Source organism: Sitophilus oryzae, unplaced genomic scaffold (genome assembly GCF_002938485.1).
Source record: "Sitophilus oryzae breed Bouriz unplaced genomic scaffold, Soryzae_2.0 scaffold_154_pilon_pilon, whole genome shotgun sequence".
Classification (NCBI taxonomy): Eukaryota; Metazoa; Arthropoda; class Insecta; order Coleoptera; family Curculionidae; genus Sitophilus; species Sitophilus oryzae.
Genome location: NW_022146225.1, coordinates 855,193 through 999,371, shown reverse-complemented (window position 1 = coordinate 999,371; position 144,179 = coordinate 855,193). Strand labels below are relative to the sequence as shown.

Here is a 144,179-nt window from a genome sequence, read left to right as displayed (position 1 = left end):
TACTTGGCCCTATTTTGTTTCTGGTGTTTATCAACGACATTGCAAATCTAGACATTAGCGGTAAAATTTGCCTCTTTGCGGACGATACTAGTTTCACTTGGAGCGGCCCAGATGTTACGGCACTACATGATACTATATCCAGTGACTCTTGGTGCGATTCTAATCTCCTATGCCTCAACCTATCAAAAACTAAAGTTTTGTCATATAAAAGTACTATACAACCTTTTGTACTTAATAACACCACTATTGACGTCGTGGACTCTGTGAAATGCTTAGGACTTGCAGACAACTCGTTAAAATGGGACTTCCACATCGAAGCTCTATCAAAGAATCACCTCACTTTCACATCGAAGCTCTATCAAAAAATTACCTAACCTCAACCTCTAGAATAGCCTATTATGCCCTTTTTGAGGCACATCTTCGTTATGCCCTTCCATTCTGGGTACTTGCTGCGCAACAAAATTTGATCGTATTTTCAGACTTCAAAAGAGAGCAGTTCGATATTTATTGGGACTGAACAATAGAATTCACTGCCAGAATTTCTTTAAAAATTTCAAAATACTGACTCTTCCTTCTTTATTCATTTTTGAATCCGTTTGCTTAATCCGCAAGCACATATCTGTTATTCCCGAAAGGCCATATCATAACTATCCACTTAGGAATGCGGAGCACGATATTTATCTGCCAACCCCGAGCTCAGAGCTAGTTAAAGGCTCAATACTGTACAATGCCAAAAAAATGTACAATCATCTGCCTTTCAATATCTAGTCGCTTTCATTCTTTCCCGCATTTCGCAAAGCTCTGAAATTATACTTACTGGAGAGAGCCCTATATGCGGTAAACGACTTTTTTGTTGATATGTTTTAATCTTGAACAATTTTGAATTTTAAAATTTTGATCATCTCACACACTGGTGAAATATCTAGTAGTTAATAATTTATAATAACACAGATATTCTTAAATGATTATAACCATTTACAATTCTCCAATTATTGTAAAATTTTTATTGATACTTTTTTTGTGTTCTGCAATATCCATGTACGTTTTATTTGTAATTTTAATGAGGTATTTTTTTTTGAATTGTATGATGTTTGGTTAGATCTTTTATTATTTGTATATTTTTTTGTGCATTTGTTTGCTTTTTAAATGCTGTTGTCGATGAATCTATTTCGGCATTTTGTACAATAAAGCGTTATTTATTATTTATTTCATCTTCTGGTGATTTAATGACAGGTTTATCACCAGTACAAAGGGGCTGTAGATTTTTTTGTTTAGAATGTGATGTTGAAAAAATTAGTTATCGTTTTAGGGGTTACTGTTCTATAACTTTAACAAAAAAAAACGCTGCGCTACAAACGATCAGCGCTCAGCGACGCAGAGATAAACTAAATCTCGAACAGCTTTGTTTCTTCTTTAGATGCGACTACTCTATCACACACTGCATACCCAGGAGGGATAGGATACGTACGCTAAAGTGAGGATGAGGAGGAAAAGAGTGGCTATTAAAAACACGTACTCACACCTTGTCCGGAACAGTTTTCAATTTGCTTTTGCCTGAGCGATTTATAGTTTTATATTCCCGTTCCCTTATTTCTCTAGTGGGTATGCACGTGATTAGATTCACTATAAAACCATTAGAAACCTATATTTCTAATTATTGGAAACGGCTAGTTATTTTTAGTCATAGATGTAGGCTTCAGACATATATAGACAGTTTATATATGTCGCAGGCGGTATCGAATAACTCGGAATTTTGCAAAAAGACTAGGCATATCATAAAACGCCGGCATTTTAACAGAAGAAGAATATTCTACAAAGGCCATATCTGTTTTCAGTCGTTTTGCAATGTGCCTATTGAAGACTACTCAGATTGAACAAAATATTTTACTCGGGATTGGTAATAACTATATAACTTAAATTTATCCTAATAATTTCTTGAACTTCTCTTTCAAAATTTGGAAAGAATGGCACAAAAAGTGATAATTCTGTTAAATAGAGTATGGTTGAGGATGATTATTATAAAGAACTCAATTTATTTTATACTAAAAGAAAGCAAAGTATCTCTGTTATTCGTGAAGATAGAAGGGTGCGGTTTGCACAAACCTGTGCCACTTTTTTGTCAAACGGAAGATGCCGTAAACAAAATTTTCATAGCCCTCTTCGTTTCTGAGCTATAGGGTCTTTTCGAAAATTTTGCAATTGGGGACAGCCCCCGTATCTCCGTTATTATGGATGATATCGAGAAGGTGAAAACTGATTCTTGTAGAACTTCTTACGTAGAATACAGTCTCGTAGTCTGTTTTTCTACGAAAAAAATATTTTTGAAAATATGAACTAAAGTTATGTTTTTTCAAATGGAACACCCTGTATATTTATAAATCATATGATCCGTCTTGCTATGAGCTTCTCAAAAATATATATCACTCTATATTTATTTTCACTATTTACTGCAATATTTAAGATATATCATTTTCTTATTAGTAGGCCGTGATAAATAACAATATCAAAATGGTATTTACTAAAATAGACATACACATATTAAAATTTTATTTGGAATTGATATATTTTACTTTTGAACTTTTACCAGTGAATATATTTTTCTCTTTTTTATAACGGAATTTATTATAATGGGATGGTTTTGCAAATATCTAAAAGCTTGCATTATTAAAGCATTTTCCAAGTGTTCGACATTGTATTAGTATATTTCACGTAAATTAGCTAAAGGAATATTTAAAAGTTCCGATACGATAGCTTCCAAGATTTACAAATAGCGGTAGAAATTTAAGTTTCCCTAATATACAAAGAATTAATTAGTGGCTCTCAAAATAAAACAAGAGACAGATAGCAGTATTACTTTTAAGAATTCTTTAGTTTCTTTTATTATCAATCATGGCCTACTAATAAATATGATCTTTTAATATATTTTTCTAAATATTGCATTAAATAATGAAAATAAATATGGAGTGTTATATATTTTTGAAAAGCTTATGGCAAGCCGGATCATATAATTTATAAATATACAGGGTGTTCCATTTAAGAAAACATAACTTTAGTTCATATCTTTAAAAATATTCTTTTGGTAGAACAACAGACTACGCCACTGTATTCTACGTAAAAAGTTCTAAAATAAACAGTTTTCACTGTCTCAATACCTTTGACAATAACAGAGATACAGGGGGTGTCCCAAATTGCAAAATTTTCAAAAAGTCTCTGTAGCTCAGAAACGAAGAGGCCTATGAAAATTTTGTTTACGGCATCTTCCGTTTGACAAAAAACTGGCACAGGTTTGTGCAAACCGCACTCTTCTATCTTCACGAATAAGGGAGATACCTTATGATTTCAACTAAAATGGGACACCCTGTACACACAATCGAATTACAGAGTATAATAATTAAATGAGATATTAATATTAAGGTTTTAATATATTTTGTATTTAAAATTATGTTATTTATAATTAAAATGTATGAAATAGGATTCAAGTTGTTTTCGTCTAAATACAATAAAATTTTGACATAAATAATTTTTGTTTTTGTATAGGAAAATATGGGGCATTTTTATTAAAACGTAAATTATTCAATATTCTTATGCTCATAGCTGACTAAACTTTGATCATTTTTTAATCTGCCTGGCCTCGATTCTCGATTTGGCATTTTGTAAAACGACTGAAAACAGGCAGTATTTTTGCAGAAGTGTACAGAAAATATCATCATTGTTTAATGCCTAATTCTGATTAGGTTTTTTAGAAAGTGACTGAAAAGAGATATATGTTTTTTGTAAAAATTCCTTCTTTTGTTTAAAAAGCCGGCGTTTTATGATATTTCTAGCCTTTTTGCAAAAAGCTGGGTTATTCTACAGGCCTACAGACAGACAGTTTTATTTAAATTTAATTTAAACAGGTCTGTGGTTTTTGATGTTTGGAAAAGTTTATGCACTAATGAAAAACGACTGTGAAGTTTGTAACATATTTATCAGCGATCATCCTTTTATTAGAACATGACCATCCACAGTCACCAGAGCATCCCTTAAAACTTACTACTAACAGTTTAAATCAACCAACGCTAAATAAGCAAGGGTAACTTCCAACTCCCTGATTGGCCCTCTCCTCTGGCATCATCTGTAGAATAAATATTTTGCCATTGGAATCGATATAGATATATATACGTCGTGATTTAGCGGGGCAAATAAAAGACGTGGGCGTATCGTAATAGAGCTTGGAGAAGTTGTAAATAACGCAATAAACATTGCTTTTATTGTGTCGTAAAGAGACGAGCAACTTTTAAAATTGTAGCGTTATTGTCTCTCGATAACCTTATTTTGTTGTTGATTTGCCAGTATTTTCTTATTTTTTTTCTTTTTCTTTATGGTTTATTATTTACAAGTAACAGACGATAAAATTTTATCAAAATAACTGAATTTTTGGAAAGACTTGTAAATTTAGATGTATGTTGTACCGGAGAGGGGAGTTATGACTTTATGACTGATTATAACAGTCTCAGGGCTTTGAAAAAAGCCAGTATCTGAGACGGTTTTACAAAGGTTAGCTTTCAATTAACAAACTATATCGACAATATTAGTATGTGTACTCTTTAAAAATTTGGTGCATCTTTAAAAATAACCTAAAATGTCAGTATTCCATGGGTATATTGATAAATGAATTTAAAATTACAAGAAAATGCATTTTCTAGGGAAACTTGAAGAGATTGATAAAAATTGGTATAATACAATTTGATAGATAATTAAATTGTGCATCTGATTCTCATAAAATATACATGGTGTTCCATTTAAATTAAACAAGTTATTGCCGTTTAAAGCTAGTAATTATATAAAATAAAATTTTAGACACTCTGTATAAGGTAGTATAATTTTTATTATTGCAACACAATAACTGATCAATAAGTAAACTTCAGTAAATATTTAGTATTAAAAACTTTGATACCCTTGGAGAAATGAAGCCTTAAAATTTTGACTGCAATTTCACAAAATTGAAAATATTTCAAAAACGGTAAGGTTTAAGTGTAATAAACCTTTATCAAATTAACCTTTATTTTAATCGTAGAAACTAAAAATGTAATAATATACAGGGTGTTCCGTTTAAAAAAATACAACTTTGATATTTTTTTATTTATTTGGGACACTATGTATCTTGTAAAAATATTTTTAAATTGTAGCTCTGATAGTCCTTCAACGAACCCAAAACTTACAATTTGTAAAAATCTAATCGTTTAGCTACAATACTCCGTGTCGTATGTGGTGAACAACCCTGTTATAGTAATAACTGATATTGTTCGAGAGCTTAGTTGTTAACTAATAAATAATTAGACTAAAAATAGCTTTAGAATATGTCCCCGACCTTTTATAATTAATTAAGTTAGTTAGTACAGGGCCGGCTGTTCATCAGACCGAAACAACACCTGAACAAACTTGTCAGACCCTCGCGATTAATACGTACACTTTGCCCAAAACCGTCCGTTGTAAATAAGTCACTTAATTTAGCAGCACGGCAGTGCCAGAGATTGGCCATATTTTAATTAACCATACCGCAAAACAACAGCAAAACTTTGTAAAATAAAACTGAAAGAACGGAAAATTTGCATTTTTTTATTTTTTCGATCATATTATTTGTATATGATCAAGTAGCCATGCATTGTTCTTACATGGAGTTACCAGGTTAACATAGCCGGAGAGCTGGCGACATATTTAGAGAACATATTTTAGGCAAGTTAGAATAACAAAAAAAATAAAGTTTAATAACTTGTGAACCCAGAATCCTAAGTCTGGCCGGGAGGTTGGGGGTATTTCGCTACTGCGCAACCCATAACATTTGCAAAAAAATAAATCCAAAAAACATTCTTTACGCAACTTGAAATTTGTTTATTCTTAAATTTTAACATCTATTTAACCTAGAAATAAGTGCCAAACTTTTTTTTCGGATTTAAAGTGTAACCAGACCATTCCAAATATGTTTAATTATTATACCTGGAAAACATACTTTAGGCATTCTAAAATTTTTACAGCGTGTTTATTAGATGATATTAAAAAATATGTGTTAATTGCCAGACGAATTCAATGGGATTTAATAGTTGCCAGACGCGAATAACGATTTTAAATGAGCGCGACAAAAAAAATCTTATGAGTATCTATAAGCGCGAGAAAGATAGTTTATTGAGACCCGTCGGCAGCCGATGCGGCTGACGTAACAGTATTTTGGAGTACTTCAAATTTTCATAAAAACAATTTTTTTCGGTTTCATTTCAATTATTTGCAGGCTTTTAATTCAGAGATTATTTTCTTGGAATTAAGTTACCATGTACAAATATGTATTTATAAATTAAATATTGACGTGCATAGTGTAAATAGTTTAGAATAATTACTGCAAATAAATATTTTAGTAACTACTAATTTCGCTACTAACTACTAAATCACAATGGATAAAAACATTTAAGTTGAGTAGTTTGTAAAAAAGTTACTAGTGACAAAAATTATTGTTTTTGATGAAGGCAGACTACAAAAATGCAAAGAATTTTTAAAAGTGCGCCAACAACATGGTTTAAAAAATTTAAAAAAGTGGTTTTACCAGAAAGCGTAGTTCCGACAAAAGGGTACCATGTACAGTGCTAAAATAATAAGTATTCTGGAATTTTATTAAAGTACCATTGTTAATATTTCTAAATAGATTCAAAAGTAAGTAAAAGTGCTTTACTTTTATGCTTACGCGTTAAAATGACTTTTTTATGTTGTCAATCAGGTCGCAAAAATTAATAGTAATATAATATGTCACAAAAATATAATAATAATTATACTTTTGTGACGTTTGAAAAAAATATATTTTATATTATGCTAATTTTTAAATAATTATTCGTCTTTATTCTTTCAGATACAAAATACTTAAATTTAAAAGTCTTCTTATTGAAAGGATTTCAATCATACATTTTTATTTAAAAATGTTTCTTTTTATTTATTCAATATTAGTTAGTTTTTTTTTAAGTTTTTACGACTCCAAAATGCTGTTACGTCAGCCGCATTGGCTGCCGACGGGTCTCAATAAACTATCTTTCTCGCGCTTATAGATACTCATAAGATTTTTTTGTCGCGCTCATTTAAAATCGTTATTCGCGTCTGGCAAGTATTAAATCCCATTGAATTCGTCTGGCAATTAACACATATTTTTCAATATCATCTAATAAACACGCTGTAAAAATTTTAGAATGCCTAAAGTATGTTTTCCAGGTATAATAATTAAACATATTTGGAATGGTCGGGTTGTACTTTCAACCCGAATAAAAAGTCTGGCATACTTATGTCTAGGTTAAATAGATGCTAAAATTTAACAACAAACAAATTTCAAGTTGCCTAAAGAATGTTTTTTGGATTTATTTTTTTGCAAATGTTATGGGTTGCGCAGTAGCGAAATACCCCCAACCCGCAGCCAGACTTAGGATTCTGGGTTCACCAGTTAATAAACTATACATTTTTAGTTATTCTAGCTTGCCTAAAATATGTTCTCTAAATATGTCGTCAGCTCTTAGGCTAAGACGTTTCACTGACGATATGCGATCTTCGTTAATAAATATGTGGCAACCCAGTATTTCTCTGTTTGTATCTCCATTTTGTATATCTTGGGTACATTTGTTTTATATACAGGGTGTCCCAGAAATAAGTGCAAATATTTTAACTGGTAGTATAGTTCAACCCCAGAAATACGCCTATGAGGTTTTTTTCGCGAAAAAAAAATGAAAATTTTTTTAGTTTTTAGTTAAAAAACTTAATTTCTTGATAATGTGGCAACATAGGTATTAGATTAAATTTACAAGAAAGAAAATCCAGAAAAAATCCAGTGGTTCTCAAAATTTTAGCAAAAAATCATTTTTTTTTGGAAATTTTCAAAGTAAAATAACTCCGGTATTTTGGACTTATTTGAAAAACGGTAAAGAGAAAATATGTTTCTTTTGTCGAGATCTACCACCCCTTAAAATATTTGCACTTATTTCTGGGACACCCTGTATAGCAGGTTTGTCTATTTATATTATTGTTCAGAGAAAAAAAATGAGCTTCCATAACTAAATACAGTTAGATTTAAACTAATACGCACGCAAATCTGTATAATACTGTCAACAAGTTTCCAATAATCGAGTTCTAAATAGGAGTAGTTAAAACTAGGGGGAAATATTATACGTGTATTAAAATATATACGTGTATATAGTATATAGAGCCAGATTGAGCGCTCCGTGTGACGCAATATTAAATAATTAAGCTCTGAAATTAATGCGGATTATGGAGGAAGGATATTTGCTCGTCATATTTTGGTAATTGAACCGTTTTTGGTAAACACTGATATAATTCGATGGATCTTCACATCAGCAAGATATATAATATTCATAGAGATGTTTGTTAATCAAAATTGAGCGTCGTTAAGTCGTTGAGTGTTTGAGTAGTTTAGAGTTCCTTTATATTATCCTTGATGATATTTATTGCATAGATATTTTTATTGTCCAATAATCCAAAACCTGCAGCGACAGCCTTTCCAGCATTGAAACTAGACAATTCTGATGATCCTGATTGTCCAAAACCGCTAACAGCTCCAGAAACAGATCCGGCATTGAAACTGGACAAGTCTGAGACTCCAGACTGTCCAAAACCGGAGGCTACTCCAGAACCTGCATTGAAGCTGGACAAATCTGATACAGCTGACTGTCCGAAGTTGCTAGCACCTCCAGAAACTGCTCCAGCATTGAAGCTTGACAAATCTGCTGCTCCTGCCTGTCCAAAACTGGAACCTACTCCAGAAATAGATGCTCCAGCATTAAAACTGGACAAATCTGAAGCTCCTGCCTGTCCAAAACCGGAAGCTACTCCAGAACCAGCTGCTCCATAAAAAAGATAAAAATAAAAAGAAAAAACGGAAACCTTATACACTTACCAGCACGAAAAACGGGCACCTATAAATTTTCATTTATTTTAAAGCTTTATACAGAGTGGTCCGAACTGTATTCCTGAAACTTTGGCATCAGATTATGCAGATAAAAATAAGTAAAAAAGTTCGTATAAATGTATGTCCTAAAATGCTTAGTTTCGGAGATACAGGGTGTAGAAGTTTAATTTTTATTTCGATTTTTTCCAAATAATTTATAATGTGACGTCAATATTTGGATTAAAATTGGTGTCTGGGAGTTTTTTGACATGAGAAATTTGGGATCCTGATGTCAATATGACTCCTCCTTGTAGAGGACGCCATGCGCCATCTATAGTCTGTCCAACGAGAAGATCCTTGACAGTGATAGATGTGTCTGTCATTTTAATTTCAAAGTAGTTTATTTTATTTTACAAAGAAATAAGTTGGTACAACTGGAACGCATAGCAGGAAATTAATATATGTATTTAAAATCTGACTGACAAGTAACTTCAAAATATTGTGAAAAAACTGTATAAAACTGAAAAAATGTAATCGAGTTATTTTATTTGATAAAAAACGGCATGTGTTAATACAAAACAAACAAAAACAATACACCACATACCAAAAAATATAAAAAAGAACTATTTCTTACTTTCAAGCTTTATGAAACTTCCCGCATTTATGATTATATTTATCAATATAACTTATGTACAAATACAAATTTGTAATATTCCGCAGGAATAAATAAAACAAAATAAATAAAACAAACTATTTTATTAATAATAACACTTACCAAATTTTATACCTCACAGGTTGATTAATTAACTTTAATCTTAATTTTTTTAAACCAGTACCTTTTGACATTATTTTTCTGCAGTACTAAAATCCATTATTTTACCTATCGTGTGATGTCGATATTTTACAGCTACTCCAGTTTTTAGTATGGGTTTAGTATGGTCCTTCTACCATATTCGTGATGCACTTATCTACGACGAGATGGTATACGAACTTTATTGATAGTAACTTTATTGGTGTATCTGTATAAGACTTGCCTGGGCAGCGAGTATTAACCATAAACTGTGCTCTGGGTTCTACAGTTAATTTTCACTCAATTTTTCCTCCACTTGACTTCAAAAGACACAAAACACACGTAATAACACGAATCAAAATGCATCATCTTCCAAAACGCTGGGTATTTGACAAAAGTTGTCACAAAATTATAACCTATAATTTGGCAAGACTTTGACAAACGTCAAAATCTAAAGGCGAGTTCATGCAGACATCGGCGTCCGTTTGTCGTTCATCGTTCCGTCAAACCAATAAAATTGAAATACGATCTGTCATTTTTGAAATAAACCAATAAAACTGGTTAAAAACAACAAGTGACGACGCATGACGAATTTATATTTAAACCCATCCATAGTTAACTTAAAAATTATTAGAAATTTTTTTAGTAAAATAAATAGATTGGTATGGGATGTCATCTGCTTTTCTTCTGTCATCGTCTGTCGAAATCTTACCTGAGAAAAAAAAACAGAGTATACATATGTTTTAACTGTTTTAAAGAGTAATAACTTTTCATCGGTACCTGTATAAAACTACTGAGTAAAAAATATACATTTACGAAGTTTTTTACGCACAAAAAGATCTATTGGTAAAAATCGCTACAAGTAATGGTTCTCGAGATATTTGGAAACGGAATTATCAATACCTGTCATCATTGACATAAATTAAACTAAATTAGACTGAAATCGTAAATTTGAAATATTTTTGTACCAAAAGTTCAAAAGAAACGGTTTTATCATTATTTTTTCGCAGAAAAATTTATGATTGATTTAAAAAATAAAAATTTCTCAAATTTATTATTGCAGTTAAATAACTAATCTATTTAAAGTGTTTATTTTTTGTCAATAATGACATGTATTGAGTATTTCTATTCTAAATCTCTTAAGAAAGATTGCTTGTAGCGAAATATTTAAATGTTTATTCTAAATAATTTTTTGTTGAAAAATCTAAAGTAATTGGGCTATAATAGTGTACTTCTTTACTTATAGTTACTAGTACTCTTCATTAACTATCCAAATGTAGTATTTATTATTTTCTCTGTAAATGCCAGAATTTGCCGTCCTCCATTTTATAGATCGAAAAAGGATTAAAACGGATCGGTTGATGAGGGGCTGGAGGAGCAAGAGGGGAAGGGAGACCATTATAAACTCGACGACCCTGCGGTTGGCTGCACTGTCGGCAAATAATTTAAATAACCCTAGGAGAGCCGTGGAAATAAGTGGAATACTTTCGCTAGGATAGAACGTGGACAGCTCTAATATAATGAGACTCTGTGGTGCTGCAGTGTTGGTGACAGGGTCTGGTCTAGATCAACTGTAAAAGAACAAAAAAATATTAATTGTATATTCGGTTTGTAGTTTCTAGAAAATTTTAAAAGTAAAGTTTTATTCAGAGACTCTAAATTAGAGGTATAAATAATGCTCCATAATGCACAAATTTATTTTTCGTTCAATCTTATTTATAGCTCTTTGAACAGATCTTCTTCTTATACTTCCGAATGCAGTTTGTACTCTTTAATTGTTTTTTATTACTCGTTAATTGTCTTTGTACTTTCAAAACCTAAAATAAAAAATGCAGGTCCGTATTTAAAAAAATTAAGTTGGCCTCTGTATCTCTCAAATTATCAGCTAATTTGAAAATCTAAAAATACCATCAAATAGCCCTATTGGCTATGAGAATGTGCAATTAGTTTTTTGATTTTCTAAAAAGTAACGACAGGAAGAAATAAAATTGCAGCAATCCCAATTTCCAGCAATCCTGGAAAGTTTTAAAACTTTTTTGATGGCATCTTGGTGAACATCCCAAGGCGCAACTTTGCCACAATTTAACCATGTTTGTATATATATTACTGTTACCGAGATACCAATGCTCGTACCTCGAATTTGTAGCACCCTGTATACTTATGAATTTACGATCATTCACCAATGTGTACAAAAATGCAATTAAAATTAATAGAATATACTTCTAGCAGTTTGCTGTAATCAGTTTTATCCTTATTAGGTATTAATAATTGACTTATAAAATAAAAAACTTTTCATTTCTAGCTATATATTCTTTATAATTAAAGGCAAAATAAAAATACTTTTTTACCCATCTACTATCTACTCTGTCTGCTGTTCCAGATACCAACTAGCCAACCCACTAGACTCTTCAGCTTTATGAACCCTCTAGCTGTCGAGATCTGGATATACGTCCTAGCTGCCTACCTCTTAGTTTCTTTCACCCTGTTTGTGATGGCACGCTTTTCACCCTACGAATGGAACAACCCCCACCCCTGTCACCAAGAGTCTGACATTGTAGAAAACCAATTCTCAGTGTCCAACAGTTTCTGGTTCATTACCGGAACCTTCCTGAGACAGGGTTCAGGCCTAAACCCTAAGGTTCGAAACATTTTAAACCGTTTTAAGAAAATTATGCATGTTTTTTATTGTGGAACACTTTGTATATCAGTATCTGGAACTATAAAACTTTCGCATGCAGTAAATTACTCAATGGTACAAGAGATATTTTATCGAAAACTGGAAAGTTTAAGATCTATATTAAAACGATAAATTTGAAAGTTTGTGGAGTAGTGAGTCAAAAACTGTGCAGCTGAATTTGTGGGTAACATAGAAGACCGTTACTCTATTATAAGAAGCGTTTTATTAACTAGGAATATACCAGGTGTGTTTGAGAAGTATATAACTATTTTTTTATATATGGAAACACATTTTTTATTATTAATATTTTGTAAAAAATGTGTTCTTCATAAAAGTTTTTGCTGGTTCTAAAATTCTTCATTCCATTTAGACTTTTCCAATATGAATATTACAACAACCACAGAGTTCCCAACTCTCAAAGGAGTACTACAGGGAGACACGATATCCCCAAAATTATTTACAGCAACACTAGAAGATATCTTTTGTCAACTGGACTGGAACAACAAAGGATTAAAAACAGATGGAGAATATCTTAACCATCTAAGATTTGTTGGCATAGTCCTAATTAAACTTTTAAACAAACTAAAACCAAAATTAAGACAAATTTAGACGTTTTAGTAATCTATTAATTATTTATTATTAATTTTTCATAAATACCTTAAAAAAATAAGTAATATTTTCATGCTTTTCAATTTTTTTCTGAAACAGTAAGGAAATTTAAAAAAGTATAAACGAAATTAAAAATTTTCAACGATTTTTGAAAACACTTATTCAGTTTTTGTACTTATGACACTTCTCCATATCTAGTAAACTATTACTCTAAATTATTTCACATCAACAGAAGTCTCCAGACGTCTATTTTAAAGAATTACTGCAAAACTTTCCCGTTTTAAAGTTTTATCGTTCAAAAATAACAGTATAAATAATTTTTGGACTCTCTAAAAGAATATCGAGGATATTTATGAGAAGATGTTGTTCATTCTAAAGTGTGAGAATATATCAAATATATCTCTACAAGTTTAAAAATCTCCGAGATATCTACACCAAACACATTATGACAGATAAATACAAAAAATTATTTTGTTTATTATTGTTTTACTACGAAAATAATTTTATTGTATCCATAAATAATAACAATAGTGTGTTAAAAGGTATTTTAGAAAAGGAAAAATTATGTCTGCAACCAGTCACTCACCTCTATATCCCGCATCAGTTTGTGCAGGTCCTTGATAGTATAGGAGCATAGTTTCTTCGCTTCTTGCCTTGACTTTGTCATAGGTGCTTGGCTGTTTCAGGATCTTTATCGCAGAATTTGCAGCAAAAACTTTCCTGATACTGGTTGAGTTTTGTTGTTGGGCAGCGTTTTAATGATTCCTTAGTACAGAGTCTCCAGATGATACCTTCATAATTTTAGCAATTTTTAGTCGTTTCCTCCTTTGGTTGTCTTAATCCAAGTAAATCTTCTTACTTTATTTACAAAAAAAAACTCAACAAGAATTTAAAAAATGTTTTATACTCTATTTTTTTTATTTTAACATCAAAGGTTTACCCAAAGTCTCCCCAACAACTGTTCTTGTTTCTCAAACCCTTTGGAATGGACGTCTGGATGCTAGTCTTAGTAGCATACATTATAGTTTCCATCACTATGTGGATAGTTTCCTTCCTATCACCCAACGAATGGAAACCAATGGAGATATGTGAAGAATGCTACTTGAAAGAGAACATGGGATATAATTCAGACAGTGAAGACGACACATACTACAGAAATAGTGAGATTTCTTCTGATTTTGGTACAGATGACCCAAATGATTTTTTTGAAGATTTAGGTATAATTTTGTTACCAGAATTTTTTCCAGACTTAATTTTTTGTTTCTATTACTTTTTAAGACGAAACTTCTGTAAGTTATGCAGAGAAACGTTGTTTCATGAAGTATCATACGGATGATCATTTCTGTCAAGAGGCTTTTGAAAGTTCGGATATTTTAGAGAATAAGTTCACTGTAAATAACAGTTTTTGGTTCAGTGTGGGCAGTTTAACACAACAAGCTACAGATCTGAATCCCAAGGTGAAAAAAAATGTAGACTTATTAGGTAGATTGCTAGAGGCTGATTATTGAGATATCTATGCTGTAATCAGTAGGTAAAAAATATGGATTTAGAAAAAATGCTAGATCATTGTAAGCTACTTTGAATATTATGCTAAAATAATTGGAATTGTATACAAAGTGTTCCACTATTAGTTAGTTTTTACAAATGTTTGGTATTTTATTAGAATTAGTTATTTACACAGGCTTGAATGCTTGAATTTGATATACTTATTATTTTGTTGATTCTAGAACTATAAATTGTCAACTCTGTACAAATAAGTATTTTTACAATAAATTTTTTGATATGGTACTTAATAATTTTGATCTGTTTAGGCTACATCTACACGAATTGTTGGAGGTATATGGTGGTTCTTTACCTTGATCATCATATCGTCGTATACAGCGAATTTGGCTGCCTTTTTGACAGTGGAACGCATGATCACACCCATCGAAAGTGCCCAGGACCTTGCTGATCAAACGGAGATATCGTATGGGACCTTGGAAGGTGGCAGTACCATGACATTCTTCAGGGTGAGTCTACAGGATGTTTAAAAAAACATGTGTCATCTCTCGTGGAGAGATTCCTCACGTAAAAATAAAATTTATTTTTCATATTAACATAGGTCCGATTCTGCTTTGTTTCCTAGCTACAGGGTGTTAAAGTTTTAATATTTTTCGATTTATTATAATTTTCTTCCAAAGTACTTTTAGTGTTTCGGATGAAATTTTGAGGGTACTTTAAAGCTAAAAAAGTGCCAACATATTCACCATGGACGTGCATATGGGTTATTACAGGAATATTTAAAAAAAAGCATGTACGCCGCTGACTTTTTTTTCTCTTTTTAGCGAAATTATTACTATGGTCTATAAAATGAATAACTTTGAATTTTGACCGTTATTTTTTACCAACATGGCAAATATAAAATCCCTCTGCCAAAAAAGTTATTGATATTCTTTAAATTGAGCCTGAGCGAATCAGATAGGTAACTCTTTTTACTTTCGTGAAATAGAAAAGAAAGATAATAGAACAAGTGACAGTTCTTCCTCTTCTTCCAAAAATCAACACGAAATGTCATAATTGTCAAAAGTAAAATGTCATCAGCTTTTGACATTTCTAAATATCAGACCAATTCCGTCTCTAATAGAACAGCCCGGGAGCGAGATTTATGACGTCACGCTAGTTAGATACTACGGATTAATAAATATGTTGTAGACTACATGGAAAACATAATTATTCCTCGTATTTTTGGTTTGTATTTTAAAAATGATATAGTTTACATGAAATATACATAATATACAGTTAATAAATACCATATATACCTATTTATAGTAATAAATACTTTGGCAAATAAACTATGAGCCATACAAATGCAGCAAATGCTTTACAATATACAAATAATAAATAGGGACATAAGGTAATGGGTAAAATGTAAAATATATTTTAAATTTTGAGGTTTGAAAATCGATCTAATTTAACAAAAAACATTCAATACCTACTACTAATGTATTTATTATTAATTATTTAATAATATTATTATATTCTTTTGGTAGGTTGTGATTTTGTGTGTATTTGTTGCATTTGTATCATTCATAGTTTATTTGCTAAAGTATTTATTACTATAAATCGGTATATATATTGTATTTATTAACTATAAATTATGTATAATTCATGTAAACTATATCATTTTTAAAATACAAACCAAAAATACGAGGAATAATTATGTTTTTCATGTATTCTACACCATATTTATTAATCCGTTATATCTAACTAGTGTGACGTCATAAATCTCGCTCCGAGGCTGTTCTATTAGAGGCGGCATTGCTTCAGCATGGCCGCAAGTTGCTAACCTAATAAAATTAACCCTAGAAAAGACCGCGGGAACTGTCAAATTCAAAGTTATTTGTTTCACAGACTATATTATTTCAGTATTATAAAACTTATGCAATATTTAAACAGTTTTCATTAAAATCCCACCAAAATGTTTGTCGTCATATAAGAAAGAAAAATTTAATATTCACATAGTAACGATCGTGTACAAAATTGTTCTGGACTTTTTACTCAGCTACAACGAGCGCAACCCGACCTAGCGCACTATCCAGTCATTTTAATAAAATTCTAACCGGCTTTTTCCCCGTGTAACATATGCACCGTTTCGTGTAATTAATTAAACATGTAATTAATTAAACATATTAGTATAAAAGCTCTCCGGTTGTCGGTTTTATCTAAAAGCGTGACTAAAGTTAAACTCAAATTTAATTAAATTCAATTTTGTTGAGTTGAACTAGAACACTGAGCAGGTGTTTGTGCAATCAATTCAGACATTTTTTCGATATGTGCGTGTTTTTTTTTGGAAAAAAATCGTTTATAAATCGATTTGGGAAATTTAAAATGTAAAAAGTGATGTTTGGACAAATGCGAAATCGAATTTTTAATTAGGGACTAGTTTGCAGTTTGATTTTCTCTTGAATCAGGAAATTTAAAAGCAATATGCTATAGTATAACCATGTTTGCTTGTGTTAAACAGATTTTTTAATCGATTTAATCAAAGTTAAATATTTTTTTTATGGAAAGGCACGGTGTTTCGGTATGTTAAGAGGAATCTAAACATAAATAATTAAAAATTACGTGTTTATATTAATTTAATTTTATTTTATTTTAAAAATTTCGACTGCAGCGCTCCATGCGGTAGAAATTAGTAATTTTCGTCTCTGTATTTCACGCAGTTCTGATGTTGATCGCATTGAAATAATAAAATATTAAAATCATGGATTTGTCATATTATTTAAGTACCTATTTTAGTTTTTACTGGTGCAGATATTGAAACTATAAAATACTCAGGTGCGAGGTTTGTGTGATGTAACGCTGTTTCGGGTAGTAAAAAATAAGTGAAAAAGAATTCGAACTGTAGGCGTCTTGTTGTGTTGTGACAATTTCAAATGTTAATAAAACTGCCAAAAAATGTTAACGCTTAAATGAGAGCGTAATTAGGGCGTTGTTGGGTGCAATAACATTCAATAACTCAACTTTCCCGGATATTAAACTCTCCCGAAACAACATTTTATAGCTTCATAGTTTCTCACGCTGATTTTATCAAAAGCAAAAAAGGATTCAAACAGTTCGATGAAACAAGTGAGTAAACAAAGTGCTCGTTACTTAATCAAAAAATTAAAGAGACATATACTAGGAAAGGGCCATGTATACCATGATAGTAAGACCCATGATTACTTATGGAGCAGTTGCCTGGTACACAAAACTAGAGCAACGGACGGCAAGGCTAAACCTATGCAAAGTCCAGAGACTAGCATGTGTTTGCATCACAGGAGCCATGAGAACCTGTCCAACAGCAGCAATGGAGGTCATTCTAGATCTAACACCACTGCACATTGTCATTGGTAGATATGCCAATGCGACAATGATTAGAATGGTCACTAACGGAATTAGTACTGGGAGAATTATCAGATCAGGGGCTTGGAACACCCTCAAAAAGGAAATACCACTCCTGCAACTCCCAGTGGACGATATGCCAAGAACGTACAACTTTGACAAATATGTCAATGTAGTATTGAGCAATGAGAAGGATTGGAAGAGCGAAACGCTTGCCCAGCAGTTAAAAGACCATACCATAACTTGGTATACTGATGCTTCCAAAACCAATACGGGAACAGGGATCGGAGTGTTTGGGCCGAGAGCTAATTACTCCGAACCAATGGGCACTTACCTTAGTATCCTACAGGCAGAAATCTACGCTATCGAGAGATGCGTACAACTTATCTTAGATAGGAACTATCGGAAACAAGAAATAGCCATCTTATCTGATAGTCAAGCAGCGTTAAAGGCGATCAACTCAGTATCAATCAATTCGAAATTGGTCAAAGAATGCATAGAGAAGCTGAATAAATTAGGCAAAGAAAACAAAGTCCTCCTACACTGGGTGCCTGCTCACCAAGGGATAGAAGGCAATGAAAAGCAAATAATCTAGCTAGGAAAGGAGCGAACACTCCACTAACTGGACCAGAACCGTTCTGCTTTCCAAGTGGTAACCAACTCAAGGCGGAACTCAAGAACTTGGAAGATTCCTTCCGCAACCTGGAATGGAAATCTTGCAATGGTCTAAGACACTCGAAGAAGTTTCTGAGGGCTTATGATCAAGAAAAATCACAGATCTTCCTGGGTCTGAGTAAGAACAATCTTCGGATTGTCACGGGGTTTTAACAGGACACTGTCTCCTCAATGAACACCTCAGTAGATTGAAACTAAGAAGAAACGGCGAATGCAGATTCTGTGGGGAAGATGGTGAAACACCAGTACACCTCATCACTGAGTGCGCCGAGACGACAACCATTTGTGCCATGAATTTTGGTACGACTGATATTGGAGATGGAGAACTACCCTCTATAAAACCGTCCCAGATACTGGCTTTTGTCAAAGCCCTGGGACTGTATGATGAGTTATGATTCAAGAAAGGGGGACACAATGGATCTGTAAGGTCGAAGTGATTAACCCCCCTCTCACTCATTCTAAATTCTAAATTCTAAAACTAGGAGAGGATAAAATATAATTTGCAATATTAATAATATACTTTTTTTAATCAACCAGTGATTAAATGTTTTATGAACATCTTCTTATAAAATTATAATTATGTACCTTTAAAAAATTTCCTTATCTATAGCCGAAATAGCCCCAATTATGCCTAGCAAAACCGATGATAATACTATGCTCGCTACCGTAGTTGAACTCATCTAAAAAGTTTTTTTTAACTGGAATAATAAATTATAATACAAGTTAAACCTTCTGAAGATATCAAAATATTTACTTTTTTATTTTTATACATATATATTAATGCAGTAATTTCATTTTTATTTGTGGACATTTACATGATATTTATTGCAGTGTATTAAAATACTTATGTTTCTATTTTTATATATTTTTTAATTTATTTATAATTCCTTTTTTCAGGACTCTAAGATTGGAATTTATCAAAAAATGTGGAGGTTTATGGAAAGCAGGAAACCTCGGGTTTTTGTCAAAAGCTACGAGGATGGAATAAACAGGGTGTTGCAGGGAAACTATGCCTTCCTCATGGAATCCACCATGCTGGATTACGCGGTTCAACGTGACTGCAATTTGACACAAATAGGTAAAGCATATCATCTTCTAGATTATTCAACCATTTCCAGTTACAGCCTATTTTGCGAAGATGGGCTGAAATTTGGGTAAATACTATATACCCGGTATATACCCAAGTCTGTTTATTTTGTTAATTTAACCTAGTATAAAAAATTTTAACAACAATAATTTGTTGTTATTATTTAAAATAAAATTAAAAAAAAATCGAAATTGAAATTTCAATCTAGAGTGCCATGGCTGTGTTAAAAACACTAATTTATCATCAAGGAGTCTTGGAAAAATAGATTTGATCGTCTAATGTTTTAGTGTCTTGTCCTGGCCAGTTAGAAAATGCTCCAATCGTATTTTTAATCATATCTCAATTTTTTCAAATGGATTGAGGGTGGCTCATTGGCATATTTGGAAAAAGCATTTTTTTACTACGAATAATTTGATCACTTTGTATTTCGAGTCAAATTGTCGTTATGAACCGCATGTGACAATTTCTAATAAACTATATGCGAAGATGTCAAAAATTGACACATGATATGCCATTCTATTCAGAATGCCATTTTCTATAGAATAAAGTAAAACCGAGGGTGGCCATTTAAAAATCAAAAGTTGTAGTCATTTTCGGTGAAACAGGAAGTGGCCGAAAACAGTTGAATACGTTAATCAATCCTAATTTACGTCATATACTAACTTACCAAATCTGGTTTTTTTATCTGAAAAAATAAAAAAGTTATAGGGGTGAGCCACTTTTGAGACACACCCGGTATAAAGTGTCCCATTTCAATAATACAGTTTAAGATAGTTAAAGCTCGTAAAAAATAAAATTAATTATTTTTGGATATACAAAAAAATAACTTTAACTACGAAAAAGCTAAAGCCTGTTAAAATTACTAAAAAACACCAAACTCTCACTGCACAATACAAAAAAAATACACAGCTAAAATAGGATTATCTAGTAATATTTGCAAAACGTGTTTCTCTTTGCAGGCGGTCTTCTGGATTCAAAGGGTTACGGCATCGCCACCCCCAAGGGCAGTCCCTGGAGGGACAAGATCTCCCTGGCCATCCTGGAACTGCAGGAAAAAGGAGTTATCCAGATCCTGTACGACAAATGGTGGAAAAATACCGGAGATGTTTGTACTCGCGACGACAAAAGCAAGGAATCCAAAGCAAACGCCTTGGGAGTGGAGAATATCGGTAAGAAAAATGGTGTAGGGGATGTATATTAAGGGATAAAGGGGCATTTTCTTTTGAGACGGTGTTTTAAAAGGCGGAAAATATGGGTATAGTAAAGATTTTAGCATGTTATTGACAAATTTCTTATGCATGTTGAGTTTTTTTATATATCTTTTATAATTGTCCGAGGATTGGAATTGGACCGTTGTCTCTGTTCATACTATCTTTACATTTATTAATTCTGATGCTTTCATATGCATCTAAGTGCCTGTAATTTGAGATTTGTTTAATTAATTTTAAATTATTAAGATCTATACAATGTTCTTTATCAACAATATGTTCGGCAACGCAAGATTTATCCGGTCTACCATATCTTATCTGAGCTAAATGTTCTTTAAATCTAGTTAATATAGAGTTTCTAGTTTGCCCAACATATTTCTGATTAAAATCTTTACAAGAAATTTCATAAATACCCGGCCTTTCCAGTGGAGGTGTTTTATTCTTTGGATTACCTAATAATTGTTGTAATTTATTATTAGCACTGTACACAAGTTTATAATTGACATTCTTAAAAATTCCTTTTAGACCACGGGATAACTCTCTATCAAACGGTATTGAAAAATATTTTGACGTATCTTTCTCCACTTGCGCTGCTGAACATTGTATATATCTTAATAATTTATAATTAATTAAACAAGTCTCATATTACAGGCAATTAGATGCATATGAAAACATCAGAATTAATAAATGTAAAGATAGTATGAACAGAGACAACGGTCCAATTCCTTCAAATTCTTTGTTCCTACTACTCTAGTGGCGGAAATCTAACTGGTACGCTCGGTGGGCTCTGACTCGGTTGGCTAGATCTTGCCACGCCCACGCAATGCCCACTGAGCGAGTATATAAACGCTCAACTTGTAGATTGTAGTTTAGTTTATAATCATCTGCTGATGATGCTAACATGGTTAGCGAAACGCGCGTCCAGTGTAAAAGTAAAAGTGTTTTGGTGTATTGTGGTGATTTAGTGTTTTATTTTGCTGTGTAACACCAAAGGTTCCAACCCCCAACTGTAGAGAATATCACTCTGAATAGAATGACATATCATATGTCAACTTTTGACATTTTTGCATATGGTTTATTTGAAATTATAATTTGCGGTTCGTAACGAAAATTTAACTTGAAATATACCAAGTGTGTGCATGGTATCAAATTATTCGTAAAAAAATGCTTTTTTCAAATATGCTAATGAGCCATCTCCGTTCCATTTGAGAAAAATGAGATATGATTAAAAATACGATTTCAGCATATTCTAACTGGCCATGACAAGACAGTGAAAATATTAGACGATCAAATCTATTTTTCCAAGGCTCCTTGATTAAGAATTGTGCCATTTAAAAATCAAAAGTTGTAGTCATTTCCGGTGAAACGGGAAGTAACCAAAAACAACTGAGTACGTCAATCAATCCTAATTTATGTCATATACTAACATACCACATCTCGTTTTTTTATCTGAAAGAAATAAAAAAGTTATAGGGATGAGCCACTTTTGAGACGCACCCCCGGTATGTGACATTAATAATGTAAATAAATTAATAGTATTAATAGAGTAGTTAGACGAGTGTCTCTATCTCTATCGTAAAAAAAAATCTCTATCGTATTTCATGGTTGCTACCTATGAAAGGTAGAGGGAATTATGTCATCTTAATTCCCGTTAATAATGTCACAACCCCGTTTATGGTTAGTGTAAACAATACGACATAAGCTTATATTATTTCAGCAAGCAATAAAAACTTCTATTACCTTTAATTCCACTCACTTGAATCAAACGAGTTTTGTTCAAGCTTACAACCCCAACACAACTTATTCCCAACTTTTAATCACCCCTTTAATGCCTCCTTTAATCACCGAAATTAGACGGGCTTAATCCAGAGGCATTAAATTAAGATAAAATTTTATTACACGCTAAGTATCGAATACCTGGACGAGTTATTAAAATTCGCTAATAAATCGATTAGAACCGACGACGCTGTATCGAACTAATTAAAAACATCGACGGTCGATATCGATTTCGATTACCGTGTTTTTTTTTTCGTCCATTAGAGGGAGAATGAGAAAATGGGAAAAACTTTGATGATGGGGCTTAATTGTTTGGCGAAGATAATTAGTGGAGAGGGGATTGTCTTTGTCCTTTGTTAAAGTTAACGTAAAATTCATTGTTGAGGGTGGAAGGGATTAAAATATTATGCGCTTAGCGGTAAGAGTTACTTTTAAGTACCAACCTAAAATCTGTCCTGTCTTTAAAAATAGTTTTTGATGTAATCCAGAAAATTTAATTTTACTATAAGACAGTTGTAATGAAGTTCATAAAATTTCTAGGACACCCTGTATATTGTGTTAATATTATACTAGAATAATAGAGCCTTCATGTTCTTTTAATAATGACAGTCTATGTATTTTATTGTTAGATCATTATTGTAATGAACTTCATTAGTGTTCTTATTGTTGAATTAAATAAGTTAAATATTTAATTGCCATTTTTTGAGAGAGTTTTGATTGGTTTTGGTCGCTAAAATTTAATGCGAAAAACCGAAACGTTTGCGCCGCTCTCCCTACTCTGCTAGTGCAGGTTGAGTGGAGGGGAGCGTCAGTCGAGTACCTCGGCTGCAGCAGCTCCAGTTAGACAGTTTTGTGGTCGCACGCGAAACAGTGAGGTTCGAGTCCGGAGTGCCCTGCCAAGTGTCCTGCTGCCAGCCGCCTGTCGCCGCACTGTATAAGGTAAGCACCCACCGCCAAAGTGATCGAGGGTAGGTCGTATTATTTTTATTGTTATTAAGCGTTTACTCTCAAACCACCTGGACGCGTTATAGGGATAAGGGAGTTTGTTGACGGGATTGTTAGGATATTAAAAGCGCGGGAGAACAACCATTGCCGACCAGGAGGGACTACGTTGTGCTACGAGCAGGTCGCCAGGAATGATGTCCTTTTCTTTTAAAGGTTGTCTGACATCTGCTCCGGTCTGACGTATCCTTCGGTTCATGGGACGAGAGTTCGTAGTTTTCTTCATTAATATTAAAATTGCCAGGATTGCTGAGCAGGCAAAAAGGGACTACGCTGTGCTACAGGCAGGTCGCCAGGAATGATGTCCTTTTCTTTTAAAGGTTGTCTGACATCTGCTCCGGTTCAGTGTACCTCTCGGGGAAAGCTAATTACAGGCTAATAATTAATTCTTCTTCTTAAGGGACAGTCGGGGTAGTTCAGTAAACGCACGGGTCGCGAATGTTCACGGAGCTAAAACAAGACTTCGCCCAAATCCCGAAGCTGGTTTTGTAGCTCCCGTATTTTTCTAGGTGTGTCGTCCGGACTGCACCCTGCATCAGTGACACTGGACGGGATCTCGCCGAAATCCCGAGGTTGTCCTGACCGGGCGGTGTGTGCGGGCTGCGCTTATCCAAACGACGTACAACTCGCCGAGACGTCGCTAACGTCTACGTCGATCCAGGGCTCGCGTTTGTGTATCCCTCGGGACGCTGTTAACTTCGCGACCGATCCAGAACTCGCGTTTGCGTATCCCACAGGACGCTGTTAACTTCGCGATCGATTCAGGACTCGCGTTTACGTATCCCACAGGACGCTGTTAACTTCGCGATCGATCCAGGGCTCGCGTTTGTGTATCCCACGGGACGCTGTTAACTTCGCGATCGATCCAGGGCTCGCGTTTGTGTCCCACAGGACGCTGTTAATTTCGCGATCGATCCAGGACTTGCGTTTGTGTATCCGGGACGCTTTTAACTTCGACGCCGATCCGAGGTCCGTGTTTCGTTGTCAAAACGGATGCCGTTCCGAGAAATATTTAGCTGTGACCATCGAGACCCTGTAACGACGTCGCCGCCATTTAGAGAGTCGCGTCGTAGTAGAGTGTGTTGCTCCGGTACTTACGTGTCTGTGTTCATTAGGACGCCGCTAGATTCGACGCCGATCAGGAACTCGCGTCGTTTTATTTAATAGAACGTCATTGCGGGAACGCGTTTTGAATTCACGGGATAGAATCAGTCAGAGAGTTACATATAGGGAATAATCGATCAAAACTCTAGAGGTACATGGTTGTTATTGTAAATTTTACTTTACGGGTCTTTAAATATACATTTTATTGTTACGATTCGAGGACGTGAACCTTCCTGGATTATTTGTGTACATAATTAATTAGTTAAATAAAAACCTAGTGTTACGTTATAGTTAATTGTGTGTTTTATTTTCTTTTCATCTCATCACTCCCTGGTATCTTCACTGTATAAAAGCTACCCGTATTGGCACTAGTGGTCTCTCAAACACTTTAAACGTTGGGGGTGGCGCCCGAGGAACCGAAACAAGGCAACTCGGCGTCCGTGAGCTTTCTCTAAAACGGGGGAGCGTCACACAGTGATTTTTTTTTAGAAATTCATATTTAAGTTGATATAATTATAATTGCTGTAAAAAATATCCACACATGATATAAACTCCCCTGCATAACATTCCGCCAACCTAAAATTTTGACTAAGTTTGATGTTTCATAACTTTTGAACTTGTAATCCAATTTTTATGATTATGGTATCAATTTGAAGATTAATTTATTGGCATTATTTTTATTATTTTAAAGGCTTTAAGGTACTGATATTTTTACAATCTTGAATTTGTTCTCAAAGCCCAGCGTTATATTGAGGATATCCTCCAAGAAGTTGTTCCATTTGCTCCTTTGATCGGAATCAGTTTATACTGATGCCTGATAATGCCAGGCCCCCACATTCTACGGGGTAACGAGTTAGGAGTATGAGTGGTTAACGAATATCTGAATAAGGTTGTAGCTATGGTTTGGTTGGAATCTCCGTTAATGCTAGCCTTATATCTCTTCTAAAGGGTTTTATTGGGCTATAGATCAAAAAAGAATAACTACCCTTATTCATTCGATAACACGAAGACCTCGAGGTGTTATTGCCGTGAAAGGTGGACATACACGCTATTAAAATTTAATTATAAAATTATTGGTTTTGGCAATAAAAGAATCTCTGAAATCAATACTTTACTTAAAAATTTGTAGCTCATAAATGAATAGAGGTAATGGGATAATTCATATAGAGTAATATATTTTTCAAAAATAAATATCACAATTTTTATTATTAATAGATATTCCTGGACATTCATATCCAAATCAAATATCAATAAATTATAACACAATAAATAATTTAAAATATATAAATGAGATATTATAGATTCTCTTCATTATTTTCTGCTTTTCTGTATTCATACGTGTATTAAACGTGTAGGTCAGCTATTCTACAGAAGGTGAACTATTTGGCCCTCTGACTATAAAAGGTGAAAGGGGTGGGTAATAGTCGTTGAATTTATGCCCTCTAGCCACCCCTGGCTTATTGGCACACTACCCTCATACCTGTTGCGCGCTCACAGACCTACTTTTAAAGTTTTCCGGAAAAGGAGTTTATTGAATTGCTGACAGCACGATTGATATACAGGGTGGCCCATCGAAAACGTAGGGTAGAAGCACCGGTTGTGGCCAGGTTAAGGGATTTTTAGATTTTGACTTATCAGAAAAAATATTTGTAGTTAATTTTGGAGATAAAACAAAATTTTTGGTGCTTCTCCAAACATTTTTCTTTCAAAATCTGCTTTCATTGTAAAGATTTGTATTCTTAATAAACAGAAAATAATTATTTTATGAAAACATACGATTTTTCCCATTTGTGGCCACCTTGTGCCAAATGTGGCCACATTTGCTACCATTTGTGGCCACTTGCAAAAATATTCTCTATATTGAATTTCGCAGATAACTAAGCAAATAATAATATTTTATTTATTACTTTCTTAAAAAAAAAGACATAAAAAGAGACATAATACCAAATGTCTCTTTTTATGTCTTTTTTTTTAAAGAAAGTAATAAATAAAATATTATTATTTGCTTAGTTATCTGCGAAATTTGGTACTTAATTTTTTATATTTTTAACAAAAAAAACATGAACGTTTATTCTTAAAACAAATCAAGTGATACCTAATACCTTATTTTGTTTTTTATCTGTTATACAAATGTTAAATAAAAATTAGGTACATATTAATACTACTGTGAGGAACAATAAGAAAAGTACACTAATTTATCAGAATATTCTTGAATATTTATTAGTTCAGGTAACCACCATACATTTCTCTTGAATTGACTTTTTTAGATTCATCAATTTTCATTGTTATAACACTCAGTTTGTATCAAAGCAAGTCATTTTTACTTCCAATTGCCGCAGATTTGAACCATTGTGCAGCTATAATATTCAACATAATATTTATTATTTTCAATTTGTAATATTTTCCTGGATTTAACTGATTCCCGTTCTTTAAAATAATAAAATTTCCTATATTTAATTCAGCAGATGTCACAGATTAAGCTGGCGTTGGTTTCTCTTTTTTATTTCTACTAGAAAGATCTTTATTTTTATTACAAAAAAGAAAATAATTTTATTTTAATTATTTTTTTTTTGTAAAGTTTTCATTGCCAGTTTTTGTTTTTTTCTCCTTTCCCTTCATTAATTCAATCCACTTATCATATGTAATGACTGATGGTAGATGTAGCCTCTTTCTTTTTAAAAATTAATATCTTCCCGGGTATCATCCTTAAGTTCATAATTATGTCTACTAGTCTTTTTCCTGCATGGTTTGGTCTAGTGGTCCTGAATCATCTTCCTTTGAATTCTCATAATTTTTATTTTTATCGCATTCGTTCATATTTATTCCATTTAGTTCTATATCTATATTATTTTCTATAATCGTTTTCTCATCTGAAGGAAAACTTGATGACGGTATATGTTCAGATTCGTAATCTTGGCCCATAATTGTATTTGGGATATTATTATAATTAGGTACTATTTATTATTCAGTTTTTATTAAAAGCTGAATAATAACAAATAAAATGTTCTTGATATTATGTTGTCCGTCATTTGCACTTACATTATAAAGCTAAATAATATGTGGCCACAACTAGATTTCGATTGCTCCATTTTTGGCCATAACCTGGCTACAAGTAGAACATAATTAAAATTTAATTACACCTTTTGTGGCCACAGAAATAAATCTTAAATATTAATTATTTGAATATAATAAATTTAAAAAATAGTTGCCAGATATATAATATTTATAAAAATCATGGAAAATTAAACCCCAATACAGATTATTGTTAATAATTTGAGTTCTACTTACCTAGCTATCCTTAAGAAATGGGCTAAGAAAACAGCATCTAGTAAATATGTACTACTACTTTTTGGTCTAACGGCCGACTTTTACACCAAATTCGAATATTTTCTATTGCATATGGCGCTGGATATATCAATTTAGAAAATTATAGATACACGTTTGTCACAATGACGTGAAAAGACTTAATTTTTAAGATTTTTTAAAGAAGTGGCTACAACAGGGTCAATGGCCACAAATGGTGCGTCTACCCTACCGCAAGGCATAACGGCTAGGGTATTCCTTTTTAAAAAAAGCACCATAAAAGCACTCTAGGGTGGGGATCCTTGACAGTTCTGTTTGACGATTCATTTGACACATTTGAATTTGATTTGAAATTTTGTGGATTTGTCAGTCTTTACGGAGCTTATTTTATGTTATTTATTATTTATTCTACTACTGATAGTTGTATAAAGGTAGTAAATCTAGATGGAAATTGTGGCAGAACTTAAATTAACAGTGACACTATTGCGATTTTTCGAAAAAGACTCTAAAATAGTTGGTTGTGTAGTGTGCGGTAGATCTCGGCAAAAATTGAGTGAAATAATGGAACAACTTTTCGCTAGTAAGTGACTATATAATATACATACGTGTAGTAAACCGACCATTTATAAAATTCACTTAAATTAACTAAATTATATATTTTTCTTGCATTTTAGCTTTTATTTATTACTTGTCAAAGATTAGATGTCAAAGAATTTAGATACGTTAATTTGACTTACCTACTTCAGTAGCGCATCGGATGTTTGTGTTAATAAATACTTATTATAACTTATCTATTTTCATTAGAATTATATATTTTTATAACAATTTTAATAACTACCAACATTTATTCACAACGTAAAATAAAACAACAAATTATTGAGACTACCCCACGTCTACCCTACATCATAGTTTTACATTTTTTAAATTAGAACGACACTGATAAACCGGAATTTAAGTCGGCCATATTTGAGGCCCATCGCGGTGTACCTAAGATTTTTGATATGCTCCTTCCTTAGTCTTCTTATTCAAAGCCTCTAACAGACCGATCAATGAAGCACTTGTATGTATAGAGGTCAATTTTGTCCAATTTACTACTTTCGATTCCAAAAATACGTTAATAGTTCGATGTCCACGGAGTACTGAGAAACCCTGTATATTTAAAATATTTACAAAATATCATGAATATTTTTAATTGATTTTAATATTATTTTAGCGAAAAAAAAAACAATGCTGAGTGTCGTTAAATAAAAATATTTCAATCCGTATCAGCTAAATTCGGCAAATAAATATTTTATAATTAAAACTCTATCCCTGCCTTGATTTATTATACCAATTTAATATTTTCTGTGTATTAGTGCAAAAAATAAATGGTTTATTTATCATTTATATTACTAATTTTTTTGTCATATTTTTTATGAAATATTTATGAAATTAGGAAAGAAATAAAATTACAAAACAAAAATAAATTATGTGCATATATTTTTATCACAGCATATTTTATTAAGGAACCACACTGGAACAACTTAAATTTAAAGAAGCTCCAAACAATAATAATTTTCACCCCAATGTGGGTTATTACGATTAGACGATAGTTTTATACAGATACTTACAACAAATAACTTACAAAAATAACTCTGTTACAGGTGGAGTTTTTGTAGTTCTACTATGCGGTCTAGCTCTGGCAATCTTAGTAGCCATTTTGGAGTTTTGCTGGAACAGCAAGAAAAATGCCCAAACTGACAGACAGTCGTTGTGCTCCGAAATGGCAGAAGAATTAAGATTTGCAATGAGGTATTAAAATATTATAATAATATTTTTGTTTTACTGTCTATTTAATATGTTTCGTAGTTCTATGTTTCATTTTTTTTCTTAGATGTCATGGTTCAAGACAAAGGCCTGCCTTAAGAAGAAGTTGTACAAGGTGCAGTCCTGCAACCACCTATGTTCCTGCTGCCTTGGACCTGCCACATCTTAATGGCGTAAGTACATGTGTAGTTTTTTACGATAATTCAAAAAAAAATATTTTAAAGTGTGACTCTTTAATGTACAGGGTGGTCGAAATTGGTCTGTTTTATATCTTGGCCTCCTAGGTCCTGTGATTTAACTCTTTTCGAATTATATATGGGGGAAATTAAAAGACCTTTATATAAGGGAGGAACCATTGGGACCAGAGAAGAATTGCAGAAGGCTGTAGGGCCACAGGCAAGCTTTTGGACATATTAAACCAGTTCACCTAATAAATCGTTGTAACTCGGTGCGCAAAAGATGTTTATTTTGTATTCAACAAGGAGGCGCCCAATTTGAACGTCTTTGATTTTTTTTAGAAAACTATATTCGTCACTCAAAAAATACGTTTTTTTAGTTTTGTTCTTTGTTTATTGTATCGATTTCAGTTGTAATTACTAATACTAATAATTACTATTACTAATAATAATAGAATGTTAATTTACCTTTTCGAAAGTTTTTAATTATGCAGATAAATAATAATTATAGAATATTAAATTGTGATAAAAAATAATTAAGCCAACAGGTCAACTCAAAATCAAAGCCCACTTCGATATAAAGATAAAAAGCCTCATATTTATCTAATTCTTAGAAATAGATACCCATAACTTTATATAGTTGGAAAGGGTTAAACGGCAGCATTTTTTTTAAGTTCATAGTCAACTACGATTTCCATTTAAAAATAATATTTTTTATTGTTTCTGACAAAAAGAGCAAGCATAAAAAACTGACTACGCCACTGGCTTGTCCTTAAAAAAGTGCCTTAAGAACGTTTTTACAGAATTTTATTATTCCGCGAAATAAAAAAGTTATGGGCAATTTGCAAAATGGTAACAAATTCAAATAGACCCCGTATCTCAGTTGGCAATTTTATTTAAAAAATGTAAAACTATGATGTAGGGTAGACGTGGGGTAGACTCAATAATTTGTTGTTTTATTTTACGTTGTGAATAAATGTTGGTAGTTATTAAAATTGTTATAAAATATATAATTCTAATTAAAATAGATAAGTTATAATAAGTATTTATTAACACAAACATCCGATACGCTACTGAAGCCGGTAAGTCAAATTAACGTATCTAAATTCTTTGACATCTAATCTTTGACAAGTAGTAAATAAAAGTAAAAATGCAAGAAAAAATATATAATTAGTTAATTTTAGTAAATTTCGTAAATGATCGGTTTACTACACGTATGTATATTATATAGTCACTTACTAGCGAAAAGTTGTTCCATTATTTCACTCGATTTTTGCCGAGATCTACCGCACGCTACACAACCAACTATTTTAGAGTCTTTTTCGATAAATCGCGATAGTGTCACTGTTAATTTAAGTTCTGCCACAATTTCCATCTAGATTTACTACCTTTATACAACTATCAGTAGTAGAATAAATAATAAATAACATAAAATAAGCTCCGTAAAGACTGACAAATCCACAAAATTTCAAATCAAATTCAAATGTGTCAAATCAATCGTCAAACAGAACTGTCAAGGATCCCCACCCTAGAGTGCTTTTTCCGCCCACCATGCATGAATACATGGATAGCATTATGCTCTTAGTCTTCTTATTCAAAGGTTAAAACAGACTAATTTCGACCACCCTGTACATATTGTGTTTTATTTCAAAAAAACTCTATTACTTTGGGACCTATATTTTTTGAGGGTATTTAGACTGCATGTTAACTAAGGCATATCCATAATAAAGTTAAAAAAAAAACATAGTGACGTATATTTTTTACAAAAGACGGCTTTGGTGACTAAAACCCCCGAAGATTTATGAGGAGCATAATGAAAAAATCAGGCCACTTTCATATATCGCGATGATACGATTTAAATCAAATCCTTTTAAAGGAGACCGTGGCTGCCGGGAAGCCGAAATCCCGGTTGCTGCACAAAGCGGGAGATATATTATGCATTCCGCATTTTTACTGCTCCACTCGCCATCATAAATCAGTCGGTTAAAATAAAAGAAATGCGTTCGAGAACAGGCAGCCAGCATATGTAAAACAAATTTTCGGTTAACGACTCCATTGTAGGAGGATTAAGGTAATACATACGTTTCATCTGGATTGATATATCTAACTAGTCATCTCTCTTAGCGCTCTAACTCACTGATGACCAGGGGTGCAACTTTGTTCAAATTAGCAACCGATCGTTTAGAAGCGATGTCGAAACCAGATTGGTACTATGTCTAGACTGTCGCCTCGCCACAAAGCGAGAAATCAGAATATCGCTACGAATCGATGTTGCTACTGAGCATAGTGCATCAAGCCACAAATTACTTTGCTATCGCTTTGAAACATGAACAAAGTGCAAACTGTTTTACTTATTTTTATCTGCAGAATATGCTGGCAAAGTTTCCGGAATACAGTTCGGACATACCCGTTTAATTATAACTATAATTTTGAAAATTATAAACCTTGAATTGCAACTAAATATCTACTCTACTTACTAATTGTTTCTTTCAGGAGGGTGTAGTACTGCCAATGATGGACCTAAAAAAATCCCCCATAAACTACGACGTGGACACCTAGCGACGACTCACCTCCGGAGGTTACTCCACCTTCACCTGCGCCTCCACCTCCATCAGAGACTGCTGTGGAGGTCCCTCCACATCTGTCATCCAGAAAGCCGCCACATTAGACTACAGGACCTCAACAGGCCCTGACGTAAGCATCGGAAGTGGTACCAACAAATGCGCCACGTTGGGACGTACCGCTTCAGTACGAAAAATAGTGTCCGTGGGAGGAATAAACTACCGCGCAGACAGTGACGAGTCGTACTGCGCATCGGCGACGCAGTGCGACGTTGTCGTGACGCGGACTGGCAACGGGAAGTTCCTGGTGTCGGGCACGGACGTTCCCGACAGGATTCTGTGGAAATTCGATTGTGATATTAAGTCCGGCAACAGTCCGGACGTGGTGAGCGGGAGCGCGGTGTTGCCGGACGCGGTGGTAAGTCGGACGACGACTCTGTGATACTTATTAGGCTAGTAAGGTATTTTTTTGTACATATTATAGGGAAAAAACTGTAAACTTATGATATATGTAAGGTATGTTAACGTGTGGGTTAATGGAATACGTGTTGAATATTGTCTGTTTTTTAATTTTTAAAGATTATTTATTTATACGATATTGTTTGTTAATGTAGTTACACACGTACATTTTTTTCTGATGGTGCAACTACACAGTCCACATCACACACATCACAGTAAAGAGTCCAAAAAAACGAAAGAATAAATAATAATAACTTTACCACCATACACACAAAGTTTGGTGTGTGCAGGCAAGTCTGTACAATTATTTACAATGGTATTTTGAAACGGATTATGTGGATAGTCTACTAGCAGCCTCAAAGTCTTGACCATACACGTTGAGAGACATCTCAAAGTCTGGACTGCAAAGTCCGAACCTTCAGAAAAATCTGTAGGTATGTGGCTACCTTTAGAGTAACCTTATTTAAGATACTGAGATTACTAATATTTTTTTCTTAGTTTCTATACAGGGTTGTTCACCACATACGACACGGAGTATTGTAGCTAAACGATGAGATTTTTACAAATTATAAGTTTGGGGTTCGTTGAAGGACTATTAGAGCTACAATTTAAAAATATTTTTACAAGAGACAGAGTGTCCCAAATAAATAAAAAATATCAAAGTTGTATTTTTTTAAATGGAACACCCTGTATATTATTACATTTTTAGTTTCTACGATTAAAATAAAGGTAAATTTGATTAAGGTTTATTATACTTAAACATTACGTTTTTGAAATATTTTCAATTTTGTGAAATTGCAGTAAAAATTTTAAAGCTTTATTTCTCCAAGGGTATCAATGTTTTTAATACTAAATATTTAATGAAGTTTATTTATTGATCAGTTATTGTGTTGCAATAATAAAAATAATACTACTTTATAGAGAGTGTCTAAAAATTTACTTTAAATAATTATTAACTTCAAACGGCAACAACTTCTTTAATTTAAATAGAATGCCCTGTATATTTTAGGAGAATCAGATGCACAATTAAATTGTCTATCAAATTGCATTATACCATTTTTTACCTATCCCTTCAAGTTTTAGTAGAAAATGCATTTTCTTATAATTTAGACCTCATTTATCAATATATCCATGGAATATTGACATTTTAGATTGTTTTTAAAGCAACAAATGTACAAAATGTACAGACTAGTAATATTATCGTTTTTAGCAAAACGATAATATTACTAGCCCATTTGTATGCAAAAAAGAAAACTATTTAAATCTTTATAAAAAGAGTATACCATTAATTAAATATAACACCATTATTTCCGCCCATATACTAATTAATTACATACTTAATTGTGTTCGTTAATAAATTATTATAAATAAATGTGGATTTGAGTCAGAAATCAATATAATAATAAGTTATCAAATTAGTCTTTGTTGTTATAAATAAGCATTTATTAAAAAATGAAATATCATTTTTAAGGTGTTACTTTTTATCACACTATCTAATGCCCATACAAAATTCAGTTTTTTAGTATTTGGAGCAATTATTATTAATCAACGCAAACAGTCAGTTAATGTAGTTTGAATACGGCATCATATTAATTGGTCCTCTTTAACAAATATTTAAACAGTTTTTTTTTTATTTTTTAATGAAATAAACGAATTATATCGACAATATTAGTATCTGTACTCTTTAAAAATTTGGTACATCTTTAAAAATGACCTAAAATGTCAATAGTCCATGGGTATATTGATAAATAAGTTCTAAATTACAAGAAAATGCATTTTCTACGGAAACTTAAAGAGATAGGTAAAAAATGGTTTAATATAATTTGATAGACAATTAAATTGTGCATCTGATTCTAGTAAAATATACAGGGTGTTCCATTTAAATTAAACAAGTTATTGCCGTTTGAAGCTAATAATTATTTAAAATAAATTTTTAGACACTCTGTATAAGGTAGTATTATTTTTATTATTACTACACAATAACTGATCACTAAATAAACTTCAGTAAATATTTAGTATCAAAAATTTTGATACCCTTGGAGAAATGAAGCCTTAAAATTTTTACTGCAATTTCACAAAATTGAAAATATTTCAAAAACGGTAAGTATAATAAATCTTAATCAAATTTACCTTTATTTTAATCGTAGAAACTAAAAATGTAATAATATACAGGGTGTTCCATTTAAAAAAATACAACTTTGATATTTTTTACTTATTTGGGACACTCTGTATCTTGTAAAATTATTTTTAAATTGTACCTCTAATAGTCCTTCATCGAACCCAAAACTTACAATTTGTAAAAATCTCATCGTTTAGCTACAATACTCCGTGTCGTATGTGGTGAACAACCCTGTATATTAAAGATTCATAAGAAGATATTTATTTTATATATTATACAGGGGATTTCACACAATACGTTCATTATTAAACACAAGAAAACAAAAAAAGAGTTATTTCCGTTAAAACCAGAATTTCCTGGAAGTACAGAATACTTTTGGGAAATACTTTGATATATTATCTTTGTACTTTCAGATTTTTTCTTAATTGAATTCTAAGAACTTTTAATGGACGTGTTTTGTGAATCACCCTGTACATTATTATACCAAAGTCCAGTTCTAAGGGATAAAATTCTCGTTCAAGACTGTTAGCACAGAGTATACAGGGTGTGTCTTAGATAAGGATTTTAACTTTTAACATATATTTGGACCCTAGAAGAACGCTTTTGGAATGTTTTCAATAATTTTTTTTAAAATAAACACTAAGAAAAAGTTTCAGCGCTTATTTAAGGGACACACTGTATAGATTTCCTTAGGTACATTTTCTGTGCTGTTAGGGTTAATATTTAGTAAGATAAGTTATCGTCTTTGATGGCAGATACCATAAAATGTTGGTGTTCAATAATATGTCTTTATATAATAACTAAGTAAATGATTAAAAATAGTCTTGTACATAATATACCGTATGTTCAGAAAAAAAACGTCGTCACAGTGATCTTTGAAATGACAGTAAATTGTATTTTTTTGACGCGTTTTTTTTTCGATCGAATGGTACTAACTGCACCAGATAAATTTCTTTTTACCTTTTTTTGCAAGATGTCTATTTTATAATTTTTCGTTATAAAAGAATATTAAAAAAAAGTATGTATAGTTCCTATACAAAATTGAAGACTTTGGTGGTGGTATTCAAAAACTTTGTATTTAATTTGGTAGTGTCCATTACTGTACCTACAGGTTGGAAATATGTTTGAAAACTAGTAATTTTGATTTTATATTTGAGAAAAAAATTGTCATAAGGATTTCAAATATACAGGGTGTCTCGATATTCCGTGGAAATAGAATCAAAACGATCACAATTGACCTCTATACAAAAGTACTTTGATTGTCTGCTAGAGGGCATCAAGTTTTAAAAAAAAATAATACTTCTGGTATTCCAATTTGAATAAAATTTAACGCGTGTTTATGTTATACAAGGCAATTTAACATTTAAATTTTACCAATAAAAATAAATAGAAAGGATACGAAAAAGATCAAACCACTACATAAATTCTAGCAGAAATATTTTGCAACTAATACGACGGCATTTTTTTTTAAGAAAAATGGTCCTTTTATATTTTTTGCCTCCAGTAAAAAAAACGCAACTTTGCATAGTTTTTGCGAAAAAAATGTCGTTCCGAACACAATCTACGAAAATACAGAACTATCGAAAAAAAACGGTGTCAGAGAGGGCTTTGAAATGAAGATCAATGTCATTTTATATGTAAAATTACATGGAGAACGTCATAGATCATTATTTCTAAGCCAACTGAACACCTTTTTTTTCGACCATACGGTATTTTTGGCACATCGAGAGTTAAAATGTAGTAGGTCATAATAATCTGCAGAATATGCTGCTTTATTTTTCCAAATACAATTCGGACCACCCTGTAGAGGCAAATGGTGGCCAATTAATCAATTTTGATTTTAAAAATACTTAATAATTTTATGTCCAAGAAATATTGGGACACCCTGTACAAACGGGAAAATCTATCGGGCTATAAATCAGGAATTACTTAAGCTAGGAACAACACCGCCGCATATCAGCATCGGCGTCGTTCTCTATTTCTTTGCGCCCACATTTTTGGCACAGTCCACCCAGCTAGAGCGTTTACTCTACCAAATTTTTAACCTGATTTATACAGCTCTGAGTTAGAGCCAAAATTTCACGCCAACTCTGCGCATCGTGTCGTAAATAAGTCCCCTTTTTTATCCGGTACGTCTTTTGTTCTTATCTTGGCTCTGGCGATATTTTTACGTCGTTTTTTTGGTACGTACAGCTTTGGACAGTAAAATAATATCTTGTTTTTCAGAGAGTTGTTGTGAGAACTGTATTAACAATACAATACTTTATTCAAAATGTCAGTTTAATACTGCTTAAAGCCATGTCTACATGTAACGTTTTAACTACTTTTTAAGTCGAGCCGAGCGCTGTAATTTAAACGTACGTCCATAGTGCACCTCGGAACAACTGTAAAGGTGCGTCCACATTGCTCGTGATCCTGCGCGCGCTCTTGCTTCTGATTGTGCTTGCGTTGTTTCTTGCGCTTCCTGTTTGTCGTGTTTCTCAAGATCTTTCGGCTCGCAAGCAACGGCGTCCACATTGTAATGTAGTGTTTGCGTTCGTGCTGTTCGAACATGGATGATACCGATTTTTTTTTAATAGCGGCTGCTAGTGCGATCATTATTGCGAAACAAAGGAGACAAAGAGAAAAAGAGGCGGTGTTGGATGTCTAATAATTTCAAAAGTAGATCCCAGCACAGTGAAAGTAAACTTCTACGCGGTTTGGAAACAGACAGAATGTATTTTAATATTTTTTTTATCGCATCCCCGCTACTGATTTTGAAAGACTTATTAACTTAGTTGGCCCCCGTATAAAAAGAAAAAAATACAAAAAACTAAACAAACAGCGCAAACAGCTCGAGCGCCTAGAACCGCCCTAAAGTATACTCGCATGGCTCCGAAGCGTCTCTTTGATGTACTGCGATAGAGCCGAACAGTCGAAACAGGCATTTTATGTGATGGCAAGCTCGTGGAGCACCTCGAGCGCCTCGAACATCTCGCTCCGACTGTTTGCCATGTTTTTCGTGTTTCACGTGTTCGTTCGGCCTGCTCGCGAGCAATGTGGATGCAGCTTAAGAAGAAGATTAAACGAAGCAAATCTTATATCAAGAAGGCCTGCTTCGGGACCACGATTTACTAGATCTGTTGACTAGGACCAAAAGCAAAGGCATGGTTTTAATTTAAAAATTACGAAAATGTGTCTTCTTCAAAAGCAAATATCTCCATCAAAAATAAAGCTAATTGAGAGGAATCAAAAAACAATCTATCGAGAAAGGATGTATCTAGATGATAAAGTAATTTTTAAATTCCTTGCTGTCTTAAAATATTCCACAGGGTGTTTCAAACTTTCACCAAGATATCAACGTTTTGTTTTCTCTCGTATAATTGACAGGGAATTTTTATTTTTAATTTAGAAAGAGATAGGTACTAAAAAGATAAATAATTTAGCTACATATTGCTCAGTTTTACTGCCGGCAGTTCTTTCGGGCAGACAAAACTGGCAGGTAAGACGTTACGTGTAGACAAGGCTTAAAAATGGCCTATTTGAGTAAAAAGGCATTGATATATAAAATATATTTATTTCTGCACTTTTTTGTAAATCCTATTATATTATTTATGGCTTATACGTTACGTTACCACAGATAAATAATCAACTACATGAAATAGAGGTGCTTGGCAAATTGAACGAACGGTTTACGAGAAGATATATAAAATAAAATAAATTGAATCGGTTGTTTCAGGGATCAGGCATTTATTTTATTGAACGTTGTTATTGTTTATTTATACGTATATGTAAATTTCGTAATGGGAATGATTTAATCATAGTTTATAATCTTGTTATCCGTTATATATGTTTCTCTTTATTGTAACAGTGTTTATATATTAAATGTAATACATATTTTAAATTCTACAAGTGTGTTTTATTCATCCAAACCCGTAGATGAGTTTATTATGAATAAATATCTTTATTAAAAATAATTGTTGTTTTATTTGATAACTAGTCTAACTAAACAAATTTTTAAATCTGATCAAAAATCTTCGAATTTTATCAGAAACCCATAAAAGTGAAGTGGTAAATTGTAAATTTAATACCACATGTAAATATAGCATCGATCAACGATATTTTTGCTATCTCTAGCAATTCGACCTCGTTGGAAAACTTCAACCCCTAATATCTCGGAAACTATAAGGGTTAGAGGGAAACGGAACAGCGCTTTCGATAGGCATTTCAACCCTCTATAAGGGCGCAAAATAGGGGCGCGATCGAAGACAAAAAAAAAATTTGGCGAAAAATGAGGTAAGGGGTTAACCTTCCTTCATTTTTGCCGAGAAATTTTTTTTTGCTCCGATCATCCCCTAAATTTGCACCCTGATAGAGAATTGAATTCCCTATCGATTGCCGTCTTCCGTTCCTCGATATCTCTTTTAGTTTGGAAGTTATGGCCGCTTTTCAAAAAAAATCTAACTATTCTAACTCGTTGGTCTAGTGCTCTACTTAATTTCCAACTCGAGTGAGTTTTGACTAATTTTTATTCGATATTTAAAAATATTTTCACCTTTAAATAAAAATGGCACAAACATTTTTAAATCTGATCAAAAATCACCGATTTCTATCAGGAACACATAAGTGTGAAGAGGTAAGGATTAAATTGTGTACCAATATTTACCTAGTCGCTCTTATGTACTCCTGATACAAGTCAGAAAAAATTAACTTTTTGACAGAGATTGCACGAAAATTTTTAAACCTGCTCAAAAATCGCCGATTTCCATCAGGATAGCATAAGCGTGAAGAGGTAAAGAGCAAATTTAGTAGCACACGTAATTAAAGCATTAATCAACGATTTTTCTGCTATCTCTAGCAATTCGACCTCGTTGGAAAACTTCAACCCCTAATATCTCGGAAACTATAAGGGTTAGAGAGGAACGGAACAGCGCTTTCGATAGGCATTTCAACCCTCTATAAGGGCTCAAAATAGGGGTGCGATCGGAGACAAAAAAAAATTTTGCCGAAAAATGAGGTAAGGGGTTAACCTTCCTTCGTTTTTGCCGAGAAATTTTTTTTCTCTCCGATCATCCCCTAAATTTGCACCCTTATAGAGAATTGAATTCCCTATCGATTGCCGTCTTCCGTTCCTCGATATCTCTTATAGTTTGGAAGTTATGGCCGTTTTTCCAAAAAAATCTAACTATTCTAACTCGTTGGTCGGGTACTCTAAAATTTGCCAGGTTGAAATTATTTTGGGCAGCTTTTATTAAAAATGGACAAATCTTGATTTGTTTTTGGAACATATAAGAACAAAGAGGTAAAATATTGAGACTAGAATTTATTTTTCGTCTAACCTAAAATATAATTTCTATCAACTTTTTGGCTCTTATAAACCCTATATATCTCTGTGTTTTTTTTTGCCTCATTTTTCTATTCTATTTAGTATTGTTATTTATAAGGGTGTGTTAATAAATTAAACAACAGCATTTTGTATAGGTACTTTATTATTATATATTGATCTTTTATACAAATTATATATCGGTTTTTGTTGGAAATAAACACATAGACAATTTGCATATGTAGAAAACTAATTATTCTTCTTTTTGAAGTGCTAGCTGACGGCTGTAGACGCATGTGGGTATCTCTGGATTGGATCTGGAGTTGGAAATTCCCACCTTTCCACGGAAGAAGTAGAAGAAGATCCTGTTCTCTTTCGACCTGAAACAAAATATATCATAATTAGTTTATACAAAATTTCATCGAAGAACAGCAAAAATTATTGAAGGGAAACTTCTTTACGCGCGGTGGGAGTAAAAATTGAAGGCCGTGACGCGGCCATGACACACGAGACGCGAGAGGAAAAGTGGTAACGACCTTGAAGCGTCGTAACTCGGGCAATATGTGAGCTAGAGGGCTGCAACACGGAATGTAGATGGGGAGAGTAAAAACGGCATGTAAAAAAACTATTTGTTACACGTAAAAAACTATTTTTTACAAGTAAAAAATTATTTGTTAATCCTAAAAAAGCATTTTTTACTTGTAGAAAACTATTTTTTTGCACGTAAAAACTATTTTTTATATGTAAAAAACTATTTGTCACACGTAAAAAACTATTTGTTAAACGTAAAAAACAATTTTTTACTTGTATTAACTATTTTTTGCACGTAAAAACTATTTTTTACATGTAAAAAACTATTTGTCACATGTAAAAAATATTGTTTACATGTAAAAAACTATTTCTCACTCGTAAAAAACTATTTTTTACATGTAAAAAGCTTTTTTGTAAGTAAACTATTTGTTACACGTAAAAAATATTTTTTACGCATAAAAAACTAGTTTTTATAGGTAAAAAACTATTTGCTAAACGTAAAAAACTGTTTTTTACTTGTAAAAAACTATTTTTTGCATGTAAGAAACTATTTTTTACATGTAAAAATCTATTTGTCACACGTAAACTAATAAATTAAACATATTTTAAAAAATAGTTTTTTACGTGTAACAAATTTTTTTTTTCGCGTAGAAAATAGTTTTTTGCGTACAAAAAATAGTTTTTTAGGCGCCAAAAAAGTTTTTTACATGTAAAAAATATGTTTAATTTATTAGTTTTTCAACATTTGAACATAAAACTTCTTCAGCATAAAAACTTTATTTCCTCTCGCACGTTTTTTAATAGCTTCCATTTTTGAAATTTTTTTTATTTCTTCTCCCAAAATTAATTCACTCGCGATTTCATCGCTCGTGAATTAATCTTTTCGGTGGACGATAAAATACCATTTTATCGTATTGTATAAAAAATAACTATAACTTAATCCAGAAATTAATACAGAACGTTTATAATCTTTTGGTAATATTGTACATCGATATTACATTTAAACTGGGCATCTCTACTGAACAAAACATTGTTTATCTACCCAACAAATGCGCCGTATTACACAGGTGAACAGAATCTCGAGAATAAAGCTGAACTTTATGATCGAAACGAGCGATTTTACGATACCTTATCTAGTTTAGGGGTGAGTAAATGTGCTTGGAGGCCCTTACCGATGCCCTATCTCCTTATTTGGTCTTTTATACGTCTGTAGATTCGAACGCTATCATATGGAACGATTTAAACAGAGATACTCGATGATTATTGTACTTAAAACATCATTTTACAGGCGTTAAAGGTAAGTATTGCGGTAATACTGGCACTATTGTGGTTTATAATATTCATACGTGAAGCTAACATTAAGAAAGATATGAAATTGATATCTGATATCCAGTGGCGACTCATAGTTTCAATTTATTGCGCAATATTTTTACGCGAGCCCATGTAAAACACCCTTGACTGGATGGAAATCAAAAGACTCTTTTTATTAAAAAAAAACTAAAAGCACCATCTACTAAAATTTATTGTCTTAAATATTGCAAGCTAATGTTATTTTTGTAGTTGTAAAATCATAAGTCTCAAACTGAAGCTCATAATTCCACTCGCGAGCTGCAAGTGCACGGATTGCATGTGCACACGAGCCAGATTAGTACATCGAACGTCGCCGGAGTGTCGGAGATGACGTCGTGTATATCGGTATTATAATGTCGAGAATGTCGATATTATTTTGACGAGAATGTCGACAATGCCATTCGAGAATGTCGACAATATTATTTCGAGAATGTCATGTCGAGAATGTAAAATGTCGACAATATATTATATCGAGAATATCAAAAATATAATGTCGAGAATGTCGACAATGCCAGGACAAGACATGTTGATAATATACCAATACGCAATACGCACTGCTGGAACCTGGTGAGTTTCCTACTGCGGGGACCTATTGATATTGCCACTGCAGGGACCTGGTGATTTTGCCACTGCAGTGTTCTGGTGATTTTGCCAATGCAGGGACGTGGTGATTTTGCTACTGCAGGGACCTGGTGATTTTGCCACTGCAGGGTTCTGGTGATTTTGACAATGCAGGGACATGGTGATTTTGTCATTGCAGGAATCCGGTGATTTTGCCACTGCAGGGATCTGGTGACATTTCCACTGCAGGGACCTGGTGATTTTGCCACCGCAGGGACCTGGTGATTTTGCCACCGCAGGGACCGGGTGATTTTGCCTACGAGACAAGACGAGACAAGACGAGACAAGATGAGACAAGACGAGACAAGACGAGACAAGACGAGACAAGACGAGACAAGACCAGACAAGACGAGACAAGACGAGACAAGGCGAGACAAGACGAGACAAAACGAGACAAGACGAGACAAGACGAGACAAGGCGAGACAAGACGAGACAAGGCGAGACAAGACGAGACAAAACGAGACAAGACGAGACAAGACGAGACAAGGCGAGACAAGACGAGACAAGGCGAGACGAGGCGAGACGAGACAAGACGAGACAAGGCGAGACAAGACGAGACGAGACGAGACGAGACGATGTCGGGAATGTCAAGTCGAGAATGTAGGGTATGTCGACAATATCATGTCGAGAATGTCGACAGTATCAATTTGTTGCTGTTTTTTTCCGAGACAAGACGAGACAAGACGAGACAAAACGAGACAAGACGAGACAAGACGAGACAAGACGAGACAAGACGAGACAAGACAAGACGAGACAAGACGAGACAAGACGAGACAAGACGAGACAAGACGAGACAAGACGAGACAAGGCGAGACAAGACGAGACAAGACGAGACAAGACGAGACAAGACGAGACAAGACGAGACAAGACGAGACAAGGCGAGACGAGGCGAGACGAGACAAGACGAGACAAGGCGAGACAAGACGAGACAAGGCGAGACAAGACAAGACAAGACGAGACAAGACGAGACATGTCGGGAATGTCAAGTCGAGAATGTAGGGTATGTCGACAATATCATGTCGAGAATGTCGACAGTATCAATTTGTTGCTGTTTTTTTCCCACTTTGTTGCTGTTTTGTTTTCATTTTGTTGCCGATTTGTTGTCGATTTGTTTCCATTGTCCAGTAATGAAAGGATAAAATTTAAATTATTTTTCTTATCTCAATAAGATGCATTAAATTTAAGCCTTCACGTACACATGTCTAAAGATACAATTTTGAAAAGTTTTGACTGCAAGAAAAGAAAAAACAAACTCGTAATTTTTATTCGCCTTTTACTATAGATATTAATTACAATCCCGAGAATACGAACATATAAACAAAGAAAATAAAAATAAAAAGAGACATAAAGTAGGACGGTAAATTTTCGAGCTCTCAATTTAGTAATCTGCCATTTTCAGAAAAGAATTAATAATATTTTCCTGTAAAGGACGTAAACCACTATGCCCTGGAGTAATTCGGTATTATAAAGATTTTCTCTTTTAGATATTTAAGTTCAAAAAATAAAAATATTAGAAAATTATAGTATATTCTTATTAAACAGGTACATTGTAATGTTTCTTGAAATAAGTCAAACACAATCTACCAAATTTACTATTATATAGACTTAATAATAGTTTAATAAAAGTTAGAATACTCACTGTCAATTTTTTAACTATCTTGAAAATCATGGCGTTGTTGAGCTTTATTTGGACGATTCTGAAACAAAAATAAATATATAAATTAAAGTTAATGTAGTTAAGTCAATGATATTAAATTTTCTCATTAGTTTAAACCGGTATTACACAACCGTTTACGCAAAATCGATGGGCATTAATAAATTAGAATAGTGTTTAACATTTGCCGTTGTGATTTTATTATCCGGCAAAAATCAAAATTCGATCGTTAACCAGTAGAGGTCGTTTGTTTAAATATATTAATTTGTTTTGTTAATATAAAGGCCATTAAACCAGTATTATTTATATAAAATCAAATTCATTTGCTTTGTAATAAACTTCTCGTTAATTAATAGTCTATATAAAGAGTAATTCTAATTAAAATTAAACAAAACAACTGTTCAATATCTTTCAGCTGCTTTGATTAAGCTGTTTTCATGAAGCAAAAATTTTTGTATTCCTTTTCATAAGTTATTCGGGATTTAAATGGAAGTAGTTTGGATATGGCGTTTGTCGCCTCAGCCAATTCAATCAGCAATCGACACGAAAGAGAATTAAAAAATATTGACTCAAAACTGACAACTACAGAGATAGCTTTATTTATTTGTCAAATTACATAGAAACCAACGCCAACCCAGCACAATATTTTTTCTACTCGTAATAAATTCCTTGAAATAATAATTTCTGAACATTTTTTAAAACGTAACTCGCTATGGAAAAAAAATTATTTTATACACGACGATAAAATTGCATTATCGTTCTTCCGAAATTAATTAATCTTTTCGGTCGACGATAAAATACCATTTTATCGTCTCGTATAAAAAATAACTATGAAATAATCTCACTTTAATGAGACTAAGTTACTAGGAAACTAGAAATCTTCCTTAATATCACCTAATAATAGATTTTGCTCTATATTTAACGGCAACCCCGCTAAATTTGGGCCAAAAAACTTTCTGAAAATATGGGGGTGATTTGCATAGACCATTTGTTCTAGGAGCAAGGAAAGTTTAGAGGTTACCGCGCCTTGTGAATAGTAAGTAAGGAGATCTAGGCAAAAAATACTCATCGTTCTTAAAATAAAAAAAGCTATAAGAATATCTATAGGTAGATAGATAGAATATCTATAGATATAGTAGATTTTCTCCAAAAGGACTTATTCTTTCGTATTTTTTACTATATGTTTGCTAATATCTTCGGTTTGAAAAAATATATCGAGATGTGGTTTTAGCTGATTTTTTCAAGATCTTACTCCGCTTTACTATCAGTGAGAATTACACTACTGTTGTATTTAAAATTCTTGAAAAAATTCGCAATATTTGTTAAATTGTAAGACAGCGCTCCCTAGCGTCAAATACATTATATTATTGTTTAGAAGGTAGAATATAGAGTAAGAAACGTTCTTTTAAAAGATACTTAGTTCGTGGGATTCAGATCAACTAGTCCGGAGTTATTAACATTTAAATTAAAACAGATCATTCAACATTCACCCAAAACTTTATTTTTGCAGACAGGCACCATGGTTCAAACAAAAAAAATCCGAAATTTTCTGGTGATTATGACGCTATTAATTATCGTATCCTTACCTAGGCAAAATCTTGTAAAAATTCCATTTTCTTATTCGCCATAGCAGTTGCGCCTTTTAGCGACCGTTCTAGGAACTTCAGGAATAATTTCCAGCAATTTTTCATGGCCTCTTTGGTAAAAGTTCCTGATAAGTGCTGAGAAATTTCTTCCCGAGTGTCTTATACCGTTGGAGAATTCCCATTCTAGGCTACGGATGGATGTTCTATATACTTGAGTTCCACTTTAAGTTGGTTTCCTCTTGGAAAGCTCCTCCTTTCCTAGCTAGATCGTTTGCATATCCCTTGGTGAGCTTCGTAGTAGGATACCCTGATACAATAATTTAAATCAAAAAGTGTACTAGATATATATGGAGTGGTCAGAATTAAAATGGATCAACTCCAATTTCCTACTATATTAAGAAAATTATCTTTATACGTTTATAAAATATTGTGTTTTTTTTCCAGTAGAGTAACGAATGAATTCACAATTCACGCATTAAGTAACTATAGCCTGTTTCAATTCGGTTTCTGAATATTCTGTTGATTCTTTTCTGAAGTGAACTGTGTCAAGTCCATGAAATTTAACGCTGTGCGCCATTTTAAGACACGTTAGAGCTAAAAAAATACTTTTTCGATAAAATGGATGTCAATGAAACAAAGTCTGAACCATTAGCACCAAGTGAATCAGATTATCAGCCATCTGAAAGGTCTGATTCTATCGATTCTGAAAGTTATAGTTTGATTTATCATTATTTTTACTATTACTATCAATAAGTTAGGTTGTTTTTCTTACAAAAACTTAGATATTTGACGTGTGATCTCAATAAAACTGCACAAGGAAGAAAAATCTTATCATTTCATATAGAGATAACGTAATACACTCTAAAAGGCAACACATGAAAGATCGTCTTCCTTTTATCATGGCTGTATACCATAATTTTTATAAAAATCGAAAACACTATTAATAGACTATGTGAAGTCAACAAGTCCCTTAATGACGAAGAAGAATGTATCGATGAACCAATTTATATCTAAAATTTCAAATATATTGGAGATAAAATGTTTCAAGTCCAAAAAAGGATACATTCTTAAAAATGACCACAGTTGTATTTTGAGTTAGATACTTTAGTTTGCAATTATACTATTTAAAATATAATAAAGCATTGCGTGAAGTTTTCTTCTCCAGCTTGTTTTATTTTAATTAAGTAACATTAAAAAACAATTTTCTCCCAATTATCTTCTAGGACTTGATCCAGTTCACTTCTATATTATTTTTTGTTGAAAATATAAGTAAATAAATATTGTAACTAAGTCAAAATTATATAAACGAATGTTAATAATTTCAAATATTACAAATGTAATATGCATGTACGATTTATCTAAATATATGCGATCTCTAAATTAATATAACGAAAATAAATGAAGTTAAAAGCAGCGAACACAAATTAATCTTATTAGGTCTGGCTCTAGGTTTATTTAAACTAATTTTAAACAGCGAAAACAGCTCCTGCCCTCTAGCGGAAAACAATTAAAATTTATCACTAGGTGATTTAAATTATAAACTGCGATACAACAAGAACTGTGCATAAAAGCATCAACTTGCCGCAAACTTCCTTCGGCAGAGTTATTCTACGAAATATGTCTAATTGTTTCAGACCGTGTATGCGCCTTTAGCGCGTTATTATTTTAATAAACGCTTGAAAATAATTGTGGGAAGTACTTGCAAACAAAATGGACAATAAAATATCCCCTTTGTATATATAGACTATTTACAAAGTTGATCATTTCTCTCACGACGCCCTCTAAATTTTTAGTTTATTGTCTAAAAAATAACAGACCATTGTAACCCTTAAAACCTCACAAAAGTACAGCGATTAGCAGCTCTAGGTACAACTGGAGCAAGGAACAACACAGCGCAAGCTGCGCTTGAAGCAATTCTAGACTTGCAATCAATCGACTGCACTGAGAGAAAAAACGTTGTAAAATCAAAAATAATGCTAATGAATCAAATAAAATCAAACATGTTTTGGCCTCATTAATGGTCATAATTGAATTAATAAGATATCTATTGATTTTATGCATATACTCGTATATAAAACATACATGATCATTGTCATTGTTAGTGGTATATCAGATTTAGAATAAAAATGCTGCCTATTTGATTTAAAGAAATATATATTTGTTTATTAGTGTTTTCCTTTTGTTTTTCAAATACATTCCTTTTATTTCAAGCTTTTCTCTTTATATTTTCAAATGCAATGCTTAATGATTTATTAATATGTCACTTTGTTTAAAACTTGAGTTGATTTTAATCGAATAGGATCAGTACTAACAATTTAAATGAAATAAATATCAAATTCATTAGGACAATAACTTTATTTCGGAATTAATCTTTTGGTGATAAGTAGGTAAATACAATTGTATTGAATGTCTTCCAAAATCAAAAAAAAAAAAAATAGATATAAGGGTATCCTGGTGAATTTTGTCTAGTGACGAATGGTTTTTGTAATGTCCTGGAATTGATCTGTATTTATTAGATTTCTTCAAAGGTCACAGAGATTCTAAAAAAGAAAGCAACGTTTTGTTAAATATATGATATACTTTTCTCCATCTTAAAACTGGAGTTAACCTGAAACAGAAATGTTTATCTACAGGGTATACAAGATTTGCAGGTTTTCTGAATCGTATAATTGCAAAAAACAGTATTTTTGAGATTCCTAACGCCACTGTAGATGAGAAAACCGCGCTATGTTGAATTTAAAAAGTGGTGTTCTTAAATTTCTTGAAAAAAAAATTCTTCATTCTTTCACGAAAAGATATTGTCGTTGGGTAATATATTAAATTTACCACCCTGTACAAATTTCTGTTCTGTACAGGATGAGGCAACGATAGAGTAAAGTCCATTATCTCAATAATTGTTTGGAGGTTTACAGATAAATGTTAAATACAAAAGTTATAGGGAAGGTTAAGATACACGTTTTAAATTATTGTAGAATATATTTGTATTGTCTATTTTTTTGTATTATTGTATATTTTTTTGTATTGTATATTATTTGTATTGTTATATTGTAGAATATACTGGATGCTTCATAAAGTAAAAAAAAATAAGGAAGGTTGGAAAAAATATATTTTTTATTTATTTATTAATATCTCTGATATTATCGAAATATATTTACTCATATATAATATATTATGTAAAGTGGTCCAAAAGGAAGCCAAAAATGCAATAATATACAGGGTCTTCTATTTAAAAAAAACATACCGATCCACTTACACATTTTTGAGCCACCCTATAGAAGTTGAAATATTTTCCTGAAATACATCCTCGTACAAACTTTAGGTTTGAACTTAAACAAAATTGTGAAGTTTATTATTCTAGGAGCTACAGATGCCCGACGCACTACTGCCGGACCCTGTATATTATAAAAAAATATTATTAGATAAAAAAGTTATAGAATTTTACGTAGAATTTAAAAAACAATAAAAAATAGGGTGTTGCATTTAACAAGTTATATCCGCAACACTTTTTTGAAGCACTCTGTATATTCTACAATAATTTTAAAATGTGTATCCTAACCCTCCCTATAACTTTTATATTTAACATTTTTTGTAAATCTCAAAACAAAGGAGATATTGACCTTACTCTATCGTTGACTCACCCTATATATTCTGTAATGTTCATCAATATATTTTTTTACCTTTTATACTGGTACGAGCTGTAGGAAGTTCCACCTTTTTAACAATTTTGCTAGCTTGACTTCGCAATGACTTATTCCTTTACATCTGAATTTTCATCATCTAGTGAAATATTACTTTGCAAACTTGAATTGTTGAATTCGTCCAGCGTTAAATTCAAAATCACAATGCATCATTTCGGCCGGCGTCGGTCGTTTCCATCACTCTTCAAGAAAACCTTTGGCCGCCATAATGTTACTGAAATAATATTAACGTTTGATCATTCTAAACAACTACTTAAACAACACATTACCTGTAAACGATACAATTCTCCTTTTTGTCACTAACAACTGTAATATATACAATAAATATCATTGTACTATTCAAAATCATGGAACGCGAGAAAAATCATACAACAACGTGTGGCTTAATCGGGCTTATCCCGTCAATACCGCCAAACACCATCTTTCGATGTCCACCTCAAATGCATGACTTTCTATTGGCCAATATTAATCACGTGCCTAACAGAAATGTTAGCAATTCTTATAGAAATAAAATACTCTCGTGCTTAAAATAAATTTATTATAAGGATGTCTTATTGGAATAAATAGACAAGCAACACTTTTCAAAAATAATAAGGCGATGCCAGTTTATTTTAAACGTGGTTCTTTTGAAACATCTAGAGTAATAATTACTTTAAAAGGACTCAATATTAGATATCCGATAAAACAGTATTCACTTTTAAAAAACGGACTATATGCTCACCAAATATGATTTTGGAGAAAAGATAAAGATTCGCATCCCGACAAGAAAAGAATGGGAAAGCAACCGAGTAATGAACAGTCAAGAGATAGCAGTCTACACAGATGATTCCGCAAATTCAGGAGGCACAGGTATAGGCATTTTCTCAGAGGCACTAGACATCCGACGATCTTAAAGGCTATCGGATGACTGTAATGTTCTACAAGCAGAGGTTTACGCCATAAATGAAGCGGCCACAAGAGAAAATTGCTGATAGACGAATAGGGGACATAGTGATATACTCTGACAGCTTGGCCGCTTTAAGAAGCATCACCATGCAATCAGTGAGATCGAAAACCGTGATGGAATGCCGAGATGCACTGTCCTGGCTGCGTCGGGGCGGGGCTACTCTGTGCTGGGTGCCAGGCCACAGCAATGTAGTGGGCAATCAGGAAGCAGACAGACTCGCCAAGGACGGAGCCAGGGGAGAGGTCGTGGCAGATGACACACCTCTTGTGACAATCAACACATTGAAGGAGGCTATAGGAACTGCCATCAAAGCCAAGCAGCAAGAGACGTGACAACACCGTGGAGACTGCGCTACGGCTCGAAGACTATGACCAGTGGTAGATAGCAAAAAGACAAAACAACAACATTTTTAGAATTTTAGAATAAGTGGGAGGGGGGTTAATCTCTGTGACCTTAGAGATCTATTGTGTCCCCCTTTCTTGAGTTATAACTCATCATACAGTCCCAGAACTTCCTACGGAGACCCGTGTCCCTCACAGTCGAGGAGCTACGACCCAGGCCGGGTAGACGAAACGGTAGCTTGTGTCGCCTGTTGGGTTTAGAGGTAGGAGGTAGGCTCCCGACCCTTGGAGGAGGCGGTAGCTTGTATGCCACTTGCGGAGGATGGTCTCACGCAAGTGTCAGCCACCTCTCCTGTAGTTCTCTTTGGGTTTGGCCCCTTGGAACTTTCATTGTTACTGTTCCCAGTGTCGCTAGGGGGTTTCCCCACAGCTTCACCGGTGATGTTTTTATTACTATTATTACCAGATCTCATAGTGTTCCTATGAGTCGCTAGGGACAGTCGGTCCACTTAGGTAAAATACAATGAGGTGCCCCCGGTGCCCCAAGGTTGAGGCTGTCCGTAGCCCCGCCCGGTATCGTTATATGTCTTAGTGCAATTTCCTGGCCACAACACTACAGTCAGGGACAAGACGATGAGTGAGATGCTTCTTAGACCAAGCCAAGTGCTAGAGGGGATTCCCCCCAGCACCTGACCAGGAGCTTCCCCACCAACGACAAGGTCTTGCATCTCCTAGGGGAAGAAAAGAAACCATAGGGCACCTGATGTGCCACTGTCCGGCACTGGAATACCGACGCTTTAAAAAAACTTTAGAGCAATGTTTTTGAAGGGACTAGAGGAAGCAGCAGAAGCCAACATCAGCGACATCGGGAACTTTGCAAAGAACTGGAAGTGCTTTAACGCAAAGAAAGAATGGGAGGAAGGTTTGGTAAAACAATACAAGGGTATCGCAATGGGCCCAAGGCCTCCGAGTGAGGGATCGAATATGATCCCAAACCCCAGCAACCTAACCTAACCTACACCCTTAATATTCACAATAAACCTTGCCCCAAAGACCATTCATTTCGCAGTCATGCATTCATCAATAGGTCTTCACGGTGGGCATTTTTATATGTGTCACCGTGTATATTCAAAAAAAAGCGTCATAAAAAGCCTTCAAACTGTTCAGCGTTTGAGCCAATTAAGTTCTAAAGTCACAATTTACAGTTTCAAATTTTCAGCCGAGTGAAACAAAGAAACAAACACTAAATGAAGCAAACTTTTCCTCGGTTTTAGCCAAAGTTAGACCCGATACTACGATAGTTTCGTTTTTTTGCGTTTTGTTCAGTCGTTTCTTTTGCATCGACTTCCAAGCGACTTTTTCCAACTCGGCGCCTTTTTATTTCCATGAAAACTCGCAAGAAAGTGGGTCTCTGATCGATATTAAGTCTTCCTAAAGTCGATGTCAGTTTTGATGAATATAAATGATGTAGTTTGAGAGACTTTAGTAATTGATACAGTATAATTTGGATTTGGATAAGGTGCCCGGTTCTACCAATCTCAAGGTTGTGGGTTCAAATCCTACACATTTCATGAGCGGCATTTCATCAGCCGACTATTTTTATTAAAAATAAAAATAGTTTGGGTACTTAGGTCGACTCAACCTTAAATGAGTATTTGGGATTCACAATCCTGAGGTAATAATAGGCGGTTGAAGTGTAGTGCTAGCCACATTACCTTTCCTTGTATACCGAACGGCTCTTGTATGGCAAGCTGTACCTTGCTACTCCCAAGGCGTTAAACGCTATATACGGGAGCTATTATTATTATATAATTTGGATAAATAACGATGTCTCTAGATATATCCACAAACAGGGTCTTGGTTTTTTCTTTCCGGATTTTACTTTTCCTGGTTTTCCTTTCTTGCTTTGATGGTTATTTTTACAAAAAAATCACTTGCACGTGATTACATGGTGTCGAGACATCCACCCTGTTTTTCAACTCAACAAAGATTTGTGGCCTTGCTGATGCAACTGTAGTTCCTGGAGTTCACCCTGTTCAACACTGCCGTGCTCAGCTGCTACTGTTGGATAAAATACCCAGGCTTGTATACTTTTATTTTGGGGTACACTATAAAAAGGTATAGATAATAAAGTCTGATTTAATTTTATTAATTTTTTTATAAGTAGTTTTAAACATTTGTAATATTTCACTTAATTATATACTTTTCAATTTAATTTAAATAACATTTTAACCTCAAGTGGCGCCGCAATGAAAAGGGCTTTCTATTATCTATACTTTCCCGTTTCGTTTTTGAAAATCGGTCGAGTCATTGAGAAAATATGAAGGATTGAAATTTGAAAAGTTTATTTAAACATTTATCAGAGTAAATGATAAAGATAAATACCTTCGACCAATTTGCTGTTTTTTCTTATTATTTCTAGATGTTTTCGGATTTTTTCACTTGCCACAAGTTTGAACGATCAGGTGCGGTAGTTGCGAGATGCAGTTCTGTGACTTGTGCGTTGAAGTTCTTCTCAATATCGTTAAATTTTTAACAATTATGGTGTACTCACTTGCAGAAAAAGTGGAAATAATCGAACTTTATTTTAAAAATAAACTTTATTTTACTTTATTTTAAAACGTCTTCGTTGAGTTCTTGTACCAACTGAATTTTGTATCTTACTTTTTTTGTGTTTTTTTTTGGATTGTTGTTTTTGAATTTTCTGAAAAATTTAACTTTCTTTAATTTTTACTAAAACCTATTTACATTTAGAATTTTTTTTTTAGAATTTAGAATGAGTGGGAGGGGGGTTAATCACTTCGGCCTTACAGATCCATTGTGTCCCCCTTTCTTGAATCATAACTCATCATACAGTCCCAGGGCTTTGACAAAAGCCAGTATCTGGGACGGTTTTATAGAGGGTAGTTCTCCATCTCCAATATCAGTCGTACCAAAATTCATGGCACGAATGGTTGTCATCTCGGCGCACTCAGTGATGAGGTGTACTGGTGTTTCCCCATCTTCCCCACAGAATCTGCATTCGCCGTTTCTTCTTAGTTTCAATCTACTGAGGTGTTCGTTGAGGAGACAGTGTCCTGTTAAAAACCCCGTGACAATCCGAAGATTGTTCTTACTCAGACCCAGGAAGATCTGTGATTTTTCTTCATCATAAGCCCTCAGAAACTTCTTCGAGTGTCTTAGACCATTGGAAAATTTCCATTCCAGGTTGCGGATGGAATCTTCCAAGTTCTTGAGTTCCGCCTTGAGTTGGTTACCACTTGGAAAGCAGAACGGTTCTGGTTCAGTTAGTGGAGTGTTCGCTGCTTTCCTAGCTAGATTATTTGCTTTTTCATTGCCTTCTATCCCTTGGTGAGCAGGCACCCAGTGTAGGAGGACTTTGTTTTCTTTGCCTAATTTATTCAGCTTCTCTATGCATTCTTTGACCAATTTCGAATTGATTGATACTGAGTTGATCGCCTTTAACGCTGCTTGACTATCGATAAGATGGCTATTTCTTGTTTCCGATAGTTCCTATCTAAGATAAGTTGTACGCATCTCTCGATAGCGTAGATTTCTGCCTGTAGGATACTAGGGTAAGTGCCCATTGGTTCGGAGTAATTAGCTCTCGGCGCAAACACTCCGATCCCTGTTCCCGTATTGGTTTTGGAAGCATCAGTATACCAAGTTATGGTATGGTCTTTTAACTGCTGGGCAAGCGTTTCGCTCTTCCAATCCTTCTTATTGCTCAATACTACATTGACATGTTTGTCAAAGTTGTACGTTCTGGCATATCGTCCACTGGGAGTTGCAGAAGTGGTATTTCCTTTTGAGGGTGTTCCAAGCCCCTGATCTGACAATTCTCCCAGTACTAATTCCGTTAGTGACCATTCTAATCATTGTCGCATTGGCATATCTACCAATGACAATGTGCAGTGGTGTTAGATCTAGAATGACCTCCATTGCTGCTGTTGGACAGGTTCTCATGGCCCTTTGATGCAAACACATGCTAGTCTCTGGACTTTGCATAGGTTTAGCCTTGCCGTCCGTTGTTGCTCTAGTTTTGTGTACCAGGCAACTGCTCCATAAGTAATCATGGGTCTTACTATCATGGTATACATCCAGCGCAAAATGTTAGGGGAGCAGCCCCATCTATTTCCGGCCAGTCTTCTGCATATCATGAGAGCCTTTATGGCTTTGCTGGTAGTGTTCTTAATATGCCTGTTCCACAGGAGTTTACTGTCCAGGGTTATTCCCAGGTATTTAACTTCCTGTGTTGGCAGTATTTCCTTTCCATCTAGTTGGATTCTTTTCAAGTTTTTCAGACTTCGCCTTCTGGTGAATGGCACTATCGCGGTTTTGTCTGAGTTGATACTCAGCCCGACAGTCCTACACCATCTCTCAGTGATACGGAGTCCTCTTTGGATAATATCACACAAGGTGCCTTCATGTTTCCCCCGAGCGATCATGACTATGTCATCTGCATACCCAATGCAGTGTATTCCCGCTAGAGTTAATTCATCTAGTAGTTCATCCACCACCAAGCTCCACAGCAAAGGGGAGGTTACTCCACCTTGTGGAGTTCCTTGCGTTGTTTTAACAGCTACAGTTTTGGTGCCCATCTGAGCCTCTGCTGTTCGTGTTGACAGCATTTCCCAAAACCAGCGAATAATAGTTCTGTTCACCCCTCTTGTTTCTAGAGATCGCCTGACCACCTTATGTGGTATATTGTCAAACGCCCCCGCAATATCCAAGAAGGCACAAATTGCTGTTTCTTTGCTATCCAGACTTGTCTGTATTAGCTCCGTTAATTGGTAACCTATTTACATACATGCCACATAAATTATACAGCAATTTAACAAACGAGTTGTAAAAAAAACTAAAAAAAAAAAAAAAAGTTGGCAAATTTACTACAATAATCTATGGCAAGAAATAACCCTCAATATTGTTATTAAATTCACAAAAATTATTTCTTTCGGTGTGTATAATGTTCAATAGCAATTTTTTTTCGAGAACATTGTATAAACGTTTTCGATGTACATTTTCGGTAACAGAGAAAAATTCGGTTTGTACATACAGGCGGGAAAAAGTTGAGAATTTCCACCGAATTTTCCACGGGCGGAAAACCAACAGCCAACTTTCGCACTCTAATGAAAAACAGGGGGTGATTCATTAGCCGGCGCGCGCGAATTTTCGCGTATCTTTCATTTCCGGTGTGCCTTTTAGCGGGCACTAAATTATTTTTTCATGTCCAGCCAGGGCCGGACACCCCCTAAATTAAGTGCGGGTGATGACGCAAACCAAGTCTTTTTTTTCTCTTTTATTTTTCGTCTTTTTTTGTACGCTGCTGGTTTTCGGCATTGTGCTGTAATAAATTTAGTGATAAGATAGGCTGTGAGGGCCAGAATGTGGAAAACTACATGTTGTTTTTATCATGCATGAGGACAGGGGTTGAAAATAATGCTCTCAGTAATTTTATTTTATTTTGTCGATTTTTGGGCGTAAAATTTGATAAACAAATTTTGCTAGAATATTTGGAACATCTTTTTTTTAATTTAGACCATAATTTAACTGTTTAAAACATACACACTTGTTATAATATACAGGACGGTTCATTTTTAAGTAGCAGGAGTTTTAGAGTAATAATATTCACGAATTTATTTCTCATAGGAAATTTACAATGAACAAGTAAATTTATCTTTTAAAATCGCCAAATTCTTGTACTATACAGTAACAACAAATAAAAAGTTTTATTATATTCAATTTAGAAACTATTTCTAATAGTCTATTAGAATTACTTTTGTAAATTCACAAATCCTTAGTAAATATTAATAAATTTAATAAAACAAACGTGCTTATAATTATAATATTTATTATAAAGTTTAATAAAAAGTCACAAAATAGAATTTATGTATCTAAGATACTTTTGCCATCTCTGCTTGTCTACAAGAACCTTACTGAAATTCTGCGCCTAACGAAAACAGAAAAAAAAAATTGCCATTACATACAAAATAAAAAAAAAACATACAAGAAAAAGGTATCTAATCAAAACAGTCAACTTACCAACTTAGAGACTATGTATATACAATAAGTGGAAGGGGTTGCAATAAACTACCCCTCATTCAATTGTGTACCCCTCATCATTCTACCCCTCATCATTCTTGTTAACGAAATTTAAAGAAAAATCTTATCAAACACATACAAAATTAATTTGGATAGTTTAGTTTATTTAGGAACTTTTTTATCTCTTGTGTTTTTTTGATAAAACTCACCGATTTGAAATTTCAAATATATAAAAAAAAAAAAAAATGTAAAGCATTACATGTCAAGACAAAAAACATTTTTAAATAAAGAAGTGAGCTGCTGTAATTTTTTTTAGGAAAAAATCTAGTTGGCCGCTGTCACTTTTTAGGATGTTTCTAATATTATTTTATCTGACATTACTCTACTGCAATACGTTATTATCTTACGATCAATTAATTATTCCGAAGCCTTTTTTCTTTATGTGAAAATGTTTTTTTGTCCTGACAGGCAATGCTTTACATTTTATTTTTTAATTTCAAATCGGTGAGTTTTATCAAAAAAACAGAAGAGATTAAAAAGTTTCTAAACAAACTAATCTATCGAAATTAATTTTTTTGCATGTGTTTGATAAGATTTTTCTTTAAATTTCGTTGATAACAATGATAGGGGTAGTTTATTTCAACCCCTTCCACTCATTTTAAAAAAATGAAAAAATTACCGGAATGTATGTTTTCATAACAGTAATGCTTCCATAAAATGTCATTAGTCTATCTCTTTTAGTTTTCAAGATAAAAAATAAAAACATTTTTCCGCCATCTTTGTACCGCGATATCTCCCTAATGGTTGACTTTTGACCCAACGTTTATAAAGCAAACTACCCTTTATTTTTAGTGAGGAACCACCCCCTGAAGTTTTTCGCATTTGTTTTGAAACACCCTGTATAAACAAGAATAATACTTAGAGATATGTTGGATATAGAGAGATCACGGAACAATTATGTTTACATTAAAAAATCGCTAAAATTAAGATGCAAATAATTATAATAAATGGAGATTGTATTTTCTAACAAAGTTGTCTTTATATTTACACAACTATAGATAAACATAATTGTTATAATATACTTACCCTTAAAATATAAAAACACTGAGGCTCCCACCTGTTCAAAAAACTGCTTAGATTAAAATGTGTTGTGTTACAATTCCATACATACGAGGCGTTTCAGAAAACAATATAACATACGAACATCTTTCAAAACACAAAATATACTTAGATCCATTTGATCACATACTAAACCAATGAATACAGAACAACAAACAAAAAATGTAATATACAAAATACCATGTGAATGCGATAAATTTTACATTGATGAAACATCTAGACCCTTAAACGTTCGAATTAAAGAACATAAAGATTATTTAAGAAAGGGAGATTTTCACAAATGTAAGATTTGTCAGCATTCTTGGGACACAGGCACAGAATAAATTTTAATAACGCCAAAATTATAATGAAAGAAGCGGTAGCCTCTAAAAGAAAAATAAAAGAGACTTTTTTAATACAATCTAATAAAAATAAATGTATTGCTCATGCATCTGTAGATGTTAGTAATGTATGGCAATCTCTTCTTTGATTTTAAAGAACATAACATAAATAAACATACGTAAAAATTAAATAATCATACAGAAAGTTTGGGGCTTTTCGGTTTTTATCTTATTAAGTAATTGTTATTAGGTAGTAATTGTAAATTTTGAAGTTTAACTGGATATAATGTCATTTTGACAGAATGTCAACGATTTTTGTAGACGTATCTGTTTTAAAAAACTAAAGTGTTCTCGAATAGTTGAATTTAAATATTTTAAATAGTTTTTTCTTTATTCTTTGTATTTGTTTTTGCTTCCGACGACGGAAAGAGATAAACTTTCCGAAACGTTAAGCATTTTTTTGTTCGTTGTAAAGTTAATAAATTTTGTATATCTGTAAACCTAACTTTTGACAAGTAGCTTCCGTTTGGATTAACGTAGAAGTGTTTACAAAAAATAACTATTTTATTTTGTAGATTTTCTTGAAGCGCCGAAACACCCATATAGGATTTTTTTGAGAGATTAATCCGCCAAATAGATATAGACATTTTTTATAAAAGATAATGTTTTAATTTGATTTGATTTACATAAATTTTTTTGGCTTTTTCCAGTGTACTTGTAAATGTAATTGTGTCGCTATATTATATTATACATTACATGCTAAGGAAATGACATCTAGGCCAACCCTTTATCCAGTTTTACATACATAATATATATCCCGTGACGTGATAAATCAAGATTTTCTCTTCATTGTTGCCCTTATTCGGGCACGGAGGGAGGATTTTTCCTCCGGCCTCGCCGGGACTGTACGAGGCATCATCTTACACGGCCAGACAAATTTATGCTTCTCCTACGCCATTTATATGCCTTAATGTTGGAGATTTCGCCAGATAAAGAGACAAAACCGCGGCTCCATCTAGCGGCAGAAATATAACCGAATTTTGCCGAAAATCATGAGAAATTTTCATTTTAAAATGGCGACATTAATAAAATGTGCGGATTTGCTTGAAGGGGACGTTACATTTGTAGTATAACAACCCAAAAAAAAGACTTGGTGCGTTTGCAGAAATTTTTGCTATGTATTTCATATTATATCCCGGTTACAGTTCATGTTGATCGCATTAAAATAATATTGAAATATAGAAGACGTTTTCAAAAATTTAGACTGGGAAGAAAAAGGTATCAAAATATGTGGACAAAACTTGAATCAACTAAGATATGCGGATGATATCGCCTTAATAACAGAGAAGAAAGAAGAACTGGTAGAAATGTTTGAAGAACTGGATACAGCAGCTAGAAGAATAGGCCTAAATATAAACTACACTAAAACTAAAATCATAACAAACACAGATGAAAGCATAACAACCAGCATCAACCAAGAAAAAATAGAACAAGTTGAAGAGTATATCTGGGACAAATTATTAAAACTGAAAAAAGAAAACCAAACATCTGATATAAAGAGACGAGTAAGACTGGCCTAGGCAGCATTTGGAAAATTAAGTTATATATTAAAAAACAAAAGATATTCACAGTATCTCGAAACCAAAGCATATAATCAATGTGTACTTCCTGTACTTACTTACGGATCCCAGACCTGGACACTAACACAATTAAATATGGATAAGGTATCAAAAGCTCAAAGATCTATGGAAAGACAAATGCTACCTGTAAGGCTGGCTGATAGAAAAAGGAATGAGTGGATCAGAGGTAAAACAAAAGTAAGGGATGTTAGAAGTGAAGTAGCAAAATTAAAACGGAAGTTTGCCGGTCACAATGTCAGACAGAAGGATGATCGATGGAACAAATGCATCGTAAACTGGAGGCACTGGGAGAATAGAAGAAGTAGAGGAAGATCTCAGATGAGATGGGCGGACGATCTGAGGAAACATGCAAATATTTACGTATCTATTTAGATTACCCAATTTTACCTAATTTTACTGCTTTAACTGAACTTATTTCGACACACTGTTGAAAAGTTATATATGGGAACACCTAAAATATTCCTACAGGGAAACCGAAAAACCGGCTTTTCCTTCATTTTCCTCCGATTTTCCGGTTCATATTTTAAACGTATGTAAATCAGATTTCGTTCAGAATTCTCGTTTAATCTTTGCGCAGCGGCTCTTTGAAAATTAGGTCCTTTTTTCCGGCGCATTTTTAATAAACATAAATTTCCCGTAAGCGGCTATATCGTCGAATATGCTTTAGGAAAGACAAATAGAAAATTCGTCAAGTAATAAGGTTTCTTTAGTCTCTTTTTTCTTATTTTTTTCGGTTCGCCTAAAAGACGAAGAACGTATAAATTGGAGGTTGTTCTTAAAAATGTTGGCAAACGATGAACGCGAAAAGAATTTAAGTATCCTTTTTTTTCAACAAAATCTTTCTATTAAGTGTCCATTTCACTGCTCGAGAGCGACCCGAAAGTACAGCGTAATAGACTCTTATTAAGGCTGTCGAAGTTTCCGGAATACCGTTCGGATCACCCTGTATACATAAATTTCGGTAGAATAAAAGCAAAATTTATGGAATAAGCAACTATTAAACACCGACCACGAGCGGTTGCAAATCTGTTGTGCGGTGAAATCGTTTTTACTGAAGCGAAAACCGGGATATCTATCAAGAATTGATAGTCCGAACGGCGTTGAGGTCTGCTCAGGGGATTCAGCTTCGAGCTCCATCCTGAATTACCACTTTATTCTCCATCGTGTTGTTAATTAAAGCTGCTAGACCGATAGCAGATTTATTTGTGGCCGCTGAATGGCTTTTTCGAAAATTATTTGCGTCGTTTCTTATTAGTTATCCGGTTATTTCATTTTTACCATTGATTATCTAGATTCACAGCCCACTCAAACGCTTTTTTTTTCGTTCTTATAAATTCAAATGACCGTACAGACTCACATATTTTATAAAATGACTAAGTAAAAGCTCAGAGCACATTTTATTTATGGGCACTGAATGCTTTTTTGAAAAATATTCATTAAGACATCAGAATTACACTATAAAATTTGTGTTGGTAATCTTTTGTGGACATTCCGTTTAAAGAATTTTGACGTTTCAATGAAGTAAAAATTCAAGGTCACCTGCTTATGCCTCAAACGTCTTGTTTGAATGACGTAACTGCTTCCTAACAATAAAAAAAAGGAAGGAAAAGAACATTTTTAGTGCCACACTGGATTTTATCGCCGAGACGAAAAAGTAATCACATAAAAACGGTCTGCCCAGAGAGAACATTTCTTCTTTTATGTCGAACAAGGGAGCGGGACAACTTGCCCAGCCCAAATTGAAGTAATTAAGTGTAAACTTTCGCCGGTTTTATAACTCCCGGTTTATTTAACTAGCGGATTTAACTAGCAATTTGCCTTGCCGAGTAAAATAAGTAAGAGAAATAATAAACAGGTTTGTCCTCTGACATTAGACGGCCGTCTGGAAAGTAGTCCATTGTTGTCCACTAAGAATGCATGCAATCATATCATGCCATATCTTGAATACTTGGATTGTTAAAGATGCGTTATTGTTATTTGATATAAAAACGGTTTCTTTAAATTTACGTATTTTGCAATGAGAGTCCCTGTAGACAACCCTAGCTTCCCACTACTTTATGTTGTGCTGCTTAGACCACACATAGTTTGCCATAGAATTTTAGAATTCCTCCCCTAGGAGATGCTCTTCCCCTAGGAGAGGCAAGACCTTGTCGTTGGTGGGGAAGCTCCTGGTCAGGTGCTGGGGAGAATCCCCCCTAGCACTTGGCTTGGTCTAAGAAGCATCTCACTCATCGTAGTGTCCCTGACTGTAGTGTCGTGGCCAGGGAATTGCACCAAGACATATAACGATACCGGGCGGGGCTACGGACAGCCTCAACCTTGGGGCATCGGGGGGCACCCCTTTGTGTTTTACCCCTTACTTCTGCATGGGGGGCTTTGTAGAAGTGGACCGACTCTCCCTAGCGACTCATGGGAACACTATGAGATCTGGTAATAATAGTAATAAAAACATCAACGGTGAAGCTATGGGGAAACCCCCTAGCGACACTGCGAGCAGTAACAATGAAAGTTCCAAGGGGCCAAACCCAAAGAGAACTACAGGAGAGGTGGCTACGCAAGTGGCATACAAGCTACCACCTCCTCCAAGGGTCGGGAGCCTACCTCCTACCTCTAAACCCAACAGGCGACGCAAGCTACCGTTTCGTCTACCCGGCCTGGGTCGTAGCTCCTCGACTGTGAAGGACACGGGTCTCCGTAGGAAGTCCTGGGGCTGTATGATGAGTTATAACTCAAGAAAGGGGGACACAATAGATCTCTAAGGTCGCAGAGATTAACCCCCCTCCCACTTATTCTAAATTCTAGTTTGCCATAACTGACTTCATTGTTGCATCTCTTGGTACATGTTTTTTGTGTTCGATAAGTAGTACATTTACATAGTAGATGCACTCGTGTGTCTCTTGTTAAAACTTCTTGGAGTTATCCCGTATATTGAGACAGTTTTAATGGGCATGGTGCATTCTCCGCCGGTGCTGCCACAATCGGAAAATATCGTAAACAACTAGTACATACAAATGTTCATAAAACATTTAATCACTAGTTTATCAAAAAAAGTATTCCATTAATATGGCAAATTATATATTACCTTCTCATAATATATGTCTATTTAATTTCGAACTGCTTGAATCCATCGTCGAACTGCTTGAATCCATTTTTGCTTTTGATCAAATCGGTGTGAGAAACTATGAAGCTCTAAAATGTTGTTTCGGGAGAGTTGAATATCCGGGAAAGGTTGAGTTATTGAATGTTATTGCACCCAACAACGCCCTAATTACGCTCTCCTTTAAGCGTTAACATTTTTTCGGAAATTTTGTTAACATTTGAAATTGTCAAACACAACACGACGCCTAGTTCGCATCCTTTTTCACTTATTTTTTACTACTCGAAACATCACACAAACCTCGTACCTGAGTGTTTTATAGTCTCAATAACTGCACTAGCAACAAACTAAAATACTATATTGCGATCAAGATGACGGGCGACGTGAAATAAATACTGATAATTTCTGATTTCCGCCGTTGAAGCGCTGCGATCAGAATTTGTTGAAATCAACTGAAATGCACAAAGCCTATAACATATCGAAAAACATAATAATTTTCCTAAAATTTCTTTTTCAAATTGTTTAAAATTGCAGAAACTGAATTGGTTACTTTTAGATGACAGAGTTCACTACATAACTAACACATTCTCTTTATATATTTCACTTCCAAATCGCCATTTTCTTCCAATTTTAAAGACACAGGGAAACGTCCGTAACACCGCATAATAATCGTCACCGAAAAATATCTGCCCGCCTGCCGTCCCATTAAATAATTTTTCCTCAGACACCGTTTCGAAATTATTAGGTGCGAAATCGTCCTTTTCCCAGGGCTTTTCCACATTTCCCTTCCATTCTTGTCCTTCGTTGCCTTCACAGCCTTTTGCCATAGGCGTAGCAACGGTGATATTGTCTGGGAGGAACAAATTTTTAAAAATTGGTGCGAGTCGGACTCGCGCACGAAGGGTTCCGTACCATTCATTATCTATACAACATTAGATACAATATTATTATAAACTTTTTTTTTCGATTTAGCTGAAATTTTGAATGCGCGTATAAGTAATTTAAAAAAAAATGAAGAACCATATTACTAAAAATTGTATTGATCAATAATAAATATGTAAAAATTAAAAATAAACGATTAAAAAAAGTCGCCTTGACAAGGATTCGAACCTCCCTAGTAAGGCTCCTCCAACGTCATAGCAGCGTCAAATCCTAACGCTTTAACGACGCGGCCACCGAGGACTTGAAAGATTCTATGTAAAATTCTTACTTAAATGATAATGTTCAGTAAAAGTACTTTTTTATTTATAACATTTATTTAATTCTGTTTTTAGTATTTGTTCTTATAGCGGCAACATATATACATTATCTGTAAAAAAATCAACTGAGTCTCATCCCTTCAAAATATTGTAATACGTATTTATTTAAAAAAAGTCACTGAAATCTTCTATAAAAATTTATAATTCTCAGTAAGTTTATTCAAATAATTTGATTCAATTTTAACTATTGTATGCGACTATCCTCGTTACATATTGAAAGCCGCCGAACGCAAGCAAGGGTCAGCGAACTTTCCGGCCGTGATTACGTCTCGCGTTCCCTGTTTTAGTCGGTGGGTGATGCGGTTTCTGAATCACATCGCGGTGTAAAATAAAAAATACCGTCGCGCGTCGCAATGACCGATTCTGAGTGCGACTGTAAAATAGAAACAATTTTGCAATCTTCCTTCAGTTGTTTGGCGTATTCAGAAAAATTAAAAACTATTAAAAAAGGACCTTCAAAGCATATTGTGAATATCAATACTAAATTAAAATCGTGTATTCGTCATTTTAGTGAAAATGTTTATAAAAATGAACACTGATTATGTGGTTGTAAGGCACTCAATAAACTCTTTTGTTGACCTTGTCTACTATTTTATTTAACAGATACGTTCACATCTTTGTTTTTTTCCTTCGGTTTTTTTTAAATCGGTTTGATAATTTTTTAACCTGTTACATTTTTTGCATATTTTATTTTTGTATCTTCAAAATTAAAGACTTTAATAAAAAAAAATTAAAGAAACTTTATTGTGTTGGTTAAATGTTAAGTTCAGTAGTAAAGAGTTTTACTGACGCCATGCGCCATACAACGAAGTTACAGGGAGGTCAAAAATGCCGTGAGTTGCTTTGAGAAATAATCCTCTTCAAATATCCTCTGATTTCTAACATTTTTGTCTAACAAGTTGGTCAGAGAATGCCTAGAGAAGCTCAACAAAATTGATAAAAGAAAATAAAGTAATCCTACACTGGGTGCCTGCTCACCAAGGGATAGAAGGCAATGAAAAAGCAAATGATCTAGCTAGAAAAGAGACGAACAGTCCAGTAACTGGACCAGAACCGTTGAAAAGAATCTGGAAGACTCCATCTGTAACCTGGAATGGGTACCCTCTAACGGTCTAAGACACTCGAAAAAGTTCAACAAAACTTACGACCGAGAAAAATCAAAGGTTGTCCTTGATTTAAGTAAAAAACAATCTTTGGATTGTCACGGGGTTTCTAACAGGACACTGTCTCCTCAACAAACACCTCAGTAGCCTGAAGCTGAGTAACAACGACGAACGCAGATTCTGTGGGGAAAATGGGGAAACACCAGAACACCTTATCACTGAGTGCGCCGAGACGACGACCCCCAAGTAGCATTTTCACGACTTGCGACCTCATGTTTACTAAACACAACGTTGGATTAGTTACAAAAAATAGTTAGCTCCCTACCTTGGGTATTAAAATAAATTTAAACGTTTTTATAACGTTGTGCCGACGTTGGACTAGTACTACAGCAAAGTAGAAGCTTCTGCGACGTCGAATAAACGTTGTCTTGTAACCTTTTTTGCTTAAGTGATCTTTAGGTGATTCGGACAACGTAGTTACAACGTTGTACAATATAGAATTTTCCGACGTCAGTTTCAGGACCTATTCCAACGTTATGCAAACGTCGTCTGTTTTACTAATTCCAACGTTGTTTAGATTTTCTTATTCTTACGTTGGCAGGACGTCGAGTCACTACCTTTTTGCAACTGTATTGAACCATAACCTTAAATCTTAAATTTTCACTTCATTGTTCTGTTCAGTCAGACAGTTCAGTGCTGTTTTTATTTTTATAAAAAAAACTTGATTAAAATGGGACATAAGAAAGGTACATATAAAACTAAATTTAAATATACATCGACAATATATTACCGATGTTTATCCACTCCCTCGTTTATTTAGATTATAGAGGGCGTCACAAGCTAGACTCTAGGATGACTAAATTAGGCAATCTTGCGACTAGTATACTACCTGTTAAGGCCGAACTGCGACTTTATTAGTCCAGTATGCGACTACTCGAACTACTCCATCTTAATCTTCAAAACAACAAAGTGAAAGCCGCCATGTTGTTAAATAAGAAAATGTTTCGTTCCTAAAATAGCAATTCCTGCTTTTTGAATACATTAACTTGAAATATTTGACCCTAAAAACACGCGGAAACAATTTTTTCGACTGCGAATAAATTATTCTCATTTTACTAAAAAAATTCAAGAAATTTTTAAAACTTCTTTAATTTTAAGGCCCATTAGTATTTTTCAAAGTAGAAACAATACATTTATCAATAAAGTTGTTTGCGTTTAACTTTTTTGCCTTGGGTAACGAGTTACAGAGTCGGTAAAAGTGTTTCAATAATTATGATCTTCAAACATCCTCCACACACTTAAATACTTTTGTTTTGTTTTCCTTCACTGCCATCTGACATATATCTCTAACTAAATGATAAAAATAATATTTTTACTATAATTATCCCAATTTAGGATAAACGCGACTTAGACGCCATATTAGTTTTGTATTTCTGTGAATTAGGATTTTAAACAACGTTGCAGTTTGTACTAAATTAGGCTTCTAGCCAACGTCGGTATCCAACGTCGTTTCGACCCAAAAATTATTCTCCAAACTAGTGCAGACTAGGGTTGGCACGAGGTTGGGCCGACGTTGCGCCCCGACGTTTGGTCGCGTGACACAACGTTGTCCCGACATCCAAATGCTGCTTGGGCCGTTCGTTCGTGCCATGAACTTTGGTACGGCTAATTTGGTACTTTGGTCGAAGATGGTCAGCTGGCCTCTGCGGAGTCGTCTCATACTGGCTTTTGTTAAAGCCCTGAGACTGTATGATGAGTTATAACTCGTTATAACTCAAGAAAAGGAACACACAATAGATCTGCAAAGTCGCGGTGATTAACTCCCCTCCTAAACATTCTACATGTAACATTTTATATTACTTATTTTTAATCCCCTCTTACAAAAATCCATCCTACGCCATTGCCTCTGACTCTTTCTCTATCTTTCCTGCAACGAATTTCACGCGGTGGCAAAGTTCAAATGGTTTTCAAACTTGTTCGGAATGTCATAGCCAGTGCGACTTCCCGTGACGCCACGGAATGCGATATTCCTGGCAGGGCCGCATTTCCAAGTTTAACAAGCCGGTATAGAATTGTTTCTGGGTTAAGGAAAGTTTTTCTATGCCGGCTCGGATAGACTGAATTGAGATGTAAATCAATCAGAACAACATCAATATAAAATATTTAAACATAAACAATAGAGATATACAGGGTGTCCCAGACTCAGCGTGCATTAGAAGTTTCTAGAGAACTACAATATTATTGTTTTACAACGAGATCTATTGATTAAAAATATTTTCAATATGGCGACACTTCCGGAAGTCCCGGAAGTTAACAGCAACTTAGTATCATATTTTTTGGTTCACTAGATCACCCAAGTAGCATTTTCACGACTTGCGACCACATGTTTACTAAACACAACGTTTGATTAGTTACAAAAAATAGTTAGCTCCCTACCTTGGGTATTAAAATAAATTTAAACGTTTTTATAACGTTGTACCGACGTTGGACTAGTACTACAGCAAAGTAGAAGCTTCTGCGACGTCGAATAAACGTTGTCTTGTAACCTTTTTTGCTTAAGTGATCTTTAGGTGATTCGGACAACGTAGTTACAACGTTGGACAATATAGAGTTTTCCGACGTCAGTTTCAGGACCTATTCCAACGTTATGCAAACGTCGTCTATTTTACTAATTCCAACGTTGTTTAGATTTCCTTATTCTTACGTTGGTAGGACGTCGAGTCACTACCTTTTCGCAACTGTATTGAACCATAACCTTAAATCTTAAATTTTCACTTCATTGTTCTGTTCAGTCAGACAGTTCAGTGCTGCTTTTATTTTTATAAAAAAAAACTTAATTAAAACGGGACATAAGAAAGGTACATATAAAACTAAATTTAAATATACATCGACATATATTACCGATAGTTTATCCACTCCCTCGTTTAATTAGATTATAGAGGGCGACACAAGCTAGACTCTAGGATGACTAAATTAGGCAATCTTGCGACTAGTATACTACCTGTTAAGGCCGAACTGCGACTTTATTAGTCCAGTATGCGACTACTCGAACTACTCCATCTTAATCTCCAAAACAACAAAGTGAAAGCAGCCATGTTGTTAAATAAGTAAATGTTTCGTTCCTAAAATAGCAATTCCTGCTTTTTGAATACATTAACTTGAAATATTTGACCCTAAAAAACACGCGGAAACAATTTTTTCGACTGCGAATAAATTATTCGCATTTTACTAAAAAAAAAATTCAAGAAAATTTTTAAAACTTTAATTTTAAGGTCCATTAGTATTTTTCAAAGTAGAAACTATACATTTATCAATAAAGTTATTTGCGTTTAACTTTTTTGCCTTGGGTAACGAGTTACAGAATCGGTTAAAGTGTTTCAATAATTATGATCTTCAAACATCCTCCACACTTAAATACTTTTGTTTTGTTTTCCTTCACTGCCATCTGACATATGTCTCTAACTATAATTATCCCAATTTAGGATAAAACGCGACTTAGACGCCATATTAGTTTTGTATTTCTGTGAATTAGGATTTTAAACAACGTTGCAGTTTGTACTAAATTAGGCTTCTAGCCAACGTCGGTATCCAACGTCGTTTCGACCCAAAAATTATTCTCCAAACTAGTGCAGACTAGGGTTGGCACGAGGTTGTGCCGACGTTGCGCCCCGACGTTTGGTCGCGTGACACAACGTTGTCCCGACGTCCAAATGCTGCTTGAGCATTGTAGACTGCATTCATACATGGATCACCGTGTATATAATTTTAATCATTAATTAAATTAATTCAAACTCCGTAGTTTACAAACAAGGCTAGTGCCCTGCAACACGTCCAAAATTGTATGCGTTTTGTACCTGGCATTACTTTAATTAACAATAGCAAAAGTTTATTTTGCACGTGCCCAACCGCAGAACAAACTGCCCGGTAAACCAATAACGCTCGCGGTTAAAACAATATAATTTATTGTACTATTATTTATTTACATCCGTTTCCAATTCTATCTGCTAAAACACCACAAATACTGGGATTAAACTTTTACAAAAAGGTACACAAACGTTTTTATATAAAAAAGGCTTTAATTTTAATTGTATTTGTACAAAAATATGGTAAATAGAACAGCGTTGAAGTAAAATAAATTTAATTTAAATAAAAATGTTCAATAAAATAAAATATACATATATTTGAATGTTTCCTTTCACCACAGACATCTAGTGAAAAATGTATGAAAATAATAAGAAAGTCAGGAAGAACTTTGCTAATTTATTGATCTGAGTTAACGGAATCTTTACCTTCATAAACTTTTGTAAAGCTCTTGTAGATGGCGCCATATAAAGCGTTTTCATTTTTTGTTGTTACAGAGTGGCTGATATGTATGGGAACGGTCGATTATTAGGTAAAATATACGGAGTACCGCAAAAAGTTAAATATAAAAGTTATAGAGTTTTCAAATGTCTATTAGGAAATAATAAATTTAAGTATACAGGGTCGGGCATAAAGTTGTGGCACATCAAAGTTTTTTTTAAATGTAACCTCCTCTGTATATTATTACGTATTTCAATTCTTCAATTCTAAGCAAAAATCGAGATACACACAATGTACCTCAAAACAAAAACTTTTCAAATTTATAATTTCAGTCTAATAACTATTTCGTTAACATGCATGTTTAATTTATGTCAATAATGACAGGTATTGATAATTTCGGTTCCAAATATCTCAAGACCATTACTGGTAGTGAATTTTACCAAGAGACCTTTTTTACGTAAAAACTTCGTAAATGTACATTTTTTACCCAGTAGTGATATACAGGTACGAAAGGAAAGTTATTACTCTTCAAGCCAGTTAAAAAACATGAAGGTGGCGCCCTCTACAAGTAGGAGTCATATTGACATCTAAATCAAATTTTTCATGTCAAAAAACTACCAGACAATAATTTTCATCTAAATACTGACGCTACTTCAGAAATTATTTAAAAAAATCGAAATAAAAATGAAATTTCTACACCCTGTATCTCGGAAACTAAGCATTTTAGAACATGCATTTATTCGAACTTTTTTACTTATTTTTATCTGCCGAATATGCTGCCGAAGTTTCCGGAATACAGTTCCGACCACCCTGTATATCCCCATTAGCCTGGCTAGTGATGTAAAATTTCCAGAAATATATTTTCGGATATATTTCCGGGAATATTTCCTGAAAACATTGGAAATATATGGAAATATTGGTAATATAAGAGATACTTTAAAAAATAAGAAAAACTGAAATATTTATTTATAAAAATCAGAACAAAACATCGCAAAACACAAAATAAGTTATTCTTCAAATTAAAAAATAAATTAAGGTTAAATTTGTACAAAAAAAAAATATTTTTGACACACTAGTCGAGCAACAGAGACTGAAGAAACCTTATTCAGTCGAAACAGAGACTGAAGAAACCTTAAGTGTAGCTTCTGAGTCAGAAATTCCTCAAACAGTACCGGAAGAAATAGAACATACAGTATCTAAGGAAGAAGAGCATTCAGTCGAAACAGAGACTGAAGAAACCTTAAGTGTAGCTTCTGAGTCAGAAATTCCTCAGACAGTACCGGAAGAAATAGAACATACAGTATCTAAGGAAGAAGAGCATTCAGTCGAAACAGAGACTGAAGAAACCTTAAGTGTAGCTTCTGAGTCAGAAATTCCTCAGACAGTACCGGAAGAAATAGAACATACAGTATCTAAGGAAGAAGAGCATTCAGTCGAAACAGAGACTGAAGAAACCCTAAGTGTAGCTTCTTAGTCAGAAATTCCTCAGACAGTACCTGAAGAAATGGAACATACAGTATCTAAGGAAGAAGAGCATTCAGCCGAAACAGAAACTGAAGAAACCTTAAGTGTAGCTTCTGAGTCAGAAACTCCTCAGACAGTGCCTGAAGAAATGGAGCATACAGTATCAAAGGAAGAAGAGCATTCAGTCGAAACAGAGACTGAAGAATCCTTAAGTGTAGCTTCTGAGTCAGAAATTCCTCAAACAGTGCCTGAAGAAATGGAACATACAGTATCTAAGGAAGAAGAGCAGTCAGTCAAAACAGAGACTGAAGAAACCTTAAGTGTAGCTTCTGAGTCAGAAATTCCTCAGACAGTACCTGAAGAAATGGAACATACAATATCTAGGGAAGAAGAGCATTCAGTCGAAACAGAGACTGAAGAAACCTTAAGTGTAGCTTCTGAGTCAATAGATATGCCTCATCTATATCAATAACATCTCCTTGCCAGTCTACTTCCTCAAAATCTTCAATAGTATCCGAAATAAAAGTTGATCTGTTGCCGTTTCCTATTTTCTTCAGCAAGTTTTCATTGTGGGATACATAGAGTAACTTAGCGGCTCTATCATTAGTAAGCTGGTTTCTCCTTTAGCGTTTATAGTCATATTCATTCAAAGAAGAGAAACAGGCTTACCAATGATAGAGCCGCTAAGCGACTCTATGTATCCCACAATGAAAACTTGCTGAAGAAAATTGGAAACGGCAATAGATCAATTTTAGCGTTTATAGTCATATTCATTCAAAAAACTGCGTTCCGTGGCAGCCGAAGATGCTAGCATCATCAAAATTCGTGAAGCTACTTGTGACAATGAAGATGAAGAACACAGTCCTTTCCACCAGGAGACTGGGTTATCAAAACTACTTTTCCATATGAAGTTATTTCCAAATAACTTGCCACTTCTACAACGGTAACCTGCTATTTCATCTATTATTTCTTGTTCCTTTATATTGAGTTTATTTTTTGATATATTAAGTATGCATTCTATGGCAGAAAGAATTTGGGTTTCATCAAGTTCAGAACCTTGTGATTTTGGATTCAGTAATTCTGCAGCATAATGAATGGGTTTAATAGCAAATTTTTCTCATTTTGTCAACAAACTCCAACAATTCGCATTTTTCTTTGTCGGCAAGTGGGGACAATGCAAGATTATTATGAATTACCCTTCTAATATCACAAAATGCTTTTACAGCTAAATGAATGTCGATCAGGGATTCCCCTACGCTACGACCTACGAGCTCGGGACTTCACCGTAGAAATACGAGGTTGCAAATAAGTAGGTGAATCCTCAAACTCGATATATTCACCATATTATATGTTTGTAAAACTGTTCTATAGTAAGTTTAATGTTTATAGGGTTACAAAATATGAAAGATATATTAATAAACATCGGGTTTGAATCGTTAATGACAAGATTTAAGTATTTTTAAAAATATTTTCAATATTCCCAATATTTCCAATATTTCTGAGACACGTTTGGAAATTTTCAATATTTCCGTTTACAACACTAAGCCTGGCGATATCCTTACGTGCTTTGAATAAGAAGATCTTATGTGACTTAATTTATGACCTTTCCAGATTTCCTAAGGTTAATTTTGTGTTTCACCTGTACTAAATAACAACATACAAGTCACCAGAACATTTTCAATAATAATTATTGAAAAATTCTGACATTGACGTTCTCTGTTAAATACCAATATTTATGTTTCCGATATAAATAGGATTGTTTCAAAATTCTATGTTCCCACAGCACTCACCTTCAATGGGATTTAACCAAAATTAAACCATGAAATATGGAAGAAGAGGAGTCTTGCGGGTGCGACTTACAGGACCCGGCCCAGTACTTAGAAACACTGAAAAAGAAGTACCTAGCACGCACGGCTAAGCTTCAGAGTCAGCAGGTTGAGCTGGAAAGCAAAATACAACAGATGGAGTCCTACTTAGGTACCTCTTTTTTTTATTAAAATGTATATTTTTCGATATTTCATCAAAACAAATTCTAGATAATAGTGATGTTGTGGAAAGTTCCTCCCAATGTATCTGTGCCGTCAATCGACAAGTTCCAAAAGTGTTTCCGAACTATCCAGAAATGCCAGAAAGAGACTTGGATACAGTGCCGAAAATTATCTCGGAAGGTTCGATTGAAAAACCGGCCGCGCAGCAGTGTAGTTTCTTTCAGAAAATGATGGAGAACGCTAAAAGCATTTTGTCCATGAAGTGTCAATGTCCTAGTACTGTCCAACAAACAAACAGGTAAAGTATAGTAAAATCTTAGAAGAAAAAGACTAAGGAGGAAGTATAATGCCATACCTGCGACATAGACCGTGTTCCCGGAACCGGAGCTGTTTTTCGGAACCGGGAATTTTGGTACCGCGCCTCTTAGGAACCGGGATTTCCCGGTTTTTTCGGTACTTTCGGTACTGACTAATTTTTGTTCAATGGTGGTGCAGTCCATCAACCAGTAAGCAAGGGATGGTTTTTCAAAGTAAAATGGATAAAAAATTAAGATTTTTAATGAAAATAATATCAAATTATTAAGTAATCAGTCATGAATAGTGATGCACAAGAGTCTTGAAAAAGTCTTGCAAAACCAAGACTCTTGCAAGAAATTCAAGACAAGACTTTCAAAATTTCTTGTGTCTTGAATTTCAAGACAAGACAAGAATTTAATATGCAAGAAATTTCAAGAGTCTCGCAAGATTTCTTGAATTCAAGATTTCTTGAAAGTTAGAAATGATACAATTTTTTAAGTGATAATTAGGTCTTTGCGCAAGTTATGCCGGGTTTATACCGGGAAAGATTTAAATAAATAATCTACATAGTTACACTAATGCAAATAATGCTTTGAAATTATTAGTTCCCTAACATCGGACACTCCCACGAAAGAAAGTCAACATATCACCGAGTCAAGAACCACCGAGGACACTAGCTATTTGACAGATCAATCGACGAGGGACAACACTATCACGGAAGAAACAAAGCCCTCAGACCAGAACACTCTGCCGAGAGCAATGACTCATGATCAAAAAGGGCTGCAAGTATCGATGGAAAGCAGTTCCAAAGTATTTTTTTCTAATCATTCGAGGTAAATGACCTGTTTTAAATTGTATTTGGTTATTTTTTTAGGACAAACACACTACCGGTACGACTCCGGAGTGTCTGTTTTTAAAGAATCCGGCTTTGGAGTGTGATTGTGACTCTTGTCGATGTATATCGTCCACTGATAAATTGGATGAGCTGCCTAAAGAGTCTGCACCTTCGAGTGAAAATGCTACCATTGAAAGTGAGTCGACCATTTCCAGTTATGATGTAGTGTCTCAAGAAAATTATTTATTTTAGAATTCATCACTGTCTATCACTTTCTAACAAATAATGTAATTATTTACAGATGCTGAGGTGCAAGTTAAGGTAGCCACGTTGAGCAAATCAGTAAGCAACGCCAAAGAGACAGCAAACATCGCTGTCAGTTGCATTTGCAAAAATAAAAAGGGTCCTATTAATCCACTCCCACAACGTAAGTTCTCAAACGTATTTCTTACTGCTTTTATTATTATTTTTTAACTTAGATTAGTCTATAATAATTGTTCCTTTGCAGCACACTCGTAACTCTACAGTTTCTTGTTGCATCTACGTTACTTCAGCGTTTTAGTACTCTCTGTATAAGACATATATATTGCATTTTACAGGATATCTAACAAAATATTCTGTATTTCTAATTCCAGCGTCTCAAAGTCTCTATCTGGGAGGCCTATTGTTTTTGGCCTATCTTTATGTCTGCATACACTCTTCTATCTTTGTACCCTGTACCAACCTTTGCAGGTCGTTGATAGAATGGGAATTGCTTGCTAGTTCTTTCTTAGTTCCAGTTTTCCTTTCCCAAATAGAAAGTATCGTTTGCAATCCAGGAACCTTAATTTTCCTTCTACACAGAATTACTTAAACAGTACCATAATATGTAGTACAAAGGCATATTTTTTATTTTAGTGCCATACCATGCAAGATCTACCAAATCCACTCAAAAATTCAAAAATTATCAGGACGGTCAAAATCAGTGTGCTTTCGTGGGTTCTCCTTTGTTACAAAACCCTGATTACGGACACCTGCCCACTCAGACTTCTAAAAATCTGCTTTATGGGCCCCAGGCAACCGAAGCTACGTCTATATCTAAAGTAACTATACTGAAATTCTTGAAATATTTTATACCAACTGACGAGGACATTTTTTAGTTGCCTTGCGACTGTAATGTTCAAACAGGACCCGCTAAAAATATTTGTTCGGTCGATGTGTTTTCTCTGAAATCGAAAGACATCTTGGAGATGCAAACGATTGCGGAATTGGCATTGAAAGAGAAGGAGATGAAGTCTCAGATCCAAAATTTGCAAAGAAGAGAGCAGCTGTATCAACAGGTGACGTTAACAGTCTATTTTACTATCTATTTTACTAAAGTTAACTTCATTTAATTTAGAGTACAAAAACCGTTAAACGGTTCACTGGAAATGTGGAAAACGAACGCTGTCGATGTTGTAAAGCGGACGATGGATCCGGCTTCGAAAACGAAATCAAGAAGGTCAGTCAGGAGCTCAGACTGGAAAACAATATCCTGAAATCCGAACTGATGGATATGAAGTTGGAGCTGAAGCATTGCCTGGAGAAAGTGGAAGGTCCCATGAAACAGAAACTGCAAAATGAGAAGCTCAAGTGTGAACAGCTTCAAAGCGAGTTGAAGAACGCTTCAAAGAATATGCTGATCAATCAGGTAAAATAATTATGGAACAGAAAGAACTTTTCGTTTATTTTTTTACTTATTGTCATTATCCTGAGCTATTAATGGCTAATTTGATTTTAAATATAAGGATACATATCAACGCGAGATGAACCAACTGAAAATACAACTGTGCTGTGCCTGTAACAGCATCGCAGAATTGAACCAGATGAACTCCCGACTCAAAGACGAGATGAGCCAACTGGACTGTCTCTGCGCCAAACTCGAAGACGATCTCATCAAACAGAAACTCAACGAGGCCGAAACCATCAAAAGACTGACCAACCGTAAACCCGATTTTGATCGTCCAACCAAACAATCAGAAGAATTCAAGTTTGTATCTACACACACCGGAAAAGTCTAGGGATATTACAATTTTATCCAGCCATCGTCAGTAATTTTATTATTTGCATTTCTGATATAATAAAATTAAAATAAACAAATAGTTTACAGGACGTATTGGAAATAAAAATGCGAAATTTACCGAATTTTTCAAATTTACCTTCATTTTTATTGAACTCAAAAAAATACACACATTTTTTTTTATTCTAAACTGTGAATTAAAAAAAAAGATAAAACCAATTTTACTTAATAAAGGGTATAGCCTCCTCTACTGTTCATTACAGCCCTACATCGTTTCTCCATGCTCCTGATCAGGTTGTCGATCTCTTCTTGAGGTACAGCCTGCCACGCTGCATTCACGGCCCGAACCAGTTCCCTACGAGTTTCACGAGGCATATTCATTCTCAAAATTCTTCTTTGGACCGCGTCCCATACGTGCTCGATGGGGTTGAGGTCAGGAGATTGTGCCGGCCAGGGTAAGATGTTTAATTGATGAGCATTGATAAACTCACTTACCACTCTGGCTATATGAGGCCGTGAATTGTCATGCATCATAATGAAGTTTCTCCCAAAATCATTGGCATATGGTAACACGATTGGCTCAAGAATTAAATCACGATATGTGATTCCTGTTAGAAACCTTTCAAGAAAAACGAGATCAGTTTTTCGGCCTAACTGGACTCCTCCCCAGACCATAACTGTTCCACCTTGATAATGGTGCACTTCCTGAACATGATCCAACCGAATAGGATTTCCCGGTTCTCTCCATACCCTAAGCCTTCTCGAATCCGGATGAATTCCAAAGCGTGACTCATCCGTGAAGAGAACATTGGCTCATTGTTCATTCGACCACTGAACATAATCTTGAGCCCACAAATATCGTACCTCTCGATTTCCTCTCGTTTAGGGTTGAGCTCTCCAGGGGCGTCTGCTTCTTAAGTTGCCCTTTCTTAATCTATTGCGAACAGTGTCAGGACTAACTGTTACATTATGTGTTTCCTGGAGAATTAAACTAAGCTCTGGTGCTGTAAGGTCGGTCGGCGTCGAGCATTTAATTGTAAAAAATGATCTTGCTGAGAGGTAGTAATGCGATGTCGCCCTGTGTGCCTTTCAGCAACATCACCACGGTAGCGTGCACTTAATCGCGGTATTACACTTTGCGTTGCATTTAATGCTCTAGCTACGTCGATTTGGCGCATTCCAGCTTCGAGCATACCCATGGCCCTTAGCATTTCGTCTCTGTTAAGATGTCTACGCTCCATAATGTCGTTTAATACTAAACAGACAACATTTATTTTTAAATTTAATACAATGATATCCCTAGATTTTTCCGGTGTGTGTATATTATCACAAATTATCCTTCATTTCACGCTCGTATTTTCTGTAGGTGTGATTCGAGTTTGGCCGTGGTAGCCAGAAAACTGAGCAAAACCATCAAAGATCTTGCGCCTTGCGACCAATGCTCTAACTTGCCTCCAGAACTGACAGGAGCGGCAAAGTGTATCAAAGAACTGACGGACATGGTGCTGAGTCGGCGTCGAACCAAGAGCCCCAAGGCGCATCACGGCTGCAGCTGTGAACAGGAACCGCCCGAGTCACCCTCGAAAGACTACATGGAGCGGGAGTGTTGCTCTTGTTGTGCCGGAGATGCAGGTAAATGATAGACATCAAAAAATATTAGATCACTTATTTCTAAACAAAAAAATCAATCAGGAGATCAGCGTAGCGAGAAATACAAACCCCCAGGCAAAGTTCCAGAAGAAAAAACTGTTAAAACACTGTTATCAGTGCCAGAAACATTCGTCGAAAAAGGAGCCAGTAGTAAATTTGATGTAAACATGCCAATGGAGAGTTATTACAGCGCAAAAGGTATCAAAAAAGGTGTCTTTAAAGAAGGTACTTTAGGGTTTTATTACATTTTAATTAGGAGAACCAGTAGCAGACGAGATCGTCTCCGAAACGCCAAAAGAGAAACCGTCAATACCGAAAGGAAAGGACTTGCCATGCAGTAACCTCGGCTTTCCTTGCCTCAAAGGTACGAAGGCAGAAGGTAAGGGCAAAAGTAACTGACATAGGCAGAGTCACAAATAACATTTTAATTTCTTTGTCAATAGCCTATCATTACCTTGTATAGTAAACGCCACGAATGTTTGGGAGTGATTCATCGGTCGCTACCTTTGAATAAGAAGACTAAGGAAGGAGCATATCAAAAATCTTAGGTACACCGCGATGGGCCTCAAATATGGCCGACTTAAATTCCGGTTTATCAGTGTCGTTCTAATTTTATTTAAAAAATATAAAACTATGATGTAGGGTAGACGTGGGGTAGACTCAATAATTTTTTGTTTTATTTTACGTTGTGAATAAATGTTGGTAGTTATTAAAATTGTTATAAAAATATATAATTCTAATAAAAATAGATAAGTTATAATAAGTATTTATTAACACAAACATCCGATACGCTACTGAAGCAGGTAAGTCAAATTAACGTATCTAAATTCCTTGACATCTAATCTTTGACAAGTAATAAATAAAAGCTAAAATGCAAGAAAAATATATAATTTAGTTAATTTAAGTGAATTTCATAAATGATCGGTTTACTACACGTATGTATATTATATAGTCACTTACTAGCGAAAAGTTGTTCCATTATTTCACTCAATTTTTGCCGAGATCTACCGCACGCTACACAACCAACTATTTTAGAGTCTTTTTCGATAAATGGCGATAGTGTCACTGTTAATTTAAGTGCTGCCACAATTTCCATCTAGATTTACTACGTTTATACAACTATCAGTAGTAGAATAAATAATAAATAACATAAAATAAGCTCCGTAAAGACTGACAAATCCACAAAATTTCAAATCAAATTCAAATGTGTCAAATGAATCGTCAAACAGAACTGTCAAGGATCCCCACCCTAGAGTGCTTTTATGGTGCTTTTTCCGCCCACCATGCATGAATACATGGATAGCATTATGCTCCTTCCTTAGTCTCCTTATTCAAAGGTCGCTACAATGTGAACTAATCTGTTCAAGGTCACATAAAACTTAATTCCAGTGCCGCGGCGTTTCAAGTCATATAATAATCAATATATAATCTGTTGTAATTTGTTGTTTTAACTGTCAAAGTCTTGTCAAAACATATATTTGGTTATAAATATAAACTGGAATGCATTGGTCGCACTGCAAGCACACCAATGGACTGACGCACAAAAACGAATCAATCAAAGAAACGCGATACAGTATCGTCTTTGTCAATCACGCTAACATTTTAGAATAAGTAGGAGGAGCGCAGGCAGATGATTAGACCGGGACTTTAAAACCTACGTCTGCGGTAAAAATTTACGTTTTTAATGTAAAAATGATAGCGCGCATGTCGATTCTAACTTCATCAAGCGATTAATTACTCCCAAACATTCGTGGCGTTTACTATACAAAGAACCACATATTTGCAAGGCATACATAAAATATGTTCTGTCGTTTCTTCATTAGATTGACAAAATCTGACTGACTGATGAAATCTGATTGACAATCCCACCACCTTTAGATGCCTGTTAAGCTTAAAATTCCTTGCTATAGTAGAACCATTACCGTTTTAATTGTCTTTCTGTCTCTGCTTATCAGGCTGTTGTAAATTTTGGCAAATGTTCTGCTATGAACTTTTTCAACTATCTCTGCCCTGATAAGTTTATCAACCATTCTGCAGATTTCTTGGCTTCCCCCTGTTTTGTGGCCATTTTTGTGACTGCTTTTGCCGCGCTACAAAAGTTTTCTGGGCATATAAATGTCATTAATTATCATAGTTTGGCCATTTTATCTACCTTTTTGTTACTCTTGTGATTCTTCTTGTGATATGGAGCAGTTGCTTGGTATACAAAACTAGAGCAACGTACAGCAAGGCAAAACCTGTGCAAAGTACAGAGACTGGCATGTATCTGCATCACAGGTGCCATGAGAACATGTCCAACAGCAGCAATGGAGGTCATTCTAGACCTAACACCACTGCACATTGTCGTCGGTAGTTATGCCAATGCGACAATGATTAGAATGGTTACTGACGGAAACAGTACTGGGAGAATTTTCAGGTCAGGGGCTTGGAACACCCTCAAAAAGAAAATTCCACTTCTCCAACTCCCAGTGAATGACATACCAAGAATTTACAACTTTGAGAAACACCTCACTGTAGTATTGAGTAATAAAAAGGATTGGAAGAAAGAAACGCTTACTCAGCATATAAAAGACCAAAGCAGGGACAGGGATAGGAGTATTTGGGCCGAAAACTGAATACTCCGAACCAATGGGTACCTACCCCAGTATCCTTCAGGCAGAAATTTGCGCTATCGAAAGATGCGTACAATTTATCTTAGATAGGAACTATCGAAAACAGGAAATTGCCATCCTATCCGATAGTCAAGCAGCACTTAACGCGATCAACTCAGTAACCATCAATTCGAAGTTGGTCAAAGAATGCCTAGAGAAGCTCAACAAATTAGGCAAAGAAAATAAAGTCCTCCTATTCTGGGTGCCTGCTCACCAAGGGATAGAAGGCAATGAAAAAGCAAATGATCTAGCTAGAAAAGGAGCGAACACTCCACTAACTGGACCAGAACCGTTCTGTTCTCCAAACGGGAACCAATTGAAAGCGGAACTGAAGAATCTGGAAGACTCCATCCGTAACTTGGAATGGGTGTCCTCCAACGGTCTAATACACTCGAAAAAGTTTCTTAGAACTTATGACCGAGAAAAATCAAAGGTTTTCCTTGATTTAAGTAAAAACAATCTTCGGATTGTCACGGGATTTCTAACAGGACACTGTCTCCTCAACGAACACCTCAGTAAACTGAAACTGAGAAACAACGGCGAATGCAGATTTTGTGGGGAAAATGGGGAAACACCAGAACACCTTATCACTGAGTGCGCCGAGACTACGACCATTCGTGCCATGAACCTTGGTACGTCTGATGTCGAGGATGGAGAGCTGGCCTCTGTGGAGCCGTCTCAGATACTGGCTTTTCTTAAAGACCTGAGACTGTATGATGAGTTATAACTCGTTATAACTCAAGAAAGGGGAACACACAATAGATCTATAAGGTCGCGGTGATTAACTCCCCTCCTAAACATTCTACATTCTACATTCTACTCTTGTGATCCTCGTGCCCTGGTACCGAGACTGACATAAATTGCTAGAGATTACCTTTAATATTACGTTACTTTTTAAATTTGGATTATGATAGATTCTATTCCAGTTGATGAGGAGGCCCCAAAGAAAGATAAAGCTTGTAAAGCACCTTGTTCTGCTGTTCTAAAAGTGGTAGGAGATGGAGAAGTTGACAAGGCTTTATCACAAGGTAGTACAATAATTTTCAATCTCTTTAAATATCTGTTACTATACCTATTATTTTATTTTTAGAACCGAAATTTGCTGATAAGGGTTTACAACAAACAGAAACGGTATTTTTTTTAAATACAAAACTTGCATTAAATATCTTAAACGCGATCTATTTTAGGAGTCAAGAGGGACCCAAGAAACGCCTATGGAAAAACCGACAAAAAGTGTCGATAAGGTTGAAAAAGAATCAGTTCCCGAAGTGCCAGGAGTTACAAAATCGGAAAAAGAAGTCCAGTCTTTAGAAGATGTAGGTGCGGGAGAAAAAGAACATCACCGTTTATCTGAAGACAAGCTAACATCGACAGTTGAAGAAGAACAAGAACCAAAAGAAGAGGGTGGTGCACTAGCCCGCGATGAGGAAGAACCTCATAAGGATGAAGATCAAATTGGAGGAACGCATGATGAAGATTTAGCTGAAAAACCTTACGAAGGTACACCCGAAGAAGAAGCAGAGGCTGGTGCGAAGATCGGGAGCCCGAAAAAAACATCAAAAATGTCGCGGAGTAGTGCAGATTCAGCTAACAAACCATCCGTAGGAGGAATAGAGCCTGGTGCTAAGGTCGAGAGTCCGAAAAGATCTTCACAAATGTCGCGACACAGTAAAGAACCCCACGAAGAGGCACTCGAAGAAGGAATGGAAGATGGTGCAAAGATTGGGAGCCCGAAAAAAGCTTCAGAAATGTCGCGTCACAGTAAAGAACCCCACGACGAGGCACTCGAAGAAGAAATGGAAGATGGTACGAAGATTGGGAGTCCGAAAAAAGCCTCAGAAATATCGCCGATTGGCGAGGAAGAAACATACGAAAGAAAAGGCGTCGAAGGAGTGGAGGATTTTATGAAATCAGAAAGTCCAAAAAGATCAAAAGAATCACAGCCTCGAAAACAGGACGTAATGGACACTAAACCAACTTTAAGTGAACTGGACATTGCTGCTCTTGGCTATCCAGAAGTAGCACACGACAAAGCTCCACCGAGTCCAAGAAAAACTTCGGTAACTAAACAGCCAAGTGACCAAGTTGGAATTAAAGCTGAACCGACTAGAGGTGGACTCGATGAGGCTACTGCTGGAGAACAAGTACCAAAGAAAGCATTCAAAGGTTCAAGAGAAGCTTCTCCTGATTTTGAAGATCGCGAACCGGCAATACCAGAATACGAATCAGAGCCAGAGAGACCGGAGCATGCGATAGAACACGAAGAACCAGAAAAACTCTCGACTACAGAAGGAAGAGTACCATTTTCGGAAGAGAGAACAGGTGGTCCGTTTCCGTACGAAGTCGAAACAAAAGTTTACGCTCAGGAAAAACCGGTGTCTACTCTACATCTTACTACAGCTGTAACCACGTCAGGAAACTTGGAGGTCATTACTGAAGGTCCGGAGGGAGCTGTGGAGACCACCTTGACTTACACCCCAAGCGGCAACATTGTCGTAGAAACCCAGATGGTCGATTACACAGACCAACCCCAGGATATACCTCGGGAAGACGCACTTGAGGCAGAAATATACGGTAGGAATGCAGGGCTACCAGAATCAGCTATACCTAGAGTTATGGTCAGGGGAGAGGAACAGCAGAAAATTCAATCAATGTTCCCTGTCGACTCCAGTCGAATATCAGGTAGTATTTTAAATTATTGTGGGCGAAAGTTGTTTCTAAAAAAGATGTAGGTCCTTCAGGTCCGGAAATGGAGACGCCATATACGGGAAGTTCGGCAACAGGGGAGTTAGAATCTTCGCGTGGCTTGAAACATTCTTGCAGGGCTACTCCAGTAGCGTCAGTAACGTCTAAATGTAAGGCTTTCTTTTTTCATCACGATGTTTTTGTATTTTGATCAGATGTACGAGGGTTGTCTTTTATACAGGGTCGCTGTTATGTATGGAAACGATCGATTATTAGGTAAAATATAGGAGGTACCGCAAAAAGTTAAACATAAAAGTTATAGGGTTTATAAATATCTATTAGCGCGTAATAAATTTAAGTATACAGGATCGGTCATAAAGTCGTGGCACATCAAAGTTTCATTTTTTTTTAAACGGAACCCCCTGCATATTATTGCATATTTTGGTTCTTCCTTCAATTCTAAGCAAAAATCGAAATACACACAATGTACCTGAAACCAACCGTTTCCGAGTTATTGACCTTTGAAAATATCACTTAAAGAATTTGATTTAATTAATTTCGATATGTTCAGTTTCATTTAACGATGCCATTCTGACGAAACTGTAATACTTAAAATGTTGTATCCTATGTTATAGGGCTTATTTCTCTCTACAATTTCCTGTCTCACAATGTACCGTTTGTGTCCAGGAAGGGTTCATAGTTTCATAGATGTCGATTTTCGAAAGAAACCAGAACATGTATATTATTTCGTATATTTTTCATTTTATTGATTTTATGGAAAGCACTGTTCATTAAAATGTTGTATCCTATGTTATAAGGCTTGTTTCACCCGACAATTTCCTGTCTCACAATGTACCGTTTGTGTCCAGGAAGGGTTCATAGTTTCATAGATGTCGATTTTCGAAAGAGATCAGAACATGTATATTATTTCGTATATTTTTCATTTTATTGATTTTATGGAAAGCACTGTTCATTAAAATGTTGTATCCTATGTTATAGGGCTTTCTCTCTACAATTTCCTGTCTCACAATGTACCGTTTGTGACCAGGAAGGGTTCATATTTTCATAGTTGTCGATTTTCGAAAGGAATCGGTACATTTATTTTATTTCGTATATTTTTCATTTTATTGATTTTATGGAAAGCACTGTTCATTAAAATGTTGTATCCTATGTTATAGGGCTTTCTCTCTACAATTTCCTGTCTCACAATGTACCGTTTGTGACCAGGAAGGGTTCATATTTTCATAGTTGTCGATTTTCGAAAGGAATCGGTACATTTATTTTATTTCGTCTATTTTTCATTTTATTGATTTTATGGAAAGCACTGTTCATTAAAATGTTGTATCCTATGTTATAGGGCTTGTTTCTCTCTACAATTTCCTGTCTCACAATGTACCGTTTGTGTCCAGGAAGGGTTCATATTTTCATAGTTGTCGATTTTCGAAAGAAATCAGTACATTTATTTTATTTCGTATATTTTTCATTTTATTGATTTTATGGAAAGCACTGTTCATTAAAATGTTGTATCCTATGTTATAGCCCTTGTTTCTCTCTACAATTTTCTGTCTCACAATGTACCGTTTGTGTCCAGGAAGGGTTCATATTTTCATAGTTGTCGGTTTTCGAAAGAAATCAGTACATTTATTTTATTTCGTATATTTTTCATTTTAATAATTTTATGATAAGCACTGTTCATTAAAATGTTGTATCCTATGTTATAGCCCTTGTTTCTCTCTACAATTTCCTGTCTCACAATGTACCGTTTGTGTCCAGGAAGGGTTCATATTTTCATAGATGTCGATTTTCGAAAGAAATCAGTACATTTATTTCATTTCGTATATTTTTCATTTTAATGATTTTATGATAAGCACTGTTCATTAAAATGTTGTATCCTATGTTATAGGGCTTGTTTCTCTCTACAATTTCCTGTCTCACAATGTACCGTTTGTGTCCAGGAGGGGTTCATAGTTTCATAGATGTCGATTTTCGAAAGAAATCAGTACATTTATTTTATTTCGTATATTTGTCATTTTAATGATTTTATGATAAGCACTGTTCATTAAAATGTTGTATCCTATGTTATAGGGCTTGTTTCTCTCTACAATTTCCTGTCTCTCAAGAATTGAAATACGTAATAATATACAGGGGGTTCTATTTAAAAAAATAAAACTTTGATGTGCCACGGCTTTATGAACGACCCTGTATACTTAAATTTATTACTCGCTAATAGATCTTTAAAAATCCTATAACTTTTGTATTTAACTTTTTACTGTATCTGCCGTACTTTTTGCGCTACTGAAAGATGACAGTTAATTTTAATAATATAATAATCATACGGTATATGTAAACTATAAAAGACAACCTTCGTAACCAAAGTTTGTTCTTTATTATCAGTTATTTATATTTTACCCAGATGCTGCTAGCAGGCTAGCTGTTAAAAGTGCCGAATTGAGCAAGACTGCAGCACAGACAGTATCATCCAAAGAACCAATGGTGTCGGATGATGAACATGTAGCAATTGAGGGGCACACTTCTGGAGGCATACTGATAACACTTTTCGTATAAATTAAATAATAATACGCGCTTCCTTTAGGTATGTCCGTTCCAAATGTCGACGGTGTTCCAACTAGTAAATCTGCTGAACAGGAAGAATCAAGCGAAATTGAAGAAGCAGCAATGGGGTCCGAACGCGCGGCAGAGTCAGACAGTACATTATTACCTTATTTTAGTTCTAATAAATCTTATATATTTTCCCTGTGTTTTAAGGTCCTCCTACAACGACAGGAGTAGAAGTATATAGTGCTGAAGTTTGGGCTGCTGAGCACCTGGTTTCCGACGACGAAGCAGTGATGTTTTCGGATGTTCAAGCCTTGCCACCAGGAGCGGAAAGTAATTTTTTTCATTCTTTTCCTTCTACTGCTTTATTATCTATTTTCCTTGTTACAGTGTACGTTAGTGAAGACGGTGGTAGAACTGGATATTCTTACGACCCAGGTGATATATATTTTAGTTGTTTGTAAAAGACTGTTCAGTCATCACTCCCCGCCACGTCATCATTATTTGTCAAATACCTAGATCATAATATATACTTACGCGGATAAGTAAATCATTATGAAAACTGTCGCAAACATATCAACGACTTCCATTTATCTTATTTTTTTGTTGCATACGCGGTGCTTCTACTCCATCTATCCTTGTCGAGGACCTATCGTCCACGCGCCAAATTTGAAATTTTAAAAATTTAATTTGTAAAACGCATATATTTGAACTTGATATTGAAGTTTACTGTCACAAAAATTAAATTATATAAAAATTACATTTAGCCACTTCCTACGAATATCAATATTCTTAGGAAATCTAACCAGAAAGTATGCACGTGGTTTAATATAAATAAACGAACAACTGAATACTTTACTTGCCTATGAAAAGATAATTCGGGGACCTTTATATTAGAACTTCCACACACCAAACACTTTCGACTCCTTTTTACGAGTCTTTAGAAAGTTCAACGAAAGAAAAAATAGAAATATAATTGCACAAACTTAAAATTAACTTCTCACTGAACACACTCGCATCCTTGGCTATATAAAAGCGGTCAATAAAAGAGTAATTAATACAATTTTTAAAATAAAAAACGCACAAAAATGCCTCGTTACACAATGGAAATAAGATTATTACAATATGATGACAATGAAAAGTTTGTTTCCATAACAATGTATAATTTGTACTTTCTAGACCGTATAAAATTGTGATTACTGTGGAAATACGTGCAAATTTTAATGCGCATGCACAAAGTAAGGTCCTCTAGAAAGACAAACCTATTGGAAGTTTCATAAGTGCAGTAAGGAAGGTTTGAAAATGGCATATCGTGATGTTGGAAACATATTTTTTAATGCTAAACTTATAGCGTTGATCTAGGAGTTCCACAATTATATGACGTGACATTAAACGATGGTTGCACATTCTATATTGTGTTGTATTTGTTTTAACAGGCACTAGGTCCAAGGAGCACTTAATCTAAACGACTCAGTGCTCTTATCGTGTTGCTTTTTTTTTGTGTTTACCTTTGAATAAGAAGACTAAGGAAGGAGCATAATGCTATCCATGTATTCATGCATGGTGGGCGGAAAAGCCACCATAAAAGCTCTCTAGGGTGGGGATCCTTGACAGTTCTGTTTGACGATTCATTTGACACATTTGAATTTGATTTGAAATTTTGTGGATTTGTCAGTCTTTACGGACTTATTTTATGTTATTTATTATTTATTCTACTACTGATGTATAAGGTAGTAAATCTAGATGAAGTATTGGCAGAACAAATTAACAGAGCACTATCGCGATTTATCGAAAAGACTCTAAACAACTTTTCGCTAGTAAGTGACTATATAATATACATACGTAAACCGATCATTTATGAAATTCACTTAAATTAACTAAATTATATATTTTTCTTGCATTTTAGCTTTTATTTATTACTTGTCAAAGATTAGATGTCAAAGAATTTAGATACGTTAATTTGACTTACCTGCTTCAGTAGCGTATCGGATGCTTGTGTTAATAAATACTTATTATAACTTATCTATTTTTATTAGAATTATATATTTTTATAACAATTTTAATAACTACCAACATTTATTCACAACGTAAAATAAAACAACAAATTATTGAGTCTACCCCACGTCAACCCTACATCATAGTTTTACATTTTTTAAATAAAATTAGAACGACACTGATAAACCGGAATTTAAGTCGGCCATATTTGAGGCCTATCGCGGTGTACCTAAGATTTTTGATATGCTCCTTCCTTAGTCTTCTTATTCAAAGGTATTAACGATTTATATTTTATATTTTAGGGGATCCAAGGGTAGAAATGGTAACTGTAATTACAGGGAAACGCCCGCGCCGCACAGTGATTCAGATTGCCAAAAAGTGGCCTATAGGATATTTTTAATTTTATTACAAATTCTAGACTTATTAGGTTTAATGGCGGATTTATTAACTTGACAAAGATAGTCCAAGGAATAAACAAAATATATTTTAGACTATGTTTGTTTAGCATAAAAATATTAAAAAAGTGGGATTTTCTATGAATTTTATTCAAAAATTATGGTTTTTAAAAAGGTTTGAAAAATGCTTCGAACCTAGTCAAAAAAAGGTTAATATACCCTTTAGATTAATACCCATCTGGTCTAAATTAAAGAAAAAAAAACAAATTGCAATATGCGTTAAATGGAGTCTTCAAACTCATTTTCTTCATGACATGATTCACAACCACTTTCTTCTAGTTCCTCTTCACTATCTGATTGACAATAATATTCTGTTGCCATATAAGTATCATCTGCGGGTAAATCTTCACCTATTTTTAGTGGCGACTACTTTCTCTGGAAATTCAAAGCCTAGTTGGACTGCTTTTGCCGTCTCATTTTTATGTTCCTTCCTTAAATTAGAAACTGTAGCATATGCCAGAACTTCCGAAGTGTAAGAATCTCTCATTTCTAGAAATAAATTCGTTTTTAATCTTTGCCATTAATTAAAAGCTATAAGATATTATAAATTAATTCCTTGGCAATATATACCTTTGGTCTCTTTATTTTTTTAGGACTTGGACAACTCTGAAAAAAAAATCTTCTTGAAGAAAAAAAATCTTCCATTTGAAGTAAATTTTTATTCAGCCAGAGACAATTGTTGGAAATAAAACTGCTCCAAGTATAATTACATTTCCTCCACTTTTCTGACCAGTTATAAACAAAATTTTCAATTTGCTTTTTTTTCGATAATATGTTAGGAATATTATTCTCACACAAAAATTAAATAATTTCATCAATAATATCCGCTTCTGACCTATTATTAAAATCAATTTTTAAAAACCTCTCACATATTGATCTGCGGCTTATTGTTCCTAAAAATAAAAGGAATAGAGTACGGGAGGAACATGTGAGTCTCTATAGTTACACTTTTACCACTCCAGAGTTACTCAAAAAATATTAGTATAATAATTTAAGAAATTATCCATGGAACAAAAATCAGACTACTGGTCAACTTAAAATTCTAATTTATATATCATCTACCTCGGGGTCTCTTGGGGTAAGATACTTGTGGTAAATTAAACTTGGTATAATACCTTTTAAAAATTATAAAATACAGAAGCGGAGATCTGCGGAGTTTTCAAGATACGCAATTTTAAAGTTTATTTTTTTCCAAAAAAAACGCTCTGCTATGTTTGTGGTAACTACTAGCTTCATAAAAAAATATTTAAGTTAATAAAATTCTCTTAAAAAGTACTTACCTTGGTCTTCAAAACCCATTATAATTTAATTTATTTCTAAGTCTCTGAACTAAGAACCAAAATATATTAGCAACACTAAACCCTTATCAACAAATAATTGATATATTTAAACTACAAAATCTAACGAAAAAAAAAACATTCCTGTACGCTTTTTTATTACGATTAAAAAGTGGATTGTGATAAATTTGAATAAATGGACCCATCATCTGTTGAAAATAATATCATTGTTGAAATTTTCGAAATTTTTTTCTTGACCCCTATGCGTCGATTTTTTTGAATCTGAACCAATGTGCGCCGTAAGTAAACTATAATAATTCCCATTATCGGCTATTGTCTTTAAAGTATTTTGCTATTATATTTATTTAATATTTCAGCCGAGGATGTAAGGACGGGAGGTATCGGAGGTAAGTAAACTAAAATATTTTCTGATTTTCGACCATTGTGATTAAAGTATTTTGCCTCGTATTTTTCTATTTTATTTGTTTAATATTGCAAACGAGGTAACAACAGAAAGTCACGATGGTTACGGAGGATACAAAGATGCTTTTGAAGCACAAGGTATAAATATTTCGGTATTTTTTGTGTTGATTTCAGCAGTAAGAAATAAGGAATAATGTCTCGTTTATATTATACAAGAACAGAAGAAAGTGCAAGGGGTCGTTTAGACTCTAAGACAATTTGAGCAAACTATTTACTTATTTTTTCGTAGTTAGTGCTATTTGTCTGACCTAAAAAGAAGACACAAGCGTAACCTCGTTTAGACATTTCTCATTTGTTTTCGGCTTGGTAAAGTATATAAATATTTCTGAAACCACTAACCCCTAACCATATTAACCAAGACAGATGCCTCAACTATCTAAAACCGTAGTAACGCTAACGTTACAAATCAAGACGAGACAGATTTTACTCAAGCCAATTTTTTGAACTGCACAAACTAAAGGTGGCTACACACACTACTGCAAGCTTGTAAAGTCTGTTATTTTTTAATCTCCGGTATTAGTATAAATTGATTGTTGGTACAATACCTCATTTAATATGAAATAATATTCTACTTTTTGAAATGTATCGGGCCCTAATTGTACCTAAAAGTAATATATTTTTACAGCGATATACCATATTGTAAACTATTTAATATTTCAGTCACTTAAAAAGTTAATTTGTATTGAATAATTGCCTACCATTAAAGGAAATTTGAGCTATAATCCTTGATGGGCATATTCCGGTTTTGTTCAACCGATTTGTTCTCAAAACCTGAAACATCTACATATAAAAAGAAGCACAGGTCACTAATTATAATAAACTTCACCCTTGGAATTACTTCCACTAATTATAATAAATTTCACCCTTGGAATTACTTCTATTACAATTACAATACATTCATCTGCATTGGCATTTTCTACTTTTCGATGGGAAACAATCAACTTCCCAACATTTTTTAAATGATGTAACAATTCCTCTTGTGGTTACTTTTCCATAGATATACTCATCTCTGTCCCCATAAAGCGCAAACTAAAAACCTAATAAACAATTTTATACCGAATATAGAAATAAATTTAGTATTCTTATAACTATTAGGTATCGTCCAAATCCATGTTAATAGATAATTAATATTTTGGATTTTTGTCTTTTATTTTTAAATATATTTTTGGAACTGCTGGTTTTAGTAATTATTAAATTAAACGAACTAAAAAGTCAGAAAAAATAAACAATTCTTAACCATAACCCTAAAAAAATACAAAAAATGCAGATCTCCTGTCAACTTTCTTTATTTTTTATTTATTCATTATTTTTCTAGTGACGTCACAGGTGGTATGCGTGAACTGAACGAAATTGGAGCCGCTAAAGGTGCGTATTCATTATCCGCACGAACGAACGAACGAATGTTCGCTAGTGGTATGGACGGGGACCGCACGATAGAACCGCACGAGAAGACCGCACGCATTTCTTCATTCGCGCGCCAGTTCAAATCGTCAAGATATTGTTATAAACCTGTTTTTTTTTTGTTTATATACCGTCATTGAATTATCGCTAAGCAAGTTACTATGGAGCAGTGCATAAGGAGTCGGGCTAGGAAGCGAGAGACCGGAGTTCGAATCTCGGCCGGAACATCACTTTTTATTTTTTTTAAATACTGTTGTATTCTATAGTTTATTTTTGTAGTATAAGAAAAAGAACTATTTATTCTGTTATTTTTTAATCTCCGTTATTAATATAAATTGATTGTTAGTACAATACCTCATTTAATATAAAATAATATTCTACTTTTTGAAATGTATCGGGCCCTAATTGTACCTAAAAGTAATATATTTTTAGTGATATACCATATTGTAAACTATTTAATATTTTAGTCACTTAAAAAGTTAATTTGCATTGAATAATTGCCTACCATTAAAGGAAATTTGAGCTATATAATCCTTGATGGGCATATTCTGGGTATGCAAATACTTCCTTTAAATTTTGGGTGTCGTTCAACCGATTTATTCTCAAAACCAGAAACTTCTACATATAAAAAGAAGCAGAGGTCACTAATTATAATAAACTTCACCCTTGGTATTACTTCCACTAATTATAATAAACTTCACCCTTAGAATTACTTCTATCACAATTACAATACGTTCATCTGCATTGGCATTTTCTACTTTTCGATGGGAAACAATAAACTTCCCAATATTTTTTAAATGATGTAACAATTCCTCTTGTGGTTACTTTTCCATAGATATCCTCAACTCTGTCCTCATGTGAATTCAGAGGCAATGAAAATGAAAATTATTTACCATAAACATCGCAAACTAAAAACCTAATAAACAATTTTATACCGAATATAGAAATAAATTCAGTATTCTTACCTATCGTCCAAATCCATGTTAATAGATAATTATTATTTTTAAATATATTTTTGGAACTGCTGGTTTTAGTAATTATTAAATTAAACGAACTAAAAAGTCTTAAAATAAACAATTCTTAACCATAACCCCAAAAATTGCAGATCTCCTGTCAACTTTCTTTATTTTTTATTTATTCATTATTTTCCTAGTGACGTCACAGGTGGTATGCGCGAACTGAACGAAATTGGAGCCGCTATCGATCATACCTTGTATTCTTTGTACCATGACGTCTAAACGCCTTTGATGTACCGACTCGAAGCGGATGGTCGAGCGCACGAACGAACAAACGGCCGCATGCGTTCGGTCCCCGTCTAAATATACCGCACTTTCATTCGTTCGTTCGTTCGTTCGTTCGTTCGTTCGGATAATAAATACGCACCTTAAATCTGAAAGCGCACGCAGGCGAACGCCTTTGATGTACCGACTCGAAGCGGATGGTCGAGCGCACGACCGAACGAACGGCCGCATGCGTTCGGTCCCCGTCTAAATATACCGCACTTTCATTCGTTCGTTCGTTCGTTCGTTCGTTCGTTCGTTCGTTCGTTCGTTCGTTCGTTCGTTCGTTCGGATAATGAATACGCACCTTAACGATCATACCTTGTATTCTTTTTACCATGGTGTATTACCAACTATTTCATTCATAGTATTGATCACCCTGTAGATATAAAAACGCAATTAAAAGGTTAAATGTCATCAGGTGGCACGTCTGGCACAAAGGGGACCGATATACAGCAGCAATCCCAAACGGGTGTTCCACCTGAAGACACGACGACACCTGAGTCAGCAGTGACGTCTGTAACAAAGGAAGGCGAGACAACAATCGGCACCTCCGAGTCAGGTCTGCGCAAGACTACCGATTGCGGCTGTCAATCAAAAGATCAGAAACATCAATCATGTCAATGTTGTGAATGTAAAGTACGTTTTCCTTATTAATACCCTAGCCATAGAAACGCAAGTATGCGCAGCGCGAACGCAGCGAAAAACGCTCTATAACCGTGAAAAATTTCTTTTTGGTTTAGGAAATTGGAATATCAACATCTGGCGACAAGGAAACCATAACCGAACAAGAGAAAACCATGGGCGTACCGTCGGGCAGCGAAGAAGCCAAAGAAGATACCGACTCAGAATTCGTAACGATAAGCGAGAGCACTGAGTATACTGAGGCTCAAGATCGTGCAGCGAAAATAGGTAGGATATATTGATTTTCCTTAACAACCGGGATAGTTCGGGAGCTAGACAAGTTAGAAAATAAATTAGTAAAGCTGAGTTTTTACGTGTTTTTAATTTGTCCTGGTCAGTAATCGTCTAGGCTAGTAGACGTTGCATTTACCTGTTGGTACTTATAGTATAGTGTCTATACATAATAAGTAATTAATTAGATTTACAATGATTATAAGTGTTAAAGTTATTAAAGGACTACTAGAGCTATAATTTATAAAGGTCTTCATAAAGTACAGAGTCTCCCAAATAAATAAAAAAATATTATGATAGTATTTTTAAAAAATATATATATACAGGGTCGCTTTTATGTATGGAAACGGATTATTAGGTAAAATATAGGAGGTATATGTATACAGGGTGTTTCGAAAAATCTGGTCATTGATTAATCACGATCCTGCTAAAAGCGCTTGACGTAAAAAGCTGATTTTTGGAAAACAGATTGACTCTAGGGTGTAGAGGTTCGATGAGAAGGGATTTTTCGAAATTCCAGTTCCAAGAGGGTGAAACCACCCCTCAAATATTAGAATATTTTTTATTTAAAAACCGATGAGTTTTTCGGAAAAACTCTTAAACACATATAATTTATTTTGTTGTTTTACATGTTTTAAGATTATTTTTAGAATTTAGATTATTAGAATATTTTTTATTTAAAAAAAATTTATACAGGGTGTTTCATTAAATATGACCATTGAGTAATCACGATTCTTCTTAAACTGCTTGACGTTTAAACCGCGGGTACACGCTAGTAGATGTATAAAATGAGAGTATAGCCGGAAATTACAAAATTTTCGTTTGACATTTCAATTCTTCTATTATTGTACATTGTGTATTACGATTATTATTTAAAATTGAAGGAAGAATTACTAATATACAGGGGGTTTCATTTAAAAAAATGAAAATTTGATGTGGCACGACTTTATGAACGATCCTGTCTACTGAAATTTATTACTCGCTAATAGATAGTTAAAAATCCTTTAACTTTTGTATTTAACTTTTTGTGGTACCTCCTATATTTTACCTAATAATCAACCATTTCCATACATAAAAACGACCCTGTATGTATATTAACAATTTTAATGCTTTATTTATCTCGGAGTATCTAGTGTTTAAAACAAAATTTATGCATTAATGATTTTGTGTTTATTATATATTGGGTATTGCGATAATAATTAAAAACTAATACAACCATATACAGGGTGAATCTAAAATAAGTGCAAATATTTTTAGGAGTAGTATATCATGATCCCAAAAACACGATTATGTTTATTTTTTCTCGCGAAAAAAAAAATTTACAATGTTTTTTAGATTTTACTTAAAACACACAATTTCTTGATAATATGGCAACATAGGTAGTAGATTAAATTTACACGAAAGAAAACGCAGAAAGGTTTTTAAATTTTCGTAAATTTCATTAAATTAAACTAAACTAAAAAAATTTTGGACTTGTATGAAAAGCGGCAAAGAGAAAATTTGTTTCTTCTATCGACATCTACCAACCCTGAAAATATTTGCATTTGGGGTTTGCTAGCTATTAGAGTATTAACTATTAATTTTAATTTAATAATACTAGACGAAGCCCTGGACAAGCGGCAATATCCAGAAGAGATTTTAAGAAAGGATCCAGATTTCGCTAGCAGATCTAAAGAAGAACAAAGGAAAATATTGAGTGAGCACGGATATGCACACCCTGTATCCAGTGGCCTGTCGAAGGAGATGCTCGAAAAGCATCCGGAACTAAGTGGAAAATCGAAGCAAGAGCAGCTGGAAATTTTGAAGTCTTACGGATACGCGCCATTACCGGAAGTTGACGATACCATCACCACTGCCGAAGATATAGTTCGAAAATATCCTGAACTGGCTGGAAAATCTCAGAAAGAGCAACATAAATTTATATCTGATTTAAGACATAAAGAGAAAAAGAAAATTGCCGTCGATTCAAGTTTAATTGAGAAACATCCTGAACTAATCGGAAAGTCTGAGGAGGAACAACAAGATATTCTTCGAGGTTATGGCTACAAACCGAGCGAAAATGAACGTGTATCTCCTAAGATATCTGACAGAGAACAAATTGGAGCTCAAAAATCTGTTGAAATTTATGTTGGTGAAGAAATGTTGGCTAAACATCCAGAATTAGTTGGCAAAAGTAAATCTGAACAACAAGCTTTGCTTAGAGATATGGGCTACAAAGCAAGCAGCAAAGACCAAGTTGGAGTGGTAAGAAGTAGAGATCGAGATGAGATTATTGTTGGTGAAGAACTGTTAACGGAACATCCAGAATTGGTTGGTAAAAGTAAATCTGAACAACAAACGTTGCTTAGAGATATGGGCTACAAAGCAAGCAGCAAAGACCAAGTTGGAGTGGTAAGAAGTAGAGATCGAGATGAGATTATTGTTGGCGAAGAACTGTTAACGAAACATCCAGAATTGGTTGGCAAAAGTAAATCTGAACAACAAACGTTGCTTAGAGATATGGGCTACAAAGCAAGCAGCAAAGACCAAGTTGGAGTGGTAAGAAGTAAAGAGCAAGAAGCTGCTGATATTGCTGTTAGTAAAGAACTATTGGCCAAACATCCAGAATTAGTTGGAAAAAGTAAATCTGAACAACAAACTTTGCTTAGAGATATGGGCTATAAAGTAAGCAGCAAAGATCAAGTTGGAGTGGTAGGAAGTAGAGACCGAGAAGCTGCTGAAATTGCTGTTAGTAAAGAACTATTGGCCAAACATCCAGAATTAGTTGGCAAAAGTAAATCTGAACAACAAACTTTGCTTAGAGATATGGGATATAAAGCAAGCAGCAAAGATCAAGTTGGAGTGGTAGGAAGTAAAGACGGAGAAGCTGATGAGATTATTGTTGGTGAAGAACTGTTAACGAAACATCCAGAATTGGTTGGTAAAAGTAAATCTGAACAACAAACATTGCTTAGAGATATGGGTTACAAAGCAAGTAGCAAAGACCAACTTGGAGTGGTAAGAAGTAAAGAGCAAGAAACTGCTGAAATTGCTGTTAGTAAAGAACTATTGGCCAAACATCCAGAGTTAGTTGGCAAAAGTAAATCTGAACAGCAAACTTTGCTTAGAGATATGGGCTACAAAGCAAGCAGCAAAGATCAAGTTGCAGTGGTAGAAGATGATGAAATTATTGTTGGTGAAGAACTGTTAACCAAACATCCAGAACTGATTGGTAAAAGTAAATCTGAACAACAAGCTTTGCTTAGAAATATGGGATACAAAGCAAGCAGCAAAGATCAAGTTGGAGTGGTAAGAAGTAAAGAGCGAGAACCTGCTGAAATTGTTGTTAGTAAAGAACTGTTGGCCAAACATCCAGAATTAGTTGGCAAAAGTAAATCTGAACAACAGACATTGCTTAGAGATATGGGATACAAAGCAAGCAGCAAAGATCAAGTTGGAGTGGTAAGAAGTAAAGAGCGAGAACCTGCTGAAATTGTTGTTAGTAAAGAACTGTTGGCCAATCATCCTGAATTAGTTGGCAAAAGTAAATCTGAACAACAAACATTGCTTAGAGATATGGGCTATAAAGCAAGCAGCAAAGATCAAGTTGGAGTGGTAAGAAGTAGAGACCGAGAAGCTGATGAAATTTCTGTAGATGAAGAACTGTTGACCAAACATCCAGAATTAGTTGGTAAAAGTAAATCTGAACAACAAAGAATACTTAGAGATATGGGCTACAAAGCAAGAAACAAAGATAAGGTCGGAGATCAACCAGAAACAATTGTAAACGAAGAAAAACTATTAATGAGATCCTTGGAACAAGATCGGACTGGTCAAACATCAATGGTTGTCAGTGAAAAACTGATAAAAAGTTATCCCAAATTAGCCGATAAGAGTCCCCAGGAACAGCTTCTAGTGTTACTAGATATGGGTTATATAATAGATGAAATACTCGAACATATACCTATGAGTATGGAAAAGGTACACGAGGGAATTCTGCCACAGCCATCAGGACCTTGCAGAGCGCCTTGCGGTAAAGTTGCATCGGTTCGTAGCACTGATCGTCGCTCCGGTAGCAAGCTTCCTGATGTTCCAAAAGCCAAAGCTTCAGAAGAGAAGCATATCATAACAGAAAATTACCAGGAGGAAACTCCCGCAAGAATCCCACCAGCCGGAGCTTCTGAGTCGTCTTTTGGAAAAGTTACATCGGTTCGTTGGACTGATCGTCACTCAGGCAGCAAGCTTCCTGATGTTCGACAGGAAACACCCGACGTTCCAGTAGCCAAAGTTTCAGAGGAGAAGCATATCCTAACAGAAGATTACCAAGAGGAAACTCCCGCAAAAGCCCCACCAGCAGAACCTTGTAGAGCACCTTGCGGACGAAAAGCTGCGACTATTAGTTCAGTTAACAAGTTACCTGATATTTCTGTAAAAAAATCCGAAGCTCCGGAAGCCAAAGTGTCAGAAAATAGGACTATTCAAAGAGCTGATGTAGTTAAAACTGAATCTAGGGAACCCGATGTATCTTTTAAACCGCACTATAAAAATGTGGCGATCACCAGCCAACACGACGACGTTGAAGAAGCCTCTACTCAATCGATTCCAAAAAGCAAAACTGTTTTCGCCCAAAAGAAACCCAAATCGCGGGACGACTCTGCTTCTTGCAAAGCGAGCTGTAGAGCGATTTCCGTGCAAAATTCTCACACTAAAGCTGACGAAACAATAGATACTGCCGGATCTAGCGGACACGGAGATAACTTTCAACACATCTCGACGCAATCGGTCTCGAAAAGCAAGAGCATCTCTCTACAAGAAAAACCCTCGTCCAGAGATGACTCGGCCTCGTGCAAAGCGAGCTGTAGAACTATATCGGTCCAGAGTTCTCATACCGATTCAGGTTCTCGCAAGAGTGACAGGAAAGACAAGAAAGATAAAACAGACAGGAAAGGAAAGAAAGAAATAAAGGAGATCGTTGCTGCTCGTACGGACAGTACAACGACTTCGTCTTCTGCCTCAGATGCCAAAGACAAGCAAAAAGAGAAAAGAGTGGGAGAGGTACCTTCGATCGTATCGGAGGTTTCCGATAAAGAAAGACCGGTAATTCAGCCTCCGGCAAGGAAAACAAAAACTCAGCGCAAAAAACGTTCTTCGAGAGTGATGGACTGTCTTAAATGTCAATGTACCGATCCTTGCAGATGCATAGTGTGCTCGCGCGATGTTCTAGAGCAACGTAGACCTATGTCGTATCCCACTCGATCTTGCGACTGTCCTCCCTCCAGGAGGCAGGCCGAAATGCGAATGCCTCAAGCTTTATCCCACGGAGGACATCCCATCGGATGTGCTTGTATACGGTGCCTGTGTAATCCTTGTAGTCCCTGTCCTCCCCAATATAGATTCGAGGGTCAAGAGATTATCGATGATGACTTTAGGTCCAAAGTTAGACGGCACCCATCGAAATGCGAATGCGTCGACTGTTTGTGCCTCCCGAAAATAAAGAAGATAGCCGAAACCAAAGAATATCCTGTGGTTTTCGATAAGAAACAAATTTACCAGGTGAGTTGTGCGTGTCCTAACGCGCAAAAAGCGAAGAAAGCCGCCGCCGAACAACAACAGGTCAGATCGAGGATACCTATTTCCACGACTAGTCCGAATCCTCCAAAAATTAAGTCCGAATCCAAGGCAAACGAGGAGAGCCAACCTGTCAATGAAAAATTATCGAAGTCGGACAGTATCTATAATTCGATATCTTGCGACTGCGAGCAATGTAAATGCGCGGAATGTCCCGATACAAAAGGCAAAGCTCCAGAAGGAACTGCAACAGCAAAACGTGCTCCACAGACCGAATCGTCTTTACGGAAAGATGAAGACTGTTGCTGTACGGGTCCGTGCATATGCAAACCCTGTCCCATCGAAGAACTCACGAAGAAACTTCGAGCTGCCGAAGCCCAACTGATCGCGGCTTTACAACAGGCAGCCGTGGGTCTTCCGCCCGTCCCTTCTTCAGCAGTCCAGCCCAAAGACGCAGCAAGGAGTGTCGACGAAGATTGTACTTGTGCGCAGTGCGTCTGTCCCGGAGCGGTGGGCGACCAAACGCCGACAAGAAAGGAGCCTCCGGAAAAGACACAGTTAGAAGAACATGACGAGGAGTGTAGATGTCCGGATTGTGTATGTCCCGGTGCGGACATTAAGCCCAAAACTGAACCAAAACAACAAGCCGACGAGGAATGCGATTGTCCGGAATGCACTTGTCCGGAAGCGCGTAACAAACCTCTTAAAAAATCTGCCTCTCAACCAGAGAGCCAGGTTCGTTCTGCTATAAAAGCGGAACAGGGATACGAAACGCAGAAATCCGCATCGCAAACCGCGCCTACTGCGACAGGCGCGGGTGACGACGATTGCGACTGTACCGTGTGCGCCTGTCCGGGACAAACATCGTTGCCGAAAAAAACCACGCCCAAACCGTCGGACTTCGAAATGGCCGATTGCGATTGTCCCGACTGTCAGTGTGCGCCGTGCGCCGACCCGAAAGTATCCGGAACCCAAGCGGAACCAATAGAGATAGCTGATTGCGACTGTCCGGAATGCAAGTGCGGCCCGTGCGCTGATCCTAAAGTGACACCACGAGCACCAGCAGTGGAAGCACAGAAGCCGGGAGAAGAACATCCGGAAGATTGTGCGTGTCCAGTGTGCGCTTGTCTCGGTGAAGAAATTGAACCTGTAAAGTCTAAAACCGGACATCCGGATGATTGCGATTGCCCGATCTGTCAATGTCCCGGTGAAACATTTGCGGATGCAAAACAAACTCAGCCACTTCAATCTCAACCAGATCATCCGGACGATTGCGCTTGCCCAGTTTGTCAATGCCTAGACGAACAGTTCACGGATGCGAAAGACATGGACGCCAAACCTAGTAAAGTTTCGTATAAGGAAGCCAGTAAACACCCGCCAGACTGTGACTGTCCGGAGTGTCTATGTATTGACGGACAAGATGGAATTGAGTCGGCGCTGATACCCCTGGTTGAAACTGAGGTGCACGCGCTGACTTGTTTCTGCGCGCAATGTCTCTGTCCCGAATGCACCACAACGGCTACGCACGCGCAGGAATGCCGATGCAAAGAATGCATTTGTGATCCATGCGACTATCGATCCGGCGGAGACGTATTCGTTAAAAAACAAGAATCGGGTGTGGTAGAAAGCAAATCTCCAGGCCATCCAGCAGACTGCAGTTGTATTACCTGCAACTGTGACCACTGTGCTGACAAGGCTAAACCAAAAACCGCTGCGGCAATAACAGGCCATGCGACAGACTGCAGTTGTGGTACCTGCCTCTGTGAAGACTGTGATGACAAGAATAGAGCAAAAACCGCAGCAGTAGAATGCAGATGTGCTACTTGCCTCTGTGACGACTGTTTTGGCAAGACTAAATCAAAGACCGCAGCGGCAATAACAGGCCATCCGCCAGATTGCAATTGTACTACCTGCAAATGTGACGATAGTGTTGACATGGCTAAACCAAAAACCGCAGCGGCAAAAACAGACCATGAAGAAGAATGCAGTTGTATTGCCTGCATCTGTGACTACTGTGTTGACGAAATTAAACCAAAAACAGTAGCGGCGATAGAAAGCGAAAAACCTAAAAGCGGGGGAGACAGCAATAAGGGACCAAATTGTACCTGCGAAACCTGTATATGCATCGATTGCAAAGGTATGTCGTTGAATAAGTGTATGTCAGTTGAACATGATGAAACGTGCAAATGTCCCGACTGTATATGTTCGCCATGTCTTAAACAGTCCGGGCTTACATCAGTAAAAATAGCATTGTTACAAGCCCAGACAAGGCCAACTCAATCTCAAATGAGTTCTAAAACATCCAAGGTCAGGTCTACTAATCCGACGTGCAAATGTTCAAGATGTACGTGTAAAGAATGGGATTCAGACCAACCAACTGTCGAATTCACGACAAAAGGATCTAAAGTTCAGTCCTCACAAAGTGTGCCAGTAAAACAGTCTAAAGTGAAGTCAGTAGACCAGATGCAGCACGATCCAGACTGCGACTGTCCCGTCTGTGCATGTATGGAGGCTGAAGTTGAGATTACAAGCGATTACAAGCAACAAGTGACACAGAACGTTACCGACTGCGCCTGTCCTGTCTGTAAGTGTGAAAGCGATGATACTGGAGTTCCAATAAAAGATCAAACGGTCGAAAGAAAGGGTATGGGAACTGTCGAACAGGGAGTCCCGATAAAACAACAAGTGAGCAGAGAACAGCACGACCAGGAATGTACTTGTCCTGTATGTAAGTGTGAAATGGTTGATACTGGAGTCCCGACGAAACAATCGGTTCTTAAGCAACAAGTGAGCAGAGAACAGCATGACCCGGAGTGTACCTGTCCTGTATGTGAATGTGAAATGGCTGATACTGGAGTTCTAACACAAGAACAAATGGTCACAAGAAAGGGTATGGGAGCTGTCGAACAGGGAGTCCCGATAAAGCAACAAGTGAGCAGAGAACAGCACGACCAGGACTGTACTTGTCCTGTATGTCAGTGTGAAACAGCTGATGTTGGAGTTTCAATGGAACCGATGAAGTCGAAGGTTTCGCAAAAAATTAGCAGAGAACAGCATGATCCGGATTGTATCTGTCCTGTGTGCGCATGTTCAACAGCTGATATTGGAGTTCCAACAGCTTCTATACAGCAAATGAGCGCCAAGCAATCAAAAATTTCGTCTGCGCAGCAAGCAGCGGCATTGCAATCTAAACCTATGTCGTCGGTGAAGCCAGCCGTGTCGTTCCATGGCGATCAGAAAATGGATCCACCGCCCTTTGAAGTACCGCATAGGATTGAGTGTAATTGTGAAAGGTGTGACTGTGTCATATGTGCCGGCAAAAGTGAGTTCGATACGCAACAAGTATCGGCATTGCAATCTAAACCTATGTCGTCGGTCAAGCCAGCCGTGTCGTTCCATGGCGATCAGAAAATGGATCCACCGCCCTTTGAAGTACCGCATAGGATTGAGTGTAATTGTGAAAGGTGTGACTGTGTCATATGTGCTTACAAAAGTGAGTTCGATACAATATTTATTAATTCTTTTTTAACGTGATTTAAATAATTAGGAGAAGGCCGATCGAGTCCAAGTTCGCGTGTGGCGTCGACTCATACAGCTTCAGGTAACTAACCGTATTATAAAATATTATTGTACAGGGTGGCGCCTCTCATACGCCGCGGAGGCTCCAAGGAGAACGACAGTTTGGATTGAAATGAAATTTTGTGAGCATATATAGGTTAATTCAGAGCACTTTTTAAAAATATAGAGAGTTCTACAGGGTGTCCCCCAAAAAAGTTACATATCAAAGTTGTGTTTTTTGTATTGGAACACCCTATATATTAATTGATTTTCGGATTCTTGGAAAAAAATAAAGGTGAGTTTTATAAGAGAAGTATATGATTAAAATGTAAGGTATATGACAGGTATCTATAAAGAACAATTTTTAAATTGCAATAAAATCTACCTAAATTGGAATTTACCCGCTATAGCCTAATATGTAGTTAAATTAACTATTGTACTTTAAATCAAAATAAAATTTGATCCAAAATGTTATACAGGGTGAGAAAAAATTAATATTGAACATTGGTCACATTTAAAAGCATGTTACTCTCTTATTTTAAATGGAACACTCAGTATATTATTCCGATATTCAATGGAAAATTAATCTTATCTCTTCAAAATACTATTAAGATTGCCTACCCCTCAAACAAAGATTTTCCTAAATATTTCCTTTACATGATTTGATCTGAGTAGATCTTTATTATTTGATAAAATCTAGGTAGCTGCAATATGTCTGACGTTACTTCAACATAGCTGTCTAATTAGTCCAACTTTAACAACTAGTTATCATTTTGTGTCAGTTAAAACAAAAAAAATTCTCAGAAAGTTGCCGAAAATGCAAACTTATCCTGCATCAGAGAAAATTGATATGATTCTATTAGTGGGTGAATGCAGTGTGCATTAAAATATGTTTTAAACGTGTATCTTTTTATTACCCTTGAGTATTTTACTCCACAATCTTTAATTTTTGTTAAATTAACAAAAGATATATCACACAGCCACCTAGATTTTTTCAAATAATAAAGATTTACTGACGCGAAATCATAAAAATTAAAATATTTAGGAAAATCTTTGTCTGTGGGGTAGGCAACCTTAATAATATTTTGAAGGTATACAGACCGGACCACCGTAGGAGTAACATAGGCAAAACCGGACGAATTAGCGTATACCCGTCCGCCGGATAAAAAGTAAGCGAAAAAATGCGATAAAATAAAAATAGGTAGATATGTGATGAGAATGTTCTTCTTTCAAAACGAATTCATAGATTCTCGCGACAGCTCTCATGCAAAATTTATTCAAATTACTGAGGTAACAGATTCTTCATCTAGCACGGTTAAAAGAGTCCTTAAAAAGAATGGATACCGATCGTATAAAGCGCGCAAAACTCTGGAAATTTTCCATGAAGACCAATTTCGGCGTATGGCGTTTTGTGAATCTGTAATGGAAAAGGCCAATTTAGAAGAAAACTTTACTCGGCGTATAGTTTTCACCGACGAATCAAGTTTTCATTTATTGAGTCGTCATAACCCTACACAAGTACGATATTGGTCTCGGGAAAATTTGCACAGATATTTTGAGGTACGCACGCAATATCCTCAAAAGCTAAATGTTTGGAGTGGTTTTGTAGGGGAACATATGATTGGTCTATTTTTTATAGAGGGTAATTTAACTGTTGCAAAGTATTTGGACCTGTTACAGCAGCAGATTGTGCCTAGAATTCGTGAGTTATTGGGAGAAAGATTCCACAATGTCTGGTTTCAACAAGATGGTTGCCCTGCCCACAATGCCCGTATTGTTCAAGAATATTTGAACAATACTTTTAATTTTCCGCTTAATTAGTGGACATGGAACTATTTTGTGGCCCGCTAGATCACCAGATCTTTCTCCCAATGATTTCTTTTTGTGGGGTTATGTAAAATCCAAAGTGTATGGTCATAATAGGGCTAATAATCTGGATGAGCTTCAAGTAAAAATACGAGAGGCTTTCCAAACTATTAGCCCTAATATGTTAGCCAATGTCAGACGGGGATTTTACGACCCCCTAGGCTTCTGTTTAGCACAAGAAAACAAAATAAAAATCAAAATAAAACACTAAATCACCACAATACACCAAAACACTTTTTCTTTTACACTGGACGCGCGTTTCGCTAACCATGTTAGCATCATCAGCAGATGATTATAAACTTATCTATATTTACATTTATTATGATTATAACTTATCAGTTTATAATCATCTGCTGATGATGCTAACATGGTTAGCGAAACGCGCGTCCAGTGTAAAAGTAAAAGTGTTTTGGTGTATCGTGGTGATTTAGTGTTTTATTTTGCTGTGTAACACCAAAGGTTCCAACCCTCAACTGTAATAATAGCACAAGAAGGTGGTCTTTTTGAACACTTGTTATAACTTTTTTTATTTAGAGTAATATTTTAGTTTTTTTATTATTTTAATGATGTATTTTTTAATTTTGGAAATGAGTTTTGAGGTTAGAGAATTTATTTATTTTTAGTTTTGGCTTGTAAACACACTCAAATAATAAATATTTAAGTATTTTTATTTTAAATGTTACCTTAAGTGAAGGTAAACACTTAAAATGAAAATAATTAATACTCGGCACTCCTCGCGTCGTATTTCTAGTCTGCTACGACCGACCCGTCCAAGCACAACTGCAACTGCCTACTGCCTGACCAGCCGACTAGCCGGCAGTGAATATCAAGTACGAACGCAATCGGGTAAGCGTAAATTTGTCCGGCAAGTTGCTATATTACTAGTAGCCTGGTCTTTTCTGTATATAAATTCCCCATTGAACACCGGAAAAATATACTGAAGGCTGAATGTTCCATTTAAAATAAAGGAGTAACTTGCTTTTAAAAGTAACTAATGTTCCATATTAATTTTGTCTCACCCTGTATAACTTTTCGAGTCAAATTTCAATTTGGTTTAACATACAATGGTTACTGTAATTAAATATCAGGCTATACAAGGTCAACTAAAATTTAGGTAGCTGTTATCGAAATTTACAATTTACTCTTCATTTTCACAAAATGTGAAATATGTCAAAATCCTTAGATTTTAGGTATATGCTTCTTTAATATCTCAGCTTTATTTTTTTTTCCTAGAATCCGAAAATTAATTATTATATAGGGTGTTCCATTAGAAAAAACACAACTTTCATGCGTAACTTTTTTTGGGGACACCCTGTATAATTCTATATATTTTTATAAAATGTTTTCAGTTAACCTACAAATGCTGCCAAAATTTCATTTTGATAAAAACTACCGTTCTCCTTGGAGCTTCCGCGGCGTATGAGAGGCGCCACCCTGTATACTTTATATTTTAATGTAATCTAATTAAATAGATGGACAAAGACCTGCTTCGCGTGCTGTATCAGCTCATACGACCCCAGGTAACTTTGATATACAGAGCGGTTAATTTTTTTTTATTAATTATTATTATTATTTTTTTAAATTCTAGAACTACATAGCGCGCCGCCGCCCACGGTAAGAAGTCAAACCTCCAGAACTGGAGAACAAGCAAAATGCGAATGTGACGGAGTGTGTGTTTGTCGGCACTGTGAAGAAAACAATGTGGCATCGAGGAAAATGCGTAAGACATTTTGTTTTTGTTTCGACATTCGTAAAATAATTATGGTTATCGCAAAACAATTTTCGATGCACGTGTTCAACCAGTGCCTTCTATTAAAAGATCAGCCTCGGGGCGAGATTTATGACGTCACGCTAGTTAGATATAACGGATTAATAAATATGTTGTAGAATACATGGAAAACATAATTATTCCTCGGATTTTTGGTTTGTATTTTAAAAATGATATAGTTTAAATGAAATATACATAATATACAGTTAATAACTACAACATATATACCTATTTATAGTAGACTGACATACTGATTAATCACGATCCTGCTCAAACCACTCAACGTAAGAAGCTCAATTTTGGCATACAGGTTGATTCTAGGGTGTAGAGGTTCGATAAGAAGGGATTTTTCGAAATTCCAGTTCCAAGAGGGTGAAACCACCCCTCAAATATTACAATATTTTTTATTTAAAAAACGGTCAAGTTTCCGAAAAAACACTTAAACACGTATACTTTATTTTGTTTTTTTACATATTTTACGATTTTTAAAAAATGTATACAGGGTGTTTTGAAAAATCTGGTCATTGATTAATAACGATCCAGCTTAAAGCGCTTGACGTAAAAAGCTGATTTTTGGAAAACAGATTGACTTTAGGGTGTAGAGGTTCGATAAGATGGGATTTTTCGAAACTCGAATTCTAAGGGGGTGAAACTATCCCTCAAATATTAAAATATTTTTTATTTAAAAACCGGTGAGTTTTTCGGAAAAATTCTTAAACACGTATATTTTATTTTGCCGTTTTACATATTTCAAGATTTTTTATTAATTTATACAGGGTGTTTCATAAAATATGACCATTGAGTAATCACGATTCTGCTTAAACTGCTTGACGTTTAAAGCTGATTTTTGGCAAACGGATTGACTGTGGGGTGTAGAGGTTCGATAAGGAGGGGTTTCTCGAATCTCAAATTCCAAGAGGGTGAAAAGGCCCCTCAAATATTACAATATTTGTTATTTAAAAACGGTTAGTCTTTCGGGAAAACGCTTGGACAGGCATAATTTATTTGGTTTTTTACATATTTTGAAATTTTTAAAAAATCATACAGGGTGTTCCAAAAAGTTGGGTAATTTCTTAATCACGATTCTGCTTAAACTGCTTGACGTAAAAAGCTTATTTTTGGCAAACGGATTTTTCGAAAGTCAAATTCCAACGAGATGAAACTACCCCTCAAATATTACCAAGTTATATAATAATATCGCCATATTGTTTTTTCTCATGCTGACATAAATGTGAGAAAATTTTATCCAGTTTGTAAATATAATTTTTATTGTTGTCGATCCAATAATATATAATGTGTTCTTTTTTTATAAATTGGATTAGGATCGAAAGAAATCAACAGAAGTTCTTTGTTTTAAATTTGTCGACGTTTCGCAAAATTTATTTGCATCTTCAGGACACTACAAAGTTAAGAGAGCAAAAATTACAATCAAATAAAAGTTTTTTTCCAAAAATTTAACAAACAACTTAAAATACATATCAGTGGAATTCCACACATATACAATTGGTAAAACTACCCTAATGTTAACAATTAAATAAAATATATGTATATGTTACTCACATTTAAATCTGGACTTTCTTAGTCATATCCATTAATACACGGATGGTATAGAGGGGAGTGGTATATATCCCTTTTTTCCTTTTAAAACACATAACACACTTACATAAAAAAAAACATATAACACAATTATGTATAGAGAAATATCACGAAAATCTTTTCCTTTCACAGACAAGCAGTGCAGATGTACCTACGTTGACCGTATACAGAGAGCAACTAATTCTAGTTGATAAAATACTAATATAATTTTTACCTGGAGATAAAGAACAGTTGAAAAAAGAAACATATAAAAATATTATTTGGATTTAAACCATTATTTTGAAGTTATATTATTTAATTTTTGAAAGAATATTAAAATATGCTGTACTCAGGTTTTCTACGTCTGTTCTTTTATTAACGCAATTTTTGTTTTTTTGGATTTCTATCATCTCTGCAAATAATCTTTTCTTATAATTAGATTGTGTTTGTAAAATAGTGGTATTGTCAAAATCGAAGTTATGGCCTGTCTCTATTTTGTGTTCTACTAATGCGGTAGGATTAGATTTCAAAAGAAAGTTCCTTTGATCATTTTTATGTTCATTCAATCTTTGTTTTAAATATCTACCGGTCTGCCGGTAGATATTTAAAACAAAGGACTTCTTTTTAACAAAGACAAAGGACAAAGATTTAAAACAAAGGACTTCTGTTGATTTCTTTCGATCCTAATCCAATTTATAAAAAAAGAACACATTTATCCAGTTTGTATGTTAATGGAAATTCTTGCTTTGTTTTATCATCACCATTACAAATGATTAATTCGTCGCGAACGAAGTCGCTGGTACACGCTAGTAACTAATATTTTAGTAATTAATTGATTTCTTTGTTTTATAGCTTATTCTACTTATTATATATTGGCAAAAACTAGACCATTATGAAGATTATTCTAAGCGTTATTAAGGGTTATTTATTTATTTATTGATGTAGGTACATCTTCCGACGCCATAAGTAGTAATAACAAGTAAGAGGATGTTATTAATGCACAAACTAATAATAACAGAATTTCATCAAAACTTACGTAGAAATAACTTTGAAAGTGGTGTAATGTGCTTATCAAACTTACCTCTCTGACTACAGTCAAGGGTAGAATTTTTTTTTAGAATTTAGAATGAGTGGGGGGGGGGTTAATCACTGCGACCTTACAGATCCATTGTGTCCCCCTTTCTTGAGTCATAACTCATCATACAGTCCCAGGGCTTTGACAAAAGCCAGTATCTGGGACGGTTTTATAGAGGGTAGTTCTCCATCTCCAATATCAGCTGTACCAAAATTCATGGCACGAATGGTTGTCGTCTCGGCGTACTCAGTGATGAGGTGTACTGGTGTTTCCTCATCTTCCCCACAGAATCTGCATTCGCCGTTTCTTCTTAGTTTCAATCTACTGAGGTGTTCATTGAGGAGACAGTGTCCTGTTAAAAACCCCGTGACAATCCGAAGATTGTTCTTACTTAAACCCAGGAAGATCTGTGATTTTTCTTGATCATAAGCCCTCAGAAACTTCTTCGAGTGTCTTAGACCGTTGCAAGATTTCCATTCCAGGTTCCGGATGGAATCTTCCAAGTTCTTGAGTTCCGCCTTGAGTTGGTTACTACTTGGAAAGCAGAACGGTTCTGGTCCAGTTAGTGGAGTGTTCGCTCCTTTCCTAGCTAGATTATTTGCTTTTTCATTGCCTTCTATCTTTTGGTGAGCAGGCACCCAGAGTAGGAGGACTTTGTTTTCTTTGCCTAATTTATTCAGCTTATCTATGCATTCTTTGACCAATTTCGAATTGATTGATACTGAGTTGATCGCTTTTAACGCTGCTTGACTATCAGACAAGATGGCTATTTCTTGTTTCCGATAGTTCCTATCTAAGATAAGTTGTACGCATCTTTCGATAGCGTAGATTTCTGCCTGTAGGATACTAGGGTAAGGGCCCATTGGTTCGGAGTATTTAGCTCTCGGCCCAAACACTCCGACAGTCAAGGGTAATAAAGGACCTTTATTGTCACGTTCTCGTTCAAAATAGTTTATCAGGGAAGCTACAAGCTCTTCCCTTCAACTGTTTAAATGCTTCGGCATATTTTCAACACATAATTTCAAGAAATGCAATACAAAAAGTTGAAAATTTAGTTCTTAAAAGAATTGTTTGTGCTTTTAAAGTACAATTTAAAAAAAGACCATGAAAATAGGCAAAAGAACGAGAATTACTCACAAAGATTCAATAACACCACGATATTATATAAAATAATGACTGACATTAGGGTTTAGGGTAATTGTCAAATAATAAACGGCAACCTTGCTGAAAACGTGACCAACATAGCGATAATAAAATTCGGTTTAAATTATTTTTTGCAGCTTTAATCTAAACAAAATATCTGTTATTATAAACGCCACGAATGTTTGGGAGTGATTCATCGCTTGATGAAATTAGAATCGACACGCGCGCTGTCATTTTTACATTAAAAACGTAAATTTTTACCGCAGACGTAGGTTTTTAAAGGCCCGGTCTAATCATCTGCCTGCGCTCAACCTACTTATTCTAAAATGTTAGCGTGATTGACAAAGACGATACTGTATCGCGTTTCTTTGATTGATTCGTTTTTGTGCGTCAGTCCATTAGTGTGCTTGCAGTGCGACCAATTCCAGTTTATATTTATAACCAAATATATGTTTTGACAAGACTTTGACAGTTAAAACAACAGATTATATATTGATTATATATTGATTATTATATGACTTGAAACACCACGGCACTGGAATTAAGTTTTATGTGACCTTGAGCAGATTAGTTCACATGGTAGCGACCATAGACTTAAAATAAAATATAGACTACACTATTTACATCTCAACGCGGTCAAAGAAGCTTTTTTATACACATGTTTACTTCTGGGTACAGTCGACCGAGCCTTCCTCATCCAGCCTATGTTGTCACGTCTTTATATTATCAATATTTTTTTTCTTGTTATACACATATATTGAGATATTAATACTACAGTTTAATAAGTAGGTTTTAATATTCCATAGATGTATTAAATAGTCCTTATTCTACTAAATTATAAGTCGGATACTGTTTAATAAGGATAAGTTCTTTACAATATGACAACACCGATTAGAGGCGAGGGAGCCTATTCATTCATTTATTACCTTGTAGTACGTGTCGCACGTGTGCGGTAAAGCTTTGTTGCCGCTATCTCCGCGGCTGTATTAACGCATTTTCTTAGCTTGTAGTCCTTAATTGTTTATTTTATTGACTTTTTCTGTTCAAAAACTATAAAATATGGTTCGCCAGTGCCAAATTTGCAAGAAATTTGACTTTAATAATCCATTTAAGTCTTGAAACGACTTTTGACCGGTAGGCAACTCTCAATTTACCCATTGGGAGTCAGTGGCGTTGTTGTAGAAAGGCGCTTATTTAGATAATATTTTAGTAAAATGTAAAATCTGATTTTTTTCTCTTACATTACATTATTTACTTACTTACATTGTAACAAAATCATAATTATAACCCTGTTAATAATAAATAATGTTTTTATTAAAAATATATTCCGGTTTATTCTAAAATTATCTTCAGAATCTAAAATAACATACAAGAATTTTAAAATGATATTACATTATGAAACAATATTTTTTAATATACCGGGTCGTCTCAAAAGTGGCTCACCCTATAACTTTTTATTTTTCAGATAAAAAAAAACAGATTTGTATGTTAGTAGGTATATGACATAAATTAGGATTTATTGACATATTCAATTGTTTTTAGTCTCTTCCTGTTTCACCGAAATGATTACATCTTTTTATTTTTTCAGATACCCTCGGTATATTGCTACTATATTCAATAAATTATGACACTCTGAATAGAATGACATATCATATGTCAACTTCCTGACATTGTCGCTTACATCTTATCCATTTTTAAATTTCAATCCAGGGTGCCATGGTATTCAATAAAAACACTAAGTTTTAATCAAGGAGCCTTGGAAAAAGAGTTTTGATCGTCTAATAGGTTTCGTGTCTTGTCTAGGTCGGTTAAAAGATGTACAAATCGTATTTTTAATCATACATGTCAATTTTTTCAAATGGAACAAGGGTGACTCATTAGCATATTTGGAAAAAGCATTTTTTTATGAATATATTAATACCACACGCTTGGTATTTCGAGTCAAATTGTCGTTATGAACCGCGTGTTACAATTACAATTAAACCATATGCGAAAATGTCAAAAGTTGACATATTATATGTCATTCTATTCAGAGTGTCATTTTCTATCGAATAAAGTAGAAATATACCGAGGGTGCCGTTTAAAAATTAAAAGTTATAGTCATTTCCGGTGAAACAGGAAGTGACCAAAAACAATTGAATGCGTCAATCAATCCTAATTTATGTCATATACTAACATACTAAATCTTGTTTTTTTATTTGAAAATATAAAAAAATTATGGGGATGAGCCACTTTTGGGACACACCCGGTATAATAAAGACAGTACCGAGTTAAATAAATATAGTTTTCATTTTATCCACTTCCTATCACCTTCCTTGCTTTAATGGAACAAATTTATGTTATCTCCAATTTACATAATAAGACATCACTTAACCAGAAAAAAAACTACAACAATAATATTTTTTCTTCTCTCGCTGTCGCCGATTCTATTATATCTGTGGAATAGATCCTGTTTTGATTAATATTAGGGGTTGTAAATGTTTGACTAAAATTAATAATTTATTATTAATTTCAAAAATTACCTAATTTCGATTATAAAATTTCTTCTATAACGTGTATTTTATTATTTTTGTCCTTTTCTAAGGGCTCTAAGACGTTTTTTTCTAAACTTTTATTTAAAAAACCTGTCCTAAATCTTAATAAAATATAAAAAAGTTTAAATACGATATATTTTTAATTTAATTATAGCTTCATTAAAATAAAAATTTACCCGGCTATGATACGGAGAGTTCAGCTGTACTTGAGAAACGATAAAGTAGGAGATGGCTCTAACATAAATAACAATTAAATAGTAATTCCGGTTTCGTCGGAAGTAAAGTAACCTTAATTTTGTTATTTTAAATAAAACACCCTGTAAATTCTTATATCCTACTAGTAAATTAAGTCGAAATGGTGCTTCACCTTTTTTTTGATTCACTGTTTCACTCACTTTTTAGATTCACAGACAGTGTTGTGTTTCTCGGCAGAGTTGTCAGGGAACGACCGTTACGACAGAGACAACGCCTATCGCTCGTGTCGCACTCGTTATAACCTAAAACAATAACACAACAACATCACAACAATAACAAGACATTGTCTGACCGCATGTTCCAAATATTTATGAATGAGATGCTCAGTCTATATTTTATTTTAAGTCTATGGTAGCGACCGATAAATCACTCCCAAACATTCGTGGCGTTTACTATACAATACTTTGCTCAATAAAGTCAAATAAAGAGCTGCTTGGTATCTTAAATTATACAACAAATTTAAACATTTTTGGCAAAATTTCATTTAGTGGATTCAGGACTACTGTCAATGTCGATATGATTGATGACGTGCATCGGAAAATGTTTTGCCATAAAAATATTAATCCAAATTGGGCTATATCTTATAATGTTATATTTTAGTACAATCTCCGAGCGCCAAAAGTTGCCCTTCCTCTACTTGCAAAGGAAGTGGCGCTGACATGGCCACGTCAACAAAACCATCCAGAACGCTTCAAAATCAGCCAAGTGTTCAAATACAAGCGACACAAAGCGTTCAGTTTTACACCGATGTCCAAGCTGAACCTAGTGCGAGTGGTCAAAGAGTAGTTGTGGAAGCTGCCGTTCAATCGGCAGTCGAAACAGAGATTTTAGCCACCGAACATGCTAATGTTGAATCAAGTACACAACAGTAACTTTTAATCCAGTGATTTCGAGCTTTAATTTATCATTACTTTTAATAGGTAAACGTAATGTCCATGCGAGTGTGCATCCTAGTACCCAAATGCCGCCCAGCCTTCACCCCAGTGCTCAAATAACAAGACCGCCAAGCAGTCATCCTAGTGGACAAATGGGTAATCTTCCTAGTACTCATCCTAGCGTTCGAATTGGTCACCCGTCAAATATAAACGAGCAAACTTGTGCTCAATCATGTGTTCAAATTCAGACCTCGGTAAGTGTTCATTCGAACATTGAAATAGGTCAAGTCGCTCAAGTTAATGCTGCACTCCTCCAGAGCAAAACTGTAAGTTTTCACGACGGCAGTCCATCAAAGACGACCCCAACCCCAAGACACCCCAAGACAGAAGTAGGGGCGTTAGCTAGTGTGCATTCCGAAGCTAAAACAGCATCGAAAGATTTTACAGCTAGCACGCAACTTGTTGAACAAATTGAAACTTCAATACGTGTTGATGAGATTGATGAGGCCCCAATTAGCGTTCAAATGGAAAAAGGAGTTATGGCTGCTGTTCCCGGAACACCATACACCGCTGTAACCGGTGCTTATATAAGTTTTCCAACTAATACTTATAATCCATCGCCGAAACCAAAACAAAAAGCGAAACCAAAAGAAAAAACTGTCATCGCTAAAGATAAGAAAATACAGAAACCTAGCCATCCAGGGGGTAAAATACCATCAGAAGGCGATGGTAAACGTACCCAGGCTAAATCAGACTCTTTACTTCAAGTAGATATTGACATAGAAATTGAGAAAAAAGACTGCCCCGAACCCCCTCCTACTCCAGGAGAAGACCCAAAAAAGTCGGTTGTGCCAAAGGTGTCTTCTGGTCTAAAAGACCCAAAAAAGGATAAGCCAAATGTGCTTTCTGGTCCAAAAGACCCAAAAAAGCCGGTTGTGCCAAAGGTGCCTCCTGGTAAGCCCGATAAATGCCCTTGTCAGAAAGAACCACCACCTCGTCCTAAAATGAGAAATCCAGGTGCTTGCGTATGTTGTACTTGCGTACCGAGCGATCAGGGTGGCGCTGAGGGCGAATCACCAGTGAGCGCACGGTCTGAAACAGATTTTGGCGACTCCGGAATAGTACTTTGCTATGGTGACCGTCCTCGTAATGAAGACGGCCGTATTGTCGCTGAGTATCGACAAGATGTTTTGGCTGCTCCTGTTTTAAAAACATCAAGTGGCATTCACTCCAAGGCAGAAGTAGGAGTGTTTGCTAGTATGCATTCCGAAGCTAAAATAGCATCGAAAGATTTTACAGCTAGCACGCAACTTGTTGAACAAACTGAAACTTCAATACGTGTTGATGAGATTGATGAGGCCCCAATTAGCGTTCAAATGGAAAAAGGAGTTATGGCTGCTGTTCCCGGAACACCATACACCGCTGTAACCGGCGCTTATATAGGTTTTCCAACTAATACTTATAATCCATCGCCGAAACCAAAACAAAAAGCGAAACCAAAAGAAAAAACTGTCATCGCTAAAGATAAGAAAATACAGAAACCTAGCCATCCAGGGGGTAAAATACCATCAGAAGGCGATGGTAAACGTACCCAGGCTAAATCAGACTCTTTACTTCAAGTAGATATTGACATAGAAATTGAGAAAAAAGACTGCCCCGAACCCCCTCCTACTCCAGGAGAAGACCCAAAAAAGTCGGTTGTGCCAAAGGTGTCTTCTGGTCTAAAAGACCCAAAAAAGGATAAGCCAAATGTGCTTTCTGGTCCAAAAGACCCAAAAAAGCCGGTTGTGCCAAAGGTGCCTCCTGGTAAGACCGATAAATGCCCTTGTCAGAAAGAACCACCACCTCGTCCTAAAATGAGAAATCCAGGTGCTTGCGTATGTTGTACTTGCGTACCGAGCAATCACGGTGACGTTGAGGTTGAATCTCCAGTGAGCGCACGGATTGAAACAGGTGTTATGGCTGCAGCTCTTTATGACAGGAATAAGTTTAAATATACCGATTTTGAAATACAGATTGATATAGAAATTGAAATAGATGACTCCTCTGATGAGGAGAGTGATTCAGGAGAAGACCCAAAAAAGCCGGATAGGCTAAATGTGCCTTCTGGAAGTGACACACCAGGCGGCGATGATAGTCATACCTCAAATAAAGATATCGATCCAGAAGATGATGTGCCTAGTGTGCCATCCGGAGGTGACAAATCAGGCGGCGATGATAGTCGTACCTCAAATAAAGATATCAATCCCCCGCCGGTTGTACCAAAGGTGTCTGGAAAGCCCGATAAATGTCCTTGTCAGAAAGAAACACCACCTCGTCCTGAAATGAGAAATCCAGATGCTTGCGTATGTTGTACTTGCGTAGCGAGCGATCACGGTGGCGCTGAGGGTAAATCTCCAGTGAATGCACGGATTGAAACAGGTGTTATGTCTGCTGCTGTTTTAGAAACATCAAGTGGCATTCACTCAAAGGCAGAAGTAGGAGTGTTTGCTAGTATGCATTCCGAAGCTAAAATAGCATCGAAAGATTTTACAGCTAGCACGCAACTTGTTGAACAAACTGAAACTTCAATACGTGTTGATGAGATTGATGAGGCCCCAATTAGCGTTCAAATGGAAAAAGGAGTTATGGCTGCTGTTCCCGGAACACCATACACCGCTGTAACCGGCGCTTATATAGGTTTTCCAACTAATACTTATAATCCATCGCCGAAACCAAAACAAAAAAAAGATAAGAAAATAGAGAAACCTAGCCCTCCGGGGGGTAAAATACCACCAGCGGGTGGTCCAGCTAGTACGCATCCCAGCTCAGAAGGCGATGGTAGACGTACCCCAATCGGAAATCTTAGTCCCTCTAAAACAGGCGCTTCACTTGAAATAGGGACTGATTCAGAAAGTGGGCAATACTTCTGCCCACCTTCATTCCCTTCTATTCCAGGAGAAGACCCAAAAAAGCCGGTTGGTTCAAAGGTGTCTTTTGGTCCAAAAGAGTCTTTTGATCCAAAAGACCCAAAAAAGGATGGGCCAAATGTGCCTCCTGGAAAGCCCGATAAATGTCCTTGTCAGAAATATGTGGAAACACCTAAAATGAGAAATCCAGGTGCTTGCGTATGCTGTACTTGCGTACCGAGCGACCACGGTGGCGCTGAGGGAGAATCACCAGTGAGCCCACGGTCTGAAACAGATTTTGGCGACTCCGGAATAATACTTTGCTATGGTGACCGTCCTCGTAATAAAGACGGCCGTATTGTCGCTGAGTATCGACAAGATGTTTTGGCTGCTCCTGTTTTAAAAACATCAAGTGGTATTCACTCCAAGGCAGATGTAGGGGTGTTTGCTAGTACGCATTCCGAAGCTAAAATAGCATCGAAAGATTTTACATCTGACCCAGAAGTTCTTAGGGGACTACCTGCAGCGTGTTTTGGTAACCTTGAGGAGTCCATAATTAGCTTTGGTCCAAAAGACCCAAAAAAGGATGGGCCAAATGTGCCTCCTGGAATGCCCGATAAATGTCCTTGTCAGAAATATGTGGAAACACCTAAAATGAGAAATCCAGGTGCTTGCGTATGCTGTACTTGCGTACCGAGCGACCACGGTGGCGCTGAGGGTGAATCACCAGGGATCGCACGGTCTGAAACAGATTTTGGCGACTCCGGAATAGTAATTTGCTATGGTGCACGTCCTCGTAATAAAGACGGCCGTATTGTCGCTGAGTATCGACAAGATGTTTTGGCTGCTCCTGTTTTAAAAACATCAAGTGGTATTCACTCCAAGGCAGATGTAGGGGTGTTTGCTAGTACGCATTCCGAAGCTAAAATAGCATCGAAAGATTTTACATCTGACCCAGAAGTTCTTAGGGGACTACTTGCAGCGTGTTTTGGTAACCTTGAGGAGTCCATAATTAGCTTTGAGATGAATGCAAAAACCGGCTCTTATATACGTCCACCAATTTTAAAGCCGAAACCAACAGCAAAAGCTCTCACCGCTAAAGATAAAAAAATACAGACGCCTAATCCTCTTGAGGGTAAATTACCATCGGCGATGAGTCAAACTTATAATCCAGTGCCGCTACCAACAGAAAATGTTCTCAGAGCCAAAGATATAAAACTGCAGACATCTAGGCCTCCCCCAGCTGCTCCAATAGTTTCAATAAACCCGGGTGGTACAGTACAAGTCCCCAAAAAGATAAGTGACCGTAATGTGCCTTCTAGACCTAAAACACTTAATGCTGAAATCGAAACAGAGACTGCTCTTTTGGCTGCCGTAGAAACGCAAGTAGAGCAAGCAGCTGTATTAACTAGTGCTCATTCTAAAGTTGGAGTGGGTGGTCCAGCTAGTACGCGAATTGGTGGACCGCCACCTAGTAGTCACGCTGGTGTCCATCCCAGTGCAGAAATAGTTGTATTAACTAGTGCCCATTCTAAAGTTAATGTGGGTCCAGCTAGTACGCATCCCAGTAAGCAGATTAGTGCAGCGCCACCTAGTAGTCACCCCAGTGCTCAAATAGGAGCGCCAGCTAGTGTCCATCCGAGTGGTCAAATCGCAGGACCTCCCGGTAATCCGCCTAACCAGCCTGGTGTTCCAACTCCTTGCCATTGTCCGCAGAGTAAGTCCGCTTCAATAGAACCGGGGAAAGTTTAACTATGATGTCGAACAATATAGCTAACTACACTCACATGCAAAAAAAAATCGCAACGAAGAAATTTTTTGTCAAATTTAAAGTGTTGTATTTGTGTTATTTCTAGCCCTGTTTTGATGATTTTTTTAGTTAGGTGTATACAGGGTTGATCTACTAGAGTTGACATACGACACGGAGTATTGTAACTAAACGATTAGATTTTTGCAAATTGTATGTTTTGGATTCGTTGAAGGTCTATTAGAGCTCCAATTTAAAAATACTTTTACAAGATACAGAGTGTCCCAAAATAAAAATATATATATACATATATATATATATATATATATATATATCAAAGTTGTTTTTTTTTTATATGGAACACCCTGTATATTATTCCATTTTTAGTTTCTACGATTAAAATAAAAGCAAATTTGATTAAGCTCTACCCCATTTTAATCTTACCGTTTTTGAAACATTTAGGTTTTTGGAAAAATAGAGTAACAATTTTCAAGCTTAACAAGCTTTTAAAACAAAATATTGTACCGAAGTATTTGTATTTACTAAATTTTCTGTTGCAGTAATAAAAATTATACTACCTTATACACAGTGTCTAAAAAATTATTTTAATTAATTACTAGATTCGTTAAACGGAACAATCTGTATATTTTAGGAGAATCAGATGCACAATTTAATTGTCTATCAAATTGTTTTATACCATTTTTTAGCTATCTCTTCAACTTTTCGTAGAAAATGCATTTTCTTATAATTTAGACCTCAGTTATCAATATACTTGTTTAAAAGATGTAACAAATTTTTAAAGAGTTCAGATACTAATATTGTCGATATAGTTCGTTTATTTCGTTATAAAAAATAAAAAAAAACTGTTTAAATATTTGTTAAAGAGGATCAATATGATTCCAGTATTCAAACTACGTCAATTGACTGTTTGCGTTGATTAATAATAATTGCTCCAAATACTAAAAAACTGAATTTTGTATGTGTATTAGACTAAAAGTGGTAAAAAGTAACATTTAAAAAGTTTTATTTAATTTGTTGACGAATGCTTATTTATAACAACAGAGGCGTTTATTCTCATAACTTATTATTATATTGATTTTTGATTCAAATCCATATTTATTTAGAATATGTGGTATATTTAATTAACGGTATACTATTTTATAAAGATTTGGTTTGTGTTTTTTGTATAGAAATGGACTAGTAATTTTATCGTTTTTAGCACCTGTACATTTTGTAAATTTGTTGCTTTGAAAACAATCTAAAATGTCAATATTCCATAGGTATATTGATAAATCTGGTCTAAATTATGAGAAAATGCATTTTCTACGAAAACTTGAAAGGATAGGCAAAAAATAGTATAATACAATTTTTGATATACAATTAAATTGTGCATCTGATTTTTCAAAAATATACAGGGTGTTCCATTTAAATTAAACAAGCTATTGGCGTTTAAATCTAGAAATTATTTAAAATAAATTTTTAGGCACTCTGTATGAGGTAGTATTATTTTTATTATTGCAGCACAATAACTGACCAGTAAATAAACTTCAGTAAATATTTAGTGTTAAAAGCTTTGATACCCTTGGAGAAATAAAGTCTTAAAATTTTTACTGCAAATTTTACAAAATTGAAAATATTTCAAAAACGATAAGGTTTAAGTGTGATAAATCTTAATCAAATTTACCTTTATTTTAATCGTAAAAACTAAAAATGTAATAATATAGAGGGTGTTTTATTAAAATAATACAACTTTGAAATTTTTTATTTATTTGGGACATTCTATATCTTATAAATATATTTTAAAAATAGTCCCTCAACGAACCCGAAATTTACAATTTGTAAAAATGTAATCATTTAGCTACAATACTCCGTGTCGTGTGTTTAAAACATCCTACACAATAATTTATTTTGTAATTTTTTCCTAAAATATAATATTTTGATCAGAGCCAGGATTCCTGAGCATTTTGTTATTTGATTCATGTCAATACATGCTTTGGTTAATTTTTAAGAGCAAACTGAACTGATCACGATCAATTTGCAATTCTTTTCAATTATCAATATTTTTTCATGTAATTTTTTTATATGACGAGATGGTTTTGGTGACTATTGTCGTAACGTCATATTAAGCTGCATTGAATATTCTATATTACATTTAAAAAAACGTTAAAGACTAACGATACAGTCTCAGTTTTAATAAACATTAATAACGATAACAGAAATAACGATATTAAGGAAAACATCTGTAACATTCAAAAAAAATTGTAAAAAATACAATAATACTTTGTATTGGCTTTCTTGGCTGCTATAACTACCTTTATATATCTGTTCATACTGTAAATGAGGCTGCATAATATCACATTACTTTGTGTTTTCCAATTCTTCTTTAAGGGTCAAGGGAAGTTCATTTAATGAAGCTGGTACCGCTTCGCGACCTCTAACTCTCCTGCCAAGCATTTCCTAAACGTCGAACATGATGGACAGTTCATAGCAGTATATAGTTCACAATAATCACAAAAGCCGCCCTGTCATATTGAATATCAATTTCAAAAAGGAACGATAAAAAAAATTGCAAATTGTTAGTGGCAAGTTGGTTTCATTTTTAAAAATTAACCAAGGCATATATTGACATGATTCAAAAAAAAAATGCTTAGGAGACATGGTTCTGGCCGTAACATTATATTTTAGGAAAATTTACACGAAATTATTGCACGGGGTGTTTTAAAGTTAAGGGAAAAAAACAATCCCTCGATTAACCTTCTATAATACGCCAAATAGCTAAACAATCATAAAAATAGGGCTTTAAATTTGACAAAAAATTTCTCCGTTGGGTTTTTTTGCATACGAGTGTAGTTTTCTTCCGTAGGAAATAATTTATTATAAGTATGCCGATTTAATTATTATTGCATAAACTATAGATAGACTTTCCCGTGTGTCTAGTTTGAATTAATTTTGTTTTTCTTTTCTTTTAAGATGCTATTCAGAACGAACCCGTTTCAACCCTACAAAACTACCGACCGATTGAGCAAGCGCATCCGTGTCAGACACTTTGCGACTGCCTAGCCTGCCAGTGTGCCCCTTGTCCCGACCCCCCCGGCGCCACAACCTTACCGTTGCTAGATCCCGGCAACAAGGAGTCCATCAAGTCGATGGACAATTCCACTTTGAAGGAAAACATCCAGGCGATAGTGCAGGAGAACCGACAGTGCCGCCAACAAATAGCGGAAATCAAGCAGGCGCTGGAGAGTATAAAGTGCGCCTGCGTCGAGGCGGAGTTCAGAAGCGCACACTCCACCGGCCAATCGGCCCAATCGCTGAAACCCTTCGTGAAGCAAGCGTCGAACTTCGGCCAAACCATGTCCGGCCTGAAGATGGCGCTCCGAAACCTCCAAGCCAAATGCCGCGCCAAGGACAAGATGATCGAAGCGATGACGGGTGAGCTGGAAGTGCGCGGCGGAGCGGAAGTGTTCAGCAAGGTGCTGGAGCGGTCTCAGAACATGTCCAGGGCTCCGGATTACGATCAGGGTGAAGACGTCCGGTCCACGGATAGATCGCAGATTGCCACGAATATTTTGTACGCGCCAACTGTGACGAGCGAGAGAGGGAGCAGTGCTTGTGCTTGCGACACGGTGAGAGACGTACAGTCGCGAGGCGTGGAGGCGCGGACTCACAAGCACAAGAAAAAGAAAGAAAAGCCTGGTAACAGGGTTTCTTGTTCGTGTTCGAAACATCAGATGATCCAGAAACGGGACCAGGACTGTCAAATGTTGGACCCGATCAGTTTTGAGGTGTTGGACATCAGAAGGATAACGGAGGACAGTTTGATAGTGAAGTGGACTAAACCGTCGAGCGATAGGGTGACTGGGTACGATCTGTTCGTCAACGGGACTCTCTCGTCCAAGGTGATGAGTGCTGTGAGGACCAGCGCCATGATGCACTCGCTGGACCTATCCAAAACTGTCCAAATAACTGTGTACGCGGTGAGTCGGTGCGGCAGGATCGAGCCGCCGGCCATCGCGATCTACGAGATCAATTCGAAAAAGTAAACGACTTAAGTTTGAGAAAAAAAATTACGATTGACATGATTGTGCTGTTTCTTTTGAATAAAAATTGTAACATCAAAAGTCTTTGATTATTTTTGTTTTATCAGTTCTGAATGGTGATGTATGAACCAAAACCACAGGTTGTTCGTTGGACAGCCAGTCGATTTTGCTAATTTTCCAGATGTCAAGTTGCCGTTCATTTATTGCTGACATTGTCATTCGTTTTGACACTTTAGTTTTGTATTACGAGTTTTTGGTTTAGATAAATAGTGTTGTGATACTTTAATCTTGAAAATGTTTACTAGCAGACCTTGCAGTCGAACATTGTTCTTTTTAGAATCTCTTGTAAAGTGTACAGGGTGTCCCACTAAGAATAGCTCTCGGCTGTATCTCGCAAAGTATTAGTCGTAGGGCTTACGAAAAAAAATATGTATTACTAACAAGACCATGAGAAATTGCTGGAAATTATTTTCAAGTTAGTAGGACGGCCGCTAGAGGGCGCAACTGCTATTAAAAATAAGAAAAAGGAGTTTTTAGACAATTTTGCCTAGATAACGGATACTATAAATAATAGATTCATAATCTTCAGTAAATTTTGCATATTTTTTGTTAGAACCATTTTCCCCTATCTGCCACAATAAAGTGGTGGGGGAAGGTTAGATTTGTTTTTATTTAAACATTAATAACTCCAGACTGGATGAACGAAATTTAACAAACGGGGCCTCGTTTAAAAAAGCAGTTAGCATCTTACTCTATATTATAGCGTATAAACAATAATAATAAGCTTTTGAATGTAGACGCTAGGGGACGCTGTCTTACAATTTAACAAACATTGCGCGTTTTTTCAAAAAAACTTAAATGCGATAGTATATATAATTTTAGCTGATAGTAAAGAGTAATAAAAGCTTAAAAAGTCAGCGAAAACCGCATCTTGATATCCTCTTTCAAACCGAAGATATTAGCAAAATTATAATAAGTACGAAAAAATAGACCCTTAATTACCTTATTTTTTTAACACGGTTACAGTAGCCCTCTTGATTATGACCATTCTAATAAAAAATAAGATAGAAACGATTAGTTTATTCTAAAATCGACAATATACCAGAATACGATAATACCAAATGTATTAATATCTATCTCTGGAAAAAAGATGCTTTTGACGTAATAATATAAAAGTCAAAGAGTTATTAAATCAACATTTTGATAGTCTTAGCCAAGGACTGTATATATTCTAAAGGACTGTTCGATCGCGTCAAATCGCCGCTGTCATAGTCGCCGTGGAATGCTACGTCACGCGCTGACCAGCGCTCCACAGTGCGGCGGATGGTTATTCTAGCGGGACAAAATCTCAAGAGGAATGTTTGGGACTTAAAATCTAAGAACGTAGCAAATGGTCTAATATATAGCAACTATATGGTTAAATTTATTTATTTATTAACAACTTAATTTATTAATAAATAAATACAAGATAATAAAACTATGATATTATTCGTACATGATACACAAAAACCGTATTGTAAACTATTGCCAAATACATAAAATTATGATATCAAAAAACTCTTTAGCAGTTTTTTTAAATTAATTGTAATCTTGTGACACCCTCTATAATTTATTTTAAAAAAATATATTTTATTTTGAAAGTAATAAATAAGATAGATATTTTAATTTTAATTTTAACACTCGGTAATTGTAAATTCATATATAGTAAGTATCTAAGACAATTTTTTAAACTCAGTGCCTTTTGATGGAGTTGTTTTGTTTTTATACTATCCGATTGAAATGAATCTTTTTGGGCATTCACCTGTTAAACTTGAAACTCAAAAGATCTACATCATTCAATATATCGATATTTAAAAAAAAAGTGAAAGTTTGATATCTGCAGAACAAAGGCAAGAAGGATTTTAACAAATAATATACGTACAGTAGAAAAGTACATACCTTTGGCAATCTTCAACATAATTTGGCTTTCTAATAAAATGTATAAGCACTTGTAAATATTTTGTTTTCAGTATGATCTGCCTTTGCTGAGCAGAAAACGACCAAATTTGGTTGATAAAAATGTATCGAAATACAAAGAATATTCATGCATTTTTGTATCAATTGGAATGTCTACTATTTATTCTTATCAGTACACATTTTTTGGCTTATTTCTAACCAAACGCTTTTGTCCCGCTAAATTTATCTTCCAACGCACTGTGCGCTCGTCCGTCAAATGCAAAAGTAACTGTCACTGTCTAAAATCTTTAGCGCCAACTTCAACTCGGTCAGTAGATGAAGATAGGAATTGAACTATCCTTATCTCTATAGTATCCTTGAGTCCTAGCAGCGTTTTTTCTCTTTTGAAGAAAGGCATTTTTAGAAAAGCAATCAAAAGATAAAAAACGCTGCTGAGACTATCAAATTGCTGATATAATAATATTTTGAGTTTAAACTATCTCTTTAAAAGCAACTTTTTTTCCAAAACCTACCATGAATTCACTGACGCGTCGTTTCTTAGTCACATTCATTGATATCTTAATTATAAGACATTAATACACCTAGTATTGTGGTATTGTGGTACATTGTCGATTTTTTGAATGAAATTATCTTTTCCGTCTTATTTTTTATTAGAATGATGAAAATAAATTAAAGTTAATAGCATAAAAAATGTCATTTTGTGGTAAAACAACGTGTACCAAATTTAGTGATTTTCGTCCAACAGGGCCCTGAGATATTAAAAAAAAACTTTTTAGGGGCGAAATTCAGGGGGCCGTAAATCCGAAAAGGGGGACCACTCGCCAAAAATAAAAAATACGGGTCACCTATTTATTTTTCAAGAATCTATGACCAAATTTTCTTGCATTAATTTCCGGACACCCTGTATTTATAATTAATTTATTTTTGTTTCCGAAAATATTTTGATTAAAAGAAAATATATAAAAGATGGCAACGCTGTGTCGATCAAGCTTAATCACTTGACTAAAAGTTTATTTGGTATAAACCATAGACTTAAAATAAAATATAGACTGAGCATCTCGTTCATAAATAGCTGGAACATGCGGTCAGACAATGTCTTGTTATTGTTGTGTTATTGTTTTAGGTTATAACGAGTGCGACACGAGCGATAGATAGGTTGTCTCTGTCGTAACGGTCGTTCCCTGACGACTCTGCCGAGAAACACAACACTGTCTTTCGTTTCTCAAGTACACCTGAACTCTCCGTATCATAGCCGGGTAATTTTTTTAATTTTAATGAAGCTATAATTAAATTAAAAATATATCGTATTTAAACTTTTTTATATTTTATTAAGATTTAGGACAGGTTTTTTAAATAAAAGTTTAGAAAAAACGTCTTGAGTCCAAAAAGGATAAAAATAATAAAATACACGTTATAGAAGAAATTTTATAATCGAAATTACGTAATTTTTGAAATTAATAATAAATTATTAATTTTAGTCAAACATTTACAACCCCTAATATTAATCAAAACAGGATCTATTTCACAGATATAATAGAATCGGCGACAGGGAGAGAAAAAAAATATGATTGTTGTAATTTTTTTTCTGGTTAAGTGATGTCTTATTATGTAAATTAGAGAAAACATAAATCTGTTCCATTAAAGCAAGTAAGGTGATAGGAGGTGGATAAAATGAAAACTACATTTATTTAACTCGGTACTGTCTTTATTATACCGGGTGCGTCCCAAAAATGGCTCATCCCCATAATTTTTTTTATATTTTCAAATAAAAAAATAAGATTTAGTATGTTAGTATATGACATAAATTAGGATTGATTGATGCATTCAATTGTTTTTGATCACTTCCTGTTTCACCGGAAATGACTATAACTTTTAATTTTTAAATGGCACCCTCTGTATATTTCTACCTTATTCGATAGAAAATAACACTCTGAATAGAATGACATATCATATGTCAACTTTTGACATTTTCGCATATGGTTTAATTGTAATTGTAACACGCGGTTCATAACGACAATTTGACTCGCAATACCAAGTGTGTGGTATCAATATATTCATAAAAAAATGCTTTTTCCAAATATGCTAATGAGTCACCCTTGTTCGGTTTGAAAAAAATGACATATGTATGATTAAAAATACGATTTGTACATCTTTTAACCGGCCTAGACAAGACACGAAACCTATGAGATGATCAAAACTATTTTTCCAAGGCTCCTTGATTAAAACTTAGTGTTTTTAACAACACCATGGCACCCTGGATTGAAATTTAAAATACGATTTGTTTTTAAGCGACAATGTCAAAAGTTGACATATGATATGTCATTCTATTCAGAGTGTCATATTTTATCGAATAAAGTAGCAATATACCGAGGGTGCCTTTAAAAATCAAAAGATGTAATCATTTCGGTGAAACAGGAAGAGACCAAAAACAATTGAATACGTCAATAAATCCTAATTTATGTCATATACCTACTAACATACAAATCTGTTTTTTTATCTGAAAAAAAAAATAGGGGTGAGCCACTTTTGAGACGACCCGGTATATTAAAAAATATTGTTTCATAATGTAATATCATTTTAAAATTCTTGTATGTTATTTTAGATTCTGAAGATAATTTTAGAATAAACCGGAATATATTTTTAATAAAAACATTATTAATTATTAACAGGGTTATAATTATGATTTTGTTACAATGTAAGTAAGTAAATAATGTAAAGTAAGAGAAAACATTCAGATTTTACATTTTACTAAAATATTATCTAAATAGGCGCTTTTCTACAACAACGCCACTGACTCCCAATGGGTAAATTGAGAGTTGCCTACCGGTCGAAAGTCGTTTCAAGACTTAAATGAATTATTTAAGTCAAATTTCTTGCAAATTTGGCACTGGCGAACCATATTTTATAGTTCTTGAACAGAAAAAGTCAATAAAATAAACACTTAAGGACTACAAGCTAAGAAAATGCGTTAATACCGCCGGGGACATAGCGGCAACAAAGCTTTACCGCACACGTGCGACGCGTACTACAAGGTAATAAATGAATGAATAGGCTCCCTCGCCTCTAATCGGTGTTGTCATATTGTAAAGAACTTATCCTTTTTAAACAGTATCCGACTTATAATTTAGTAGTATAAGGACTATTTAATACATCTATGGAATATTAAAACCTACTTTATTAAACTGTAGTATTAATATCTCAATATGTGTGTATAACAAGAAAAAAACAATTGATAATATTAAAGACGTGACAACATAGGCTGAATGAGGAAGGCTCGGTCGACTGTACCCAGAAGTAAACATGTGTACAAAAAAGATTGTTTGACCGCGTTGAGACGTAAATAGTGTAGTCTATATTTTATTTTAAGTCTATGGTATAAACTGTATCTAGTTTCAAATAAATGACTGTAAGTCGACTGGCTGTCTAAAATATAGGCTGTGAAAAAACTCTAGATTTTAGTATGTATTAAAATCAAGGTACGTATTAAACTTTATGATAAGAATTATATTAAGCAAATTTTCATTGAGAACCTCGAAATTGGTAGAATAAATTAGTGGAAGATGAATCCGCCACATAGATATAGACATTTTTTATAACCCGTTTTCCTTTATAAATTAAAAATAAAATAAACATTATTTTACTAAAAAATGAAACTCGTTTACTCATAATAACACAATTTATTATGAAAAACTGCCCTTTACATGCAGGTACAAAATATACAATAAATAGACATTTTTGATCGAACAAACGCATATCACGTAACACTATACAACAATTATACAACTAAAATATTCACTAATTCGGTTACAAGACATGCTTTATTCGAAGAGTGGAGTCCGGTACTGGCTGTATTGAACACTGTTGGCTTGAACGAGGTGATTTGAGGGTTTATTTAGTATCTGTAACCTCCAAAACCGCCCCCACCACCTCCACTACCTCCGAATCCACCTCCAAGTCCACTCTCATCTGCACCAGGTCTGTACTGGCCATCTTCGTTGGGATGCGCCCTATTGTATTCAATCGACCTAAAATATATAATTAAAAAAGTATTAAAAAAACACTACTCTTTATTTGCCTACTATTGCTACTTTAGTGTTTTTATTGTACCGTGTTATCGAAAAAAAATGGCTGGGGAATAACAATCGATAATAATTTTGACGATAAAACTTCAGTCAAAAATTAACAGAGGAAGATAGTGATAGAATATTTCTAGACACAAATTTATTTCCAAATAATTTTAAAAATCATTCTTACTCATTGAGACAGCCATCTTTGACGCAGTTTTTTTTCGATCGCATGACAGACATATTTTTTTTGTGTTTAATTAAGGTTTTACAAATTAAAATGTTCTGATGGAACCCTGATAAAAAATTGCTTTTCCATTGACGTCGATTGTCATATTCAGAGTCTTCAACAACTACAATGCACATACAGGTTGGGTCATTAGTGCAAGGAAGAGAAGTCCAATACCTTCGTTGTTGAAAAAGATATATAAAAAGTTCTATATTAATGTTACGAGTTTAAAATACAAAATGTACATTTACAGAAAAGATATCGCTTATAATCTTTAAAATATTAGCCATACCATAAAAAATACCCTGTATAAGATTAACTATGTTTTCCTTCACGGAGTTATTCTGTTATCCTCGGTGTTTATACAGGTTTTAAACACCCTATATACAACAAAATATTTTTAGGATAATGCATTCAATGCAACATTTATATACAACTTTTTCATATTTTTGTCCAAAACAACGACGATATTGGACACCCTCGCAAAATTGGCCACCCTGTATTTAAGATTTTTTTTTCTCCTGAACCAATTTTTCTAGTTTAAATCGTTTTTGAAATACCTACGTCAATAATATTGTGATTTTGGGTGACCCCATGTACAGGGTGAGTCAAATTCGACGCTTTTAAATGGAAACAACCTTTTCTATAGGAGATAGACGAAAACTAATATCGGTGTCTGGAGCTCAATTTTCATTAAACACATGATGGTGAAAACCGCACATCAATATCTATTACCGTTTCGGAGATACGGTTTTTTTTCAAAAATGTGCATTTTTAACAAATCGCTTTAACTTTTTTGCTATGGAAAATTTTGTATTTCTATGAAAACATTTCCAAAGCACCTTTTCACGTAGAATTTTAAGGTTTAAGTATATTTTTCTTAAATTAATAATTTAAGAGTTATCAACAGAAAAAATGATTTTTTATTTGGGACACCCTCTATATTTTTAATTAACTGAAAAGAATTTAAAATTACCTTTCCAAAAATATAGCACACTTGATATTTTGTTGCAATCCCTTTCGAAATACAGAATTTTTAAAAGTTCGCCACTTTTAACTAGTAGGCTTGGGACCCCTTATTGATGATATGCCCTTAATGGAACTCGAAAATATATTTTTCGAGCAAGACGACGCACCGCCTCTGAACGCTGAAGTTATCAGCAATTTTTTGAATAGCTAACCAAGATCCCAGCCGTTGGCTGTCGAGGCCGCCTGACTTAGTGCCCATGGATCTAATCCTATGGATATATTTGCGGAAGAATAAAGGTTCCATATTCTTCGGTATAATCTAGATAAGAATTAGAAATACTTCGCAGTTATGAGAGGGTATCTTTCACCCCCACTGAGTTAATGAATTCCGCCAAAAATTTTCAAAAACTGCCCCGTCTGTCCATAACAGAAGACGGTCGATATGTCGAACACTTGTAGCAAAATCTCACGTCTTGGTTTGCTATTTATTTTTATTGTTTATTAGATACAGTTTAAATATGGTGGCCAAAGTCTCATACAGCAGCTAACATCCCTGATTCAAAAAAATCTTTACCAACACAGGATACCAGATGAATGGCGAACCAGCACCACTATCTTGATGTTTAAAAGAGGAGATAAGAAGCTGCCCTCAAACTATAGAGGCATAAATCTTCTAAGCACCACACTAAATTGTTATTAGATATAGTTTAAATGTGTTGATGTTGGTTAAATATATTTTAAATTGTTATAAAATTCTGCATCTCTCATAGCAAATATTACGTTCGCTTTAATTGATGCTCACAGCTAGATTTTTTTTGCATTTTAGCCGGCGCCGTTCAAAGCCTACTTATTTAAAACGGGCAAATTTTTATATACTCTATATCTCGAAGAGGAATCGAGCAAAGTACAAAGTGTGTTATATTTTTGGAAAGGTAATTTAAAATTCTTTTCAATAAATTAAAAATATACAGGGTGTCCCATATAAAAAATCAAATTTTCTGTTGATAATTCTTAAGTTATTAATTTTAAAAAAATTATACTTAAACCATTAAATTCTACGTAAAAAAGTGCTTTGGAAATGTTTTCATAAAAATGCAAAATTTTCCATAGCAAAAAAGTTACAGCGATTTGTTAAAAATGCATATTTTTGAAAAACACCTCGTAACTCCGAAACGGTAACAGATATCGACATGCGGTTTTCACCATCATGTTTTTGACAAAAATTGAGCTCCAGACACCGATATTCGTTTTTGTCTATCTCCTATAGAAAAGGGTGTTTCCATTTAGAAGCGTCGAATTTGACCCACCCTGTACAAAAGCAAATAGCTTTGTAGAGCAAAGACATATAGAAAAGAATTATACAAAAAATAAAGTTGAAAAGCAGTATGGAAAATTTAAACCAAGCAACTTACAAAAAAATAAAATAAAATGTAAAGAAAGTTTATTAAAAAAGACAAATAATTTTACAAATTAATAATTCAAGCATTAAAATGAAACAAAAAATCTTAGAATTACTTTTCAAGTCAATATCACAGCATTAAAAGCAACTAAGATGGAACATGCAGCATATTTTTTGTATTATGGAATAATATGCGATATTAAACAATCATTATTAGTAAAAAAAACTGTAATAAGCATGCAAAGAAAGTGTTTTATTTAATGTTTTATTGAAATAAAATATTACCTACCTTAAGCTACAGTATTAAAAATAATAAGCAAAAGCATTTTAAGTAAGCATTTGGCAATTCACCACACTAAATTCACTCTAAAATTAAGAAGCATTTGTTCATAAGCGCCAAGTAGAAAAAATGTTTAAATGTGTGTCAATATAAAATAATTATGGATTAACTAAAATTAATAGTTAAGAATTATTAATGTTAATAAATAAGAAAAAAAATGTATTTTTAATTTCATTAGTACCAAAAGTAAATTATTTTTTTTGGATAATGCGTCGAGTGCCTTTTTTTAGACAAATTAATATCAAGCAAGTTACTATAAAGTAAAATAAAATCATATAAATTCTAAAAACTAATTAAAAATAAATTTTGAAATCCAAAACAGCGATATAAATAAATATGTATTAAAATAATAATTTACATAGAAATATAAAATATTACTATGAAAGCAAAAAAAGCAAGCTCTCAATAAACCTACAGGGTCAACAATCGTTTAGGTGTTATTTACAAACCCAACCAAATACAACTAATTCAAAAACTCGATGCACACTTCCAACGATCTATGGAAATATCAATTATATAGCCTAGAAAACGATTTAAAACGCTTGTATTATATTGTCGGGCCATCCTTTTGTTCGATAATGAATTATTTTAAGGACTCCTTTCACGAGATTGATTAATAGAGCTCGAGCAAAATGATTTCGACGTTTCAACACCGCAAATTGGAAGGTTATACACGTCCATCTAATGGATCTTTGAAAATATTATACTGATGATGCACTCTTATGGTTTCGAAACGTCAGGTTATTATTTTCTGATTCTGTATTTAGAGAAAAAATTAAAAAAAATGTGTGTCAAAATGTTATTAAAAACAGCACATATTTTGAAACTTACTATATTAAGGGTGCATTCCGTTGCTTATCTTAGTTATGGTTTTATATTCCGTTTCTGTCAGTTTCCTGAAAGTTTTCTTATTACGGAACACGGTTCCTGAAAAATTCGGTTATAACTGTTACCAAACTAACCAGCGCGACAAAGCTGGTTTTTCTGGTTTTGTTTGCCAATCAATGTCATTTATGTGACAGAAATCAAGCAAATATTGGAAGTTCGGGTGAAATTCCAATTTAATTTCTAAAATGTGTAATAATATTTTGTATTTACATCCAAAAGCAATGTATGTAGGCAGTAAAGGTAAATAAATTTCATTAACTGAATAGAATGACTTTTTAGGACCATTTAAACCTAGCCATTGTTTTTTATAGTCAGGAACATTTAAAGAAAACATGAAAAACAAGACAACAAGTAATCGTGAATGTTTTGTAAGCTATAAAAATATAAATATTGATTAGATTTGTTTATTTATTACTGATCTGTTTTAATATTGGACCTGCAAATCTTCATTTCAGCTGTCTAACGAGTTTAACAGTTTATTAATAAAGTACTTTTCAAATATTAAACTCCATTGAAAAGAAGAAGCAAACGTATAAACATTAAAAATGCATAAAAGATAAATTTTATAATAGAGGTATTGAAATTTAGTTAACATTTGATGTTTCCAGTATTTTACCAAACCGTTCAGTATCAAACCTATGTTTTTCAGGAACCGCTCTTTACCGTAGTTTACCGGTCTGGTTCGCCTGGTTTTGCAACGGAATATAGCCTAAGTGAGACCAACAATGGATTTTGGGGTTTACTATGACAGAATAACATAAGCTTGCATTAGTGTTGCAAAAATTGAAGGATTTCTTCAATATGAAGGATTTTACAGTTAAATTTTGTCGATTGAGGGACTGAAGGATTTTTATCCAAAAAGAAGACCATATAAAGGTTTCTGGCAGTTTTGCACAATAAAAATTGTTAAAATATGTAGAAGGAGCATTTATTGTTTTACCTACATCTATTTTTTTCACTTTAACGGTGTTTAATTAAGGACGCCTTAGTTCTAATCACACGAGTGTTGTAATCATGTTTAAACGCATGTGTCATGTACCACGTTTTATCTACAACCGAAAAATAAGAAAATGCTGTTTTAATTTTCGTTTGTTAGTCGCCCACCTTTAACACCTTTAACTATGACATTTGTCACATTTTTTTAATTATAATTGTGGAGAATTGTTAATTGCGCAGCACATTTTGGGGATCAAGAATCGCTGAGGAAGCATGCCAGCCCGAGTGCGAGCCAAACCGATCAACAGCCTAATCTATTTCAGTTAGACCTTCGCCATCGTCATCATCATCAGCAGCAGGAATTGTCTTGAAGAAGTGTAAAAAATGTCTTGTTAATATTTATAATAATTAGTAGTAGGAATTTGTATCAAAAATTAATATATTTAGATGTTCGTAGTTGTTTTTAATTGTTATAAAAACTAGTTGTGTTATAGATTCATAACATCACTATTTGTGTTATGAATCTCATATCGAAACTGAAATACTAAAAAAATGGTAATGTAAAAATGTTATAACTAAACGGTTGTAGATAAAAAAATGTATAATGTTACTGTCGAGTATCTATCACATCGCATTTTTGAACGTGTTATTTTTTTAATAAAAAGTTTATTTAAACACATAGGTGTCCAAAGATTACCGGAAATAAGTTTTTGAAAATTTCTTCCTAATTATTCTTCTTCTTCCTTCTTCATACTAGGCGAATCGCCTGTTTGGTTTCGTCGTCTCTACCGGTTAAACTGACAAGTTGTCGCTCCATCGTTTTCGTGGACGTCCTAAGGTTCTGCGATCTAGCGGTGATTTGTCGCGTGCAACTCTCACTATCCTTCTGTTGTCCATTCTGCTGATATGCTCGTTCCATTCTTCCTTTCTGCTGAGTACCCACTCATTTACATTTTCCACCTTGCACACTCTTCTTATGCTTTCATTTCTCTCCCTGTCCAGAAGCGTCTTTCCAGCTATTCTGCGTAGTACTCTCATTTCGGTTGTTTCTAGTAGTTGTTTAGTTTTCGCTGTATCAGGTCGAGTTTCTGCAGTGTATGTCATTATTGGTCGTACCGTTGCCTTGTAAATTCTCGCTTTAGTCTCCACCTCAATGTTTTTGTTTCGCCATATTGTATCATTCAGGCATCCTGCTATTCTGGTTGCCTTCGTTGTCCGTTCTCGCACCTCCGCTTCTACATCACCATATCTTGAGATTTCTATGCCTAGATACTTAAACTTCATCTCTTGCTGAATAACATTGCCCTCGACTTCCAGTTTGCATCTTAGTGGTACTTTTGATGTCGTCATGTATTTAGTTTTCTGGGTCGATATTATCATATTAAGTGATTTCGCAGTGCAATTAAATCGATGTAATAAGCGCTGTAGATCGTTCTCATTTTCAGCTACCAATACGGCGTCATCGGCATAACATAGAATAGTAATTTCCTGGTCGCCCATACTGTATCCCTTCAGTAAACGTACATTTCTTATTATTTTGTCCATAATGATGTTGAAAAGAAGAGGGCTCAGGGAGTCACCTTGTCGGATACCACAGCCTACATTTATTGGTTCGGTCAGGACCTCGTTAATTTTAGCTTCAATCTGAAGTTTGATGATCTGGTTTCAAGATCTGGAATTTTTTGTGAAGTTGAAGGAATATGAAAGTTTTCTTAAGGCGCCGTTGAAAAAAATCGCTCAAAAATTTCTTGCAACACTGCCTGGCGCTCTCTTAAGTACCCCAATGACACAGTAGATTGAAGCTAAGAAACAACGGCAAATGCAGATTCTGTGGGAAAAATGGGGAAACACCAGAACACCTTACCACTGAATGCGCCGCGACAACAACCATTCGTGAAGCCATAAACTTTGGTACGACTGATATCGGAGACAAAGAACTAACCTCTATAAAACCGTCTCAGATACTGGCTTTGTTAAAGTCAAGAGTGCTTCTTTCATACAATTTGCAATGCTAGCATGCAGTCTTTAAATCATTAATTAATACTAACCTTAATATGGCTTCTGGGATTGGTGGAGGTGTTGGCAGATGACTACCGGAAGGTACAAAACCATTCTCGTCAGCGGTATATTGCAAACTTATCCTCTGACCATCTGGAGCAGTGTATGAGAAAGAACCACGGGCTTTGGTACCATCGCCTCTAGCATCGCCAGATTCTTCGGCATTGATACCATTTCCAGTCTCGTACAGCCAATTGTATGTACCATCGCCATTATTATTGTTCACGTACCTAAAAACAACAAATAACAAATAATATTGCAATTCAGAAAGTAAACAGAACCTTTACAATTGTATCTTTTATATACTCAGGCCTTAAGGCAATATAATAAGCTTCTTACCTAACTATTGGAATATTTTGCCCTCCTGAATATCCTCCAGGAAATCCGGAGCCGCCTCCGCCAAATCCTGAACCTCCAGGAAACGCTCCGGCTCCTCCTCCTCCTCCTCCAGGTGCTCTGGGTGGGAGGTAAGCTACATCTCCCAGGGCTACACCGAAAAAGGCGGCTACTAAAATCTGAAACAAAAATAATAGTAAAAAGCAATCATAAAATAGAATAAATAATAATACAGAAAATAATAAAATAAATAAAAATAAAATAGTAATAATGAATAGTAATAAAAATATATTTTCTTATACAGGGTGTTTCAAAAAATATTTAATCATTATATTATATCAAGTTAGATTCGATTCTGCTTGGTTTCGTAGCTACAGAGTGTCAAAGTCTACATTTTTTTCGATTTATTATAATTTTCTTTCAAGTGCTTTTGTCCTGTATATGTTATATGTGCATATTTTTTTCTAATAGTTTCTCTTGAAATGATAGTAATGAATATTAAATAAATGTTTGTATTAATCTACTACCTATTTTGCCATATTATTCAGAAATTATGTTTTTTAACTGAAAACTAAAAAAAAATTCAATAAATTCCAAATTTTCCAAAAAATTTCTTCACGAAAAAAAACTCATAATGGTGTTTCTGTGGTCGAAATATACCACTAAAAATATTTGCACTTATTTAAGACTCACCCTGTATAGTTTAATTATTAATATGTGTTACCTACGCTGGTAATTGGAGTAAGCTGTTGAGTGTTGTAGAATAAATAAATAAATAAATAAATAAATGAATTTAAAAAAATCACACAAAAATAGACAAACTTAAAAATAAGTAAATACAATCAGTACACTGCAAATATAAATTTAAAAGATTTTTGAATATTTTATTTTCTGATTGAAGGGGGAATAATTTACAGTATTATTAATATAATTCACCGTCTCATTGCACTAACTTAAATCCACGTATTTTCACTAATACCACCGAACCCTGTATAACTTATTTGTTACTTACTACTAATTTCATCTTTGGGCAGTCGAATCACTCTGAACTAACCTGCCCGAACTGCAATTATTTATACGGATGGGTCATCCTAATCCACCCTTGCACTTTTGCATCTATTTTGCATCTAAACATCTTCAGTACCCCACCACAAAGCTCATCCCATCGGAAGAATGCGATGATACTCCTATTTCGTGCCAATTTTTAACCTGGCTTCGATTATTGAGAGCAAACATACCGGGACACTTCATTAAGTTTGTATTTTGAAATTTAGAGTCCTTATTGCGTGATGTTAACAGACAGAATGGTTTAATATTCGTCAATTTATTATCAATAACTACACGCATGGCCAAAATTATTGCATATACGAGCCCTAACAACTATATGTTGGAACAAGGCCATATTTTGGAATTATTGCCCTGGTTTATAAAAATGACTGAAAAATATATGTTTAATTTTTTAAATATAAACATAGCCATATATCCTAAACAACTTGACAATATTTTTATGAATTTGTAAATCAATCCATATTTACAGTAGCGGATTTTGTTCATAAAAGGACAAATTTGCTGACAACTAAATGTTGGGACAAGTATTTTTAAATAATTAATATCATCATAGGCGGCTTTGCTATAAACGTCACAAATGTGTTTACTTCAGCATTGACAGCTTGTAAGTGACTCGATACTTTGAGTAGTGAGATTTGCTGTAAGTAATTTTAATTTTTATAATTATCAATTTTGTTAATTTAATTCTAAATAATGGTCCGTGGAAAAGCTACAAATCAAAAACTACGCAAAATTATCATGCGTCAATACAGTACGGGAAAAACAATTCGAAAAATTTCTGATGATTTAAGTATTCCAAAAACCACGGTCTTTAAAATAATAAAAAAATACGGCGAATCTGCCAATGTAGACGTTAGAGGTAAAAGTTCGGGAAGGCCAAAAGTTGTATCTCAGAGACAAAATGTAGAAAATTTTGCAAGTCTGTGAGAAGAAGTACTCTTTGCGAAGTAACAGTTAAATGGAATACTGTAACTGGTTTAAATATATCAAGAGAATGTTGCCGAAAATATATCCATAAATGCGGTCTGGGGTTTTACAAGGTAAACTTTATTTTGTGTGGATAATCAATTACCTGAAGATTATTGATACAAATTCTTATTTAGGCTGAAGAAAAACCGCTACTGACAGAAATTCAAAAGAAAAATCGCTAAAATTGGGCAAAATCTAAATTATCGTGGACACAAAATGATTGGAATAACGTCATATTTAGTGATGAGTCTAAATTTGATGTTTGCGTTGGAGATCATCGAAAACGAATAATACGAAATAAAGCAGAAGCCTTTCATAAAGATTGCTTGAAAAGGGTTGTTAAATTTCCTAAGGGGATTATAGTTTGGGGTTGCATGTCAGCAAGAGGTTTGGGCAAATTAAATTTTATAGATGGCACTGTTAACGCCCAAAAATATCAACATATACTTGAGACCTCACTTTTTTGAGACCTCAATTTTTGCCTAGTGCTCTTGAACTGTTTCCAAACGAAGACTATATTTTCCAACAAGATGGAGCATCGTGCCATTCAGCAAAATCAACTAAAAATTGGTTCGGTAATAATAATATAAAAGTTCTATCCCATCCTGCAAGTAGTCCGGACCTCAATGTTATAGAAACTGTGTGGCATAAAATGAAGCAATATTTAAGAAACCACCCTCAACGAACAATTTTTGTTTTGCGGACAAAACTGCAGGAAATTTGGGATAATTTTTCTCATCAAATGTGCCAATCTTTGGTAAATACACTGCCATCAAGAGTTCAAGCAGTTGTTAAGGCGAAAGGTGATGTAACTCCGTATTAAACAAATTTCTTGTTGTGCTTTCCCAATATATAGTTGTCAGCAAATTTGGTTTCATTTTGGCAAAATAAGGTATTATCAAAAGTGATTTGTTTGCAAAGTTATAAAATATAGTAAAATTGTCTAGATAATATTGTAATGTTTGAATTTAGAATAATAAACAAAATAAATTGAGTCGTTTTAACAAATTACAATTTTTATTGCAAAAAAGACCTTGTCCCAACATATAGTTGTTAGGGCTCGCATTGTTTAAAAATATACGGAAAGGAATTTAAAGAATCTTTTTTTATGCATAGCTTTGATAATCTGTAATAAACATTTTTTTGTTAAAATGGATATGGTAAACAATGTTTATCGTTCAGACCCAATATTATTACAAATTCTTGCACATTTCGATTTGTGATCTCTTGGGTTTCAGAAGAAATTTGACCATTTGGTTTGGCCTTAAAATGCCTAGAAACATTATTTCACAGTTTAATAGAGTTAGAATCGTAACACTGTCTCAACAGGGCTGCCGGCAAGTTACCGGGAGACAAACGAGGTTACACACCGGCCTGGAGGAGGTAGAAAGAGAATTACTACCGCTGTGCAAGACCGTCAAATATCCCTAATTGCACGACGCAATCCCCTGTTTTCTAGTACAGCTATTAAAAATGAGTTAGCTCGCCTTAAAGGAGTAAATGTTTCAAGAAAGACCATAACAAGAAGACTCCATGACAGAGGATTACATTTAAGGAGGCCTCTACGTGTTCCGAAGTTTCATTTACAGCACAAAATTACGCGACTACAATGGGCTGAGGAGATGAGAGCAAATGGACCTAATTGGAATTTCGTCAGTGATGAAACAAGAAGAATAGGCCTAGTGTCAGACTCGCGACGAACTTTGGTCTGGAGAGCATCTGGAAGACGAGCACTCTTAAATGCAGCTCAACCCCGTGTCCCGTTTCAAGGGAGAATCATATGGTATGGGTAGGTATAGAAACGTTTAAGAGTCTATTTTGCGCTCATTCCGAGGGGCAGTGGGGGATGAATTTGTTTACATGGACGATAATGCTCCTCCCCATCGCACTTGAGCTGTTCGCGAATTTTGTGAGAAAGAGGGTATAAGAAAACTGTAGTGGCCACCGATGTCTCCAGATATGAATGTGATCGAGCATGTCTGCTTGGAAGATAATGCTTGGAGTCCACATAAAAATGCCCTAGAGCGTTTGGCCAGAGCGTTTAGTAGTAACTTAAATTGAAAAAATACAAAAAATATAAGACCATACAAATAGATTATCTTTGAAACAGCCCCGGTAAAGTCGATTGGTTTTATTTAAGGTGGCTCAAGGCTGTTGCTGAAGATGGGTTCCGAAAGAATTCTGCTCCGGTAAATGAAAAGCAGTAATTTTTTAATTACCCCCCTTCAGGAAAGCCTTGTAATTATGAGAAGTCTATTTGTCGGAGACCAACCTATTATTACGATTTGCAATAGTCGTAAACAGGCATTTAAATAATGTTTATAGCTAAGTACAGAAACAGATCAAGTAGTTTAATGATTTTAAAAGAAAAGTTTACATAAAAAATTGTTTTGCAATACAGAAAAAAAATGATCCAAATTTATATTGATTGAATTTTAATAGATAAATAATGTTTTTTTTCCATAGCAACTGTTAAAATTTCCTTATATCTATCAAAAATAGTAGATAAAATAGTATTTTAACCGCAAGGGTAGATTAAATGATACTTTAACAGCGAGGATAGGTTAAAAACTTTATTTCTTCTCGCTGGTTTTTTGATTGCTTCCATTTTTGAAAATGTTTGTATTCCTTTTCATAAATAATTCGGGATTTAAATGGAAGTAGTTTGGATATGGCGTTTGTCGCCTCAGCCTGAATATCTGTTGGTAATTTACTTATTTCGTTTTGAGCCATTTCTGCCTCTAATTCAATCAGCAATCGACACGAAAGTGAATTAAAAAATATTGACTCAAAATTGACAACTAAAGAGACAGCTTTATTTATTTGTCAAATTACATGAAAACCAACGCCAACCCAGCACAATATTTTGTCTACTCGTAATAAATTCCTTGAAATAATAATTTCTGAATATTTTTTAAAACGTAACTCGCTATGGAAAATATATTGTTTATACACGACGATAAAATTACATTATCGTATCCCGAAATTAATTCACTCGCGACTTCATCGCTCGTGAATTAATCTTTTCGGTCGAAGATAAAATACCATTTTATCGTCTTGTATAAAAAATAACTATCAAACGAGTCGATTAAATGAAAAATCATATTAGACCTTTTTTGAAGACCGTTCGATTTCCTACAAGAATATGTATTGATGTTTACAGCATTCTGATTTGTTAGAGTGTTAGAGAAAACTCTGTAGAATACTAAATAATTTTTATACTATACTAAAATCTGATTAACTGGAATTTTTCCAAAGCGTTTATTCAGACTAGAGGCAACTAAAGTCTGGTTCACGTGGAGGAGACGCTTCTAGAGCCAAAGGTAGCTAAATATTCTATGGAATATATCACATATACATAGAAAAATTCTGTCACGTCATGAAATACGTGGAAAGTATTATTATTAAGCTTGATTTTTTTTTACTTGAACAAGTAAAGCTGGCAGGTAAAACATTATGAATACGGAACATAATACCTTGAAGGCTCCACAATAATCAATTTTAAAAGATTTTTCCCACGCGAATCTCATCCTAATTAACAATATTTCAGAAGATGCAACGCCGGTGCACAAAATGCAGCAACACATGCTCGCATAAATCTGTTCATTTTGCATTTTCGATCTGAGATGTAGGTCGATATTTTTCAGGCCAAAGGTTAAAATTAACAAATAATCCATCTAGCACGGATCCAATCAATTTTCCAGACTGATTTAGAAGTTCTAATAATTGCGACGTAGTACCTATATATAATGTCAAATTTGATTTTTGGTTTCTTCATGCATGAACACACCAAATTAACCCCATAAATATCATGTACTACCTACACTACATCTTGAAATAACTTAACTCTTAAATTAAATGTTATTATTAAGATATCCATATACAGTATGTTCCCGGGTTGTCTTTACAAGAGGAAATTTTTTTATTGACATTTTGAAAAAAATGTCCTTTCCTGTTAACTGCATAAAATGATTGTATTTTCAAAAGGATCTTTTCATTTTAAAAGGCATTTATGTGGAGTTCTACCTCGAAAAGCAGCTACAATAATTTCTCTCATGTTGTCGACAATAGTTGGTCGAATTTTTTAAATATTGTCTTTAAAATATCCTCATAAAAAAACAGACTAGATAAAATCAGGAGCATTTAGGTATTCTATTAATAATTGGTGAAAGCACACTACATTCACCAACTAATAGAATCATATCAATTCTCTCTGATGTAGGATAAGTTTGCATTTTCGGCAAATTTCTGAGAAATTTTTGTGTTTTAACTGACACAAAATGATAACTAGTTGTTAAAGTTGAACTAATTAGACAACTATATTGAAGTAACGTCAGACATATCACAGCCACCCTAGATTTTATCAAATAATAAAGATCTACCCAGATCAAATCATGTAAATGAAAATATCTAGGAAAATCTTTGTTTGAGGGGTAGACAACCTTAATAGTATTTGGAGAGACATGAATTCTCCATTGAATATCGGAATAATATACTGGATGTTCCATTTAAAATAAAAGAGTAACATGCTTTTAAAGGTGATCAATGTTCAATATTAATTTTGTCTCACCCTGTATAACTTTTTGGGTCAATTTTTAATTTGATTTAAAGTACAATAGTTAAATTTAACTACATATTAGGCTATACCGGGTAAATTAGAATTTAGGTAGCTTTTATTGTAATTTAAAAATTGTTCTTTATTTCTAGAAAATGTCAAAAACCTTACATTTTACCGTACGTCTGCTGGATCTGTGTCTATGAAAGGAATGCGGACAAAAAACATTTAAATAAACACCAATATATTTTATACGTCGACTTGACGAGTACGTCACCGCAAATCGCTCATTTTATTGGCCGCTTGCAAATTTGTCGAATTTTTATTGATGGGACGCGTCGCCTAATTTTTTAAGAAAAACATCGAGAGAATATCGTTTCCCCTCTCACGGATACCCCGTAGCTACAGAACGGACAAACGTACTGTAGTCATATACTTCTCTTATAAACCTCATCTTTATTTTCCTCCCAGAATCCGTGCACGTATAGTTTTTAAGCCTATTAGTTCAGCAAAATCTCAATTTTACATGCACATATAGTTCTGCAATATTTGCAATTTCATTATATACATAGAGGTTATGTAACAAAACGTATAAGCGCTCAATTATTATTAAGGTTCTGATTTCTGATGCACTTGTTCTTTAAAAATTACTTCAAAAAATCCCATTGAAATTCCAAAAGAGGAAAGATTTTACAACCTTTGGGCATGTGAATCCCACGCACATATTCTAAACGTGAACTCATGCGATTAAAGAGTCCATTATTAATTGCTATTTTTACTGGCTATTAGGTCGTTAGATATTACGACTTTTTCGAATTGGAAATGACATGGTGACATTACAATGGCACATTCATATATCAATAAAATAATGTAATAAAATATTGATTGTAAATATATATTATACAGAGCGATCCGAATTGTATTCCGGAAACTTCGGCAGCATATTCTGCAGACAAAGATAAGTAAAAAAGTTCGTAAAAGTGTATGTTCTAAATTGCTTAGTTTCGGAGATACAGGGTGTAGAAGTTTCATTTTTATTTCGATTTTTTTTTTCAAATAATTTCTGAAGTAACGTCAATATTTGGATGAAAATTGGCGTCTTACTCTTCATACAAGTTAAAACATATGTAGGTGGCGCCCTCTACAAGTAATGTCATATTAATAATAATAAATTCCTAATATTGACGTTACTTCAGAAATTATTTGGAAAAAATCGAAATAAAAGTAAAAGTTCTACACCCTGTATCTCCGAAACTAAGCATTTTAGGACATGCGTTTATACGAACTTTTTACTTATTTTTCTCTGCAGAATATGCTACCGAAGTTTCCGGAATACAATTCGGACCACCCTGTATATCAACAGATTTAACCGCATTTAAAAAATAAAGTTGACGACGGCATCTCGGAATTTTGAATAATCTAACAACAATTCGACCTTAAACGCGCACTTAATATTATAATTCTCGTAAAAGAAAATTTTTGCATACCACAGGTGCAATTAAAAGCCTATTAGTCGACTTCTCCTCAAAGGATAAC

At 34.7% G+C, this 144,179-nt stretch overlaps 4 protein-coding genes across 10 annotated transcripts in view; 3 read left to right on the top strand and 1 right to left on the bottom strand.

Annotated features, from left to right (window-relative positions):
• The window catches only part of LOC115879014 (glutamate receptor ionotropic, kainate 2), a 409,701-nt gene extending 376,176 nt beyond the window's left edge, over positions 1-33,525 (top strand). The window contains exons 12-18 of the mRNA XM_030895645.1: positions 12,079-12,336; positions 14,796-14,993; positions 19,420-19,600; positions 20,569-20,778; positions 29,646-29,793; positions 29,876-29,981; positions 32,478-33,525. Of these exons, the coding sequence (XP_030751505.1) occupies positions 12,079-12,336; positions 14,796-14,993; positions 19,420-19,600; positions 20,569-20,778; positions 29,646-29,793; positions 29,876-29,981; positions 32,478-32,543 (1,167 nt within the window). The 3' untranslated portion in view covers positions 32,544-33,525. The remainder of the gene's footprint in view (positions 1-12,078; positions 12,337-14,795; positions 14,994-19,419; positions 19,601-20,568; positions 20,779-29,645; positions 29,794-29,875; positions 29,982-32,477) is intronic.
• A 38,014-nt stretch (positions 33,526-71,539) lies between these two features.
• Positions 71,540-71,971, top strand: LOC115878968 (110 kDa antigen-like). The gene has a single exon (XM_030895577.1). The coding sequence runs from the start codon at positions 71,540-71,542 to the stop codon at positions 71,969-71,971; it is 432 nt and encodes a 143-aa protein (XP_030751437.1).
• A 1,236-nt stretch (positions 71,972-73,207) lies between these two features.
• Positions 73,208-122,957, top strand: LOC115879012. 7 transcript variants are annotated; one of them, XM_030895642.1, is made up of 31 exons: positions 73,208-73,476; positions 73,536-73,785; positions 74,390-74,594; positions 74,659-74,815; positions 74,921-75,046; positions 75,517-75,701; positions 75,759-75,938; positions 75,998-76,288; positions 76,386-76,627; positions 78,024-78,289; positions 78,350-78,505; positions 78,564-78,686; positions 81,873-81,986; positions 82,049-82,089; positions 82,146-83,640; positions 83,691-83,813; positions 86,057-86,182; positions 86,237-86,350; positions 86,410-86,532; positions 86,590-86,637; positions 90,304-90,333; positions 93,512-93,729; positions 93,834-94,002; positions 95,606-103,045; positions 103,100-103,153; positions 106,449-106,496; positions 106,565-106,696; positions 113,927-114,184; positions 114,247-114,455; positions 114,519-118,806; positions 121,807-122,957. In XM_030895642.1, exons 1-31 carry the CDS (start codon positions 73,326-73,328, stop codon positions 122,877-122,879), a joined length of 18,435 nt encoding a protein of 6,144 aa, XP_030751502.1. In that variant the 5' UTR covers positions 73,208-73,325; the 3' UTR covers positions 122,880-122,957. The 7 variants fall into 7 exon arrangements, with proteins under 7 accessions (XP_030751502.1, XP_030751501.1, XP_030751500.1 ...); XM_030895641.1 differs by having other exon boundaries at positions 78,564-78,671; positions 81,885-81,986; positions 114,247-118,806; XM_030895640.1 differs by having other exon boundaries at positions 78,564-78,671; positions 114,247-118,806.
• A 5,571-nt stretch (positions 122,958-128,528) lies between these two features.
• Positions 128,529-137,116, bottom strand: LOC115879009 (pupal cuticle protein 20-like). The gene is made up of 4 exons (XM_030895635.1): positions 137,064-137,116; positions 136,055-136,230; positions 135,706-135,945; positions 128,529-128,857 (listed from the first exon to the last, which is right to left on the bottom strand). Exons 1-4 carry the CDS (start codon positions 137,073-137,075, stop codon positions 128,725-128,727), a joined length of 561 nt encoding a protein of 186 aa, XP_030751495.1. The 5' UTR covers positions 137,076-137,116; the 3' UTR covers positions 128,529-128,724.
• Positions 137,117-144,179: the final 7,063 nt, after the last annotated feature.

Coding starts and splice junctions, on each gene's coding strand:
- LOC115878968 (XM_030895577.1), top strand. CDS start 71,540: ATGGAACATACAGTATCTAAGGAAGAAGAGCATTCAGCCGAAACAGAA.
- LOC115879012 (XM_030895637.1), top strand. CDS start 73,326: ATGGAAGAAGAGGAGTCTTGCGGGTGCGACTTACAGGACCCGGCCCAG. Junction 76,289..76,385: donor AGAATATGCTGATCAATCAG/GTAAAATAATTA, acceptor TTTAAATATAAG/GATACATATCAACGCGAGAT. Junction 86,533..86,589: donor CTTGCCACCAGGAGCGGAAA/GTAATTTTTTTC, acceptor TCCTTGTTACAG/TGTACGTTAGTGAAGACGGT.
- LOC115879009 (XM_030895635.1), bottom strand. Junction 135,946..136,054: donor CAAAATATTCCAATAGTTAG/GTAAGAAGCTTA, acceptor TGTTGTTTTTAG/GTACGTGAACAATAATAATG. Junction 128,858..135,705: donor ATCCCAGAAGCCATATTAAG/GTTAGTATTAAT, acceptor TATATATTTTAG/GTCGATTGAATACAATAGGG.